Source organism: Protomyctophum parallelum, assembly GCF_964188405.1.
Source record: "Protomyctophum parallelum genome assembly, chromosome: 2".
NCBI lineage: Eukaryota > Metazoa > Chordata > Actinopteri > Myctophiformes > Myctophidae > Protomyctophum > Protomyctophum parallelum.
This window is the reverse complement of record NC_139699.1, coordinates 43,815,510-43,959,688: the sequence shown is the minus strand read 5'-3', so window position 1 is coordinate 43,959,688 and position 144,179 is coordinate 43,815,510. Positions and strand designations below refer to the sequence as shown.

At 38.1% G+C, this 144,179-nt stretch overlaps 3 protein-coding genes across 3 annotated transcripts in view; all 3 read right to left on the bottom strand.

Moving 5' to 3' along the window:
* Window positions 1–61,063: 61,063 nt before the first annotated feature.
* On the bottom strand, window positions 61,064–113,447 carry fzd3b (frizzled class receptor 3b). Its single transcript, XM_083760141.1, has 10 exons — window positions 113,370–113,447; window positions 75,836–76,032; window positions 71,471–71,773; window positions 70,183–70,345; window positions 69,215–69,514; window positions 67,130–67,381; window positions 63,400–63,548; window positions 62,745–62,856; window positions 62,371–62,498; window positions 61,064–61,289 (listed from the first exon to the last, which is right to left on the bottom strand). The coding sequence occupies exons 1-10, from the start codon at window positions 113,421–113,423 to the stop codon at window positions 61,067–61,069; spliced, it is 1,881 nt and encodes a 626-aa protein (XP_083616267.1). The 5' UTR covers window positions 113,424–113,447; the 3' UTR covers window positions 61,064–61,066.
* A 15,462-nt stretch (window positions 113,448–128,909) lies between these two features.
* Window positions 128,910–138,232, bottom strand: krtcap3 (keratinocyte associated protein 3). The gene is made up of 6 exons (XM_083759684.1): window positions 138,153–138,232; window positions 136,820–137,004; window positions 132,415–132,474; window positions 131,461–131,661; window positions 129,135–129,269; window positions 128,910–129,024 (listed from the first exon to the last, which is right to left on the bottom strand). Exons 1-6 carry the CDS (start codon window positions 138,163–138,165, stop codon window positions 128,926–128,928), a joined length of 693 nt encoding a protein of 230 aa, XP_083615810.1. The 5' UTR covers window positions 138,166–138,232; the 3' UTR covers window positions 128,910–128,925.
* A 1,629-nt stretch (window positions 138,233–139,861) lies between these two features.
* LOC310854809 (nuclear receptor-binding protein-like) overlaps window positions 139,862–144,179 on the bottom strand; it is a 27,960-nt gene continuing 23,642 nt past the window's right edge. The window contains exons 18-19 of the mRNA XM_083759499.1: window positions 142,530–142,585; window positions 139,862–142,107 (exon numbers count right to left, since the gene is read on the bottom strand). Of these exons, the coding sequence (XP_083615625.1) occupies window positions 142,012–142,107; window positions 142,530–142,585 (152 nt within the window). The 3' untranslated portion in view covers window positions 139,862–142,011. The remainder of the gene's footprint in view (window positions 142,108–142,529; window positions 142,586–144,179) is intronic.

Here is a 144,179-nt window from a genome sequence, read left to right as displayed (position 1 = left end):
ATCATTTTTGACCATGGGCTATAGCCTATACCGTACGGCATATTATAGCACGCAGTTTTTCATCATTTTTGAGGATTTTAAAAAAAATTAAAATTTCCAAAAACATGGGTTATAGCCCATCGTTTTGTGAAAATTTGATTTTTTTTTTAACCTCGTTTTTCATCATTTTTGAACATGGGCTATAGCCCTAACCGTAGGGCATACTATAGCACGCAGTTTTTCATCATTGTTGAGGATTTGAAAAAAATTAAAAATTTCCAAAAACATGGGTTATAGCCCATCGTTTTTTGAAATTTTGAAATTTATTTTTAACCTCGTTTTTCATCATTTTTGACCATGGGCTATAGCCTATACCGTACGGCATATTATAGCACGCCGTTTTTCATCATTTTTGAGGATAAAAAAAAAAAAAAAAATCCAAAAACATGGGTTATAGCCCATCGTTTTTTGAAAATTAGATTTTTTTTTTAACCTCGTTTTTCATCATTTTTGACCATGGGCTATAGCCTATACCGTACGGCATATTATAGGACGCCGTTTTTCATCATTTTTGAGGATTTGAAAAAAATGAAAAAAAAAAAAAAACATGGGTTATAGCCCATCGTTTTTTGAAAATTTGATTTTTTTTTTTTTAACCTCGTTTTTCATCATTTTTGACCATGGGCTATAGCCTATACCGTACGGCATATTATAGCACGCCGTTTTTCATCATTTTTGAGGATTAAAAATAAATAAAAAAATTCCAAAAACATGGGTTATAGCCCATCGTTTTTTGAAATTTTGAATTTTTTTTTAACCTCGTTTTTCATCATTTTTGAACATGGGCTATAGCCTATACCGTACGGCATATTATAGCACGCCGTTTTTCATCATTTTTGAGGATTAAAAAAAAAAAAAAAAATCCAAAAACATGGGTTATAGCCCATCGTTTTTTGAAAATTAGATTTTTTTTTTAACCTCGTTTTTCATCATTTTTGACCATGGGCTATAGCCTATACCGTACGGCATATTATAGGACGCCGTTTTTCATCATTTTTGAGGATTTGAAAAAAATGAAAAAAAAAAAAAACATGGGTTATAGCCCATCGTTTTTTGAAAATTTGATTTTTTTTTTTTTAACCTCGTTTTTCATCATTTTTGACCATGGGCTATAGCCTATACCGTACGGCATATTATAGCACGCCGTTTTTCATCATTTTTGAGGATTTAAAAAAAAATTAAATTTTCCAAAAACATGGGTTATAGCCCATCGTTTTTTGAAATTTTGAATTTTTTTTTAACCTCGTTTTTCATCATTTTTGAACATGGGCTATAGCCTATACCGTACGGCATATTATAGCACGCAGTTTTTCATCATTTTTGAGGATTTTAAAAAAAGTAAAATTTCCAAAAACATGGGTTATAGCCCATCGTTTTTTGAAAATTTGATTTTTTTTTTAACCTCGTTTTTCATCATTTTTGAACATGGGCTATAGCCCTAACCGTAGGGCATACTATAGCACGCAGTTTTTCATCATTGTTGAGGATTTGAAAAAAATTAAAAATTTCCAAAAACATGGGTTATAGCCCATCGTTTTTTGAAATTTTGAAATTTATTTTTAACCTCGTTTTTCATCATTTTTGACCATGGGCTATAGCCTATACCGTACGGCATATTATAGCACGCCGTTTTTCATCATTTTTGAGGATTAAAAAAAAAAAAAAAAATCCAAAAACATGGGTTATAGCCCATCGTTTTTTGAAAATTAGATTTTTTTTTTAACCTCGTTTTTCATCATTTTTGACCATGGGCTATAGCCTATACCGTACGGCATATTATAGGACGCCGTTTTTCATCATTTTTGAGGATTTGAAAAAAATGAAAAAAAAAAAAAAACATGGGTTATAGCCCATCGTTTTTTGAAAATTTGTTTTTTTTTTTTTTAACCTCGTTTTTCATCATTTTTGACCATGGGCTATAGCCTATACCGTACGGCATATTATAGCACGCCGTTTTTCATCATTTTTGAGGATTAAAAAAAAAAAAAAAAATTCCAAAAACATGGGTTATAGCCCATCGTTTTTTGAAATTTTGAATTTTTTTTTAACCTCGTTTTTCATCATTTTTGAACATGGGCTATAGCCTATACCGTACGGCATATTATAGCACGCCGTTTTTCATCATTTTTGAGGATTAAAAAAAAAAAAAAAAATCCAAAAACATGGGTTATAGCCCATCGTTTTTTGAAAATTAGATTTTTTTTTTAACCTCGTTTTTCATCATTTTTGACCATGGGCTATAGCCTATACCGTACGGCATATTATAGGACGCCGTTTTTCATCATTTTTGAGGATTTGAAAAAAATGAAAAAAAAAAAAAACATGGGTTATAGCCCATCGTTTTTTGAAAATTTGAATTTTTTTTTTAACCTCGTTTTTCATCATTTTTGACCATGGGCTATAGCCTATACCGTACGGCATATTATAGCACGCAGTTTTTCATCATTTTTGAGGATTTTAAAAAAAATTAAAATTTCCAAAAACATGGGTTATAGCCCATCGTTTTTTGAAAATTTGATTTTTTTTTTAACCTCGTTTTTCATCATTTTTGAACATGGGCTATAGCCCTAACCGTAGGGCATACTATAGCACGCAGTTTTTCATCATTGTTGAGGATTTGAAAAAAATTAAAAATTTCCAAAAACATGGGTTATAGCCCATCGTTTTTTGAAATTTTGAAATTTATTTTTAACCTCGTTTTTCATCATTTTTGACCATGGGCTATAGCCTATACCGTACGGCATATTATAGCACGCCGTTTTTCATCATTTTTGAGGATTAAAAAAAAAAAAAAAAATCCAAAAACATGGGTTATAGCCCATCGTTTTTTGAAAATTAGATTTTTTTTTTAACCTCGTTTTTCATCATTTTTGACCATGGGCTATAGCCTATACCGTACGGCATATTATAGGACGCCGTTTTTCATCATTTTTGAGGATTTGAAAAAAATGAAAAAAAAAAAAAAACATGGGTTATAGCCCATCGTTTTTTGAAAATTTGATTTTTTTTTTTTTAACCTCGTTTTTCATCATTTTTGACCATGGGCTATAGCCTATACCGTACGGCATATTATAGCACGCCGTTTTTCATCATTTTTGAGGATTAAAAAAAAATAAAAAAATTCCAAAAACATGGGTTATAGCCCATCGTTTTTTGAAATTTTGAATTTTTTTTTAACCTCGTTTTTCATCATTTTTGAACATGGGCTATAGCCTATACCGTACGGCATATTATAGCACGCCGTTTTTCATCATTTTTGAGGATTAAAAAAAAAAAAAAAAATCCAAAAACATGGGTTATAGCCCATCGTCTTTTGAAAATTAGATTTTTTTTTTAACCTCGTTTTTCATCATTTTTGACCATGGGCTATAGCCTATACCGTACGGCATATTATAGGACGCCGTTTTTCATCATTTTTGAGGATTTGAAAAAAATGAAAAAAAAAAAAAACATGGGTTATAGCCCATCGTTTTTTGAAAATTTGATTTTTTTTTTTTTAACCTCGTTTTTCATCATTTTTGACCATGGGCTATAGCCTATACCGTACGGCATATTATAGCACGCCGTTTTTCATCATTTTTGAGGATTTAAAAAAAAAAAAAAAATTCCAAAAACATGGGTTATAGCCCATCGTTTTTTGAAATTTTGATTTTTTTTTTAACCTCGTTTTTCATCATTTTTGAACATGGGCTATAGCCTATACCGTACGGCATATTATAGCACGCAGTTTTTCATCATTTTTGAGGATTTTAAAAAAAGTAAAATTTCCAAAAACATGGGTTATAGCCCATCGTTTTTTGAAAATTTGATTTTTTTTTTAACCTCGTTTTTCATCATTTTTGAACATGGGCTATAGCCCTAACCGTAGGGCATACTATAGCACGCAGTTTTTCATCATTGTTGAGGATTTGAAAAAAATTAAAAATTTCCAAAAACATGGGTTATAGCCCATCGTTTTTTGAAATTTTGAAATTTATTTTTAACCTCGTTTTTCATCATTTTTGACCATGGGCTATAGCCTATACCGTACGGCATATTATAGCACGCCGTTTTTCATCATTTTTGAGGATTAAAAAAAAATAAAAAAATTCCAAAAACATGGGTTATAGCCCATCGTTTTTTGAAATTTTGAATTTTTTTTTAACCTCGTTTTTCATCATTTTTGAACATGGGCTATAGCCTATACCGTACGGCATATTATAGCACGCCGTTTTTCATCATTTTTGAGGATTAAAAAAAAAAAAAAAAATCCAAAAACATGGGTTATAGCCCATCGTTTTTTGAAAATTAGATTTTTTTTTTAACCTCGTTTTTCATCATTTTTGACCATGGGCTATAGCCTATACCGTACGGCATATTATAGGACGCCGTTTTTCATCATTTTTGAGGATTTGAAAAAAATGAAAAAAAAAAAAAACATGGGTTATAGCCCATCGTTTTTTGAAAATTTGATTTTTTTTTTTTTAACCTCGTTTTTCATCATTTTTGACTATGGGCTATAGCCTATACCGTACGGCATATTATAGCACGCCGTTTTTCATCATTTTTGAGGATTTAAAAAAAAATTAAATTTTCCAAAAACATGGGTTATAGCCCATCGTTTTTTGAAATTTTGAAATTTTTTTTAACCTCGTTTTTCATCATTTTTGAACATGGGCTATAGCCTATACCGTACGGCATATTATAGCACGCCATTTTTCATCATTTTTGAGGATTTAAAAAAAATGAAAAAAAAAAAAAACATGGGTTATAGCCCATCGTTTTTTTTAAATTTGAATTTTTTTTTTAACCTCGTTTTTCATCATTTTTGACCATGGGCTATAGCCTATACCGTACGGCATATTATAGCACGCAGTTTTTCATCATTTTTGAGGATTTTAAAAAAATTAAAAATTTCCAAAAACATGGGTTATAGCCAATCGTTTTTTGAAAATTTGATTTTTTTTTTAACCTCGTTTTTCATCATTTTTGAACATGGGCTATAGCCCTAACCGTAGGGCATACTATAGCACGCAGTTTTTCATCATTGTTGAGGATTTGAAAAAAATTAAAAATTTCCAAAAACATGGGTTATAGCCCATCGTTTTTTGAAATTTTGAAATTTATTTTTAACCTCGTTTTTCATCATTTTTGACCATGGGCTATAGCCTATACCGTACGGCATATTATAGCACGCCGTTTTTCATCATTTTTGAGGATTAAAAAAAAAAAAAACAAAAAAACATGGGTTATAGCCCATCGTTTTTTGAAAATTTGATTTTTTTTTTTTAACCTCGTTTTTCATCATTTTTGACCATGGGCTATAGCCTATACCGTACGGCATATTATAGCACGCCGTTTTTCATCATTTTTGAGGATTTTTAAAAAAATTAAATTTTCCAAAAACATGGGTTATAGCCCATCGTTTTTTGAAATTTTGAAAAAAAAATTAACCTCGTTTTTCATCATTTTTGAACATGGGCTATAGCCTATACCGTACGGCATATTATAGCACGCCATTTTTCATCATTTTTGAGGATTTAAAAAAAATGAAAAAAAAAAAAAACATGGGTTATAGCCCATCGTTTTTTGAAAATTTGAAATTTTTTTTAACCTCGTTTTTCATCATTTTTGACCATGGGCTATAGCCTATACCGTACGGCATATTATAGCACGCAGTTTTTCATCATTTTTGAGGATTTTAAAAAAATTAAAAATTTCCAAAAACATGGGTTATAGCCCATCGTTCTTTGAAAATTTGATTTTTTTTTTAACCTCGTTTTTCATCATTTTTGAACATGGGCTATAGCCCTAACCGTAGGGCATACTATAGCACGCAGTTTTTCATCATTGTTGAGGATTTGAAAAAAATTAAAAATTTCCAAAAACATGGGTTATAGCCCATCGTTTTTTGAAATTTTGAAATTTATTTTTAACCTCGTTTTTCATCATTTTTGACCATGGGCTATAGCCTATACCGTACGGCATATTATAGCACGCCGTTTTTCATCATTTTTGAGGATTTAAAAAAAAAGAAAAAAAAAAAAAACATGGGTTATAGCCCATCGTTTTTTGAAAATTTGATTTTTTTTTTAACCTCGTTTTTCATCATTTTTGAACATGGGCTATAGCCCTAACCGTAGGGCATACTATAGCACGCAGTTTTTCATCATTGTTGAGGATTTGAAAAAAATTAAAAATTTCCAAAAACATGGGTTATAGCCCATCGTTTTTTGAAATTTTGAAATTTATTTTTAACCTCGTTTTTCATCATTTTTGACCATGGGCTATAGCCTATACCGTACGGCATATTATAGCACGCCGTTTTTCATCATTTTTGAGGATTAAAAAAAAATAAAAAAAATCCAAAAACATGGGTTATAGCCCATCGTTTTTTGAAAATTAGATTTTTTTTTTAACCTCGTTTTTCATCATTTTTGACCATGGGCTATAGCCTATACCGTACGGCATATTATAGGACGCCGTTTTTCATCATTTTTTAGGATTTGAAAAAAATGAAAAAAAAAAAAAACATGGGTTATAGCCCATCGTTTTTTGAAAATTAGATTTTTTTTTTTTTAACCTCGTTTTTCATCATTTTTGAACATGGGCTATAGCCCTAACCGTAGGGCATACTATAGCACGCAGTTTTTCATCATTGTTGAGGATTTGAAAAAAATTAAAAATTTCCAAAAACATGGGTTATAGCCCATCGTTTTTTGAAATTTTGAAATTTATTTTTAACCTCGTTTTTCATCATTTTTGACCATGGGCTATAGCCTATACCGTACGGCATATTATAGCACGCCGTTTTTCATCATTTTTGAGGATTAAAAAAAAAAAAAAAAAAAAAACATGGGTTATAGCCCATCGTTTTTTGAAAATTTGATTTTTTTTTTTTTAACCTCGTTTTTCATCATTTTTGACCATGGGCTATAGCCTATACCGTACGGCATATTATAGCACGCCGTTTTTCATCATTTTTGAGGATTTTTAAAAAAAATTAAATTTTCCAAAAACATGGGTTATAGCCCATCGTTTTTTGAAATTTTGAAAAAAAAATTAACCTCGTTTTTCATCATTTTTGAACATGGGCTATAGCCTATACCGTACGGCATATTATAGCACGCCATTTTTCATCATTTTTGAGGATTTAAAAAAAATGAAAAAAAAAAAAAAACATGGGTTATAGCCCATCGTTTTTTGAAAATTTGAATTTTTTTTTAACCTCGTTTTTCATCATTTTTGACCATGGGCTATAGCCTATACCGTACGGCATATTATAGCACGCAGTTTTTCATCATTTTTGAGGATTTTAAAAAAATTAAAAATTTCCAAAAACATGGGTTATAGCCCATCGTTCTTTGAAAATTTGATTTTTTTTTTAACCTCGTTTTTCATCATTTTTGAACATGGGCTATAGCCCTAACCGTAGGGCATACTATAGCACGCAGTTTTTCATCATTGTTGAGGATTTGAAAAAAATTAAAAATTTCCAAAAACATGGGTTATAGCCCATCGTTTTTTGAAATTTTGAAATTTATTTTTAACCTCGTTTTTCATCATTTTTGACCATGGGCTATAGCCTATACCGTACGGCATATTATAGCACGCCGTTTTTCATCATTTTTGAGGATTTAAAAAAAAAGAAAAAAAAAAAAAACATGGGTTATAGCCCATCGTTTTTTGAAAATTTGATTTTTTTTTTAACCTCGTTTTTCATCATTTTTGAACATGGGCTATAGCCCTAACCGTAGGGCATACTATAGCACGCAGTTTTTCATCATTGTTGAGGATTTGAAAAAAATTAAAAATTTCCAAAAACATGGGTTATAGCCCATCGTTTTTTGAAATTTTGAAATTTATTTTTAACCTCGTTTTTCATCATTTTTGACCATGGGCTATAGCCTATACCGTACGGCATATTATAGCACGCCGTTTTTCATCATTTTTGAGGATTAAAAAAATATATAAAAAATCCAAAAACATGGGTTATAGCCCATCGTTTTTTGAAAATTAGATTTTTTTTTTTTTAACCTCGTTTTTCATCATTTTTGACCATGGGCTATAGCCTATACCGTACGGCATATTATAGCACGCCGTTTTTCATCATTTTTGAGGATTAAAAAAAAAATAAAAAAATCCAAAAACATGGGTTATAGCCCATCGTTTTTTGAAATTTTGAATTTTTTTTTAACCTCGTTTTTCATCATTTTTGAACATGGGCTATAGCCTATACCGTACGGCATATTATAGCACGCCATTTTTCATCATTTTTGAGGATTTAAAAAAAAAAAAAAAAAAAAAAACATGGGTTATAGCCCATCGTTTTTTGAAAATTTGATTTTTTTTTTAACCTCGTTTTTCATCATTTTTGACCATGGGCTATAGCCTATACCGTACGGCATATTATAGCACGCAGTTTTTCATCATTTTTGAGGATTTTAAAAAAATTAAAAATTTCCAAAAACATGGGTTATAGCCCATCGTTTTTTGAAAATTTGATTTTTTTTTTAACCTCGTTTTTCATCATTTTTGAACATGGGCTATAGCCCTAACCGTAGGGCATACTATAGCACGCAGTTTTTCATCATTGTTGAGGATTTGAAAAAAATTAAAAATTTCCAAAAACATGGGTTATAGCCCATCGTTTTTTGAAAATTTGAAATTTATTTTTAACCTCGTTTTTCATCATTTTTGACCATGGGCTATAGCCTATACCGTACGGCATATTATAGCACGCCGTTTTTCATCATTTTTGAGGATTTAAAAAAAATGAAAAAAACAAAAACATGGGTTATAGCCCATCGTTTTTTGAAAATTTGATTTTTTTTTTAACCTCGTTTTTCATCATTTTTGACCATGGGCTATAGCCTATACCAGGGGTCGGCAACCCAAGATGTTGAATGAGCCATTTTCGACCAAAAAAAATAATTCAAAATCTATCTGGAGCCGCAAAAATGTAAGCCTTAAAATGCTTATATAATGAAGACAAAAGGGCTGCAAGTGGATATTAGCCTATCTATCAAAATAAAAAGTGCGCTATGGTTTAACTTTCATTACGGGCACGTTCGGAAATAGCGCACTGAGCGCACTGTGCAATGCAAACTAATATAGGCGAGTGCGCTTCCGTAATTGTCTGGAAGAGCATTCCATGTTTTCCACACAAGTGTGTCGTGTTTTGGGAGGTTTACAATATCGGTATTTGCCTGTATGCTTATTAATCTGCAGTGACAAACTATCAAACAATAAAAAAGTAACGTTGAAAGACATTTCCAGGGAAAGCATGCTAAGTTTGCATGAATGAGAGAAAGAGGGCTGTTGCAGTCGCAGAACTGCTGAAGAAAGCAGAAGGGAGCAAAGTCAGCAAACTAACTTTTAAGAAGTGGAGCGCAGCTTACTCCACCACTCACGCTGGCTGCTGCTATAGTTTCGTTGCAACACGGGAGATAATACGTCTATATGACTCCTTCAACGTCTATATGACTCCTTCATATACTGTAGTCACCGTCTGAACGGCTTGCCACGTTTTATTTATTGTTTGATAAGTTTGTCACTGCAGATTTAGCCATGGTGCGTCATGGCAACTGCAGCCTGTTTTACGCAATCGCTACATTTACATTGTAAACGTGTACATAAACATTCAGATTCCAAATATAAAGTACTCGCCACGTGTGCCACTGGTGTTAAAATGTTGCTGGTACAGCGATTAGCATTGCTGCATCCCGCGTTGTTTAATAAAAAGCATTTTTATCCGAGCTGTTATTTTGCCATTGGCTTTCAACTACGCGCCCCCAACCGGTGTGCAACTGTGGATTTCCCAACCCCGTTTGAGAAAAGTAGCCGGGGCGCTCGGATAAAAATGCTTTTTATTAAACAACGCGGGATGCAGCAATGCTAATCACTGTACCAGCAAATTTCTAACCCCCGTGGCACATGTGGCGAGGACCTTATATTTGAAATCGGAATGTTTATATACACGTTTGGACTGCGATTGCGAAAACAGGCTGCTGTTGCGTCATGGGCTACTGCAGATCAAGCATACAGGAAATCCATCTGCATTGGCTGTGAAGGCATAAGCGTCTGTCCACGAATTGTTAAATCCTCTGTTTTCGTCTGCTATCTTTCTTTTTCTCCCTGTAGAAGCCATAGCGTAGCAGGCACCAGCCTCACACACCCACCGGTTTGTTTATAATAGTGTCTGGCGCGCAGCATGCGTCGCATGCTATGACGCGAATTTTAGTTGACATTATTGAAACTTAATATTTATTCTACACATTTTTACAAATTTGGGAAACTTAAGAATGTTTCTGTCACGTTTTGCCTCCTACAGAAACCATAAATGAAAAATAAAAATGTGAAAAAATAAACTTTATACATTTTCATCGATTTTTTTGTAATGCTACAGAGAGCCACCAGGGGAGTGCTCAAGAGCCGCATGCGGCTCTAGAGCCGCCGGTTGCCGACCCCTGGCCTATACCGTACGGCATATTATAGCACGCCATTTTTCATCATTTTTGAGGATTTGAAAAAAAAAAAAAAAATCCAAAAACATGGGTTATAGCCCATCGTTTTTTGAAATTTTGATTTTTTTTTTAACCTCGTTTTTCATCATTTTTTAACATGGGCTATAGCCCCTACCGTAGGGCATACTATAGCACGCCGTTTTTCATCATTTTTGAGGATTTAAAAAAAATGAAAAAAAAAAAAAACATGGGTTATAGCCCATCGTTTTTTGAAAATTTGAATTTTTTTTAACCTCGTTTTTCATCATTTTTGACCATGGGCTATAGCCTATACCGTACGGCATATTATAGCACGCCATTTTTCATCATTTTTGAGGATTTGAAAAAAAAAAAAAAAAATCCAAAAACATGGGTTATAGCCCATCGTTTTTTGAAAATTTGAATTTTTTTTTTAACCTCGTTTTTCATCATTTTTGACCATGGGCTATAGCCTATACCGTACGGCATATTATAGCACGCAGTTTTTCATCATTTTTGAGGATTTTTAAAAAATTAAAAAATTCCAAAAACATGGGTTATAGCCCATCGTTTTTTGAAAATTTGATTTTTTTTTTAACCTCGTTTTTCATCATTTTTGAACATGGGCTATAGCCCTAACCGTAGGGCATACTATAGCACGCAGTTTTTCATCATTGTTGAGGATTTGAAAAAAATTAAAAATTTCCAAAAACATGGGTTATAGCCCATCGTTTTTTGAAATTTTGAAATTTATTTTTAACCTCGTTTTTCATCATTTTTGACCATGGGCTATAGCCTATACCGTACGGCATATTATAGCACGCCGTTTTTCATCATTTTTGAGGATAAAAAAAAAAAAAAAAAATCCAAAAACATGGGTTATAGCCCATCGTTTTTTGAAATTTTGATTTTTTTTTTTACCTCGTTTTTCATCATTTTTGAACATGGGCTATAGCCTATACCGTACGGCATATTATAGGACGCCGTTTTTCATCATTTTTGAGGATTTGAAAAAAATGAAAAAAAAAAAAAACATGGGTTATAGCCCATCGTTTTTTGAAAATTTGAATTTTTTTTTTAACCTAGTTTTTCATCATTTTTGACCATGGGCTATAGCCTATACCGTACGGCATATTATAGCACGCAGTTTTTCATCATTTTTGAGGATTTTAAAAAAATTAAAAATTTCCAAAAACATGGGTTATAGCCCATCGTTTTTTGAAAATTTGATTTTTTTTTTAACCTCGTTTTTCATCATTTTTGAACATGGGCTATAGCCCTAACCGTAGGGCATACTATAGCACGCAGTTTTTCATCATTGTTGAGGATTTGAAAAAAATTAAAAATTTCCAAAAACATGGGTTATAGCCCATCGTTTTTTGAAATTTTGAAATTTATTTTTAACCTCGTTTTTCATCATTTTTGACCATGGGCTATAGCCTATACCGTACGGCATATTATAGCACGCCGTTTTTCATCATTTTTGAGGATAAAAAAAAAAAAAAAAAATCCAAAAACATGGGTTATAGCCCATCGTTTTTTGAAAATTAGATTTTTTTTTTAACCTCGTTTTTCATCATTTTTGACCATGGGCTATAGCCTATACCGTACGGCATATTATAGGACGCCGTTTTTCATCATTTTTGAGGATTTGAAAAAAATGAAAAAAAAAAAAAAACATGGGTTATAGCCCATCGTTTTTTGAAAATTTGATTATTATTTTTTTAACCTCGTTTTTCATCATTTTTGACCATGGGCTATAGCCTATACCGTACGGCATATTATAGCACGCCGTTTTTCATCATTTTTGAGGATTAAAAAAAAATAAAAAAATTCCAAAAACATGGGTTATAGCCCATCGTTTTTTGAAAATTTGAATTTTTTTTTAACCTCGTTTTTCATCATTTTTGAACATGGGCTATAGCCTATACCGTACGGCATATTATAGCACGCCGTTTTTCATCATTTTTGAGGATTAAAAAAAAAAAAAAAAATCCAAAAACATGGGTTATAGCCCATCGTTTTTTGAAAATTAGATTTTTTTTTTAACCTCGTTTTTCATCATTTTTGACCATGGGCTATAGCCTATACCGTACGGCATATTATAGGACGCCGTTTTTCATCATTTTTGAGGATTTGAAAAAAATGAAAAAAAAAAAAAACATGGGTTATAGCCCATCGTTTTTTGAAAATTTGATTTTTTTTTTTTTAACCTCGTTTTTCATCATTTTTGACCATGGGCTATAGCCTATACCGTACGGCATATTATAGCACGCCGTTTTTCATCATTTTTGAGGATTTAAAAAAAAATTAAATTTTCCAAAAACATGGGTTATAGCCCATCGTTTTTTGAAATTTTGAATTTTTTTTTAACCTCGTTTTTCATCATTTTTGAACATGGGCTATAGCCTATACCGTACGGCATATTATAGCACGCCATTTTTCATCATTTTTGAGGATTTAAAAAAAATGAAAAAAAAAACAAACATGGGTTATAGCCCATCGTTTTTTGAAAATTTGAATTTTTTTTTTAACCTCGTTTTTCATCATTTTTGACCATGGGCTATAGCCTATACCGTACGGCATATTATAGCACGCAGTTTTTCATCATTTTTGAGGATTTTAAAAAAATAAAAAATTTCCAAAAACATGGGTTATAGCCCATCGTTTTTTGAAAATTTGATTTTTTTTTTAACCTCGTTTTTCATCATTTTTGAACATGGGCTATAGCCCTAACCGTAGGGCATACTATAGCACGCAGTTTTTCATCATTGTTGAGGATTTGAAAAAAATTAAAAATTTCCAAAAACATGGGTTATAGCCCATCGTTTTTTGAAAATTTGATTTTTTTTTTAACCTCGTTTTTCATCATTTTTGAACATGGGCTATAGCCCTAACCGTAGGGCATACTATAGCACGCAGTTTTTCATCATTGTTGAGGATTTGAAAAAAATTAAAAATTTCCAAAAACATGGGTTATAGCCCATCGTTTTTTGAAATTTTGAATTTTTTTTTAACCTCGTTTTTCATCATTTTTGAACATGGGCTATAGCCTATACCGTACGGCATATTATAGCACGCCGTTTTTCATCATTTTTGAGGATTAAAAAAAAAAAAAAAAATCCAAAAACATGGGTTATAGCCCATCGTTTTTTGAAAATTAGATTTTTTTTTTAACCTCGTTTTTCATCATTTTTGACCATGGGCTATAGCCTATACCGTACGGCATATTATAGCACGCCGTTTTTCATCATTTTTGAGGATTTAAAAAAAAATTAAATTTTCCAAAAACATGGGTTATAGCCCATCGTTTTTTGAAATTTTGAAAAAAAAATTAACCTCGTTTTTCATCATTTTTGAACATGGGCTATAGCCTATACCGTACGGCATATTATAGCACGCCATTTTTCATCATTTTTGAGGATTTAAAAAAAATGAAAAAAAAACAAACATGGGTTATAGCCCATCGTTTTTTGAAAATTTGATTTTTTTTTTTAACCTCGTTTTTCATCATTTTTGACCATGGGCTATAGCCTATACCGTACGGCATATTATAGCACGCAGTTTTTCATCATTTTTGAGGATTTTAAAAAAATTAAAAATTTCCAAAAACATGGGTTATAGCCCATCGTTTTTTGAAAATTTGATTTTTTTTTTAACCTCGTTTTTCATCATTTTTGACCATGGGCTATAGCCTATACCGTACGGCATATTATAGCACGCCGTTTTTCATCATTTTTGAGGATTTAAAAAAAATTAAATTTTCCAAAAACATGGGTTATAGCCCATCGTTTTTTGAAATTTTGAAAAAAAAATTAACCTCGTTTTTCATCATTTTTGAACATGGGCTATAGCCTATACCGTACGGCATATTATAGCACGCCATTTTTCATCATTTTTGAGGATTTAAAAAAAATGAAAAAAAAAACAAACATGGGTTATAGCCCATCGTTTTTTGAAAATTTGATTTTTTTTTTTAACCTCGTTTTTCATCATTTTTGACCATGGGCTATAGCCCTAACCGTAGGGCATACTATAGCACGCAGTTTTTCATCATTGTTGAGGATTTGAAAAAAATTAAAAATTTCCAAAAACATGGGTTATAGCCCATCGTTTTTTGAAAATTTGATTTTTTTTTTAACCTCGTTTTTCATCATTTTTGAACATGGGCTATAGCCCTAACCGTAGGGCATACTATAGCACGCAGTTTTTCATCATTGTTGAGGATTTGAAAAAAATTAAAAATTTCCAAAAACATGGGTTATAGCCCATCGTTTTTTGAAATTTTGAATTTTTTTTTAACCTCGTTTTTCATCATTTTTGAACATGGGCTATAGCCTATACCGTACGGCATATTATAGGACGCCGTTTTTCATCATTTTTGAGGATTTGAAAAAAATGAAAAAAAAAAAAAAAACATGGGTTATAGCCCATCGTTTTTTGAATTTTTTTTTTTTTTTTTTTAACCTCGTTTTTCATCATTTTTGACCATGGGCTATAGCCTATACCGTACGGCATATTATAGCACGCCGTTTTTCATCATTTTTGAGGATTTAAAAAAAAATTAAATTTTCCAAAAACATGGGTTATAGCCCATCGTTTTTTGAAATTTTGAAAAAAAAATTAACCTCGTTTTTCATCATTTTTGAACATGGGCTATAGCCTATACCGTACGGCATATTATAGCACGCCATTTTTCATCATTTTTGAGGATTTAAAAAAAATGAAAAAAAAACAAACATGGGTTATAGCCCATCGTTTTTTGAAAATTTGATTTTTTTTTTAACCTCGTTTTTCATCATTTTTGACCATGGGCTATAGCCTATACCGTACGGCATATTATAGCACGCAGTTTTTCATCATTTTTGAGGATTTTAAAAAAATTAAAAATTTCCAAAAACATGGGTTATAGCCCATCGTTTTTTGAAAATTTGATTTTTTTTTTAACCTCGTTTTTCATCATTTTTGACCATGGGCTATAGCCTATACCGTACGGCATATTATAGCACGCCGTTTTTCATCATTTTTGAGGATTTAAAAAAAATGAAAAAAAAAACAAACATGGGTTATAGCCCATCGTTTTTTGAAATTTTGAAAAAAAATTTAACCTCGTTTTTCATCATTTTTGAACATGGGCTATAGCCTATACCGTACGGCATATTATAGCACGCCATTTTTCATCATTTTTGAGGATTTAAAAAAAATGAAAAAAAAAACAAACATGGGTTATAGCCCATCGTTTTTTGAAAATTTGATTTTTTTTTTTAACCTCGTTTTTCATCATTTTTGACCATGGGCTATAGCCTATACCGTACGGCATATTATAGCACGCAGTTTTTCATCATTTTTGAGGATTTTAAAAAAATTAAAAATTTCCAAAAACATGGGTTATAGCCCATCGTTTTTTGAAAATTTGATTTTTTTTTTAACCTCGTTTTTCATCATTTTTGAACATGGGCTATAGCCCTAACCGTAGGGCATACTATAGCACGCAGTTTTTCATCATTGTTGAGGATTTGAAAAAAATTAAAAATTTCCAAAAACATGGGTTATAGCCCATCGTTTTTTGAAATTTTGAAATTTATTTTTAACCTCGTTTTTCATCATTTTTGACCATGGGCTATAGCCTATACCGTACGGCATATTATAGCACGCCGTTTTTCATCATTTTTGAGGATTTAAAAAAAAAATAAGTTTTCCAAAAACATGGGTTATAGCCCATCGTTTTTTGAAATTTTGAATTTTTTTTTAACCTCGTTTTTCATCATTTTTGAACATGGGCTATAGCCTATACCGTACGGCATATTATAGCACGCCGTTTTTCATCATTTTTGAGGATTAAAAAAAAAAAAAAAAATCCAAAAACATGGGTTATAGCCCATCGTTTTTTGAAAATTAGATTTTTTTTTTAACCTCGTTTTTCATCATTTTTGACCATGGGCTATAGCCTATACCGTACGGCATATTATAGGACGCCGTTTTTCATCATTTTTGAGGATTTAAAAAAAAAAACAAAAAAAAAAAACATGGGTTATAGCCCATCGTTTTTTGAAAATTTGATTTTTTTTTTTTAACCTCGTTTTTCATCATTTTTGACCATGGGCTATAGCCTATACCGTACGGCATATTATAGCACGCCGTTTTTCATCATTTTTGAGGATTAAAAAAAAAAAAAAAAATCCAAAAACATGGGTTATAGCCCATCGTTTTTTGAAATTTAGAATTTTTTTTTTACCTCGTTTTTCATCATTTTTGAACATGGGCTATAGCCTATACCGTACGGCATATTATAGCACGCCATTTTTCATCATTTTTGAGGATTAAAAAAAAATTAAAAAAAACATGGGTTATAGCCCATCGTTTTTTGAAAATTTGATTTTTTTTTTAACCTCGTTTTTCATCATTTTTGACCATGGGCTATAGCCTATACCGTACGGCATATTATAGCACGCAGTTTTTCATCATTTTTGAGGATTTTAAAAAAATTAAAAATTTCCAAAAACATGGGTTATAGCCCATCGTTTTTTGAAAATTTGATTTTTTTTTTAACCTCGTTTTTCATCATTTTTGAACATGGGCTATAGCCCTAACCGTAGGGCATACTATAGCACGCAGTTTTTCATCATTGTTGAGGATTTGAAAAAAATTAAAAATTTCCAAAAACATGGGTTATAGCCCATCGTTTTTTGAAATTTTGAAATTTATTTTTAACCTCGTTTTTCATCATTTTTGACCATGGGCTATAGCCTATACCGTACGGCATATTATAGCACGCCGTTTTTCATCATTTTTGAGGATTTAAAAAAAAAATAAGTTTTCCAAAAACATGGGTTATAGCCCATCGTTTTTTGAAATTTTGAATTTTTTTTTAACCTCGTTTTTCATCATTTTTGAACATGGGCTATAGCCTATACCGTACGGCATATTATAGCACGCCGTTTTTCATCATTTTTGAGGATTAAAAAAAAAAAAAAAAATCCAAAAACATGGGTTATAGCCCATCGTTTTTTGAAAATTAGATTTTTTTTTTAACCTCGTTTTTCATCATTTTTGACCATGGGCTATAGCCTATACCGTACGGCATATTATAGGACGCCGTTTTTCATCATTTTTGAGGATTTGAAAAAAAAAAAAAAAAAAAAAAAACATGGGTTATAGCCCATCGTTTTTTGAAAATTTGATTTTTTTTTTTTAACCTCGTTTTTCATCATTTTTGACCATGGGCTATAGCCTATACCGTACGGCATATTATAGCACGCCGTTTTTCATCATTTTTGAGGATTTTAAAAAAATGAAAAAAAAAAAAAACATGGGTTATAGCCCATCGTTTTTTGAAAATTTGAATTTTTTTTTTAACCTCGTTTTTCATCATTTTTGACCATGGGCTATAGCCTATACCGTACGGCATATTATAGCACGCAGTTTTTCATCATTTTTGAGGATTTTAAAAAAATTAAAAATTTCCAAAAACATGGGTTATAGCCCATCGTTTTTTGAAATTTTGAAATTTATTTTTAACCTCGTTTTTCATCATTTTTGACCATGGGCTATAGCCTATACCGTACGGCATATTATAGCACGCCGTTTTTCATCATTTTTGAGGAAAAAAAAAAAAAAAAAAAATCAAAAAACATGGGTTATAGCCCATCGTTTTTTGAAAATTAGATTTTTTTTTAACCTCGTTTTTCATCATTTTTGACCATGGGCTATAGCCTATACCGTACGGCATATTATAGGACGCCGTTTTTCATCATTTTTGAGGATTTAAAAAAAATGAAAAAAAAAAAAAACATGGGTTATAGCCCATCGTTTTTTGAAAAATTTAATTTTTTTTTAACCTCGTTTTTCATCATTTTTGACCATGGGCTATAGCCTATACCGTACGGCATATTATAGCACGCCATTTTTCATCATTTTTGAGGATTTTAAAAAAATGAAAAAAAAAAAAAACATGGGTTATAGCCCATCGTTTTTTGAAAATTTGAATCTTTTTTTTAACCTCGTTTTTCATCATTTTTGACCATGGGCTATAGCCTATACCGTACGGCATATTATAGGACGCCGTTTTTCATCATTTTTGAGGATTTGAAAAAAAAAAACAAAAAAAAAAACATGGGTTATAGCCCATCGTTTTTTGAAAATTTGAATTTTTTTTTTTACCTCGTTTTTCATCATTTTTGACCATGGGCTATAGCCTATACCGTACGGCATATTATAGCACGCCATTTTTCATCATTTTTGAGGATTTAAAAAAAATGAAAAAAAAACAAAACATGGGTTATAGCCCATCGTTTTTTGAAAATTTGAATCTTTTTTTTAACCTCGTTTTTCATCATTTTTGACCATGGGCTATAGCCTATACCGTACGGCATATTATAGCACGCCATTTTTCATCATTTTTGAGGATTTAAAAAAAAAAAAAAAAAAAAAAAACATGGGTTATAGCCCACCGTTTTTTGAAAATTTGATTTTTTTTTTAACCTCGTTTTTCATCATTTTTGACCATGGGCTATAGCCTATACCGTACGGCATATTATAGCACGCAGTTTTTCATCATGTTTGAGGATTTTAAAAAAATTAAAATTTTCCAAAAACATGGGTTATAGCCCATCGTTTTTTGAAAATTTGATTTTTTTTTTAACCTCGTTTTTCATCATTTTTGAACATGGGCTATAGCCCTAACCGTAGGGCATACTATAGCACGCAGTTTTTCATCATTGTTGAGGATTTGAAAAAAAATTTAAATTTCCAAAAACATGGGTTATAGCCCATCGTTTTTTGAAATTTTGAAATTTATTTTTAACCTCGTTTTTCATCATTTTTGACCATGGGCTATAGCCTATACCGTACGGCATATTATAGCACGCCGTTTGTCATCATTTTTGAGGATTAAAAAAAAAAAAAAAAATCCAAAAACATGGGTTATAGCCCATCGTTTTTGGAAAATTAGATTTTTTTTTAACCTCGTTTTTCATCATTTTTTAACATGGGCTATAGCCCTAACCGTAGGGCATACTATAGCACGCAGTTTTTCATCATTGTTGAGGATTTGAAAAAAATTAAAAATTTCCAAAAACATGGGTTATAGCCCATCGTTTTTTGAAATTTTGAAATTTATTTTTAACCTCGTTTTTCATCATTTTTGACCATGGGCTATAGCCTATACCGTACGGCATATTATAGCACGCCGTTTTTCATCATTTTTGAGGATTAAAAAAAAAATAAAAATCCAAAAACATGGGTTATAGCCCATCGTTTTTTGAAAATTAGATTTTTTTTTTAACCTCGTTTTTCATCATTTTTGACTATGGGCTATAGCCTATACCGTACGGCATATTATAGGACGCCGTTTTTCATCATTTTTGAGGATTTAAAAAAAATGAAAAAAAAAAAAAACATGGGTTATAGCCCATCGTTTTTTGAAATTTTGAATTTTTTTTTAACCTCGTTTTTCATCATTTTTGACCATGGGCTATAGCCTATACCGTACGGCATATTATAGCACGCCATTTTTCATCATTTTTGAGGATTTAAAAAAAATGAAAAAAAAAAAAACATGGGTTATAGCCCATCGTTTTTTGAAAATTTGAATCTTTTTTTTAACCTCGTTTTTCATCATTTTTGACCATGGGCTATAGCCTATACCGTACGGCATATTATAGCACGCCATTTTTCATCATTTTTGAGGATTTAAAAAAAAATAAAAAAAAATAACATGGGTTATAGCCCATCGTTTTTTGAAAATTTGAATTTTTTTTTTAACCTCGTTTTTCATCATTTTTGACCATGGGCTATAGCCTATACCGTACGGCATATTATAGCACGCAGTTTTTCATCATTTTTGAGGATTTTAAAAAAATTAAAAATTTCCAAAAACATGGGTTATAGCCCATCGTTTTTTGAAAATTAGATTTTTTTTTTTACCTCGTTTTTCATCATTTTTGAACATGGGCTATAGCCCTAACCGTAGGGCATACTATAGCACGCAGTTTTTCATCATTGTTGAGGATTTGAAAAAAATTAAAAATTTCCAAAAACATGGGTTATAGCCCATCGTTTTTTGAAATTTTGAAATTTATTTTTAACCTCGTTTTTCATCATTTTTGACCATGGGCTATAGCCTATACCGTACGGCATATTATAGGACGCCGTTTTTCATCATTTTTGAGGACTTAAAAAAAATGAAAAAAAAAAAAAAACATGGGTTATAGCCCATCGTTTTTTGAAAATTTGAATTTTTTTTTAACCTCGTTTTTCATCATTTTTGACCATGGGCTATAGCCTATACCGTACGGCATATTATAGCACGCCATTTTTCATCATTTTTGAGGATTTAAAAAAAATGAAAAAAAAAAAAACATGGGTTATAGCCCATCGTTTTTTGAAAATTTGAATCTTTTTTTTAACCTCGTTTTTCATCATTTTTGACCATGGGCTATAGCCTATACCGTACGGCATATTATAGCACGCCATTTTTCATCATTTTTGAGGATTTAAAAAAAATGAAAAAAAAAAAAAACATGGGTTATAGCCCATCGTTTTTTGAAAATTTGAATTTTTTTTTTAACCTCGTTTTTCATCATTTTTGACCATGGGCTATAGCCTATACCGTACGGCATATTATAGCACGCAGTTTTTCATCATTTTTGAGGATTTTAAAAAAATTAAAATTTTCCAAAAACATGGGTTATAGCCCATCGTTTTTTGAAAATTTGATTTTTTTTTTAACCTCGTTTTTCATCATTTTTGAACATGGGCTATAGCCCTAACCGTAGGGCATACTATAGCACGCAGTTTTTCATCATTGTTGAGGATTTGAAAAAAATTAAAAATTTCCAAAAACATGGGTTATAGCCCATCGTTTTTTGAAATTTTGAAAATTATTTTTAACCTCGTTTTTCATCATTTTTGACCATGGGCTATAGCCTATACCGTACGGCATATTATAGGACGCCGTTTTTCATCATTTTTGAGGATAAAAAAAAAATGAAAAAAAAAAAAAAACATGGGTTATAGCCCATCGTTTTTTGAAAATTTGAATTTTTTTTTAACCTCGTTTTTCATCATTTTTGACCATGGGCTATAGCCTATACCGTACGGCATATTATAGCACGCCATTTTTCATCATTTTTGAGGATTTAAAAAAAATGAAAAAAAAAAAAAAACATGGGTTATAGCCCATCGTTTTTTGAAAATTTGAATCTTTTTTTTAACCTCGTTTTTCATCATTTTTGACCATGGGCTATAGCCTATACCGTACGGCATATTATAGCACGCCATTTTTCATCATTTTTGAGGATTTAAAAAAAATGAAAAAAAAAAAAAACATGGGTTATAGCCCATCGTTTTTTGAAAATTTGAATTTTTTTTTTAACCTCGTTTTTCATCATTTTTGACCATGGGCTATAGCCTATACCGTACGGCATATTATAGCACGCAGTTTTTCATCATTTTTGAGGATTTTAAAAAAATTAAAATTTTCCAAAAACATGGGTTATAGCCCATCGTTTTTTGAAAATTTGATTTTTTTTTTAACCTCGTTTTTCATCATTTTTGAACATGGGCTATAGCCCTAACCGTAGGGCATACTATAGCACGCAGTTTTTCATCATTGTTGAGGATTTGAAAAAAATTAAAAATTTCCAAAAACATGGGTTATAGCCCATCGTTTTTTGAAATTTTGAAAATTATTTTTAACCTCGTTTTTCATCATTTTTGACCATGGGCTATATCCTATACCGTACGGCATATTATAGCACGCCGTTTTTCATCATTTTTGAGGATAAAAAAAAAAAAAAAAAATCCAAAAACATGGGTTATAGCCCATCGTTTTTTGAAAATTAGATTTTTTTTTTAACCTCGTTTTTCATCATTTTTGACCATGGGCTATAGCCTATACCGTACGGCATATTATAGGACGCCGTTTTTCATCATTTTTGAGGATTTGAAAAAAATGAAAAAAAAAAAAACATGGGTTATAGCCCATCGTTTTTTGAAAATTTGATTTTTTCTTTTTTTAACCTCGTTTTTCATCATTTTTGACCATGGGCTATAGCCTATACCGTACGGCATATTATAGCACGCCGTTTTTCATCATTTTTGAGGATAAAAAAAAAAAAAAAAAATCCAAAAACATGGGTTATAGCCCATCGTTTTTTGAAATTGTGAATTTTTTTTTAACCTCGTTTTTCATCATTTTTGAACATGGGCTATAGCCTATACCGTACGGCATATTATAGCACGCCATTTTTCATCATTTTTGAGGATTTAAAAAAAATGAAAAAAAAACAAAACATGGGTTATAGCCCATCGTTTTTTGAAAATTTGATTTTTTTTTTTAACCTCGTTTTTCATCATTTTTGACCATGGGCTATAGCCTATACCGTACGGCATATTATAGCACGCAGTTTTTCATCATTTTTGAGGATTTGAAAAAAAAATTAAATTTCCAAAAACATGGGTTATAGCCCATCGTTTTTTGAAATCTTGAAATTTATTTTTAACCTCGTTTTTCATCATTTTTGACCATGGGCTATAGCCTATACCGTACGGCATATTATAGCACGCAGTTTTTCATCATTTTTGAGGATTTTAAAAAAATTAAAATTTTCCAAAAACATGGGTTATAGCCCATCGTTTTTTGAAAATTTGATTTTTTTTTTTACCTCGTTTTTCATCATTTTTGAACATGGGCTATAGCCCTAACCGTAGGGCATACTATAGCACGCAGTTTTTCATCATTGTTGAGGATTTGAAAAAAATTAAAAATTTCCAAAAACATGGGTTATAGCCCATCGTTTTTTTTAATTTTTACATTTATTTTTAACCTCGTTTTTCATCATTTTTGACCATGGGCTATAGCCTATACCGTACGGCATATTATAGGACGCCGTTTTTCATCATTTTTGAGGACTTAAAAAAAATGAAAAAAAAAAAAAACATGGGTTATAGCCCATCGTTTTTTGAAAATTTGAATTTTTTTTTAACCTCGTTTTTCATCATTTTTGACCATGGGCTATAGCCTATACCGTACGGCATATTATAGCACGCCGTTTTTCATCATTTTTGAGGATTAAAAAAAAAAAAAAAAATCCAAAAACATGGGTTATAGCCCATCGTTTTTTGAAATTGTGAATTTTTTTTTAACCTCGTTTTTCATCATTTTTGAACATGGGCTATAGCCTATACCGTACGGCATATTATAGCACGCCATTTTTCATCATTTTTGAGGATTTAAAATAATGAAAAAAAAAAAAAACATGGGTTATAGCCCATCGTTTTTTGAAAATTTGAATTTTTTTTTTAACCTCGTTTTTCATCATTTTTGACCATGGGCTATAGCCTATACCGTACGGCATATTATAGCACGCAGTTTTTCATCATTTTGGAGGATTTGAAAAAAAATTAAAATTTCCAAAAACATGGGTTATAGCCCATCGTTTTTTGAAATTATGAAATTTATTTTTAACCTCGTTTTTCATCATTTTTGACCATGGGCTATAGCCTATACCGTACGGCATATTATAGGACGCCGTTTTTCATCATTTTTGAGGATTTGAAAAAAATGAAAAAAAAAAAAAACATGGGTTATAGCCCATCGTTTTTTGAAAATTTGATTTTTTTTTTTTAACCTCGTTTTTCATCATTTTTGACCATGGGCTATAGCCTATACCGTACGGCATATTATAGCACGCCGTTTTTCATCATTTTTGAGGATTTAAAAAAAATGAAAAAAAAAAAAAACATGGGTTATAGCCCATCGTTTTTTGAAAATTTGAATTTTTTTTTTAACCTCGTTTTTCATCATTTTTGACCATGGGCTATAGCCTATACCGTACGGCATATTATAGCACGCAGTTTTTCATCATTTTTGAGGATTTTAAAAAAATTAAAAATTTCCAAAAACATGGGTTATAGCCCATCGTTTTTTGAAAATTTGATTTTTTTTTTAACCTCGTTTTTCATCATTTTTGAACATGGGCTATAGCCCTAACCGTAGGGCATACTATAGCACGCAGTTTTTCATCATTGTTGAGGATTTGAAAAAAATTAAAAATTTCCAAAAACATGGGTTATAGCCCATCGTTTTTTGAAATTTTGAAATTTATTTTTAACCTCGTTTTTCATCATTTTTGACCATGGGCTATAGCCTATACCGTACGGCATATTATAGCACGCCGTTTTTCATCATTTTTGAGGATAAAAATAAAAAAAAAAAATCCAAAAACATGGGTTATAGCCCATCGTTTTTTGAAAATTTGAATTTTTTTTTTAACCTCGTTTTTCATCATTTTTGACCATGGGCTATAGCCTATACCGTACGGCATATTATAGCACGCAGTTTTTCATCATTATTGAGGATTTTAAAAAAATTAAAAATTTCCAAAAACATGGGTTATAGCCCATCGTTTTTTGAAAATTTGATTTTTTTTTTAACCTCGTTTTTCATCATTTTTGAACATGGGCTATAGCCCTAACCGTAGGGCATACTATAGCACGCAGTTTTTCATCATTGTTGAGGATTTGAAAAAAAATAAAAATTTCCAAAAACATGGGTTATAGCCCATCGTTTTTTGAAATTTTGAAATTTATTTTTAACCTCGTTTTTCATCATTTTTGACCATGGGCTATAGCCTATACCGTACGGCATATTATAGCACGCCGTTTTTCATCATTTTTGAGGATTTAAAAAAAATGAAAAAAAAAAAAAACATGGGTTATAGCCCATCGTTTTTTGAAAATTTGAATTTTTTTTTTAACCTCGTTTTTCATCATTTTTGACCATGGGCTATAGCCTATACCGTACGGCATATTATAGCACGCAGTTTTTCATCATTTTTGAGGATTTTAAAAAAATTAAAAATTTCCAAAAACATGGGTTATAGCCCATCGTTTTTTGAAAATTTGATTTTTTTTTTAACCTCGTTTTTCATCATTTTTGAACATGGGCTATAGCCCTAACCGTAGGGCATACTATAGCACGCAGTTTTTCATCATTGTTGAGGATTTGAAAAAAATTAAAAATTTCCAAAAACATGGGTTATAGCCCATCGTTTTTTGAAATTTTGAAATTTATTTTTAACCTCGTTTTTCATCATTTTTGACCATGGGCTATAGCCTATACCGTACGGCATATTATAGCACGCCGTTTTTCATCATTTTTGAGGATAAAAAAAAAAAAAAAAAATCCAAAAACATGGGTTATAGCCCATCGTTTTTTGAAAATTTGAATTTTTTTTTTAACCTCGTTTTTCATCATTTTTGACCATGGGCTATAGCCTATACCGTACGGCATATTATAGCACGCAGTTTTTCATCATTTTTGAGGATTTTAAAAAAATTAAAAATTTCCAAAAACATGGGTTATAGCCCATCGTTTTTTGAAAATTTGATTTTTTTTTTAACCTCGTTTTTCATCATTTTTGAACATGGGCTATAGCCCTAACCGTAGGGCATACTATAGCACGCAGTTTTTCATCATTGTTGAGGATTTGAAAAAAATTAAAAATTTCCAAAAACATGGGTTATAGCCCATCGTTTTTTGAAAATTAGATTTTTTTTTTAACCTCGTTTTTCATCATTTTTGACCATGGGCTATAGCCTATACCGTACGGCATATTATAGGACGCCGTTTTTCATCATTTTTGAGGATTTGAAAAAAATGAAAAAAAAAAAAAAACATGGGTTATAGCCCATCGTTTTTTGAAAATTTGATTTTTTTTTTTTTAACCTAGTTTTTCATCATTTTTGACCATGGGCTATAGCCTATACCGTACGGCATATTATAGCACGCCGTTTTTCATCATTTTTGAGGATTAAAAAAAAATAAAAAAATTCCAAAAACATGGGTTATAGCCCATCGTTTTTTGAAATTTTGAATTTTTTTTTAACCTCGTTTTTCATCATTTTTGAACATGGGCTATAGCCTATACCGTACGGCATATTATAGCACGCCGTTTTTCATCATTTTTGAGGATTAAAAAAAAAAAAAAAAATCCAAAAACATGGGTTATAGCCCATCGTTTTTTGAAAATTAGATTTTTTTTTTAACCTCGTTTTTCATCATTTTTGACCATGGGCTATAGCCTATACCGTACGGCATATTATAGGACGCCGTTTTTCATCATTTTTGAGGATTTGAAAAAAAATAAAAATAAAAAAAAACATGGGTTATAGCCCATCGTTTTTTGAAAATTTGATTTTTTTTTTTTTAACCTCGTTTTTCATCATTTTTGACCATGGGCTATAGCCTATACCGTACGGCATATTATAGCACGCCGTTTTTCATCATTTTTGAGGATTAAAAAAAAATAAAAAAATTCCAAAAACATGGGTTATAGCCCATCGTTTTTTGAAATTTTGAATTTTTTTTTAACCTCGTTTTTCATCATTTTTGAACATGGGCTATAGCCTATACCGTACGGCATATTATAGCACGCCGTTTTTCATCATTTTTGAGGATTAAAAAAAAAAAAAAAATCCAAAAACATGGGTTATAGCCCATCGTTTTTTGAAAATTAGATTTTTTTTTTAACCTCGTTTTTCATCATTTTTGACCATGGGCTATAGCCTATACCGTACGGCATATTATAGGACGCCGTTTTTCATCATTTTTGAGGATTTGAAAAAAAAAAAAAAAAAAAAAAACATGGGTTATAGCCCATCGTTTTTTGAAAATTTGATTTTTTTTTTTTTAACCTCGTTTTTCATCATTTTTGACCATGGGCTATAGCCTATACCGTACGGCATATTATAGCACGCCGTTTTTCATCATTTTTGAGGATTTAAAAAAAATTTAAATTTTCCAAAAACATGGGTTATAGCCCATCGTTTTTTGAAATTTTGAATTTTTTTTTAACCTCGTTTTTCATCATTTTTGAACATGGGCTATAGCCTATACCGTACGGCATATTATAGCACGCCATTTTTCATCATTTTTGAGGATTTAAAAAAAATGAAAAAAAAAACAAACATGGGTTATAGCCCATCGTTTTTTGAAAATTTGAATTTTTTTTTTAACCTCGTTTTTCATCATTTTTGACCATGGGCTATAGCCTATACCGTACGGCATATTATAGCACGCAGTTTTTCATCATTTTTGAGGATTTTAAAAAAATTAAAAATTTCCAAAAACATGGGTTATAGCCCATCGTTTTTTGAAAATTTGATTTTTTTTTTAACCTCGTTTTTCATCATTTTTGAACATGGGCTATAGCCCTAACCGTAGGGCATACTATAGCACGCAGTTTTTCATCATTGTTGAGGATTTGAAAAAAAATAAAAATTTCCAAAAACATGGGTTATAGCCCATCGTTTTTTGAAATTTTGAATTTTTTTTTAACCTTGTTTTTCATCATTTTTGAACATGGGCTATAGCCTATACCGTACGGCATATTATAGCACGCCGTTTTTCATCATTTTTGAGGATTAAAAAAAAAAAAAAAAATCCAAAAACATGGGTTATAGCCCATCGTTTTTTGAAAATTAGATTTTTTTTTTAACCTCGTTTTTCATCATTTTTGACCATGGGCTATAGCCTATACCGTACGGCATATTATAGGACGCCGTTTTTCATCATTTTTGAGGATTTGAAAAAAATGAAAAAAAAAAAAAACATGGGTTATAGCCCATCGTTTTTTGAAAATTTGATTTTTTTTTTTTTAACCTCGTTTTTCATCATTTTTGACCATGGGCTATAGCCTATACCGTACGGCATATTATAGCACGCCGTTTTTCATCATTTTTGAGGATTTAAAAAAAAAATAAATTTTCCAAAAACATGGGTTATAGCCCATCGTTTTTTGAAATTTTGAATTTTTTTTTAACCTCGTTTTTCATCATTTTTGAACATGGGCTATAGCCTATACCGTACGGCATATTATAGCACGCCATTTTTCATCATTTTTGAGGATTTAAAAAAAATGAAAAAAAAAACAAACATGGGTTATAGCCCATCGTTTTTTGAAAATTTGAATTTTTTTTTTAACCTCGTTTTTCATCATTTTTGTCCATGGGCTATAGCCTATACCGTACGGCATATTATAGCACGCAGTTTTTCATCATTTTTGAGGATTTTAAAAAAATTAAAAATTTCCAAAAACATGGGTTATAGCCCATCGTTTTTTGAAAATTTGATTTTTTTTTTAACCTCGTTTTTCATCATTTTTGAACATGGGCTATAGCCCTAACCGTAGGGCATACTATAGCACGCAGTTTTTCATCATTGTTGAGGATTTGAAAAAAAATAAAAATTTCCAAAAACATGGGTTATAGCCCATCGTTTTTTGAAATTTTGAATTTTTTTTTAACCTTGTTTTTCATCATTTTTGAACATGGGCTATAGCCTATACCGTACGGCATATTATAGCACGCCGTTTTTCATCATTTTTGAGGATTAAAAAAAAAAAAAAAATCCAAAAACATGGGTTATAGCCCATCGTTTTTTGAAAATTAGATTTTTTTTTTAACCTCGTTTTTCATCATTTTTGACCATGGGCTATAGCCTATACCGTACGGCATATTATAGGACGCCGTTTTTCATCATTTTTGAGGATTTGAAAAAAATGAAAAAAAAAAAAAACATGGGTTATAGCCCATCGTTTTTTGAAAATTTGATTTTTTTTTTTTTAACCTCGTTTTTCATCATTTTTGACCATGGGCTATAGCCTATACCGTACGGCATATTATAGCACGCCGTTTTTCATCATTTTTGAGGATTTAAAAAAAATGAAAAAAAAAACAAACATGGGTTATAGCCCATCGTTTTTTGAAAATTTGAATTTTTTTTTTAACCTCGTTTTTCATCATTTTTGACCATGGGCTATAGCCTATACCGTACGGCATATTATAGCACGCAGTTTTTCATCATTTTTGAGGATTTTAAAAAAATTAAAAATTTCCAAAAACATGGGTTATAGCCCATCGTTTTTTGAAAATTTGATTTTTTTTTTAACCTCGTTTTTCATCATTTTTGAACATGGGCTATAGCCCTAACCGTAGGGCATACTATAGCACGCAGTTTTTCATCATTGTTGAGGATTTGAAAAAAAATAAAAATTTCCAAAAACATGGGTTATAGCCCATCGTTTTTTGAAATTTTGAATTTTTTTTTAACCTTGTTTTTCATCATTTTTGAACATGGGCTATAGCCTATACCGTACGGCATATTATAGCACGCCGTTTTTCATCATTTTTGAGGATTAAAAAAAAAAAAAAAAATCCAAAAACATGGGTTATAGCCCATCGTTTTTTGAAAATTAGATTTTTTTTTTAACCTCGTTTTTCATCATTTTTGACCATGGGCTATAGCCTATACCGTACGGCATATTATAGGACGCCGTTTTTCATCATTTTTGAGGATTTGAAAAAAAAAAAAATTTTCCAAAAACATGGGTTATAGCCCATCGTTTTTTGAAATTTTGAAAAAAAAATTAACCTCGTTTTTCATCATTTTTGAACATGAACATATAGCCTATACCGTACGGCATATTATAGCACGCAATTTTTCATCATTTTTGAGGATTTAAAAAAAAAAAAAAATCCAAAAACATGGGTTATAGCCCATCGTTTTTTGAAAATTAGATTTTTTTTTTAACCTCGTTTTTCATCATTTTTGACCATGGGCTATAGCCTATACCGTACGGCATATTATAGGACGCCGTTTTTCATCATTTTTGAGGATTTGAAAAAAAAAAATTTTTTCCAAAAACATGGGTTATAGCCCATCGTTTTTTGAAATTTTGAAAAAAAAATTAACCTCGTTTTTCATCATTTTTGAACATGGGCTATAGCCTATACCGTACGGCATATTATAGCACGCAATTTTTCATCATTTTTGAGGATTTAAAAAAAATGAAAAAAAAAAAAACATGGGTTATAGCCCATCGTTTTTTGAAAATTTGAATTTTTTTTTTAACCTCGTTTTTCATCATTTTTGACCATGGGCTATAGCCTATACCGTACGGCATATTATAGCACGCAGTTTTTCATCATTTTTGAGGATTTAAAAAAAATTAAAAAATTCCAAAAACATGGGTTATAGCCCATCGTTTTTTGAAATTTTGAATTTTTTTTTAACCTCGTTTTTCATCATTTTTGAACATGGGCTATAGCCTATACCGTACGGCATATTATAGCACGCCATTTTTCATCATTTTTGAGGATTTAAAAAAAATGAAAAAAAAAACAAACATGGGTTATAGCCCATCGTTTTTTGAAAATTTGAATTTTTTTTTTAACCTCGTTTTTCATCATTTTTGTCCATGGGCTATAGCCTATACCGTACGGCATATTATAGCACGCAGTTTTTCATCATTTTTGAGGATTTTAAAAAAATTAAAAATTTCCAAAAACATGGGTTATAGCCCATCGTTTTTTGAAAATTTGATTTTTTTTTTAACCTCGTTTTTCATCATTTTTGAACATGGGCTATAGCCCTAACCGTAGGGCATACTATAGCACGCAGTTTTTCATCATTGTTGAGGATTTGAAAAAAAATAAAAATTTCCAAAAACATGGGTTATAGCCCATCGTTTTTTGAAATTTTGAATTTTTTTTTAACCTTGTTTTTCATCATTTTTGAACATGGGCTATAGCCTATACCGTACGGCATATTATAGCACGCCGTTTTTCATCATTTTTGAGGATTAAAAAAAAAAAAAAAATCCAAAAACATGGGTTATAGCCCATCGTTTTTTGAAAATTAGATTTTTTTTTTAACCTCGTTTTTCATCATTTTTGACCATGGGCTATAGCCTATACCGTACGGCATATTATAGGACGCCGTTTTTCATCATTTTTGAGGATTTGAAAAAAATGAAAAAAAAAAAAAACATGGGTTATAGCCCATCGTTTTTTGAAAATTTGATTTTTTTTTTTTTAACCTCGTTTTTCATCATTTTTGACCATGGGCTATAGCCTATACCGTACGGCATATTATAGCACGCCGTTTTTCATCATTTTTGAGGATTTAAAAAAAATGAAAAAAAAAACAAACATGGGTTATAGCCCATCGTTTTTTGAAAATTTGAATTTTTTTTTTAACCTCGTTTTTCATCATTTTTGACCATGGGCTATAGCCTATACCGTACGGCATATTATAGCACGCAGTTTTTCATCATTTTTGAGGATTTTAAAAAAATTAAAAATTTCCAAAAACATGGGTTATAGCCCATCGTTTTTTGAAAATTTGATTTTTTTTTTAACCTCGTTTTTCATCATTTTTGAACATGGGCTATAGCCCTAACCGTAGGGCATACTATAGCACGCAGTTTTTCATCATTGTTGAGGATTTGAAAAAAAATAAAAATTTCCAAAAACATGGGTTATAGCCCATCGTTTTTTGAAATTTTGAATTTTTTTTTAACCTTGTTTTTCATCATTTTTGAACATGGGCTATAGCCTATACCGTACGGCATATTATAGCACGCCGTTTTTCATCATTTTTGAGGATTAAAAAAAAAAAAAAAATCCAAAAACATGGGTTATAGCCCATCGTTTTTTGAAAATTAGATTTTTTTTTTAACCTCGTTTTTCATCATTTTTGACCATGGGCTATAGCCTATACCGTACGGCATATTATAGGACGCCGTTTTTCATCATTTTTGAGGATTTGAAAAAAAAAAATTTTTTCCAAAAACATGGGTTATAGCCCATCGTTTTTTGAAATTTTGAAAAAAAAATTAACCTCGTTTTTCATCATTTTTGAACATGGGCTATAGCCTATACCGTACGGCATATTATAGCACGCAATTTTTCATCATTTTTGAGGATTTAAAAAAAATGAAAAAAAAAAAAACATGGGTTATAGCCCATCGTTTTTTGAAAATTTGAATTTTTTTTTTAACCTCGTTTTTCATCATTTTTGACCATGGGCTATAGCCTATACCGTACGGCATATTATAGCACGCAGTTTTTCATCATTTTTGAGGATTTTAAAAAAATTAAAAATTTCCAAAAACATGGGTTATAGCCCATCGTTTTTTGAAAATTTGATTTTTTTTTTAACCTCGTTTTTCATCATTTTTGAACATGGGCTATAGCCCTAACCGTAGGGCATACTATAGCACGCAGTTTTTCATCATTGTTGAGGATTTGAAAAAAATTAAAAATTTCCAAAAACATGGGTTATAGCCCATCGTTTTTTGAAATTTTGAAATTTATTTTTAACCTCGTTTTTCATCATTTTTGACCATGGGCTATAGCCTATACCGTACGGCATATTATAGCACGCCGTTTTTCATCATTTTTGAGGATTTAAAAAAAAAATAAGTTTTCCAAAAACATGGGTTATAGCCCATCGTTTTTTGAAATTTTGAAATTTTTTTTAACCTCGTTTTTCATCATTTTTGAACATGGGCTATAGCCTATACCGTACGGCATATTATAGCACGCCGTTTTTCATCATTTTTGAGGATTAAAAAAAAAAAAAAAATCCAAAAACATGGGTTATAGCCCATCGTTTTTTGAAAATTAGATTTTTTTTTTAACCTCGTTTTTCATCATTTTTGACCATGGGCTATAGCCTATACCGTACGGCATATTATAGGACGCCGTTTTTCATCATTTTTGAGGATTTAAAAAAAAAAAAAAAAAAAAAAAACATGGGTTATAGCCCATCGTTTTTTGAAAATTTGATTTTTTTTTTAACCTCGTTTTTCATCATTTTTGACCATGGGCTATAGCCTATACCGTACGGCATATTATAGCACGCAGTTTTTCATCATTTTTGAGGATTTTAAAAAAATTAAAAATTTCCAAAAACATGGGTTATAGCCCATCGTTTTTTGAAAATTTGATTTTTTTTTTAACCTCGTTTTTCATCATTTTTGAACATGGGCTATAGCCCTAACCGTAGGGCATACTATAGCACGCAGTTTTTCATCATTGTTGAGGATTTGAAAACAATTAAAAATTTCCAAAAACATGGGTTATAGCCCATCGTTTTTTGAAATTTTGAAATTTATTTTTAACCTCGTTTTTCATCATTTTTGACCATGGGCTATAGCCTATACCGTACGGCATATTATAGCACGCCGTTTTTCATCATTTTTGAGGATTTAAAAAAAAAATAAGTTTTCCAAAAACATGGGTTATAGCCCATCGTTTTTTGAAATTTTGAAATTTTTTTTAACCTCGTTTTTCATCATTTTTGAACATGGGCTATAGCCTATACCGTACGGCATATTATAGCACGCCGTTTTTCATCATTTTTGAGGATTAAAAAAAAAAAAAAAATCCAAAAACATGGGTTATAGCCCATCGTTTTTTGAAAATTAGATTTTTTTTTTAACCTCGTTTTTCATCATTTTTGACCATGGGCTATAGCCTATACCGTACGGCATATTATAGGACGCCGTTTTTCATCATTTTTGAGGATTTAAAAAAAAAAAAAAAAAAAAAAAACATGGGTTATAGCCCATCGTTTTTTGAAAATTTGATTTTTTTTTTTTAACCTCGTTTTTCATCATTTTTGACCATGGGCTATAGCCTATACCGTACGGCATATTATAGCACGCCGTTTTTCATCATTTTTGAGGATTAAAAAAAAAAAAAAAAAATCCAAAAACATGGGTTATAGCCCATCGTTTTTTGAAAATTTGAATTTTTTTTTTACCTCGTTTTTCATCATTTTTGAACATGGGCTATGGCCTATACCGTACGGCATATTATAGCACGCCATTTTTCATCATTTTTGAGGATTACAAAAAAATTAAAAAAAACATGGGTTATAGCCCATCGTTTTTTGAAAATTTGAATTTTTTTTTTAACCTCGTTTTTCATCATTTTTGACCATGGGCTATAGCCTATACCGTACGGCATATTATAGCACGCAGTTTTTCATCATTTTTGAGGATTTTAAAAAAATTAAAAATTTCCAAAAACATGGGTTATAGCCCATCGTTTTTTGAAAATTTGATTTTTTTTTAACCTCGTTTTTCATCATTTTTGAACATGGGCTATAGCCCTAACCGTAGGGCATACTATAGCACGCAGTTTTTCATCATTGTTGAGGATTTGAAAAAAATTAAAAATTTCCAAAAACATGGGTTATAGCCCATCGTTTTTTGAAATTTTGAAATTTATTTTTAACCTCGTTTTTCATCATTTTTGACCATGGGCTATAGCCTATACCGTACGGCATATTATAGCACGCCGTTTTTCATCATTTTTGAGGATTAAAAAAAAAAAAAAAAAATCCAAAAACATGGGTTATAGCCCATCGTTTTTTGAAATTTTGAATTTTTTTTTTACCTCGTTTTTTATCATTTTTGAACATGGGCTATAGCCTATACCGTACGGCATATTATAGCACGCCATTTTTCATCATTTTTGAGGATTAAATTTTTTTTTAAAAAAAACATGGGTTATAGCCCATCGTTTTTTGAAAATTTGAATTTTTTTTTTAACCTCGTTTTTCATCATTTTTGACCATGGGCTATAGCCTATACCGTACGGCATATTATAGCACGCAGTTTTTCATCATTTTTGAGGATTTTAAAAAATTAAAAATTTCCAAAAACATGGGTTATAGCCCATCGTTTTTTGAAAATTTGATTTTTTTTTAACCTCGTTTTTCATCATTTTTGAACATGGGCTATAGCCCTAACCGTAGGGCATACTATAGCACGCAGTTTTTCATCATTGTTGAGGATTTGAAAAAAAATTAAAATTTCCAAAAACATGGGTTATAGCCCATCGTTTTTTGAAATTTTGAAATTTATTTTTAACCTCGTTTTTCATCATTTTTGACCATGGGCTATAGCCTATACCGTACGGCATATTATAGGACGCCGTTTTTCATCATTTTTGAGGATTTAAAAAAAATGAAAAAAAACAAAAACATGGGTTATAGCCTATACCGTACGGCATATTATAGCACGCCATTTTTCATCATTTTTGAGGATTTTAAAAAAATGAAAAAAAAAAAAACATGGGTTATAGCCCATCGTTTTTTGAAATTTTGAATTTTTTTTTTACCTCGTTTTTCATCATTTTTGAACATGGGCTATGGCCTATACCGTACGGCATATTATAGCACGCCATTTTTCATCATTTTTGAGGATTACAAAAAAATTAAAAAAAACATGGGTTATAGCCCATCGTTTTTTGAAAATTTGAATTTTTTTTTTAACCTCGTTTTTCATCATTTTTGACCATGGGCTATAGCCTATACCGTACGGCATATTATAGCACGCAGTTTTTCATCATTTTTGAGGATTTTAAAAAAATTAAAAATTTCCAAAAACATGGGTTATAGCCCATCGTTTTTTGAAAATTTGATTTTTTTTTAACCTCGTTTTTCATCATTTTTGAACATGGGCTATAGCCCTAACCGTAGGGCATACTATAGCACGCAGTTTTTCATCATTGTTGAGGATTTGAAAAAAATTAAAAATTTCCAAAAACATGGGTTATAGCCCATCGTTTTTTGAAATTTTGAAATTTATTTTTAACCTCGTTTTTCATCATTTTTGACCATGGGCTATAGCCTATACCGTACGGCATATTATAGCACGCCGTTTTTCATCATTTTTGAGGATTAAAAAAAAAAAAAAAAAATCCAAAAACATGGGTTATAGCCCATCGTTTTTTGAAATTTTGAATTTTTTTTTTACCTCGTTTTTTATCATTTTTGAACATGGGCTATAGCCTATACCGTACGGCATATTATAGCACGCCATTTTTCATCATTTTTGAGGATTAAATTTTTTTTTTTTTAAAACATGGGTTATAGCCCATCGTTTTTTGAAAATTTGAATTTTTTTTTTAACCTCGTTTTTCATCATTTTTGACCATGGGCTATAGCCTATACCGTACGGCATATTATAGCACGCAGTTTTTCATCATTTTTGAGGATTTTAAAAAAATTAAAAATTTCCAAAAACATGGGTTATAGCCCATCGTTTTTTGAAAATTTGATTTTTTTTTAACCTCGTTTTTCATCATTTTTGAACATGGGCTATAGCCCTAACCGTAGGGCATACTATAGCACGCAGTTTTTCATCATTGTTGAGGATTTGAAAAAAAATTAAAATTTCCAAAAACATGGGTTATAGCCCATCGTTTTTTGAAATTTTGAAATTTATTTTTAACCTCGTTTTTCATCATTTTTGACCATGGGCTATAGCCTATACCGTACGGCATATTATAGCACGCCGTTTTTCATCATTTTTGAGGATAAAAAAAAAAAATCCAAAAACATGGGTTATAGCCCATCGTTTTTTGAAAATTAGATTTTTTTTTAACCTCGTTTTTCATCATTTTTGACCATGGGCTATAGCCTATACCGTACGGCATATTATAGGACGCCGTTTTTCATCATTTTTGAGGATTTAAAAAAAATGAAAAAAAAAAAAAACATGGGTTATAGCCTATACCGTACGGCATATTATAGCACGCCATTTTTCATCATTTTTGAGGATTTTAAAAAAATGAAAAAAAAAAAAAACATGGGTTATAGCCCATCGTTTTTTGAAAATTTGAATCTTTTTTTTAACCTCGTTTTTCATCATTTTTGACCATGGGCTATAGCCTATACCGTACGGCATATTATAGGACGCCGTTTTTCATCATTTTTGAGGATTTGAAAAAAAAAAAAAAAAAAAAAAACATGGGTTATAGCCCATCGTTTTTTGAAAATTTGAAAAAAAAATTAACCTCGTTTTTCATCATTTTTGACCATGGGCTATAGCCTATACCGTACGGCATATTATAGCACGCCATTTTTCATCATTTTTGAGGATTTAAAAAAAATGAAAAAAAAACAAAACATGGGTTATAGCCCATCGTTTTTTGAAAAATTTAATTTTTTTTTAACCTCGTTTTTCATCATTTTTGACCATGGGCTATAGCCTATACCGTACGGCATATTATAGCACGCCATTTTTCATCATTTTTGAGGATTTTAAAAAAATGAAAAAAAAAAAAAACATGGGTTATAGCCCATCGTTTTTTGAAAATTTGAATCTTTTTTTTAACCTCGTTTTTCATCATTTTTGACCATGGGCTATAGCCTATACCGTACGGCATATTATAGGACGCCGTTTTTCATCATTTTTGAGGATTTGAAAAAAAAGAAAAAAAAAAAAACATGGGTTATAGCCCATCGTTTTTTGAAAATTTGAATTTTTTTTTAACCTCGTTTTTCATCATTTTTGACCATGGGCTATAGCCTATACCGTACGGCATATTATAGCACGCCATTTTTCATCATTTTTGAGGATTTAAAAAAAATGAAAAAAAAACAAAACATGGGTTATATAGCCCATCGTTTTTTGAAAATTTGAATCTTTTTTTTAACCTCGTTTTTCATCATTTTTGACCATGGGCTATAGCCTATACCGTACGGCATATTATAGCACGCCATTTTTCATCATTTTTGAGGATTTAAAAAAAAAGAAAAAAAAAAAAAACATGGGTTATAGCCCATCGTTTTTTGAAAATTTGATTTTTTTTTTTAACCTCGTTTTTCATCATTTTTGACCATGGGCTATAGCCTATACCGTACGGCATATTATAGCACGCAGTTTTTCATCATGTTTGAGGATTTTAAAAAAATTAAAATTTTCCAAAAACATGGGTTATAGCCCATCGTTTTTTGAAAATTTGATTTTTTTTTTAACCTCGTTTTTCATCATTTTTGAACATGGGCTATAGCCCTAACCGTAGGGCATACTATAGCACGCAGTTTTTCATCATTGTTGAGGATTTGAATTTTTTTTTAAATTTCCAAAAACATGGGTTATAGCCCATCGTTTTTTGAAATTTTGAAATTTATTTTTAACCTCGTTTTTCATCATTTTTGACCATGGGCTATAGCCTATACCGTACGGCATATTATAGGACGCCGTTTTTCATCATTTTTGAGGATTTAAAAAAAATGAAAAAAAAAAAAAACATGGGTTATAGCCCATCGTTTTTTGAAAATTTTAATTTTTTTTTAACCTCGTTTTTCATCATTTTTGACCATGGGCTATAGCCTATACCGTACGGCATATTATAGCACGCAATTTTTCATCATTTTTGAGGATTTTAAAAAAATGAAAAAAAAAAAAAACATGGGTTATAGCCCATCGTTTTTTGAAAATTTGAATCTTTTTTTTAACCTCGTTTTTCATCATTTTTGACCATGGGCTATAGCCTATACCGTACGGCATATTATAGGACGCCGTTTTTCATCATTTTTGAGGATTTGAAAAAAAAGAAAAAAAAAAAAAACATGGGTTATAGCCCATCGTTTTTTGAAAATTTGAAAAAAAAATTAACCTCGTTTTTCATCATTTTTGACCATGGGCTATAGCCTATACCGTACGGCATATTATAGCACGCCATTTTTCATCATTTTTGAGGATTAAAAAAAAATGAAAAAAAAACAAAACATGGGTTATAGCCCATCGTTTTTTGAAAATTTTATTTTTTTTTTAACCTCGTTTTTCATCATTTTTGACCATGGGCTATAGCCTATACCGTACGGCATATTATAGCACGCCATTTTTCATCATTTTTGAGGATTTTAAAAAAATGAAAAAAAAAAAAAACATGGGTTATAGCCCATCGTTTTTTGAAAATTTGAATCTTTTTTTTAACCTCGTTTTTCATCATTTTTGACCATGGGCTATAGCCTATACCGTACGGCATATTATAGCACGCCATTTTTCATCATTTTTGAGGATTTAAAAAAAATGAAAAAAAAACAAAACATGGGTTATAGCCCATCGTTTTTTGAAAATTTGAATCTTTTTTTTAACCTCGTTTTTCATCATTTTTGACCATGGGCTATAGCCTATACCGTACGGCATATTATAGCACGCCATTTTTCATCATTTTTGAGGATTTAAAAAAAAAGAAAAAAAAAAAAAACATGGGTTATAGCCCATCGTTTTTTGAAAATTTGATTTTTTTTTTAACCTCGTTTTTCATCATTTTTGACCATGGGCTATAGCCTATACCGTACGGCATATTATAGCACGCAGTTTTTCATCATGTTTGAGGATTTTAAAAAAATTAAAATTTTCCAAAAACATGGGTTATAGCCCATCGTTTTTTGAAAATTTGATTTTTTTTTTAACCTCGTTTTTCATCATTTTTTAACATGGGCTATAGCCCTAACCGTAGGGCATACTATAGCACGCAGTTTTTCATCATTGTTGAGGATTTGAATTTTTTTTTAAATTTCCAAAAACATGGGTTATAGCCCATCGTTTTTTGAAATTTTGAAATTTATTTTTAACCTCGTTTTTCATCATTTTTGACCATGGGCTATAGCCTATACCGTACGGCATATTATAGCACGCCGTTTTTCATCATTTTTGAGGATAAAAAAAAAAAAAAAAAATCCAAAAACATGGGTTATAACCCATCGTTTTTGGAAAATTAGATTTTTTTTAACCTCGTTTTTCATCATTTTTGAACATGGGCTATAGCCCTAACCGTAGGGCATACTATAGCACGCAGTTTTTCATCATTGTTGAGGATTTGAAAAAAATTTAAAATTTCCAAAAACATGGGTTATAGCCCATCGTTTTTTGAAATTTTGAAATTTATTTTTAACCTCGTTTTTCATCATTTTTGACCATGGGCTATAGCCTATACCGTACGGCATATTATAGCACGCCGTTTTTCATCATTTTTGAGGATTAAAAAAAAAAAAAAAATCCAAAAACATGGGTTATAGCCCATCGTTTTTTGAAAATTAGATTTTTTTTTTAACCTCGTTTTTCATCATTTTTGACCATGGGCTATAGCCTATACCGTACGGCATATTATAGGACGCCGTTTTTCATCATTTTTGAGGATTTAAAAAAAATGAAAAAAAAAAAAAACATGGGTTATAGCCCATCGTTTTTTGAAAATTTGAATTTTTTTTTAACCTCGTTTTTCATCATTTTTGACCATGGGCTATAGCCTATACCGTACGGCATATTATAGCACGCCATTTTTCATCATTTTTGAGGATTTAAAAAAAATGAAAAAAAAAAAAACATGGGTTATAGCCCATCGTTTTTTGAAAATTTGAATCTTTTTTTTAACCTCGTTTTTCATCATTTTTGACCATGGGCTATAGCCTATACCGTACGGCATATTATAGCACGCCATTTTTCATCATTTTTGAGGATTTAAAAAAAATAAAAAAAAATAACATGGGTTATAGCCCATCGTTTTTTGAAAATTTGAATTTTTTTTTTAACCTCGTTTTTCATCATTTTTGACCATGGGCTATAGCCTATACCGTACGGCATATTATAGCACGCAGTTTTTCATCATTTTTGAGGATTTTAAAAAAATTAAAAATTTCCAAAAACATGGGTTATAGCCCATCGTTTTTTGAAAATTTGATTTTTTTTTTAACCTCGTTTTTCATCATTTTTGAACATGGGCTATAGCCCTAACCGTAGGGCATACTATAGCACGCAGTTTTTCATCATTGTTGAGGATTTGAAAAAAATTAAAAATTTCCAAAAACATGGGTTATAGCCCATCGTTTTTTGAAATTTTGAAATTTATTTTTAACCTCGTTTTTCATCATTTTTGACCATGGGCTATAGCCTATACCGTACGGCATATTATAGGACGCCGTTTTTCATCATTTTTGAGGACTTAAAAAAAATGAAAAAAAAAAAAAACATGGGTTATAGCCCATCGTTTTTTGAAAATTTGAATTTTTTTTTAACCTCGTTTTTCATCATTTTTGACCATGGGCTATAGCCTATACCGTACGGCATATTATAGCACGCCATTTTTCATCATTTTTGAGGATTTAAAAAAAATGAAAAAAAAAAAAAACATGGGTTATAGCCCATCGTTTTTTGAAAATTTGAATCTTTTTTTTAACCTCGTTTTTCATCATTTTTGACCATGGGCTATAGCCTATACCGTACGGCATATTATAGCACGCCATTTTTCATCATTTTTGAGGATTTAAAAAAAATGAAAAAAAAAAAAAACATGGGTTATAGCCCATCGTTTTTTGAAAATTTGAATTTTTTTTTTAACCTCGTTTTTCATCATTTTTGACCATGGGCTATAGCCTATACCGTACGGCATATTATAGCACGCAGTTTTTCATCATTGTTGAGGATTTGAAAAAAATTAAAAATTTCCAAAAACATGGGTTATAGCCCATCGTTTTTTGAAATTTTGAAATTTATTTTTAACCTCGTTTTTCATCATTTTTGACCATGGGCTATATCCTATACCGTACGGCATATTATAGCACGCAGTTTTTCATCATTTTTGAGGATAAAAAAAAAAAAAAAAATCCAAAAACATGGGTTATAGCCCATCGTTTTTTGAAAATTAGATTTTTTTTTTAACCTCGTTTTTCATCATTTTTGACCATGGGCTATAGCCTATACCGTACGGCATATTATAGGACGCCGTTTTTCATCATTTTTGAGGATTTGAAAAAAATGAAAAAAAAACAAAACATGGGTTATAGCCCATCGTTTTTTGAAAATTTGATTTTTTCTTTTTTTAACCTCGTTTTTCATCATTTTTGACCATGGGCTATAGCCTATACCGTACGGCATATTATAGCACGCCGTTTTTCATCATTTTTGAGGATAAAAAAAAAAAAAAAAAAATCCAAAAACATGGGTTATAGCCCATCGTTTTTTGAAATTGTGAAAAAAAATTTAACCTCGTTTTTCATCATTTTTGAACATGGGCTATAGCCTATACCGTACGGCATATTATAGCACGCCATTTTTCATCATTTTTGAGGATTTAAAAAAAATGAAAAAAAAAAAAAACATGGGTTATAGCCCATCGTTTTTTGAAAATTTGATTTTTTTTTTTAACCTCGTTTTTCATCATTTTGACCATGGGCTATAGCCTATACCGTACGGCATATTATAGCACGCAGTTTTTCATCATTTTTGAGGATTTGAAAAAAAATTAAAATTTCCAAAAACATGGGTTATAGCCCATCGTTTTTTGAAATTTTGAAATTTATTTTTAACCTCGTTTTTCATCATTTTTGACCATGGGCTATAGCCTATACCGTACGGCATATTATAGCACGCAGTTTTTCATCATTTTTGAGGATTTAAAAAAAATTAAAATTTTCCAAAAACATGGGTTATAGCCCATCGTTTTTTGAAAATTTGATTTTTTTTTTTACCTCGTTTTTCATCATTTTTGAACATGGGCTATAGCCCTAACCGTAGGGCATACTATAGCACGCAGTTTTTCATCATTGTTGAGGATTTGAAAAAAATTAAAATTTTCCAAAAACATGGGTTATAGCCCATCGTTTTTTTAAATTTTGAAATTTATTTTTAACCTCGTTTTTCATCATTTTTGACCATGGGCTATAGCCTATACCGTACGGCATATTATAGGACGCCGTTTTTCATCATTTTTGAGGACTTAAAAAAAATGAAAAAAAAAAAAAACATGGGTTATAGCCCATCGTTTTTTGAAAATTTGATTTTTTTTTTAACCTCGTTTTTCATCATTTTTGACCATGGGCTATAGCCTATACCGTACGGCATATTATAGCACGCCGTTTTTCATCATTTTTGAGGATAAAAAAAAAAAAAAAAAATCAAAAAACATGGGTTATAGCCCATCGTTTTTTGAAATTGTGAATTTTTTTTTAACCTCGTTTTTCATCATTTTTGAACATGGGCTATAGCCTATACCGTACGGCATATTATAGCACGCCATTTTTCATCATTTTTGAGGATTTAAAATAATGAAAAAAAAAAAAAACATGGGTTATAGCCCATCGTTTTTTGAAAATTTGAATTTTTTTTTTAACCTCGTTTTTCATCATTTTTGACCATGGGCTATAGCCTATACCGTACGGCATATTATAGCACGCAGTTTTTCATCATTTTTGAGGATTTGAAAAAAAATTAAAATTTCCAAAAACATGGGTTATAGCCCATCGTTTTTTGAAATTTTGAAATTTATTTTTAACCTCGTTTTTCATCATTTTTGACCATGGGCTATAGCCTATACCGTACGGCATATTATAGCACGCCATTTTTCATCATTTTTGAGGATTTAAAAAAAATGAAAAAAAAAAAAAACATGGGTTATAGCCCATCGTTTTTTGAAAATTTGAATCTTTTTTTTTACCTCGTTTTTCATCATTTTTGACCATGGGCTATAGCCTATACCGTACGGCATATTATAGCACGCCATTTTTCATCATTTTTGAGGATTTAAAAAAAATGAAAAAAAAAAAAAACATGGGTTATAGCCCATCGTTTTTTGAAATTGTGAATTTTTTTTTAACCTCGTTTTTCATCATTTTTGAACATGGGCTATAGCCTATACCGTACGGCATATTATAGCACGCCATTTTTCATCATTTTTGAGGATTTAAAAAAAATGAAAAAAAAAAAAAACATGGGTTATAGCCCATCGTTTTTTGAAAATTTGATTTTTTTTTTTAACCTCGTTTTTCATCATTTTTGACCATGGGCTATAGCCTATACCGTACGGCATATTATAGCACGCAGTTTTTCATCATTTTTGAGGATTTGAAAAAAAATTAAAATTTCCAAAAACATGGGTTATAGCCCATCGTTTTTTGAAATTTTGAAATTTATTTTTAACCTCGTTTTTCATCATTTTTGACCATGGGCTATAGCCTATACCGTACGGCATATTATAGCACGCAGTTTTTCATCATTTTTGAGGATTTAAAAAAAATTAAAATTTTCCAAAAACATGGGTTATAGCCCATCGTTTTTTGAAAATTTGATTTTTTTTTTTACCTCGTTTTTCATCATTTTTGAACATGGGCTATAGCCCTAACCGTAGGGCATACTATAGCACGCAGTTTTTCATCATTTTTGAGGATAAAAAAAAAAAAAAAAAATCAAAAAACATGGGTTATAGCCCATCGTTTTTTGAAATTGTAAATTTTTTTTAACCTCGTTTTTCATCATTTTTGAACATGGGCTATAGCCTATACCGTACGGCATATTATAGCACGCCATTTTTCATCATTTTTGAGGATTTAAAATAATGAAAAAAAAAAAAAACATGGGTTATAGCCCATCGTTTTTTGAAAATTTGAATTTTTTTTTTAACCTCGTTTTTCATCATTTTTGACCATGGGCTATAGCCTATACCGTAGGGCATACTATAGCACGCAGTTTTTCATCATTTTTGAGGATAAAAAAAAAAAAAAAAAATCAAAAAACATGGGTTATAGCCCATCGTTTTTTGAAATTGTAAATTTTTTTTAACCTCGTTTTTCATCATTTTTGAACATGGGCTATAGCCTATACCGTACGGCATATTATAGCACGCCATTTTTCATCATTTTTGAGGATTTAAAATAATGAAAAAAAAAAAAAACATGGGTTATAGCCCATCGTTTTTTGAAAATTTGAATTTTTTTTTTAACCTCGTTTTTCATCATTTTTGACCATGGGCTATAGCCTATACCGTACGGCATATTATAGCACGCAGTTTTTCATCATTTTTGAGGATTTGAAAAAAAATTAAAATTTCCAAAAACATGGGTTATAGCCCATCGTTTTTTGAAATTTTGAAATTTATTTTTAACCTCATTTTTCATCATTTTTGACCATGGGCTATAGCCTATACCGTACGGCATATTATAGCACGCCATTTTTCATCATTTTTGAGGATTTAAAAAAAATGAAAAAAAAAAAAAACATGGGTTATAGCCCATCGTTTTTTGAAAATTTGAATCTTTTTTTTTACCTCGTTTTTCATCATTTTTGACCATGGGCTATAGCCTATACCGTACGGCATATTATAGCACGCCATTTTTCATCATTTTTGAGGATTTAAAAAAAAAAAAAAAAAAAAAAACATGGGTTATAGCCCATCGTTTTTTGAAATTTTGAAATTTATTTTTAACCTCGTTTTTCATCATTTTTGACCATGGGCTATATCCTATACCGTACGGCATATTATAGCACGCCGTTTTTCATCATTTTTGAGGATAAAAAAAAAAAAAAAAATCCAAAAACATGGGTTATAGCCCATCGTTTTTTGAAAATTAGATTTTTTTTTTAACCTCGTTTTTCATCATTTTTGACCATGGGCTATAGCCTATACCGTACGGCATATTATAGGACGCCGTTTTTCATCATTTTTGAGGATTTGAAAAAAATGAAAAAAAAAAAAAACATGGGTTATAGCCCATCGTTTTTTGAAAATTTGATTTTTTCTTTTTTTAACCTCGTTTTTCATCATTTTTGACCATGGGCTATAGCCTATACCGTACGGCATATTATAGCACGCCGTTTTTCATCATTTTTGAGGATAAAAAAAAAAAAAAAAAAATCCAAAAACATGGGTTATAGCCCATCGTTTTTTGAAATTGTGAATTTTTTTTTAACCTCGTTTTTCATCATTTTTGAACATGGGCTATAGCCTATACCGTACGGCATATTATAGCACGCCATTTTTCATCATTTTTGAGGATTTAAAAAAAATGAAAAAAAAAAAAAACATGGGTTATAGCCCATCGTTTTTTGAAAATTTGAATTTTTTTTTTAACCTCGTTTTTCATCATTTTTGACCATGGGCTATAGCCTATACCGTACGGCATATTATAGCACGCAGTTTTTCATCATTTTTGAGGATTTGAAAAAAAATTAAAATTTCCAAAAACATGGGTTATAGCCCATCGTTTTTTGAAATTTTGAAATTTATTTTTAACCTCGTTTTTCATCATTTTTGACCATGGGCTATAGCCTATACCGTACAGCATATTATAGCACGCAGTTTTTCATCATTTTTGAGGATTTAAAAAAAATTAAAATTTTCCAAAAACATGGGTTATAGCCCATCGTTTTTTGAAAATTTGATTTTTTTTTTTACCTCGTTTTTCATCATTTTTGAACATGGGCTATAGCCCTAACCGTAGGGCATACTATAGCACGCAGTTTTTCATCATTGTTGAGGATTTGAAAAAAATTAAAAATTTCCAAAAACATGGGTTATAGCCCATCGTTTTTTTAAATTTTGAAATTTATTTTTAACCTCGTTTTTCATCATTTTTGACCATGGGCTATAGCCTATACCGTACGGCATATTATAGGACGCCGTTTTTCATCATTTTTGAGGACTTAAAAAAAATGAAAAAAAAAAAAAACATGGGTTATAGCCCATCATTTTTTGAAAATTTGAAAAATGTTTTAACCTCGTTTTTCATCATTTTTGACCATGGGCTATAGCCTATACCGTACGGCATATTATAGCACGCCGTTTTTCATCATTTTTGAGGATTAAAAAAAAAAAAAAAAAATCCAAAAACATGGGTTATAGCCCATCGTTTTTTGAAAATTTGAATCTTTTTTTTAACCTCGTTTTTCATCATTTTTGACCATGGGTTATAGCCTATACCGTACGGCATATTATAGCACGCCATTTTTCATCATTTTTGAGGATTTAAAAAAAATGAAAAAAAAAAAAAACATGGGTTATAGCCCATCGTTTTTTGAAATTTTGAAATTTATTTTTAACCTCGTTTTTCATCATTTTTGACCATGGGCTATATCCTATACCGTACGGCATATTATAGCACGCCGTTTTTCATCATTTTTGAGGATAAAAAAAAAAAAAAAAAATCTAAAAACATGGGTTATAGCCCATCGTTTTTTGAAAATTAGATTTTTTTTTTAACCTCGTTTTTCATCATTTTTGACCATGGGCTATAGCCTATACCGTACGGCATATTATAGGACGCCGTTTTTCATCATTTTTGAGGATTTGAAAAAAATGAAAAAAAAAAAAAACATGGGTTATAGCCCATCGTTTTTTGAAAATTTGATTTTTTCTTTTTTTAACCTCGTTTTTCATCATTTTTGACCATGGGCTATAGCCTATACCGTACGGCATATTATAGCACGCCGTTTTTCATCATTTTTGAGGATAAAAAAAAAAAAAAAGAAAATCCAAAAACATGGGTTATAGCCCATCGTTTTTTGAAATTGTGAATTTCTTTTTAACCTCGTTTTTCATCATTTTTGAACATGGGCTATAGCCTATACCGTACGGCATATTATAGCACGCCATTTTTCATCATTTTTGAGGATTTTAAAAAAATGAAAAAAAAAAAAAACATGGGTTATAGCCCATCGTTTTTTGAAAATTTGATTTTTTTTTTTTACCTCGTTTTTCATCATTTTTGACCATGGGCTATAGCCTATACCGTACGGCATATTATAGCACGCAGTTTTTCATCATTTTTGAGGATTTGAAAAAAAATTAAAATTTCCAAAAACATGGGTTATAGCCCATCGTTTTTTGAAAATTTGAAATTTATTTTTAACCTCGTTTTTCATCATTTTTGACCATGGGCTATAGCCTATACCGTACGGCATATTATAGCACGCAGTTTTTCATCATTTTTGAGGATTTTAAAAAAATTAAAATTTTCCAAAAACATGGGTTATAGCCCATCGTTTTTTGAAAATTTGATTTTTTTTTTTACCTCGTTTTTCATCATTTTTGAACATGGGCTATAGCCCTAACCGTAGGGCATACTATAGCACGCAGTTTTTCATCATTGTTGAGGATTTGAAAAAAATTAAAAATTTCCAAAAACATGGGTTATAGCCCATCATTTTTTGAAAATTTGAAATTTGTTTTAACCTCGTTTTTCATCATTTTTGACCATGGGCTATAGCCTATACCGTACGGCATATTATAGCACGCCATTTTTCATCATTTTTGAGGATTTAAAAAAAATGAAAAAAAAAAAAAACATGGGTTATAGCCCATCGTTTTTTGAAAATTTGAATTTTTTTTTTAACCTCGTTTTTCATCATTTTTGACCATGGGCTATAGCCTATACCGTACGGCATATTATAGCACGCAGTTTTTCATCATTTTTGAGGATTTGAAAAAAAAAAAAAAATTCCAAAAACATGGGTTATAGCCCATCGTTTTTTGAAATTTTGAAATTTATTTTTAACCTCGTTTTTCATCATTTTTGACCATGGGCTATAGCCTATACCGTACGGCATATTATAGCACGCAGTTTTTCATCATTTTTGAGGATTTTAAAAAAATTAAAATTTTCCAAAAACATGGGTTATAGCCCATCGTTTTTTTGAAAATTTGATTTTTTTTTTAACCTCGTTTTTCATCATTTTTGAACATGGGCTATAGCCCTAACCGTAGGGCATACTATAGCACGCAGTTTTTCATCATTGTTGAGGATTTGAAAAAAATTAAAAATTTCCAAAAACATGGGTTATAGCCCATCGTTTTTTGAAATTTTGAAATTTATTTTTAACCTCGTTTTTCATCATTTTTGACCATGGGCTATAGCCTATACCGTACGGCATATTATAGGACGCCGTTTTTCATCATTTTTGAGGACTTAAAAAAAATGAAAAAAAAAAAAAACATGGGTTATAGCCCATCGTTTTTTGAAAATTTTAAAAAAAATTTAACCTCGTTTTTCATCATTTTTGACCATGGGCTATAGCCTATACCGTACGGCATATTATAGCACGCCATTTTTCATCATTTTTGAGGATTTAAAAAAAATGAAAAAAAAAAAAAACATGGGTTATAGCCCATCGTTTTTTGAAAATTTGAATCTTTTTTTTAACCTCGTTTTTCATCATTTTTGACCATGGGCTATAGCCTATACCGTACGGCATATTATAGCACGCCGTTTTTCATCATTTTTGAGGATAAAAAAAAAAAAAAAAAATCTAAAAACATGGGTTATAGCCCATCGTTTTTTGAAAATTAGATTTTTTTTTTAACCTCGTTTTTCATCATTTTTGACCATGGGCTATAGCCTATACCGTACGGCATATTATAGGACGCCGTTTTTCATCATTTTTGAGGATTTGAAAAAAATGAAAAAAAAAAAAAACATGGGTTATAGCCCATCGTTTTTTGAAAATTTTATTTTTTCTTTTTTTAACCTCGTTTTTCATCATTTTTGACCATGGGCTATAGCCTATACCGTACGGCATATTATAGCACGCCGTTTTTCATCATTTTTGAGGATAAAAAAAAAAAAAAAAAATCCAAAAACATGGGTTATAGCCCATCGTTTTTTTAAATTGTGAATTTCTTTTTAACCTCGTTTTTCATCATTTTTGAACATGGGCTATAGCCTATACCGTACGGCATATTATAGCACGCCATTTTTCATCATTTTTGAGGATTTTAAAAAAATGAAAAAAAAAAAAAACATGGGTTATAGCCCATCGTTTTTTGAAAATTTGAATTTTTTTTTTAACCTCGTTTTTCATCATTTTTGACCATGGGCTATAGCCTATACCGTACGGCATATTATAGCACGCAGTTTTTCATCATTTTTGAGGATTTGAAAAAAAATTAAAATTTCCAAAAACATGGGTTATAGCCCATCGTTTTTTGAAATTTTGAAATTTATTTTTAACCTCGTTTTTCATCATTTTTGACCATGGGCTATAGCCTATACCGTACGGCATATTATAGCACGCAGTTTTTCATCATTTTTGAGGATTTTAAAAAAATTAAAATTTTCCAAAAACATGGGTTATAGCCCATCGTTTTTTGAAAATTTGATTTTTTTTTTTACCTCGTTTTTCATCATTTTTGAACATGGGCTATAGCCCTAACCGTAGGGCATACTATAGCACGCAGTTTTTCATCATTGTTGAGGATTTGAAAAAAATTAAAAATTTCCAAAAACATGGGTTATAGCCCATCATTTTTTGAAAATTTGAAAAAAAATTTAACCTCGTTTTTCATCATTTTTGACCATGGGCTATAGCCTATACCGTACGGCATATTATAGCACGCAGTTTTTCATCATTTTTGAGGATTTGAAAAAAAATAAAAATTTCCAAAAACATGGGTTATAGCCCATCGTTTTTTGAAATTTTGAAATTTATTTTTAACCTCGTTTTTCATCATTTTTGACCATGGGCTATAGCCTATACCGTACGGCATATTATAGCACGCAGTTTTTCATCATTTTTGAGGATTTTAAAAAAATTAAAATTTTCCAAAAACATGGGTTATAGCCCATCGTTTTTTTGAAAATTTGATTTTTTTTTTAACCTCGTTTTTCATCATTTTTGAACATGGGCTATAGCCCTAACCGTAGGGCATACTATAGCACGCAGTTTTTCATCATTGTTGAGGATTTGAAAAAAATTAAAAATTTCCAAAAACATGGGTTATAGCCCATCGTTTTTTGAAATTTTGAAATTTATTTTTAACCTCGTTTTTCATCATTTTTGACCATGGGCTATAGCCTATACCGTACGGCATATTATAGGACGCCGTTTTTCATCATTTTTGAGGACTTAAAAAAAATGAAAAAAAAAAAAAACATGGGTTATAGCCCATCGTTTTTTGAAAATTTTAATTTTTTTTTAACCTCGTTTTTCATCATTTTTGACCATGGGCTATAGCCTATACCGTACGGCATATTATAGCACGCCATTTTTCATCATTTTTGAGGATTTAAAAAAAATGAAAAAAAAAAAAACATGGGTTATAGCCCATCGTTTTTTGAAAATTTGAATCTTTTTTTTAACCTCGTTTTTCATCATTTTTGACCATGGGCTATAGCCTATACCGTACGGCATATTATAGCACGCCATTTTTCATCATTTTTGAGGATTTAAAAAAAATGAAAAAAAAAAAAACATGGGTTATAGCCCATCGTTTTTTGAAAATTTGATTTTTTTTTTTAACCTCGTTTTTCATCATTTTTGACCATGGGCTATAGCCTATACCGTACGGCATATTATAGGACCATGGGCTATAGCCTATGGTCAAAACATGGGTTATAGCCCATCGTTTTTTGAAAATTTGAATTTTTTTTTTAACCTCGTTTTTCATCATTTTTGACCATGGGCTATAGCCTATACCGTACGGCATATTATAGCACGCAGTTTTTCATCATTTTTGAGGATTTTAAAAAAATTAAAATTTTCCAAAAACATGGGTTATAGCCCATCGTTTTTTGAAAATTTGATTTTTTTTTTAACCTCGTTTTTCATCATTTTTGAACATGGGCTATAGCCCTAACCGTAGGGCATACTATAGCACGCAGTTTTTCATCATTGTTGAGGATTTGAAAAAAATTAAAAATTTCCAAAAACATGGGTTATAGCCCATCGTTTTTTGAAATTTTGAAATTTATTTTTAACCTCGTTTTTCATCATTTTTGACCATGGGCTATATCCTATACCGTACGGCATATTATAGCACGCCGTTTTTCATCATTTTTGAGGATTAAAAAAAAAAAAAAAATCCAAAAACATGGGTTATAGCCCATCGTTTTTTGAAAATTAGATTTTTTTTTAACCTCGTTTTTCATCATTTTTGACCATGGGCTATAGCCTATACCGTACGGCATATTATAGGACGCCGTTTTTCATCATTTTTGAGGATTTGAAAAAAATGAAAAAAAAAAAAAACATGGGTTATAGCCCATCGTTTTTTGAAAATTTGATTTTTTTTTTTTAACCTTGTTTTTCATCATTTTTGACCATGGGCTATAGCCTATACCGTACGGCATATTATAGCACGCCGTTTTTCATCATTTTTGAGGATAAAAAAAAAAAAAAAGAAATCCAAAAACATGGGTTATAGCCCATCGTTTTTTGAAATTGTGAAAAAAAATTTAACCTCGTTTTTCATCATTTTTGAACATGGGCTATAGCCTATACCGTACGGCATATTATAGCACGCCATTTTTCATCATTTTTGAGGATTTAAAAAAAATGAAAAAAAAACAAAACATGGGTTATAGCCCATCGTTTTTTGAAAATTTGAATTTTTTTTTTAACCTCGTTTTTCATCATTTTTGACCATGGGCTATAGCCTATACCGTACGGCATATTATAGCACGCAGTTTTTCATCATTTTTGAGGATTTTAAAAAAATTAAAAATTTCCAAAAACATGGGTTATAGCCCATCGTTTTTTGAAAATTTGATTTTTTTTTTAACCTCGTTTTTCATCATTTTTGAACATGGGCTATAGCCCTAACCGTAGGGCATACTATAGCACGCAGTTTTTCATCATTGTTGAGGATTTGAAAAAAAATTAAAATTTCCAAAAACATGGGTTATAGCCCATCGTTTTTTGAAATTTTGAAATTTATTTTTAACCTCGTTTTTCATCATTTTTGACCATGGGCTATAGCCTATACCGTACGGCATATTATAGCACGCCATTTTTCATCATTTTTGAGGATTTAAAAAAAATGAAAAAAAAAAAAAACATGGGTTATAGCCCATCGTTTTTTGAAAATTTGATTTTTTTTTTAACCTCGTTTTTCATCATTTTTGACCATGGGCTATAGCCTATACCGTACGGCATATTATAGCACGCAGTTTTTCATCATTTTTGAGGATTTTAAAAAAATTAAAAAATTCCAAAAACATGGGTTATAGCCCATCGTTTTTTGAAAATTAGATTTTTTTTTTAACCTCGTTTTTCATCATTTTTGAACATGGGCTATAGCCCTAACCGTAGGGCATACTATAGCACGCAGTTTTTCATCATTGTTGAGGATTTGAAAAAAAATTAAAATTTCCAAAAACATGGGTTATAGCCCATCGTTTTTTGAAATTTTGAAATTTATTTTTAACCTCGTTTTTCATCATTTTTGACCATGGGCTATAGCCTATACCGTACGGCATATTATAGCACGCCGTTTTTCATCATTTTTGAGGATTAAAAAAAAATAAAAAAATCCAAAAACATGGGTTATAGCCCATCGTTTTTTGAAATTTTGAATTTTTTTTTTAACCTCGTTTTTCATCATTTTTGAACATGGGCTATAGCCCCTACCGTAGGGCATACTATAGCACGCCGTTTTTCATCATTTTTGAGGATTTGAAAACATTTCAAAATTATAGTCCAAAAGGCTCAAGAAGATACAGTATCTGACTGAAATCAAGACAAATGTTGTGGGAGCATTTAAGAGCAGCAAAAAATAAATGGACATTCATTTAGGAAAAAATAAAGTTATAAGTTAAATGTAATCAAAGGATAGCTTACATGCAGGGAATAAAATCGGTCCCTGGAAGACAAAATATATCCCTCATGGAGGTACATTTAAAGAACAGATCACAAACGAGCAACACTCCGCAATTCCTCCGCAATACTCCGCAATTCCTCCGCAACATAGCAGAAGAATGGATTACAAGAGCAATCATTTTTCATCATTTTTGAACATGGGCTATAGCCCCTACCGTAGGGCATACTATAGCACGCAGTTTTTCATAATTGTTGAGGATTAAAAAAAAAAAAAAAAATCCAAAAACATGGGTTATAGCCCATCGTTTTTTGAAATTTTGAAAAAAAAATTTAACCTCGTTTTTCATCATTTTTGAACATGGGCTATAGCCCCTACCGTAGGGCATACTATAGCACGCCGTTTTTCATCATTTTTGAGGATTTGAAAACATTTCAAAATTATAGTCCAAAAGGCTCAAGAAGATACAGTATCTGACTGAAATCAAGACAAATGTTGTGGGAGCATTTAAGAGCAGCAAAAAATAAATGGACATTCATTTAGGAAAAAATAAAGTTATAAGTTAAATGTAATCAAAGGATAGCTTACATGCAGGGAATAAAATCGGTCCCTGGAAGACAAAATATATCCCTCATGGAGGTACATTTAAAGAACAGATCACAAACGAGCAACACTCCGCAATTCCTCCGCAATACTCCGCAATTCCTCCGCAACATAGCAGAAGAATGGATTACAAGAGCAATCATTTTTCATCATTTTTGAACATGGGCTATAGCCCCTACCGTAGGGCATACTATAGCACGCAGTTTTTCATAATTGTTGAGGATTTGAAAAAAATTAAAATTTGCCAAAAACATGGGTTATAGCCCATCGTTTTTTTAAATTTTGAAAAAAAAAATTAACCTCGTTTTTCATCATTTTTGACCATGGGCTATAGCCTATACCGTACGGCATATTATAGCACGCCGTTTTTAATCATTTTTGAGGATTTGAAAAAAAAGAAAAAAAAACAAAAAACATGGGTCATACATAGCCCATCGTTTTTTTTTTTTTTTTTTTTTTCGTTTTTCATTGTTTTTGACCATGGGCTATAGCCTATACCGTACGTACCGTAGCCCATCGTTTTTTGAAAATTTGAAAAAAAAAATTAACCTCGTTTTTCATCATTTTTGACCATTCTCGATGGTACCCACGTGCAGGGCCGCTTTTATAGGGTAGTGCGAATGGTGCCGCCGCACAGGCCTCGTGCTAGGCAGCGTTATTTTCTTTATTTTATTTTATTTAGAAACACTTTCCATCTCAGAGTCAGAGCTAAAATAGGCAGGGGCGGTTATTAGCGCTAAGCACGGCGGCTAGAGGCCCTGAGAGTTGCCCCTGAAAAATATCGCATCGCAGCCCGTTCCGTCGCAGTTGATTTTTCACTGCGGTCGTTTTTTTTTTTTTGAGCAATGGAGAAAACTCTGATGGTGACGTAATAAAGGTAGGTTTCAGATTACATACATGTATACATAGAGGCATTACCTTTCATCCACCCGACACTGAATGCCTATATATGAATGCTTATATATGTATATGTAATTTGTAAGTTGATGAGTAGTATACTGTGGTTACTTGGGTTGTTTTATGTGTATGCCGTAGCTGCAGGATTTGCTTTACAGAGCAATGGAGAAAACTCAGATTTGAGAGTGACGTAATGAAGATATGTACCAATGTCGAGGTATAACTGGCTCTTGATGGTGACGTAATAAAAAGTAGGTTTCAGATTACAAACATGTATACATATAGGCATTACCTTTAATCCACCCGACACTGAAACATATCTCTATTACGTCAACATCGAAAGCCAGTTATACCCTGGCATTGGTAAATATCTTCATTACGTCACTCTCAAATCGTTTTTTCTCCAATACTCTGTAAAGCAGATCATGCAGCCACGGCATACACATCGGCGCACCGGACAAACAACTGTACTTAAGATGTAATTAAGATGCTCTGTACATGATCCCAAGTCCCCATTTAAGAGGCTCCCAGTGTTAAGGCAATTATGTTGATCTGACCTCATCAAACCCTGTACACTCAAGACACACTCCATATATGGCAGTATATACAGAATTAATTCCATGTTGAACTGACCCCCCATGCCAAAGCACCAGTGCTCGCCCAGCAGTCTGCCGTCAACGAGGCGGATGCTTGCACGCAACCTTGCTCTTTAGGGCGAGGTCGATTCTTGCACTTAGGTGTCTTAGTAGTATACAGTATATGTATAAGTGTATGAGCCGCTTGAACTTGAAAGATGTGTGTCATTGATGTGTGTCACAAAAAGGAGGAACAAAGTGTGTCAATCCAGTTCAATAAGGGACATTTGTGCTTTTTGTTTACAAATTAGGGATGATTCCATATTTCGAGGGATGGTTGTCAACCCGAGTGTGAACAGCAACTACAGTATAGTTAGAAGAGAAATATCACGCTTTCACTCAAGTCTGTTTGAATTGAACCGTTTACTGTCTGTTTACAGTCTCAGTTGTAAAATCAATCCTATAAAAAGATGTATTCACTGTATGTCAATATAGTCACCACATATTAAAACTGCAAATCAATGATGCATTAGGGGAAATACCACACCAGTTTCAGTATTCAGCCATGTGACTGAGCCATCCGGAGTCATATGGATGAGACATTGCACACACTTTGTTTCACTATTAGCCAACATTTTCTCCCCTTAGTCAAACTCAAATACACAGTGGGCCAAAATAAAGAAATTGGTACAAGTCGAGGGCCGGACTGTGTTTCAACACACAGGCCATTTTTGGGGAGAGGGGTAGCTGAAAGTTGACCACAAGTGATATACTTTCACTGCTGATCAATAGTGAAGAGAAGACGCATGCTTGCGCTTGCGGGCCCTCAATACGTGACAATGCACTCGCAGTGCATTGTGGGACTTGTAGTATTATGGTGGTCCGTGCAATACACCAGAGGGCCAGTTCTAATACTAATTAAATATCATCCCACGGGCCAAAGATAATTCATTCACAGGCTTGATTTGGCCCCCGGGCCTTGAGTTTGACATATTATGGGGGAAACACTGGTCAATGTAACAACTAAACAGATCAAATTGAGTGGTTTAACCCTCCAAGTAACAGACATTTCCCAGTGTCATGTCCAGAGCACATGACGATACAGACAGTAGCATTAGGTCCAAACATCTCATTTAAAGGAGACACCAGCTTGGAGAGGCAACAGGTATGGTAGCAGGCAGATGAGGACATAGACAGGCTAAATACATTAACACATGACACGTGTAGGCAGGCAGACAGACATACACATAAATAAGTGATTAAACAAACATGGACAGGATATGGTTCAGACAGACAGGTGTGCGTGTGGAAAGGCACAAATTGTTTCCAAATTGAAGGCCAGAGAGGAGTGAAGAGGTAGAATGGACAGAAACTCCAAAAACAATATTGAGTATTAAGTAAACAGGCATTACAGTTTCAATTCGACTATACATCAACTGTGTCTATGTGCCCAACATGTTCCGATAATTGTTCATGGCCCACATGAAAACATCCGACTATAGGTAGTGCATTATTCTAAAGCCACATTCCATTGTACTTCCGCTGTCATTTGAAGTGTTACAATAACAGAATTGTGAGGATTGTCTGGTACTGAAAGTGTCTACACGGAAGTACAGGAACTATCACCCAAAGAAGTTACGTTGCTGTGGAGATCTGCATGTTTACAGGCCTGGTTGACCAGAACTTAAAAAAAGACAGCTACCAGGGGGAAATGGAAGTCCCGCCCTATAGACACTTTCTGACATAGTTCTGTACCAGTCTTTTCTGAGGTCCCAAGTTTGAATAGAACGCATGGCATGCATGTCTCCCCTTGATTTACTGTCTCTCCACTCTCAACATAGAGCACAAAAAGACTAATTGCGGTCCCCTTCAAATTCCCTCCTGGGACCCACGATGCTTTCGTGTTATTGGTGACATCGGCTGGGATGGAGGACTAAACAGTAATGTGTTGATATGAACGGGCCATTACGATGGCCCGTTCATATCATTCTCCTTGGGAGGTGGAAAATCCCCAACCCAACCTGTCACCTGTGGTGTCCCCAAGGTTCAGCCCCACCCTATTCACTTTGAATATGCAGCATATGCGCCCCCTCTGCCATGTCATCGGCGGGTATGGACTATCTTTCCATTGCTAATGCTGATGACGCACATAAAAACATAAACTTAACGCAACCCCTCCCCGCTCTGCTGCCCTACTGTCATCCCCGTCAACATCTTCATCACCTTCATCCACACTCACCATCTGCCTGGAGGAGATAAAGGCATGGATGCATGAAACACACCTTTTTTGCAATTAAAACTGTGCCAGGGACGTATTCCCGTATCTAAATCAACTATGCACTGGTTGCCATGGCCGTAAAGACGTATTAAAAAAAAAAAAAAAAACGCCCTCTCTTTTTTTATAATGGAAGAATTGGCACTCAGAGCCTAAACTGGTGACCACCAGGTGGCGCTGAAGGAGTTAAACTGCTCCAGAACAGACGCCATTCTCATCAGAACCCCACATGACCAGGTTCAATCATGACAGTCATGCAGCAACGTCAGCCTGTTTTGGGACTGCTACATTTACAGTACAGAGCAAACGTATGAATAAATGTTCAGATTTCAAATATAAAGTGCTCACCCGAGTGCCACGGATGTTAGAATTTTGCCGGTCGAATGCACGGCACCAACTGTGCATTCCGCGTTGTTTAATAAAAAGCATTTTTATACGAGCACTCCGGCTATTTTTCTCAAACGGGGAAATATCGAACACGCCCAGTGTATCAGAGTGCAACACACCTCCCAACCAATAGTTGAAAGCCTGGTAAAAAAAACAGCTTGGATAAAAATGCATTTTATTAAACAACGCGGAATGCATGGTTGCTAATAGCCGATCCAGGAAATGTCGATTATCCGTGGCCCCGGGGTGAGCAATTTATATTGATATATATATATATATATATATATATATATATTTATATATGAAATCTGAGCGTTTATGTATGTTTTGTAAATGTAGCAGTTCCCAAAAAGTGTCTAGAAAAGATGAAAAAAATGACCAGCATGACGTTTAAAATCTATTATGGCATACCTGTATTTAGGATTAATCATTGGCCACTTATCCAGTGCTCATTCTGGGAATTATTTCTTATTTCGTAATATACTGTAAAGCCTGGTCACAACTTTCCCTTTTAAATATTTGGACGGTAAACCATAGGGAAAAAAAGTTCCACAAAAGCATTGTGGCAGAGAAAACCTTTGACCGCAGAGAAAACATCTTGTGCAACATTTTGGTCCTAATACCTTGTTGTGGACAGTTTGACTATATTACATGATCTAAGTATTATGTAGAAATTATACAATGAGAATCAGTCTTTTGTTTCCCCGCCTGCATCTGCTCTCACTGGACAGACCTTCTCTGGTGGGAGAGGCAGGTCTAGATGTTTAAGTGTACCGTTTGTGAGCACACTGTCCACTAGTCATCATATGTGACCAGATTTGACTGAGAGCCTGCCATCGCACAAATTCCAGCTTTTCACCAGAGAAAAACTTTTTTCCCCAAAATGAGTTAATAGCACAGGCAGACTCTTCACATACTAGAGCATGTCTGAAATAAGTGTAAGAGTCATGTAAATATGATAAAACAAATGCTTAAACACTGTAGCACCGTGTAATGAGACCACAAAAGTGAACGTTTTCAAGCCTGTTTTCTCAGCTCGCTGTTTCTTTGCAAGACATTACTCTATAAGCCATATCTCTCATAACTGGTGGGTCAAACTGAACAACCAATATGTCAATTTGAAACTAAAACGAAAATTTAAGAAAGAAATCCAATGGCAGGTCCTCAGTCAAATTTGGTTACATGGTATAGTCTATCATATTATAACCATTGTAATAACTACTTGTAAATTAGATCACAACCCTTCCCAACCCCTTATGAAAATACATTCACAGGGCTTCAAGCTCTCCCTCCATTATCCCTTGTTTGTGCACTAGGGGGAGAAGGGCAGTTTAAAACTTTATAAGTACCTTGAGAAGAGTACATCTGTGCACACGCACACACACACACACACACACACACACACACACACACACACACACACACACACACACACACACACACACACACACACACACACACACACACACACACACACACACACACACACACACACACACACACACACACACACACAGTGCAGCTTTCAGCAGCAGACAATGAAAATCTTCACAGTATAAAAATAACTCACAAAGCCATTAAGAAGTAAGTTACATATTAGGCCTGTAGTGGTCCATAGTTGTTCATAGTGGACAGACAGTTGTGTCTGAGCTAAGAGAGAGACTAAAGGTAAAAAAAAATGTTAAGTGTTATTTAGGACCAAAGAGCAAAGAAGGAGGTGTAATAACAGTTCACAACAAACATGATCCTGGACAGCATTTCCAGTATTTCTGCAGGTCCTTAATTCCTGGGAGCAAAAACCCTACACAATAGCAAGTCTGGTCAAGATATTTTGTGAAGCCACTAAGGAAATCGGGACTTTCATGAAAGTTCGCCTGTTGTGGCGCTGTCATTGGGCCCAAAAAAACCCATATCTCCATAGAGGTCCATGTATTTGGGCCCAACTTCACCTAGACTGTATTACCTTAATAAACCTAGTCATGAATACTTTCTGCTTCCAGTCACTAGTTTAAAGTCTCATTTCTCATGTCATAATATTCTTTTTGGAAAATTATGGTCCCATTTATTAAAAAAATGACCATAAAGAGTATATTCTGAGGGGCGTGGCTACCGTTACAGTCTATGATCGGGAGCCACCCCCCGTTCGAGTCAAAATAAAAACCAACAAAGTAGAAGGGGGGAAGTCCCGCCTCGTTGTCTGGGCCAGCCAATGGCCAGCTGGGCCCAAACGGATCTAGAAAGATGGCGATTTACAATTCAAGGACTGACAGGCTTCATTTTACGTCCATATCAGACCCGGAGAACGCTTTGACCATATTCTTTTACAGTCTATGGTCCAGACCAAATTCAGAGTGGTTCACAGCCGTGTTTCATGTCGTTCCACATAGTAGTGCCAGAGATGAAGATGAGCTCCAGATAGAGTGTCTAGATAGTCCAACACCTCCTGTACAGTATGGAGCTGGTATCAAAACCTGTACAGTCCACAGAGTCTCCATGGAGCAAAGGTAACCTTTCGTTTCTTGTGTCTGTTTCAAGACCAAAGTTGGCTCCAGCTTTGTTGTTTGTGTCAGCCAATCAGCATTCTGCCCCGCTGGGCATGATTATCTACTTGCGATGTTGACCGACATATTTCACTCAACAGATAATTCCACCTGGCAAGACCGTTGGTTCAGGTTTGACATGAACCAAACCAGCGTTCAGCTTTCTATTAGCCACACTAGAAGATACCACAGGAAGTTAAACTTACAATGGAGTTCAACGAAGCTTCCTGAAAAGGGTAATAACATTGTGTGAGGGATAAATGACAAGCTGCCGTCAACCTCCTGTTTGTGTCCTCTCAGGCACTGGTACCGTCGTCAACCTCCTGTGTCCTCTCAGGCACTGGTACCGTCGTCCCTGGCAACCTGGCCGTCGCTGGCCGTCGTGCCGTGGGTGATGAGAGGAGGTTGGGCTTCAGACACGTCTCGCTGGCTGCCGCGCCCTGATTGGCTGTCCAGCGGATGGAGGCTGCTGTGAGTGGACAGCGGGTGGTCGAGGCAGGGCATGCTGCCATGGAAACTACGCTGCTCAGCAACGTGTTGGCCTGCAGCGTCAAACCTGTGCCCACAAGACAAGTAGTGGAGCAACATTTATTCCACTATTAAAAATGTAATGTAATGTAAAATAAACAATTAATAATCAGCACCTATTTGGGGCATGTCAGTATAGGTAACAATTTAAAATTATTTAAAAGAGCAAAGATAGTTAATCTACAAGTTTTTGAACGAGAGGCAGGTCAGAAGTCAGAAATTAGTATATTAGTATATCCATCTGATCAAAACCACGGAGAGCGCCCTGGATTAGGAGAGACGAGGCATTCTTTCTGCAGCGGTAAACAGGGAAGTGACCGGACCGCGCATGAACGAGGAGCGAAGAGTATGGTGGCCTTGGAGGCCAACTAAAAAAGAAAATTCAGAATATTCTTCTCTCGTTTGTTTTTTAATGTTTATGCCTTGCTTTTCTTTTCTTTTTTTCTCCATTGTTCTGTAAAGCACTTTGAGCTGCATTTCATGTCATGAAAGGTGCTATACAAATAAAGTTTTATTATTATTATTATTATTAAATCCTGACAGTTTTCTGAAAAACCTTATGTTTCTGTATCAGTGGTGCTCTAATATTTCATATCAAGGACCCCAAAAATTATATGTAATATGCCCCCGCGGCTCCGACCCCCATCTGAAAATATGTTGTTCCAGGGACCTCCCCAGAAGAGAAGCAACGATTTGAGTTAAAATGTTCACTGTAATAATATATATAATATATATTCGAAGATTTGAGGCACATTTTCACAATAAAAAAAAAAATAGCAGACCTACAAGCTCAGCTCAGCTCATAGCGCGGCACCGAGTGCCGCGCTATGAGCTTGTAGATCTGCTATTTTTCAATAGCTAAAGTTTAACATAATGCTTTTAACACACCAAAAGGGGTTCCCGCCCAAAATAGACACAACAATAAGAACATAATTGATAGTCACAAAGAAGAATGGTGAGGAGGAGAGAAGAAGAAAGATGAGAGAAGGAGAGAATATGAATAAAAAGAGGGGAGAAAAAAAAAGATCAGGAGGAGAAAAAAAATGCGAGGAGTTAAGTCATGGATTCATGGATGATAAAACCTATACGCAATCTAATTCCCGCCCTACCTGTTGTCACGGGAACGCTGCAGGCTGCCATGGTAACTGGCCTTGCTGTGGACGCTGCTGGGTTTGCTCCTGGCGGGAGGGTCGTCCAGGATAGCCAGCTGGGTGGAGGAGGCGTGGGTGGAGGTGCCCTGGATGGAGGTGCAACAATTAAGTAAACTGATCAATTTGAAAAAGAAAACGATAATCGGTTTGCATAAAAATGATAGATAGGGGGGGGGGGGGGGGGGGTTAATCAGACTAAATTATTTAGTGAATTATAAAAATGTTTTCATGTCGATCCTTTGATATATATATATATAAATTGAAGTGCTTGTACATTATCCTATTAATCGTGTGTGTGTGTGTGTGTGTGTGTGTGTGTGTGTGTGTGTTACCTGTGTTGATGTTCCTCTGGACTTCCTGATGATGGGGGTCTGTGGGTCACGCAGCAGGGACTGGACAAAGTCGGGCTGATCCTGGATCTGCCGAGACTCATTGACCCCACTGCTGTAGAGAGGGGATGAGCGGAGGAGGGGTGAGAGAGAGATGAGAAGAGAAGAGATGAAAGGAGAGGTAGACAGAGGGAGAACCTTTGACTTATGGCTCGTACACTACACACTGCACGATATGTGCTCTGATTATGCTGTCGGGGACCTGGTTTGGTGCTGGTTTGGTTTAACGCTGGTGTGAAATACATAACGATCTGATGACTCGCCAGTAAATAAATAAATAACTTTGATGAATGATAACCTGAAAGAACAGCAAAGAACTTGATGCCACAGTTTAAAAACCCTGTTCGGGACACACCCCATGTTCCTAATATATTGGCGAATTTGAATTCATTTTAATACTCAGTTTATAGCCACTTAAAACTGAATGCATTTTATTTTACCAGGGTCCTGCAGGGTACTATGCTTAACTATGACATGCGGGTCCTGCAGGGTACTATGCTTAACTATGACATGCCCGCCATAGGGACGGCCAGGGTTCACACGGTTAAACTTGGATAAGATACACTCACAAAATGGAATATGGATATGGTGTCCTTACTTCTTGCGTCTGCGTCCGTGCAGGAAGCTGGCCCATTCGAAGCAGGTCTTCTTGCTGCCCACCCAGAACACGGAGGGAATGCCCACCACCAGCATCATCAGATACTTCAACAGGAACAACACCAGGAGGGGTCGACTGGTCTGCTCAACCTGACCAATGTACAAGATGGTATTATTATTAACACATTAACACCATGACGGATCTGACTGGAACACATCGACCCTCCAGCAGAGAAAAGTGGTCGACTACACGATTACATTACATTGTGTGTGTCTAAATACAGACGGCGCCTTTAACATATTTAGACCTAATTTTAACAACAACTTTGAAATACACGCACGCACGCACACACACACAAAAAGAGCAGACACACAAAAAGAGCAGATCTACAAGCTCATATCACGTCACTTCGTGCCAACACTGCGAGCTTGTACATAATTATGCTATTTTTGAAAATATCGTGCGTGAGAGCGAAAAGTGTGAGAACCAGGCATTTGTGGAATCAGTCTCAGGCCTAAATGGGTTAAGGCTTAATGGCTTAAGGTAATAACACACAGAGTAGTTTCTTTATGAGATTAATTCACACAGAAATATATTTGGAACTATTGTTTGTGGCGTGGGTATACAGCAATCCCCTTTTAATTTTACACTCAGTGTTATGGAACTCAGAAGCGGGTGGAAGATCCAAATGCAGCCACAACACTTGGAACCTCTAGGTTGGTCATGCACCAACCTAGAGCCACATGTTGCTGTGGGATGGCATCCCATTCAGTATTTTAGCCGTGACGTGAGCGCCCCCTCCAGAGAAACTTCCGGGTCCTACTTTTGTGTCCCCATAGATTTATACTGTGACTCTCCGTCGGACTACATCTGAGACGAAAACAACCACGAAAGTCTCATTTTACCGCTTTCCTCGCAACAACAAAGCTGCTGCTCTCCCAAATCTGGCTGTGACAGGCCGTCTGGCCCCACACTGGATACTATCGCCATTTTATTTCATTGTGTCAACTAAATCCTCATTAATTGCAAACTAGATTCAACATACTCAAGCCTGCACACATTCTAAATATGCCCCCGAAATATTGTACTGAGCAAATGGACTGTTATAACCTTCAAAAATAATAACTCTTTCAGCACCACCTGGTGGTCACCAGTTTAGGCTCTGAGTGCCAATTCTCCCATTATAAAGAAAGAAAGAATTTGTAATTATATTATGCATGTAATGTGCATGTCATCACCTGTACACCAGATTACACCATAAAATATGGATTTTTTTTTTAATTCCCAAGGGGATACGTCTTGACGCCCGTGGCATCCATTACAAAGACTTCAATTAGACGTCTTGACGTTTTTGGCTACTAAACAGTTTTAATAGACTTTATTGTCTCCACATCATATATTTTCTGTACAAAACATTAATAATTCTACTTTAGTTGGAATTATTAAGACCCATTTTAACCTTCAATGGCTTCCTTTCTGAAAAATAACGTCATTGTAAAAAGCCGTCTATTATTCATCTTCACCTCAGTATTTCTGGTACGTGCGAAGAACGCTGTAACTCAACAAATGATGACAAGTTCTGTCTTGCCTCTGAGAGAGATACTGCCCCACACCACACCGCACCGCACCGCACCGCACCGCACCATACCATACCAGTGAAATCAATAAAGTGTAAAAACAGCCAATATGTGTTGTTTTTCCTTATTACTACTGTGTGAGAGTGCAATCATCCAAACCACTAAGCAACTCAAAGCAATGGTGGATAACAACCACTTGCCATTTTGGCACATTGTTTGGAGGCGCTACGCACACGCTTAGCTGTGTTGCTCATTCCACGAACGCCCGATCCTTACAAGCTATAACTCGTTGTAAAGGTAACTAATCAACGGTTAAAATGATATAAAACACAATACGAATTGATATTATTAAAGTGGAGAAATAATGGACAAAAGTTAAGATTCCGAACTTTTGTTTTGCCGAGTTTATATGAATGTTGTTGTTTTTTTTATGTGAAATAATCGCCTGTGATCTTCTTATTTAGCCAGTAAAAACTACAAGTAAACTAACTAAAAACACAAGTAGACCTCAGTGATGTAAACAATCCTGAATTACAATGACATATAAAGAGTCTGTTCAGATGCATGCACAGCACAGTCCACACACACACACACACACACACACACACACACACACAGATGCATGCACAGCACAGTCCACACACACACACACACACACACAGATGCATGCACAGCACAGCGCACGCATACATGCAACATAAGAACGAGCACCTGTCACTTCCCCAGATGCCCTACAGTCACTCATAACATGACCCCACACACACACACACACACACACACGCGCACACACACACACGCGCGCGCGCGCGCGCGCGCGCGCGCTCGCTCGCTCGCTCGCTCGCACACACTCGTAGACAGTCCATTAGCTTCCATTCAGTCCATAACATAACCCTGACCTTTACCTACAAGCCGTGACCCTAACCAACTACGACTGTATAAGAGTTTTATTTTGACATGTAATCTTTTAGATGTGATAGATCAAGAGTTTTCACCACCTCTTCATGTGTGTGCACAGCTGCGTGCAGACAGACAGACCTGCACATTAGCATGCTTATTCATTTAGTGATTGACTTTACAAAGCCCCCTGCCTGCCTTGCACCCCCACCGTCATTATGCCACTACAAAGAGATGAAACAGCACAGACAGCAGAGCATGAAGGAGCACGCTAGTACGCTACAACCAGTGGTTCCCAAAGTGGGGTCCGGGGACCCCCAGGGGTACTTGAGGGAGTTCCAGGGGGAACCCGGCTAAATGATAGTTTGGAACCAAATGGACCCTTAAGGGTCTGTAACTCAGAGAGTGTTCCATTTGTACGCTCTCAGAGTTAAATTAGCATTGATATTACAATACAAATTGGGGGTCCCAGAGATAGAAATGCTATTAAATGGGGGTCCGTAGACTAATGCATGTCAAACTGGGGGTCCTGGAAATTAAACAGGTTGAAAATCACTGCTAAAGCCATACAAATCTTCTCTTATTGGGGTCCCTGGATATCTTTTCAAATGGGGATCCGCGGGCTATTTAGTGTCAATTTGGGGGTCCTTGACATGACAAAGTTTGGGAACCACTGCGCTACACAGAGAACACAAAGAGTTTCCAAACGGTTTAGCCCGTGACCCAAAAGAAAAGGATAATTTCTATAATTTGTTTGTTTATGGAATATCTTTCATTTTTCTTCATGAAATAACTGAAACAAATGATTGAAATTGTTTTTAATTCATGAAATGTATTGCTTTTTCTTTTCTTTTCTTAAAACGTTTTTTGAAATGTTTTGAAATAATAGAAAATGTAGGAGAGAAAATAATAAAGGGACCCATAAAAAGTGTTTAGGAAACAGTGGTAGAGAAGGGAATGGAACCAGATTATTTTGAAAATCTAGTTTGGAAAGCTAGTGTGGAAAATAGCAGATCTACAAGCTCACAAGTCTGGGTGAGCTTGTAGATCTGCTATTTTCAAACAGGCGATGTATCTAGGGGGTCAAAGTGGTTTTTTAAACAGATTTTTATTCTTTATTGGACCCTCTGGAACCCCCTCAACGACCCCAGGGAGTTAACAAACTCCACTTGGAGAACAACTGGCATGCACACATACAGTACAGGACAGATAGCAGAGAGAGAGAGAGAGATGTGAGAGGAGTTCAGTGTCTCTCTAACCTTGTACGGACAGGGGATGTGGTATCGTTTGCAGTTCTCTTCGATCCAGGTGGTCTCCCAGTGGCCCCGGAAGCTGTGCTCGTAGAGGTAGCAGCCGATGACGGTCAGCAGGGGCACCAGGTAGAGCACAGAGAATACGCCGATGCGGATCATGAACTTGACCAGTTTGGTTTGGTTCTCCTTCTCCAGAGGGATCTCCATGCGAACGCGGTTCAGAGCCACGATCCCCACCAGCAACAGGGACACGCCCACCTGAGGAAGAGGAGGAGGAGGAGATTAGATTAGCCCATCTATAGGCCTGACGTCGAAATAAGAAAAACGTTCGCTCTCTGAAAGAATATATATCCAAAGATTTGTGCCGCATTTGTATACGATTTTTCAAAAATAGCAGACCTACAACTCGGTGGTGCTCTATGTAGCTTGTAGATCTGCTATTTTTCAATGGGGGGAGAGCATAGTGACGCGTTCGTACAGTAGGATTTTGGTTTATTTGGGCGCCATCTTGCTGCCTACATGTAGGCAAGTAGGACGCTATGCTACTTGGCTGCCAGTCTGTAGTTCGTAAATTTGCTTGTCAGTGACACTGGTGTGTATTCTGTCACTGCAGTACACCGTCTTCCATCTCTCTACTATCTTTGACTTGTCACAACTCTTCCACTCTATGGCTCTGGATCGACGGTGGTATTATTATTATTCGTCGTTAGAAAATGTTCTGGTGTTCTGATCTGATAGCCGCCTCCCCTCCCCTCACGTCAAAACAGTTCTTAACGTTTACATCTTACTTGACGAGAAGACATGTGGACATCCTTATGGAACCAGGGATACAGGGAAAAACACCACGAGAGTGACGAGTGATCAGTCAAACATGTGTTCTCTCCGTAGTAAATAAATAATCTGTCTGTAGCGATCTCACCATTATTATTTTTAATACACTGTCCTCGTTAGAAGTTAGTTAGTCTTGTTAGGTTGTGTTTACATTTGCACTGTGGCACAGCTTCAATATGTCATAAGTCTCGCGTTGCATATCGCTCTGGCCAGAATTGGTCCGGAGTACATCGTCCCGAGAGATTCCAGATTCACCCTTCTGGCAGCAATGCAAACGTTGTCCAGCAGGGGGAGTGGTTTCACCAGTCATTTACATTTTTAATCACCCTCTGGTAGATACATAGTGGACCAGAATTAAAGTATTAAAGTATCCTATGAGTTGTAGTCTATGGGCTAATTAACATGCAATACCAATGGTATGGTTTGTTAAAGTGCTATTGTAGTAAGTGTTATTCATGGTTAAATGGTTGAATGCATTAAAACCGGGAAAGCATCCGTTCCATTTAACATTTTAGCGTTGTCTATTTAAAAACAGCAGATATACAAGCTATCTGCTATTTCTCAAAAAAATTGGAAAATCTTGAAGTGTTTTGCAAAATGATACTTTAGAATTCACGGAAAAGTTTGAGAACTACTGATTTAGAAGGCATTTGTAGAAGGTATACTGCAGTGATACTGTACTTTCTGAGATTTTGAAGTTGATTATCTTTGCCCATGAAGCTTTCAGAAGGTTCCTTCCATGACTATCATCATCCATCATCTCAGAGTTCTTTGACATCTGAAACATTTTCTAAATATGAATTTCAGCACATGCTACTTCTGTCCCTTTTTCCTTCAGTCATGCTAGTGTTAATGGGTGTTGCATGCAGTATTGCCGTTTAACCCATTTAAACCTGGGAACGATTCTACAAAATGTCTTCTAAATCCTGACAGTTTTCTGAAAGACCCCATGTTTCTATGTCAGTCGTTCTCAAACATTTTCATGTCAAGGACCCCCAAATATACTGTATTATATGTAATTGGCCGCCGACCCCCATCTGAAAATATGTTGTTCCAGGGACCCCCTAGAAGCAAAGATTTGAGTGAAAAAAAAACGTTCGCTCTGAAAGAATATATATTCAAAGATTTGCACCACATTACCATGGTTTTTCAAAAATAGCAGACCTACATGAGCTTGTATAGATCTGCTATTTTTCAATAGCTAAAGTATAACCAACGCCAAAAGGGGTTCCCACCCAAAACGGGTTTTAAGAGACTCACAGCCACGTTGAGGCAGAGTGGAGCCAGGACGAACCATCTCAGCGCGTCCATGTCGTACAGTCCTACGAAACACACGCCACTGATGCCGTCGCCCTCCGTCTTGTTGAGGGCCAGCAGGGTGACGGTCAGGGCCCCCGGGAGGCCCCAGGCGCAGGCGTGGAACAGCAGGGCCTTCTTCTCGATGGCCTCGCTGCCCCACTTGGGCACGGCGGCCAGGAACCAGGTGATGGTGAGGATGACCCACCACACGCTGCCGGCCATGGTGAAGAAATACAGCACCATGAAGAACAGAGTGCAGAACTGAAGGAGACACACACACACACACACACACACACACAGAAAGACAATTATCATTACGAAACCCATTTAGACCGGAGGACGGTTCTACAAATGCCTTCTAAATACTGACAAGTTTTCTTGAAAAATCCTATGTTTCTATGTGTCAGTCGTTCTCATACATTTTCATGTCAAGGACCCCCAGAAATATACGTAATTGGCCCGCCGACCCCCATCTGAAAATATGTTTGTTCCAGGGACCCCCAGGAACAAAGATGAGTTAAAAACGTTCGCTCTGAAAGAATATATATTCAAAGATTTGCACTACATTTTCAATTTTTTTCCAAAATAGCAGACCTACAAGCTACGAGCTTGTAGGTCTGCTATTTTATAAATAAATAAATATATTCTAGCGATAATGGAGTGAAATGAAATGAAAAGGCTACAAAGACATTTATTTTCACTTAAAAAGAGGAAAAAAATCTCAATAGCAAAAATGGCAGATCTACAAGCGTACAATGTCAAAGTAGTGCATTCATTTATGCGACAAAAAGGTTGAAATATGGAGACAGTATCAAAATTAAAAACTCTTCTACTATATATAGTATAATTACACAGATTGTAATTATAATATATAATTACACAGATTATTCACGTGAAAGCTTTCCTGTTGGGACAGGAAGTGAGCTCACCTTGTTGTGAGAACCCTGTGTTATGGTAGAAGACCTGAAGTGGGCGGGGCTTGCTGCGTTACATGCCACCCTGTCCTCCAATAGGAAGCCCAGGAAGAACACCAGCGAGACCATGACATAGCACACGGCGTAGAAGATGATTGGTCGTTCAGGGTAGCGAAACCTGAAGGCGATACATAAAATAATATATATAAATATATTAATTAATTAATTAAAATGTACATTTGGATTATAAACTGGTGTTGGTTGGTCGTGATTGGGGACTGGGAAGGAGGGAGTCCATTTTCATGTTCGCTAAACACACGACTTTGTGATTGTTTGCGAAAAGTTAGAATCAGAATGATCTTTTACCCACTACTCCTGTAAACCTGTGATGTGACAAATCACAGGTTTACAGGAGGTGGGTAAATATTTTTTGCACATTCTCATGAGAGAGAGAGAGGATGGCGGTTAAGTGAGAGCAAATAAAGATAGGCCTATATACATATAGAGATAGTGTACAGTATGTAATAGCAGGCATGTACATGTTTAGAGCATTAGCATATTATGCAGGTGTGCACATGCATGATCAGTTGATTTAATAAATTACACAAATAGAGTTTGTCATTGATTATAAAAGTCTTCTCATACACAACTAGTCGATTATTCAACTAGTCAACCTTGTTGGTACTAGTTTAGTTGAAAAAAGGCGTTAACCCATTTTGGTGTTTTAAAGGTATATTCAGTGATTTCACTTAATTCAAATATCACTTATTTTTTTGTTTTGTTGTGATAATCCTCCCTACTATAGAGTGTGCTGGCCATATAAGGAGTTCCTCCCTGTCCCCAGTTAACGCCTGGGGGTCAAAAAACCTTAGGTTTCGTTTTTGACTCTCTATCCTGATTGGACGAAAGGCTGGGTCCCACAGCCAAAAACGAAACCTAAGGTTTTTTGAGTGAAATCACTGAATATACCTTTAAACATTGTGTTATAATTTAGCAATTGAAAAATAGCAGATCTACAAGCTCATAGCGCGGTGGCGCACTACGAGCTTGTAGGTCTGCTATTTTTGAAAATTCAAAATGTGGCGTAAATCTTTGAAGTTTGAATATATATTCTTTCAAAGTGAATGTTTTTAACTCAGGTCTTAATGGGTTAAACAACTAGACTAGTCGACTAGTAAACTAGGCAACTAGTCAACTAGTAAAAATCACTAGAAGTGAAAGCCCTATATCATAACACCGTACATTGTTATCGAGTCGATACAGACCCCCCAGAGAAGGGGATGAAATGCGACACCGTCCTGACCTGGTGACGTCGATGAGGAACGTGAGGAAGGTGAAGAGCGTCGCCGACAGGCAGACGATGGACACCACGCCGATGACGTAGCGGGCGAGCGTCAGCTCCTGCCGGCTGAAGAACATGGAGGGGCAGGGGGCAGAGCAGTCCTTCCTGCCCAGGAAGGTGTAGCCCAGCTCGGGATCCACCTTCAGCTCCCTGGGGCACCAGAAGCCGTAGTCCCTCTGGACGGTCAGGGACGACTGGTCCGTGGGGTCCGAGGCGGACAGCATGTCCTCCACGCGGGGATAGGCCTCGTCACAGTCTGGGAACCTTGAGGAGTCAAGAGATATACACAACGGTGTTGTTTTTGGCAGCACATTTTGATTTTAGTTTTAGTCATATATAGGGCTAGATTAAGCGAGTCCAATAATATTATAGTTTTAAGAGGTGGAGGCGTGGGCAATGTCATAATACAATTATGGACATGGTAAGAAGCGCTTTCGACACCCCGTGGAGTGCGCAAAACGGCCTTGAATTAGTCATGGGAGTGTTTAAGGAGTGTTTGCGACGTACCCAATCAACATGTCCGTACTATTCTCTTTACCAGTCAGCTGATGTCACATACGGAATGCGCTCTTTCCTGCTGGTGGTATTACATTTCTGCAGGCTGGCACCATAGACATGACATGACTTTGTCACATTTGGGTTAATTATTCCTATTGCACTGCATGCGGTCACCTTTATGCCTCAAAAGAACAGACCCACCTATACCTTTCAGATCGGAATGGAACTGCGAGTAGATACCATATGACTGGCAAATTGGCAATCCATGCGTAATGTTCCCAGAATCGTCTAACCCCCGAACATACAAGTTCTTTGATATTGTTTAATTCGATAACAATAGAACCATGTACCATACAGTGAATGAAAGCAAGATTCCTAAGGAATATGGAGATTTTTACATTAAAAAAAAAACGGTTGAGAAATGAGAGAACCATGAGTGTTTAGGCTAATATCAACGTTTTTTTATGAAAGACAAACGGGCTGTGAAGAGCTCACCCTCCCGACACGGAGGAAATATAGCCTAGTGCATGCAGGTATATGCACTGTTGCACACACGCTCTTTATTTGTTTCTATTGAAAAACACCAGTAAAATAACATTTATTATATTTTATTTCATTCAAGTCACGACGAAGGAATGAGTTGAAATGCCACCGGCACCTACTGCGTGCTGCGTAATGCTGTGGCCCCGATGTTATGGTCTTCGCTCGTAGCATTTTATTGAAGAAAAGCTAACTTTTCAAGGATTATGGAGATGTTTTAATATTAAAAGATTATTGAGAATTGAGCGAACAATGACCAATTCAAATATCAACTTTCATATCATCTTTACCATAAAGCTCTGAGCTCAAAGACCTCTGTTGCCATGTCTCATAGAAACAAGTAAATAGGTCTATAAAAATAATCCCAAAATAAGCTCAACTGTATGTATAAGGGTCTGTAACCTATTTTAAATAAAGTGCCATGTTTTTATTTTCTAGATAGTGAGTCTGCCATATCCAGATTAATCTTAATGACACATTAAAATTAAAAAACACATTTTGATTGTCCACAAATATAAAGTTCTTCCTTCTTTTTAAATATTTTCTTGCACATTGTTATAATGATCATTATATATCCCCCTGCAGTCATAGTTCATAGTTTTAATTAATTAATGTGATGCATTGTGAGCTGGTATATCTGCTATTTTCAAAAGTAATCTTGGAAAAAAGTGACAATTGTGGAATATTTTTGAAACATTGTATTGAAACATTTAAAAACACAAATCTGTCATGGGGGTCACTGGCCCAAAATATTTTTGGATTAGCCGTCCTTAGTTGGGCAAATGCATGGGAATGTCGCTGTGTGAGGATCACTGGTTTAAACAACATTAGGAGAAAAGCCCAAATTAACACTTTATAAACAAGAAAAGCAACCACAACTACCAAGCAACTTTACAGAAAAAGAAGCCGCTTATAATAAACAGACATGGCAACACTCCAGCAGCGCCCAGAGCCGCTCAAGTGTAAAATCAAAAAGTGCTTTTTGCATTTAAGAGGTGGTCAGACCCACGTCGAATCGTTATGCGCTGAGTGTTTTTAGGTCAAGGGGCTTAATAGCAAATTGCGCAAAGCGAAAATAATTAACATATGGACACTCCCACAATTCTAAAATATTCAGGAACGTCGTATGCCATATGTGTGTGTGTTCAACACGGGGCGATACGGCTTCCATAATACGAAAGGGCGCAGAGCGAGGCCAATTTATGTATTACCACATTTGTTTAGTAATATTATTGGACTCGCTTAATCTAGCCCTATAGTTTCTTCACATTTTAGTCACGTGGAATGTTTATGTTTTATGACAAATTTTAGTCGACTAAATATCATAAGATTCTATCGACTAAATATCATAAGATTATAGTCGACTAAAACTACAGTTGATTTAGTCGACTAAAATATATTTTGGTGGGCCTTCATGCGGTCGCAATGACGTGCTGTGAGCTTGTGAGCTTTCAGCATGCAACCAAGTGTAAAATGACTTATGCTGGATCTCTTGTCCACTAGTCCCCTTCCTAGAATTGTTGTCTAGTGTTAAGCTGTTGACGAAATTGTCAGTACATTTAGTCTTAGTTTTAGTCATCATAGCTTAGTTTTCATTTTGTTTCCATTTAGTTTTCGTCAGTGAAAAAAGGTAGTCGACGGACATTTTTTGACAAAAAACACTGGATACACATACATAAAGTCTCCACGTTGTTGGGGCGGAAATCCTGCATGTTTAAAACCATTAATTACTTTTCAGGAAAATGGAACAAAAAAAAGTTCACAAATAGTGCGTTTGGATCAGCAAAAAAAAACAAAAAACAAAACCATCTCGATACCCTTCTATAACGGAATGATGGCATCAAGTGACCAAAGAAAAGTAGAAAGATGTAGATACAAGGTTTCTGCCCGAGAGCGAGGATATTACTTTATATCTGATCTTAGATTGCTGAGCACATTAAGGCCCCAGAGGGGTATAAAGATAAAGAGTCCAAGTGTCAGAGATGAGAAAAGATAGGAGGGAGGGAGGGAGGAAGAAGTGGTGGAAAAATACACAATACAGTACAAAAGGTATACTCGAGTAAATGTACACCATTGGAAGGAATGAGGGAAGAGGAGAAGGGGGTGTGAACTTAAAAGAGAAGGGGGGGGGGGGGGGGTGAGGGAGTGCGAGACGGAGGAGATGCTGTGGATCTGGCGTGGGTCCAACACAAGCAGTACGGGATAGAAACAGATCCCTTTGAACAGACCCACTCAACACTACCACTACAGTGGATCGGAATCATTCAACACATTTAAGCCATTTAGACCTGAGGCCAATTTGGGGAAAAACTGTTTTCTGAAAAACCCATGTTTCTATGTCAGTGGTTCTCAACCTTTCCATGTCAAGGACCCCCGGAATTATTTGTATTTGGTAGCGGACCCCCATCTGAAAATATGTTGTTCCAGGGACCCACCCCCCCCCCCCCCCTTCCAGAAGCAAAGATTTGAGTTAAAAATGCTCTGAAAGAATATAAATGTAAAGATTTGCACCACATTTTCACGATAAAAAAAATATATAGCAGATCTACAAGCTTGTAGCGCGGCACTAAAAGGGTTTCCCGTTCAGAATGGGTTAAGCCATTAGAAGTGCAAAACATCAGTTTGAAAAGTAGTTACATGGTGAGATTAAGTATCAAGGATTAGGATTATGCTTTGAATGTTGCAGCAATTTTGGTGTTTTAACTATAAGCATTATGTTATAATTTAGCTATTGAAAAATAGCAGATCTACAAGCTCACGATCTTGTAGGTCTGCTATTTTTGAAAAATCGTAAAAATGCGGCACAGATCTTTGAATATATATTCTTTCAGAGCCTAAATGTGTTTTAAAACGCCAAAGAGTCCTCACACCTATACGTCACACCGCCGATCCGACCCATTACGATACGTCCGAGTCATCATAGCATATGGAGAACTCTGTATCCTTCTGGTCAAAGCAGACCAGAGGTAGAAAACTGTCGTTCCCTGATGTCATCGCTAGGGACACACGTATGCATCAGTAAGCAGGAACTGGGGATGGTAATGAAGGACCGGGAAGTCTGGCGTGGCATTGTGAAATACATGATCTCGACCGCAGTCGAAAAATGATGATGATGACATTCATTCATACATTGGGATGCACTAGTATGTACCTCACACACACACACACACACACACACACACACACACACACACACACACACACACACACACACACACACACACACACACACACACACACACACACACACACACACACACACACACACACACACACACACACACACACCTGTTGCACTCTATCTCGTCCGGCCAGGTGACGCCAAACATCTCCATCAGTGAGTAACAGTCCTCTTTGGCTCTTCTGCAGAGTGCCCGGCAGGGCAGAGACACGCGGCCATACTCGGTGCACACGGGCGCATACAGCGCACACAGGAACATCCTCACATCTGGACTGCACACCAGGTTCACCATGGGATGGAACGGCTGGAACACAAAGAAGAAGAAACAGGGTTAGACATTGTGTGGAGTGTGGGGGAGTGTACAGTCCAAACCCCTTCCGATACATCATCGAGTTTTCGAGTGGGCCCTAACACAAATGTATATAAAATATATAAATACACAGAACAGTACAATACGAATGCAGCCACACAAACAGACAAAAGCTCTCCCAAACCTAGCCCACAACGCATGATCACCCCCAAAATACAATACAATACTTCTACTCTACTCTAAGAAGTACAAGTAAAGACTTCATGACTGAAATGAAGGAGGGAGAAAGCCTAGGTGTGGAAAGAAAGGAATTAAGGGAGAGGCAATAGAACTTGTATTTAGTCTCCCTGCTCTCCTACCGAGACACTTAGATCGTGTCAAAGGTCATGTCTCCCAATGGTAAACATTTTAGCACTTGCGCAGGAAACCATTCGGTGTAGAATAGGAACGTTGCATATAGTGCAGCTTTAAGTAAAACTAGCAATACCACTTTTACTTGTAAAAGTCCTGTATTTAAAATATGTAAAAGTAAATATATTAAACATGTATTTATAGATACCAAAGCAAGTACAACAAAAATGAAACTTTCTGATCTATAAGCTACAAACTCACAACGCATCCCAATGCAACACTTAGCCTGATGTATAACATATGGTTTAAGTGGATAATGCATGTTAAAGGGATATTTCACCACTGGAAGAAACTCAATGTTAATAGTATTTGTATAGTAGATAACAGTAGCACAATTTGAAATTTGCACCCTATGGCCAGAAAAATAAGTCTGTGTGTTTGACTGGACTGCTGAATTCATACAATTTAGTGCACTGCCCCTCCTTGTGGAGGTGTGACTTGTAGTTCAGGAAGGAAGTGAGACCACATGTTCATGGCAAATTTTGGTCATGAACATTGCGCCTTGACTAAAATATCAAAAAAACACATATTGCACACATAGAAACGCCCTAAACATCTTAAGGGAGAAGTGGCCCTTTAATAATCTAAATCTGCAAGGTAACTACTAACTAAAGCTGTCAGCCTCTGTGTCTCTACTATGCAATGTGGTGAGTAGTACAAGTTTAAAGTATCACAAAAAGGCAAACACTCAAGTAAAGTAAATGTACCACTACTTGAGTAGGAGGTTGAGACTAGTGAAGAAGAGAGGGGAGATGAGAGTAAGGTGAGATAGAAGAGTAAAAGCTCTGTCTGTCTGTCTGTCTGTCCCCCACACGCACACACACATTTATACTTTCTCATGCTGGATCTTGATGTTAGTGGAACCAGTTTGACAAGAACATGATGACAGCTGTCATGTGCACTAGTCACACGCACGCACACGCACACGCACACACACACACACACACACACACACACACACACACACACACACACACACACACACACACACACACACACACACACACACTCAATGGCGTGTTAATTACAATGAGCAGCATGCATGTAAAGGATCATATTTCAACTGAAATAGTCATCAAAGAGAGAAAGAGAGAGAGAGAGAGAGAGAGAGAGAGAGGTGCTTCTCATCCAGTACCATATCAATATTTAGCAGCTTATGAAATATGCAGAGCAGATGTGATATTACCTAAACATCCCTTTGAAGTACAGTAGGAGACAGAGAAAGACATGATCTAACAGCTGAACCACAGCCAGGAGACAGTGTACGCACACGCACGTGCGTACTGTACGCACGCACGCACATGCACACAGCTTTCCAACCTCAGCCAAGCTCAAATGAAATATGCTTCATCACTGTAAGTATTAGAATGCCATTGATATAAATCACATTTACATGGTAACACAATGTGTCCATCATACATTTATTTGCAAGACAATTTAGGCATTTGCCGCATTTTAGTATATGCTTTGAACCAGAGTCACTTACAAAAGTGCAAGATCAGAGTAAGAGGCAAGAACGTATAGCTAACAAACCTTGCCATCTGCCTAAAGTTTTAAACAACATGCAATCTACGCAAGACTAGCATTTGTGGCCCCATAGGGGGTTAGCTCAACCGTCTGGGCACCTAGGCTGCCGAGCCAGCCTGACGGCGTGCCGTGGGTTCGACTACCGATCCCGACGGCCTTTGCCAAGTAATTTCTCTATGGAGAATAACATGGGGGTCATCTTAAAATCGTTTCATATAAGCACTGTGGTCCAAAAATAAACTAGCTGTCTCAGCTAGTTATTGTCAGGGAGGTGTCTCAGTATCGTTTGCGACAGTCAGTCACTCATATATGATACAGTCTGTTTACTAATTCAGCAGCAGTAACAATAGCGTTTTCTCTCAGTCAGTTGATTCTTCATATCCATATTCAGTGAAACGGTCGGGCGGGATGACATGTTTATTTTTCAAACACAGTCCTTATATGAGACGATCTAAAAACCCCCTATGGGGATTACAATGCAAATAAAAAGGTACAAAAAGTAAGTAGGGCGGCTGTGTCTCCGGAGGTAGAGCAGGTCGTCCAATGGTCCCTGGATCGGCGGTTCGAACGCGTGGATTTGTGCACCTCTACCGATATTGACGTCAGACTTCAGTGCTCTATACTGTAGCTACCAGAATAATTCAAACTAAATCACAATCACAGGAGACGTTCACAGGACAAGTTTTAGTCCCAGAGTAAAAGCAAGCCGACTGAACTGTCTGCGTGAGGTCACTATAAGGGTAGACAGGCCAGCAGCAGAGAGAGAGAGAGAGAGAGAGAGAGAGAGAAAGAGATGAATAGACTGGCAGAGATGGAGAGGAGACTAGAGCAGGAGCATTAGTAAGAGAATAAGTGAACATTAACATGACAGCTAGCCAGTATGGGAAAGAAAAGTCCCACTGAGTGGTTCCTTGCACGCATCAGTTCATCTGTCCCCCGAGGGATTGAAATCACAGTGCGTCGAGGCATCCCACTCTCTGTAACATATATGACTTGCACTGTGGTTTAGGGGGTATTACATGATTACACGTGTGGGCGTATATGGTTGTGTGTCGAGACATGCATGGACATGATGACTTTTATTTAGTTTTTAATAGGAGGGCCTTGAGGTGTTCCTCGTCTTTTTTTTTTTTTTTAAGAGGCTTCACTCTGAATGTCTCCGGCTGTGTGGGAGTGATGAGGCCATGGGTGTCTCCATGATGAAGTGAAAAGATGAAGTGAAAGAAGAAAAGTTAAAAAAAACGGGGCAATTAAAACACTGTGGTAGAGGTGGAAGGAGACACAATTGAAAGATATTTTTGGAGGTTGAGGTTGAACCATGAAACCAGAATTGAATACAAGGCAGAGTTAAATTAAAGTCTTTCAGAGCTACACACACAGTCAAGTATTTTGACAGGGAGAAATGAAGAACATAAATAAGGTTTATGTTCTATAGGATCTCTAGGGAATAAAACTCAACATGGTCCGGATTAATTACAATGTGAGGCTCAGGCTAGAGATATGCCAGTAAGACGAGGGCGAGGTTGGGTGCACTCATTCGCCTGGGTGACGGCAGACTGCTGAGTGAGCACTGGCACTTTGGCATGGGGGGTCAGATCAACATGTCAAAACGGGTCAGCTCCATGGGGAAGGATCAACATATGGAATGTCCGAACAGGTCAGCTCCATATATGGAGATCTAACGGTTTGAGGCCTTGATGTCATATTGATGACATCAGGGATCCAGGGATCTCCATCCATGATGATGTCATGTGATGTTGCGAGGCATGACCATATATGGAGACGTGGGGTGACGGACGGACGGACTGACTGACGGGAAATGCACGTTTTCATAGTAAATGCGACCTGCCGCAATGGCATATACCTTTGTTGTACACTTGTGTTCAATGACAAAATAATATCATCGATCCATCAATCCATGAACTGCCTAACGAAACGGTACTAGTGGGTATAGAAAGAACAGGGGTTCTCAACGTTTTTGGCTGGAGACCCCCGGAATGCGATCACCTCCTTTTGACGTGCTGACAGTGACAGGTGAATTTTCAGGCCCGTTTTAAAGTAAGCCAGTGCTTTTCTTTTTTTGAGGGAAGGGGTCAGGCCCGGACTCAGGGCATTCCACACCTGAGTGGCAGTGCTGTGGAAGGTGAATTTGCCCATATTTGTAACTAAAAGTGGGTGCCCCCAGATCATTGTCCACGCTCCCTCTAGTGTTGTGGTTGTTGCTCACTTTTTTTTTACAGGTAATTAGTCAAGTCAAGTACAGTAAGTGGCTACTGTGGACATGGAGGGCAGAGCTGCACTTACAATTTTGAATGTCAGTCCCATTTTCATACACTTGACTCTGTCTTCTACCCGGAGCCAAATATGCTATCAAAATGCATTGCACAAAGGTGGGTCATGGGCCTATTTACTAGTGTTACAGTAACAGAACTGCGTTACAATAGCCATACTAGTTTCATGAGGAGGAAGAAGCCAGGAAATTAGAGACAACACAAATCCTAAAACGGATAAAAACACTCTTGCGGAAACAGGAAAAGAGTATAAACATGTTAGCATGTTAATGACATGCATTATATTGATCCCGAGCTAATGTGTTGAAACTAGAGCATCCTTTCAGAGAATGAGTACACAGATATGAAAGAAGCTCTCTGTGTGTGTGTGTGTGTGTGTGTGTGTGTGTGTGTGTGTGTGTGTGTGTGTGTGTGTGTGTGTGTGTGTGTGTGTGTGTGTGCATGCGGGTGGGTGGGTAGGTGCATGGTGTTTGACTGCGCACTACACGGTTTTCTGCTTGTGTGCACACACACACAAACACCAGTGTGTGTGTGTGTGTGTGTGTGTGTGTGTGAGGGTGTGTGTGTGTGTGTGTGTTTGAATGTAGAATGTGGTCCTTTGAGTGTGTTTTGATCGTCTCAATTGGTGCGTTTCAGATCCGTGTTGAATGATGGACCACCAGGAAATGTGTGCAGCAGTGCATGAGATCTCTGACACAGTTTCTACTTTATAGTTACTCTCTACAACCCCCACCACACACACACACACACACACACACACACACACACACACACACACACACACACACACAAATTGAGAAAAGAACTCACTTAATAATTTAGTTTTTTGCTGTGTCCCATTGCATGCTATAGTATAGTTGAGCTGGCATGCAATGGGACACTATTCTATTATAGACTGCATGTGTTAGGCAGGGTGTAAAAAATAACTCAGGAACGGACCAAAATCTGGTCCGCATGACATCTCAGACCTCAGAAACTACATCTCCCAGACTGCAGCAGCAAGATGGCTGCTCGTTACCTGATTAGGAGCACCTTAAAAGGAATGGAGCTTCAGTCATTATCTCAAACAAAACACCAGATGCAAACAGCAAAGACTACTCATGGCCGGTTCTACCTCCAAAGACGCCAACGGTCGGTGATACTGTTTTGTTTTATGTATGCAATACTGTTTGATGTGGTTAAAATCTGTCTAATTGTGTTTAGTAGGTTCAACTGCTTCCGTTTTGAAGTGGGGAAGGAACACATTAAAGGCGTAGTGAAATGAAAAATATGTTTTTCACACTTTTAGACCACATCCGTGGTCATCATATGAGCATCCATACAATGGATGCCAAAAAACGGATACATTTTCATTTGTGTATTTTTATATTAAAAGTCTATAAAAATCGAATTTGAATTACTTCCTGAAAACAAAAACGTACTGCGTGATGACGTGTCGAGGCCCACATCGATAAAAGCCAATCAAAATGAAGCGTCACCCGTTTTGATTCCCCATATCTGCTCGTCCGTCCAACACTGTCCAACACAGATGCTACTGATTACAGAAATCCTCCGTTTTTATTCCCATTCAAGATAACATCCAGACAGTGTATTACTCGGTTTCAACTTAATCATCACGCTAAAAGATGTATCTGAAAACATTATAGGGTAGAAATAAGCCACATAACAGTAAACTGGTACAGCTGGCCGACTATCTGACTTGTAAACAAACACACTCCATGCGTCCTGCGTGTAGCATAGCTACCCTCCCTAGCTACCGTCCCATCACCTGATTGGTTCAGAAACTTCAGAGCCGGTGTTTCAGGCTGAAACCGTCTGAAACTTTGAAATAAAATGCCCACCATTTCCCTACACCTTTAACACTGCAGTATTGCCTTAATTTCTGTTTGACAAGTTTAAAAGTATCTTTTTACAAAAGAGTAAGACAAAGTTAAAGATGTTAAAATTATTTACATTACTTAATAATTTAAGACTACTAAAACTGGACAATTTATAATTCACCATGTTAAATGCCTTGTTCAATGTGAGCTGATCTACAAGCTCAAAGTTCAGCTAAATACTTATTCCATTTAAAGTGCTGAGATGTTTACTTAATTTGAATCATTTAATCATTATTCAAGCTTAACCCTTTTACTGCTGCCATTTATTGAGAAATTAGGACCTAATTCATGCCAGCATTTTTTTAATTTGAGCTCTTATTTTGAAAAGCCACATTTTGCCTCAACCGGAAGTGAGCTTATCCCTGCCAGCTTTACGTTGCCAAGACAACCTTTGTTTACATGATCGAAAAATGCCGGTACATTTTTGCACTCCACAACGTCGGCTCGTGCCGTCAAAGAAACGCTGTTTTGACCAAAAATGCCATCTGGGACAAGGAATAGGAGATACAGGCGATTGAAAGAAACGGATAGAATGGATTCTTATGGCGACGGTGAATTAATATGAACGATCCAGTGCAGTGCTAACAACAGTGCTAGCTAACCGGCTAACGTGAGTAGCATTATGGCTTGATCAATCATATGCACTAATAAAGGGCAATTGCCGAAGGGCTTCGGCAATGGCAGCAAGCGTTAATATCAAATTAATGCTTCAATTGCCGAAGGGCTTCGGCAATGGCAGGAAGACGGTTAAAGGGTGAATTAATCTGAAATGTTTAATTTAAAATGACTAACAATTTGATTAAAATGTTGACTTTAATAAGTTGATTTAAACGACTTAATTTAGGCATTGTTTAAAATACTTATTGTTAGAAAAGATTATCATTTGATTGTTTGGCCATGGTTGTTAATCTTTGTTTCTTTGTTTTCAAAGGTTTTCAACCTAACTGATTAAGACCAGCCAACCACCAATGAAGCCAACACAGCATAAAAAAGTTTTGGATTGAGTTGGAAATTGGAGTTGGATTGGAATTGGATTGGAACAGAGTTGAACTTTACAGGCACTTCTGGACAAAAATAGCGAAAATAGCAGATCTACAAGCTCTCAATGTGTCACGCTGTGACACGTTGAGAGCTTGTAGATCAGCTATTTTCGGGGCGCAAACGAGCACTCTTTAGCTAGTGGAGATGCGGTGTACGACATGGATTTCTAAACAAATTTGTTCAGCGCAAAATACTGTGTTCACGTTCAGGAGACTTCGGAAAAAAAGCAATTCTCCTGAATGCAGCCTTCCGGCATGGCATGGAAAGGAGTGGCATTTGCATTTCTTTCAGCATAGTAAACGCTGCATTCATGGTCTGGAGAGGGCGGCAGTTTTACAGACGGGTAAAAGGGCTGGGGCTCAAGCCCCCTTTGATTTATATGTGTGCACGTCCCTGACTGTACTAGTATAGAACCAGCACAGTACCAGGGTAGCAGCAGTGTAGTAACTGGCTCCAGTACCACTGCAGATCATGTTTGATTCAATAAGCAGAGCAGACCAGCTGCTGCACCACACAAAGGAAAATCTTTATTATTAGATTCAGAGAAAATAGTTTATACTGCATTAACAACAACGTGCCATCGCCTGTTTAAAAGTCTAGACAAATGTCCCACCTTCTAAGTATTTTTAAACAATATCTTTATGGTATTCATTGTCAGACATATCAGTCTGGAGAGCCATGTGAAATATCAGAGGCTCATATATGTAATACCTCTTTCTTACACGCACGCCCCACATGCTTTTGCACTATTACAGCATGCAGGGGCATGGGGGCCACACTTAAAACAGCGTTGGTTGCATGAGTGCATTGCACTGTCCTGCATAGTGGTTCTTCTCTTGATGAGTGTAGATGCACTCACACCAGTGCAAAACCACTTCTGGTTCTGGGCTGGTGCTTCCATTTGTCTCTCTCCTTGCCTGTGTGCTAGTCCACGTCTAATTCAAAGACGTTCCTAAACTGCATTGCCATCGCAGACTTAAAGTAGGATAGTTCCAATTCTGAGATAACAATGTCTCTGGTGAACAATGTCTCTATATCATCTGTCATGATATAGCAGCTAAATAAAATACAGACATTCAACATGTCTGTGATGCTCTGGCGCCTTATTCCTTCATTCTACTGATGTCTCTTGCTCCTGAGATGCACCGACTGGATGCGCGGTGGAACTCCTTTTGTTTGTAACATAATGTAATGTATTCTGTACCAGTCTGCTCAAGGGACATGTCTGATAGACAACCAAGAGGTGTGCATAGTTGACCCGCATTTGTTGTTTTCAGCACCCTCTGGTGGGCAAATTCACAGATAGAATACTGTACATGCAGCTACCTGACAACTGTTTCATAATGGTATAGCTTTGCAGCATGCTCAACTAAGCCGTTTCTATCATGTCCTTCAAGTTGTAGCTATCCGTGTAAAAATAGAACACAAGATGACAATCACACAAAAAGTTTTAGGTGGTGATGAAGAGCTGGAGAGTGGAAAAAAGTATGCCTGAGGCTCCATCCACTTAGACAGAATGATGAAGGCAAAGACAGGAGAAGAGGGGGAGAAAAACGAGAAGAGGAGGGACCAGGTTGGAGACAGAATGGAGCCACAAGCTGCAAGTTCACTCAAATACAGACACAGATACGCACGCGCGCGCACACACACACACACACACACGCACACAGCACCCTACAAACAGACCACACGTTATATATTTCTATCCCACACACAGGCAGCTGTCCTTTTATGATTATAATTGTGTGTATGTGCGTATGCATGAGCATTATACACACACACACACACACACGCACACGCACACGCACACACTAAACAGTAGATATCGGTACATTTCGATTTGTCTCAATGGGGACACAGAAGTGGGTCCCTCCCATTCAAGAGCTAATTGAATGATTAAAGACATGGATTTTATAAGAAGCTAAATACAATTAACTAAACAGGAAGTAGGAAGAAAGCCATCTGTTAGTGTACTGTGTGGGAGGACACAGTTGGAGGGAGATGCATCAGTGTGGTAATGGATTTGATTTGAATCGTGTGATTGGTGTGTGTGTGTGTGTGTGTGTGTGGGCGTGCGTGTGAATTAGTTTGCGTGTAGTGTGATTTGGGTGGGTAGGTGTGTGTGTGTGTGTGCGCATGCGCGTGCATTAGTTTGTGTGTAAATGTGTGATTTGGGTGGGTAGGTGTGTGTGTGTGTGTGTGTGTGTGTGTGTGTGAATTAGTTTGTGTGTAAATGTGTGATTTGGGTGGGTAGGTGTGTGGGTGTGTGTGTGTGTGTGTGTGGGGGGGGGGCGGGGGTGTTTTGGCACAGAGTAAAATACAAGTGGACTCTGAGTAGAGGGAGCTCCTGATTCAATAGAAAGATTAAGTTTCTTTCTCTCCTCTCAGAGAAGTAAAGGCTCCCCCCTCCCCCCACGAGGGCTGAGAGGAATGACAGGATGAGGGGAGGAAGGTGAAGAGAAAGAAAGGCTAAGAATAAGAATAAACAGGAGATGGTCAGGAAGCGCCTTTTCTTTCATTAGCATAATGAAGGAAAACATTTTAGAAGAAAGAAAGAACGCTACCGTCATTCGAAGAGAAGGTTAGATCCTGGTGTGTGTGTGTGTGTGTGTGTGTAAGCTTTTGTGTGTATTTGCTGGCGAATTAGTAATTTAAATACACACACACACACACACACACCCTCTCTTCTGTCCTTCTGTGTGTCACTGTCAATCATGTTCCTCTGCGTTCACGTCACTGAGGAACCCATCTGGGACGAGTAAAAAAAAAAGGCACGGCAATGCCCCTTTTAACGCCAATTCATACTCCAGTTTTAGGTGATAAGGTGACCACCGAAAACTACAACACGCAACTCACCGCTGGTGGGGTAAAGTAGACCCTTCAAGCAGTTACCATTACTTTCAGAGTGTGCCGCCTGAGCTGTGTGTATGCAAGGTCACTTCAGTGAGATTGCGACTGTACTGTATATATTGTCAGGGCAGAGAGGGACACGTCAGAATTCTCCAGGATAGACCAGCTCTCTGTCCTGTGCTTCGCGGGGCCCCCAAATCTGTGGACTGATAATGATCGAATCCGAATTCGTGACGTAACAGGTCGTATTTGCTTTCATATATGTCTTTGCTGTTCACATGTATATATCACATGACCATTCAATTTGGGATAATTGTGGGCAATCAATAAATGCCAGATCTTGTGAATCCATAATTTTAAGTGTACAGCCTGTTTATTGGACTATTAGATAACCCTCTCAACAGGATGGCGCATCAGCGTGGTGACCCCGACGTGATTGAAAGCGGTTATCTTGTCCAGCAGGTTGGGTCATTTTGACCAGTATTGTAGTCTAGACATGGCCCCATAGCTGGCTAGAAAGGGCCTTTAAAAAATGCATTTGGATGCAGATTTCTACCAGCTTGGGGCTGTGTGTAGGTCGGCTTATTAGTTTTATCTAAATGGGGAATCAATTTTAAGTGATAATGTTTGGATGTGATACCATTGTGAACACGCTATGCTCTGTTTGTTGCCAACTGTGTTGTGTTTGCATAAGTGAAATATCCTATACCCGCTGGTATAGCTCTGTTGATTTTGATGTTTTGCTGAAAAAAAGAATGGAAAATGGAGGCGCTCGCTGTAAAAGTATGTGTGTGTGCGGGCGTGTGCGCGCGTGTGCGTGCGTGTGACTCGGTGTGTAAGGGGAAGCGGAAGGTGCGTGCAATGTGTGTGTATGTGCGCCTAGCAGTGGGGATGACAGTGCAGTGTCTGTGCATGCGCCTTTGTGTGTGTGTGCATGCGTAGTTGGATGTGTGTGCGTGCGGGCAGTGTGTGTGGGCATGCGTATTTGAATGTGTGTGTGTGCTAGTGCAGTGTCGTGCCCCACACACCCTGCCACAGCGAGGCGCTTTTCTTATCAGTGTGTGTGCAATGTGTGTGTGCGTCTGGGCCCGGAATGTGATGGGAAATGTGTTTATTGTGTCTTCGCCTGGCGCCAGTTTAAAAAATATTGATAAATTGAAAAGTACACCAAGTCCTGCCACAATCTGCGACAATGAGTGGGTCAAGAATGCCAACCTGGGACATATACTTGTCCCGTTATGTCAAATCATAAAATACAACCCCCCCCCGGCGTTTGGGGGAACACGAATTACCCAGAGGGAGAGCAAATGGAGTCAGATAAGTGTCAGTGAGGTGGGTAATGGTTTATAAACAAAGGTTGTGTGAAAAAAGCCCTAAAAACCCGGCTGGGAAAAAATTGTAGATTTCACCATTTAACACATTGACAGCTCCAGACGAGACCGTTTTCAAAGGGGAGCAAACATTTTTCCTTGGGAAACTGTAAGCGCCATGGTTACAAAAATATAATAGGAGTGTCATAATAATTATGAAAATTAATTGGAAAATAAGTACACAAGTTGGCCACATGGTGGCACTATAAAAGCCCATAATTTTGGTTTGATTTGATTTAATATTTATTGGTTTTATTTTGACTGACAAACATAGACCATGTTCCTCTTCTGACCTCTTCTGACCAACTATTCCCTCTGCATTGGACAGTAGGAAACTGATAGTTACCTGACATGGACTGATTGCTCGCTTATCTTGACGTGTAGACAGGTGACGTTTGACTTAATTGACTTTTATTTTTACTTTTAATAAAAAGGTTATAACCATTCCATTTCATCATAACATTGGAGAGGAGAATAATAATAATTCCGAAAAGTTAATTGAAAAATTGCACAAGGTGGCCACACGGTGGCCTGGTAACAGCTTATTTCATGTGTTTGTTTAATAATTATTGAACCGAGAGGCATAAAATCATAATTTCCTTTTCTCAAGTGTTATCTGGGCGCTTCCCCAGATAAGCCACGCCCACATGCATATTATATACTTTTTGCTGCTTGGAATTTTCTTTAAAAAAGACGCCTTTGTGCACTGTTGTGCGCTTCTAAAAAGGGGTTATAGGTGATTTAATAAATATATAAATATAAAAAAACCAATCAATCAATCAAGTGGTGCTGTGAAAATAATAATAATATCCACAATATTTTCAGTTTCTCACCTGGCCAGTGGGAAACTAGATAGAAAATAATAGTCATGATAATAGAATAAATAATAATAATATTATTAATAATTGCCGACCACCTATATAAGGGGTCTGGTGAATAGAATTACTAGGTGGAGTTCACTGGGGAAACTGTGGTTCAAGGATGGAAACTTAGGGCTCCATGGTTGAACCTCAAGGTCCTGAGTGTCTAATGAAGGGAGATATCCGGATCAATGTATATTTTGTAAATAAGGTTTAATCTGTTTCTAGACAGAGATGCCAGGGAAGGCAAAAGCCAGGGGGCTAAGAGATCTGTTGCTTTATAAGCACAGAGATGGTGAATTCAATATGTCCTAATCAGACATTATTGTAGCACGAGGCTTGGGTGATATTGATTTTTTGATATCGGTATTATCAATTACCTTTTTTAGGTTGGCTGGAAATTCGGCGTCGGTGCCAGTCAATGCATGGGCACTGAGTTATTAGGCAAATTATAGTTGTTTATAGATATTGATTTCAAATATCGCGGTAAATGGTAATATCGATACATCAACCAAGCCTAAGGGAAGGCAAAAGCCAGGGGGCTAAGAGATCTGTTGCAAGGGCACAGATATGCCAGGGAGGGCAAAAGCCAGGGAAGGCTAGTCATGACAAAAGAGAAAATTAAGGATCCAGAAAAAGACAAAAAATAATAAAATAACTGTACATTTTTGATTATGTTCTTCTGTAAACTTATTTGTATGTATATTAAAATGGTTGCAGGTGAATGTCGTGTAAAATATTCGCCACGCATATGCACGTGTGTGCACGCGCGTGCAGGTGTGATGTTTTGTGTGATAGAGAATGTGTGAAGTTGAATGGAAATGTCACGTGGTACCCAGTAGCGCTCGCAAGATACTAAAATTTGTAATTAAGTAAAAAAATACTCCGGGGAGTAGAAATTCACTCTTCACAAAACAAAGATAGCCTTTCTGTCAATACTTTTTGCCATCTGGACTGTGCGCGTTTGTGCGCTTCTAAAAGAAGGGGGAAATAATGTTCTAATGTGTGAGAGTAGACAGGCCTTAAGCTTGATATCTGGGAAGAAATCAATTTACAAACCATAAGCCCCAATACTATTCAATTTCACATGCAGTGGGTGGGGGGAGAGAAAGGTATCATAATAATCTAATCTAATCTATAATACATAATAATAGTACGTGAACTATGGGTGGGTTGTTTAGGGTCTGATTAAAATAATAATGACTGCATAAAGTGCAAAGTGTGAATTCAGTTCAGGGGAAAACCCCAGTGTATTCAATACATGTAAACCAGACTAAAATAAAATGAAACGGTAAGAGGGGTGGGGTTCACATTAAAGGGGATATTGTAAGTGTACACCATCTAGGAGGGATTTTTATATTGATTTTACCTCCCTCCATAAGAGAGAGGTTAAAGGGGGGGGGGACGTAAGTGACAGAATGCTTGGTCAGTAACTGTGTGTAAGTGGTCTGTGTGGGTGAGGTTTGGCTGGGATCAGTCGGACTCATAGTTTGTTTGTTGTATAAGAGTTGTTGCAGTGAAGTGTGGACGCGCACTGAGTTGTGGGAACTGTGGTGTTTGTATGTTATATAGCTTAAAGGTACTCATGTTATAGACTCAAGTGAGAAGATGGGAGGCCTTGATTAAAGGCCTGTCGGGTGGTCACTGGGGGGGGATGTTGTGGGTCAGTAAAAGTGGGCAGGGTCGTGATGTTGTCTTTGAAGTGTAGGTCACGAGGGCAAATTGATCTTAGCCTTCGCTGGAGATAGTACCAGAGTATAGCGGAAACAATCATTTTCATTAGAGTACCATCATGTCTATAGTCATAAATGCACCACACAGCCAGGGAAAAATTAATAAAAACAACATTTTTTGAATTATCATTATATACTATGGTTATGCTGTCTGACCACAGGTTATAAGTTGTGTTCTTAATTGCGATAAAAGTAGTTGAAATCTAGCCATGTTCAACTTGGGGCGACAAAATATAGAAGAAAATTATACATTAAGTTAATAATATAAGTGAATATATGTACACTGTGTCCACAATGTGGCACAACACTAGTAGCTAATAGCCCTCTGTAAAAAAAAAAAAATGGACCCCCCCTTGAATAGTGTACATGAAGGGAATCAGGACAAAATGGCACCTGGCAGCTATCACAGGCAAAATGAGTGAACATGGAGAGCTGGTGGAGCAGCTATTTCCATTTATTTTGTGGTTGTTTGTACTCATAATTTGGTGAATGGTATTGTAATTAAGTGGATCACAGATTTCCTACTGCACTAAAATGGCCCAGAGGCAGAACACAGTCGGCAGGTTGGGAGCTTGTAGCGAGTAAAATTTTAGTACAACTACTGGAGGGGTGGGAGGGGGCTGACTCGGACTAAATAGTGGGGTATTTGAATGGGGGGACAAAAAGTATGTTGTTTTCAAAGTGTAATTAGTGTAAGTAACACCAGAGTGAGTAAATAATAAAGTCCAGAATTAAAAAATATACTTAATAAAAGTACACCAGTAAGCGAATCAAATGGCCCCATGTAGAAGGGCCTTGCCCTGTTCAGTAATCAAACATACTCAAAGTAAAAGTAAGACTCATTGTGTAGAATGCCGAAGTGCAAAGGGAGAGTGTACATTTAAAAATGAGTGTAGGGACAAATAGCCAATCCACAAGCTTGAACGCCCAGTATAGTATATATAAGTCTAGGTATATTTGCAAAATAAGTAAAATAGTTCAAATTATGTAGTGGTGAAGTAATTGTGAAAAAAGTGAATACTCAAACTATATAAAAACATCCCAAGATTGTACTTAATTGAGCTAAGGAAGTACGTGTTTACTTTCCACAAGTGAAATATAGGTTAGGGTCAAATTAGGGGAAAGACAAATTGTGATTTTGTACAAACGCCGCATAGTAAAGTTGCAATCTAGCAACACCAGAACTTAGAAGGGGACCAGGAAGGAGGGGGCATAGTCTAAAAATCAACAACAAAGGTGGGAGGATATTTGATTTCATATGCATCAGCCTACTGTCGTATCTCCAGAGACAGTTGTACACTCTGTTCCACCAAAGAGACATTGTCGACTGCAGCAACCAGCCAGCACAAGACCACCACCGCTGCTCCAGAGTTGGGGGGGGGGCACTTGCTGAGAGACATTGAATTGACCATGCTGCACTGGGTTAAGCACACGGGCCAGACACACACAGCCACCAGACTGCTATGCCACCTGCTATGGAGAAAAATAACTGTTCCGAGTGCTGGGGAGTCACTCACAGAGACACTGACCACACTGCTCAAGGTCATGGGCCAGGGGTGCGTTGCCTGCACCACTCTGCCCAAGTAGAGGCCCAAAGCCATTTAAAATCAAATATTGGACCTGCCACAGTTGTACACATGGGCCGAGCATGAGTGTGGATTCACACACTCTCATGACAAATTATAAATGCGCGATTGCGTAGGGTTGGGCGCCGTTGGTACAAAAACACAATACTAAAGACAACTAAATTAGGGTGATTAAATGTAGTTACACGCAATTGAAGTACCACTATCAAACTATATATTTTTTCAAAAGTAAGGGAAGGCAATTGGGCAAAACCATAGTGTAAAGTAATTGATTGAACAGAGAATCATCCCCCTATCCCTCGCCCCTTTGAAGGCCTACACAGTATATAGGGTAAATTTGAAATAAGTTTTATTGGCATCAAAAAATGTCAAAGCGATATGTAGCCTGCCCTGGCGACTCAATGGACAGTTTATCTCTTTTCTCACTAGGCCCAAGGTCACAGACACTGGCTGTGGTTCAAACTGTACTGGAGTAAAAGTAAAGAAAAAGAGCAGATCTACAAAACGTCAGGCAATGGCCGTTAGGGCCTCATTCAGTGAAAATAGCTCAAATTGGCCAAGTAAGTACAGTACTTCAAATTTAAGTAAGTTTACCCTAATGTAAGCAGGATGTAAAGTAAAATTTTTCCATTCTAGGTCCCCATGATATTAATGTATGAGTGAATAAAAGTTTCCCCAGTGACATGAATGGAAAAATGCAAAATTGAGACCTTTTTAGTATGGTGTTACGATAGTGAAACATGGTTCTGTATGTACAGGGTGCCCTGACCGGAAGATTAGTGATGATAAAGGGGGGAATCGCGTCGCGTGTGTTTTCAACATTAATTAATAGGCCTCATGTTGGTATGGTTGTCGTGTAATTAGATCATAAGTAGCCTAAAGTAGGAGTCAATAGAAATGCTCTTGTAACAATGGAGCTGAACCATTTTGGGGAAATTCTGTACTGTAATGCTGTTCCTGGTGTCTTGAATGTCAATCATGTTGTCAATGGAATAGGGAGTCTTGACTGGCCGTGTCCAACGGTCAGTACTGATCTGATGCTTTGACAATGGTTCACTTCACTACAGTACAGTCGGAAGTTTGTTTTAGAGAACTCATTTCTCTATGGTTTAATTAGATTAGGTGTAGGCTACTTCTAATATACGACACCTGTGAACCATAAATTTGTGCACAAAGCCGCAGGAGTTACAAGGGAGAGAGCAGCACCATAGACTTCCATACTAGTAGCAACTGTTGGAGTGTTTGTGTATGGTATGAATGCACGTCGGGCCACTATAATGCCATGTCAACGCGGCAGCATGTAGAGCGGCTATTTTCGGGGGAAAAAGTTCCCTCTGGGAGTCCAAATTACAAATATGATTCATTTTAAGTGACCTTTCCCAAAGGTTCAATATCAAATCAAGTTGAAATTATAATGAAAACACAGAGAAAAAACACGGGGTCAATATAAATTGGTACAATTACAAAAATGAGGAATAAAATGTAAGGGGAAGACCAACTACAAAAATTAATATAGAGTATGTAACACAATAAAAATAGTGAACAAAAATCAAATACTGAAAATAAGCGTTCTTTCAATATTATCTCCCCAAGAGAGGTGGGTAAACTTGAGTGAGTTCTAGGAGGGTCATTCTGGCCTGGTATGTGTCAAGGAGGGACGGAGAGCCTGCGGGAAGCTCATGTCTTTGAATAATTGGTTTGCAAAGGTCTGGGTTGAATCAAATAACCAATCCTCCCAACAGATGGATTAATTGCCAAAATGTATAATCAAAAGTAACTAACTATTTGTCCCACAGGAGGTGTCCAGGAGGGAGTTCTGAAAAACTTAAATGTCAATAATATGTTTTAATGTGTCAATAATATGTCACATGAAGGAGGGGAGAGAATAACCCTGAGAGTAACCCTAATCCTATAAATTCCCTAATAAATTCTCTACAGGATCAGGGGGACGTCAATGTCTGAAGGTGTAATAGCAGGGGGTACACTCACATACAAGGTCAGGATGCAACACAGACCCAGACTTTCCAGACTTTCCAAATTTTACTTAAGTGGACTACAGACCAAAATTAAGACCCTCATGGACAACAAGGTGTCAAGTTCATATCCAGGAGGGACACCTGGGTTGGATTCAACAAATCATTGGGTAGGATGACCGAGCCGTGATCGACCCGTGATCTATTCCGTTTTACTGTCACTGAATACATTTATCTGTGATTCTGTGTATGTCAATCAAACCGAAGGCGACCTAAATAACTAACTTACTAACATATGCAAAAAACCCAATCACATAACCTCCTTGAATGATTATACGTGCCGGCAAAAAGAATGTTGTGTGCTTCTGTTATCTTGCTGTTGTCCTTGTTGTGGTTCCTTTACAGTTGTCAACAAAACTGTAAGTATGAAAACAAAAACACAGCTACACCCAGTGTTGAACTTCGAATATGTAAATATGAGACACACCAGGAGTTCTAGAACCTTATGTTTAAAAAAATATATATACGTATTGTCGATGAAGGGGGGAGGGGAACTGTTTTGCGAGCTTTTGCTTCCATAAACAGGTCAGTCAGAGAGTACCCAGGCGGGGTTCATATACCCAAGCACCAAGGATTCCATCACAACTTCCACCTGGATAGGCTCGCAGGCTCGCGGAGGTCATATACCCAAGCACCAGGGAGTCCATCACAACTTCCACCTGGATAGGCTTGCAGGCTCGCAGACGCTGCGGGACGCGGCGGGACGAGGAGCAGTGCACCATCAGAGCTTGCCAGAGCTCCTGGAGCAGGGACGGCCCTGTCTCTGGTCCGAATGTGGGATACGAGTTTGGTCCTAAAATCACCTGATGGGAAGCGCAAACCGCGCTGTCACCTTGTTCCCTGAATAACGGAGCCTAATCGGTTCAAGGCCTAAACGTCGGGTTGCGCCTCGCAATGGTCATAATGACCCGCTGGACAACAGGATGGATGGGCAAATAAACAATTTCCCGTCCCTCCGTCGCGCGCGAACACTGCCCCCCCCCAGGGCATCCAGGAGTACAATTTTTGTCCACATGTTTTCTTCTCCGACAGGCAGTATGCATGGACAGGGCCGAATGGTAGGAACAAACTGTTCCTAGTGGTTGGTTTCATCCTAAATAAGTGGTTTTACTGTTTTACAGGTTTCCACACAAATAACATGGGTTTTCCTCACCACCAGTGTCCACCTGCACAATGCCTCAAAATGATGTCTGACAATAAGTAAAATACTACAAGAAGTTTGATATGTACAATGTGATTTATGGTTGATTTGATTTCCGCATTAGTGACACAATGTACTTCTATTTGTATGATTGACCTGACTATTAATTGTCATCCTTTTTTATTTTTCATCTTTTGGAATTCAATGTATGTGTACCACTAATCCCTGAATGCAGTGTTCTACCGTCCCCAAATTGGTGTGCCCCTCGAACGTCCGTATGATAACATCAGGTCAAGTGGATTTGGTAATTGATTACTCATTACCAAGGAGGGCTGGTGGGGTAAAGTAGACCCTTCAAGCAGTTACCATTACTTTCAGAGTGTGCCGCCTGAGCTGTGTGTATGCAAGGTCACTTCAGTGAGATTGCGACTGTACTGTATATATTGTCAGGGCAGAGAGGGACACGTCAGAATTCTCCAGGATAGACCAGCTCTCTGTCCTGTGCTTCGCGGGGCCCCCAAATCTGTGGACTGATAATGATCGAATCCGAATTCGTGACGTAACAGGTCGTATTTGCTTTCATATATGTCTTTGCTGTTCACATGTATATATCACATGACCATTCAATTTGGGATAATTGTGGGCAATCAATAAATGCCAGATCTTGTGAATCCATAATTTTAAGTGTACAGCCTGTTTATTGGACTATTAGATAACCCTCTCAACAGGATGGCGCATCACCGCTCACCCAAACACATCTCTCTGTTTTTGAGTGGTGCAACCACTCCAAAGAACAGCAATGTCCGTGTTCACCTATATGTTGGTTCACCTATGTGACGTTAATGAGCACCAGTATGAGTACCAGTAGGGGCGCTGTTGTGCCAGAAACAGAGAGAGAGAGAGACAGTGCTGCACTGTTGCCTGCTAATGAGAGAGAGAGAGAGAGAGGAGGGGGGGGGAGAGAGGAGAGTTGCACCACTCGGTTCACACGGGTGTGCTTTTTACCAACCAAACGGTGGTCACCTTATCACCGCAAGCGGTTTAGAAGAAGGCCCACAAGATCTTATGGACCTTCTACAGAGGCGTAGACACCACCAGGAGCATCCCGCTTGGATGCGTCACTGCCCCGGGAAGTGGGAACGGCATTGTCCGACCTCAACCACAAAGCACTGCAGAGGGTGGTATAGTACGTATGCAGTAGCACAGACCAGAGCATCAGTGGATCGATGGGAGCTTCCCTTCATCCAGGACATAATATGCACTGGAGGACAATGTGTCCATGAAGCCCATAGTCACACATTGCAGCTTCTTGGCGACCAGTACCACAGCCACAAGGTCCGGACAGCTTTCTTCACCAGACAACCCATGCTTATGAACAATAGACGCACACACTCAGAGGCAGCTGTGCACAGACTGCTCGCACGCACGCACACACACACACACACACACACACACACACACACACACACACACACACACACACACACACACACACACACACACACACACACACACACACACACACACACACACACACACACACTTATATGTGTGTGCATGTTGTACTTAGTATAGTAACTTCGGACAGTCCTGTCTCAGTCTGTCAAGTCATCCTTTCATTTATCTCCATCATTGATCTAACCCATCTCTCTATCGATTTGAACAATTCTCCTGTTTATTTATTGATCCATCTAATTCGTCCCTCTCAATCCATCTCTCCACCCACCCGCCCACCTCTCTGTCATCCATCCAAGATCCAGCCTTTTCTACCACCACTCATCCGTCCGTCCGTTCATCCACCCACAGACGCGAGCCCACGCACACGCACACACACACGCACACACACACACACACACACACATGCGCACTCGCACACACACTCTCTCTGGCTGTGATAAAGACATGAATAGATTAATGAGACAGACGACGTTCCTCTACTCCTTTCGTCTGCTTTCTGAAAAGAGTGAGAGAAGAAAGGAACAGCCTCCTCGCTCCCCCGATCTTTTCATTTGTCGGTTTATTCATCCGTCCATCCGTCCTGCGCTTAATGGAGTTCCTCTCCTCTTTATCACCATTATTCATCCCTCTTCTTTCTCCTGACTCACTCACTCCTGTCCTTCTGTCTGTCATAATCAGCTTACCCCTGCTTTCACCCTTCACTCTTCTTCTAAGGATAAACAATCACAATATAATAATCTGAATGAAATAGGATAATTTACAGTACTGAAACATTGAATTAAATCTCCATCGTTTACATGAAAAAGAATAAAATCCACAACATTATTAACCCATTTTGGGCAGGAACCCCTTTTGTAGTTAGCATTATGTTATGCTTTAGCTATTGAAAAATAGGCGTGCTACAAGCTTGTAGGTCTGCTATTTTAGAAAAATCGAAGAACCACTGACATAGAAACATAGCTTTTTCAGAAAACTGTCAGGATGTAGAAGACATTTTTAGAATCTGATCTCAGGTAAAAATGGGATAATCCAGATAATTGAGTGTTTAATCGGCGGAATTCTCTTTTCCTCCTCTCTTGTCCTCTCCGCTCGTCTCCGTTCTAATTCACACATCAGAGTTTGATCATTCAGACACTGTCCCCTAGTCACATGTTCTTATCACCCCCTTCTCTCGCTTTCTCTCACTGCATCAGCCATTCCTTTCGCTTCCTCTCAAGCTATTTAACTACCATGGCAACAGGTGATGTGGACTCATGAGGCTTCTCATTGGCCCTTGTATCAACAAGGTCAAAAGGGCAACACACACACACACACACACACACACATAGATGAATGTGGATTTACATAAAAAAGGCGCACGCACGCACGTACGCATACACACACATGCACACACACTCTTCAGTTATGTCCCACCACAAGTGAGAGAAACAGAGAAACAAGAGTGGTCGAAAGAGAGAGATGGAGAGAAAGACATTGGTGAGAGACAAGAAATGGAGATATGGACATGGTGGAGAGAGACAGGTGTGAATCTTAGAGTATATATGAATAGAGACGGCACCGGATTTCTCCTCCAAGTTGCTCAAAAGCGCATGAGGCGATTTCACTCCTCCTTCCGGGTAGGAACAGAGTGCATTCTGCGATGGATTGGGTCCAAACACATGAACGCGCTGTGCCGCTGCCTATATCATTGAACGCGTTCACATATGAAACAGAGCTCAACATGTGTCATCGTGAACGTGCGCAATGATAGTCAACGGACCAGCTCTGGCCCAGCACTGCAATACCAAATCTGGCCACTATGTCCATTTCGCCTCAGGGTTTCCTCCGGGCACCGTCTCTATTCATATATACTCTAAGCCTTAGCGTATATATGAATTTACTAGAGTCTTAGAGTACTTAGAGTCTAAGGTGTGAATAGAGAGACAAGTGATAGAGATATGCACAAAGATGGAGCGACAGCTACGGAATGTGGGATTGGTCACACCTAACTTCCAGGCAGAGATGATCCGACACCATGCTGCACCCAAACACACACACACACACACACACACACACACACACACACACACACACACACACACACACACACACACACACACACACACACACACACACACACACAAACTAGTCTTACTTTTAACATCTTCTTCCGTTTAGGATTATATGGCTGTATGTGAAATTGTTACACATATAATTGTGATTTAACGATATGAAAAATAATCTACTTTTCAATTGTGACAGGCGTTCATAACAATAATGCTAGGTATACAAAATGTCCACTTCATTTATGTTAATGCTCAGTGTTTTTATGGTCTTACAGACTGATATGAGGAGCGGTGTTATGCTCACAACGCCCACACACCTGCACCACTGCACCCACGCAGGGAGCAAGCCATCCACCCATCTGCTCTCTCCAGAAATGCACACGCATAAAAAAATACTGCTCACATTTTTTCTTTCATGCATATGTCATGTTTGTCTAACTCTATAAGCTATAACCACAACTGAGTTATACGACTCATCTATAACCATAATAAATATGACTAAACTATAAAACAGAGATTATTTCTGAAACAATGTGAAGGCTGTGATTTACCGATCTAACACTGTGAATGAGTATAGAGAATATGTGTGTGTGTGTGTGTGTGTGTGTGTGTGTGTGTGTGTGTGTGTGTGTGTGTGTGTGTGTGTGTGTGTGTGTGTGTGTGTGTGTGACTGTGTGTGTGTGTGTGTGTGTGTGTGTGTGTGTGTGTGTGTGTGTGTGTGTGTGTGTGTGTGTGTGTGTGTGTGTGTGTGTGTGTGTGTGTGTGTGTGTGTGTATATATATATATATGGCTAGTACTAGGGGTGCTGGTATTATAAAACAGCCTCAACAACCGCATCTCTCCGTTTTTGTATGTGCCATTTGCAGCCATTATCCCAACCAAAGTAACAAAGTAACAGCCAGCGTGCTCAGGGTTAAATTAACACTACACTATACTGTGTCCATGTTCCCTTTCAGGTATAATAATAAACGTTATGGTCCCGAAGGATATCTTCCCGGTCGTCTTCACTCTTCACATGTCTGTTCAAAACACCCCCAAAAAATATAAACAGCACAGAAAATAAAACATGTCACCAAGACGATACACAAATAAACACGAGGTCCCCACTGTTATAGTATGAGTTGCCCATGTACATCTTAGTCTGTGAACTTGAGATACAGTGTACTTGATATGTATTGTGTACTGCCTGTACGGTAGCATACTTTATGGATAGGCTACGAGAGACATCTCAGCGCTAGCAACGTCAGCCCTGCTGTATTAGTCAGTATCAGTGTCACGTTTTCTATGTCTCTTATCTTGTTATCATGTCATTGTGATCCAGCACTATATATGTTCCCGTTTGTGTATAAACTTTAATGTGATACTGTCTCGTGTCGCGTTATTGTTCTCCCGGGCCCGCCGCCGCCGCAGTCACCGTACCGAAGGAATACTTCAAACCGGATTATCACACACCACCCAGCCTGCACACACTACCCGTCTGTCAGAACCAGACGAGGGTCCAGTTTAGAGATTACAACACCCACTGTGCACAGTGTGTGGTGTGTGGTGGGTGTAGGAACAAGTCAGATGATCTTTGAAGCAATACGGAATGCTGTGTGTAAATCAGAGTAATGTTTCACGGACAGAGCCAATACACAACACTGACTGTACAATAATATTAAAAATGGATAAAACATTGCAGAGTGGTCCTGTAAGCTCCTACAGCTGGTGGTGCTGCAGGGACAACCTGGTCAATCAATAAGTTAGAAATGAACAACGCATTTTTTCTTCTGACACGCACGCACGCACTTTACAATTAAGCATTTAGCAGACTGTTAACACGGAGCCCTCCAGAAATGAGGAACACGGAGGGTTAAATTAGTACCCTAGCCCGCCAAACATGAGACTCTCTTTTTCCAGGGCTTGCCTTGTATTCTCTAATCCATGTTTTAAACCGATCGTATCTATCATATCTATCGTATCGTTATCTACTGTTTGCTAACGCAACAACACAAAGCCGTGGCCATTTTGAAGATGCGCGCGCATCCACTTCCATTCTAAGCCATGGATTCAAAGCCCTGTGTCTCAGAAACGACATTGAGGGGGCCGTTTCACCGACAGAGACAACAACAACCGGTCAAGAAACCACACACAGCAGTTTGTCACTGTAACATGAGACTACGGATATTTGCCTCTTCAAAGTAAGTGTTAGGCGCAATAAAACCCTGGCAGTACGCTATTAATTAATGGTGGTGGATTAAGAGTTAAACCACAAAGATTTACAGTAACGCACACACACACACTGTGTTGTGGACGGTGGACCTGCTGGCCTGTTGAGCGACAGGGCCTCATGCTGAGAGGAACACAAACACATTTGCAAACCTGTCACTCTGCCTTTACTGGCTTGCTCCTTTTTCTGTCCTCCCAGACTCCCTTTCTGCCACCCCTCTTTCTTTCTTTCTTTCTTTCTTTCCTTCTTTTCCTGTCACTTTCACCCCCCTTCTCTCTCTCTCTCTCTCTCTCTCTCTCTCTCTCTCTCGTTCTGACTCTCTCACACATATAAACAATAAAGCCACTTCCTAAACCCCTCCGGTTGGTCCTCAAGCCTTTGTTGTACGTCCACCTCCTCTCCATCCTCATGTAAGATCCACTGCTAACTGCTAACTTGCGTCGCAGTGTTAAACCCTGTTTTAAGGCAAACATCTGATTATGATCAAATTAGCCTACTTAATTAAACCTCCTTCCTATATTCTTAGACTCTTAAAAAGACCAGTCCTTTCACATAAGAAATAAAAAATAACTAAACAGCAGAGGCCTGCACGGAAAAAAAGGAATAGGAGATGATCGAATATTTTGAATTCATTTTCATATTTATTGAAATGCGGCACCAATCTTTGAATATATATTCTTTCAGATGACTTTTTTTTTTTTTCGACGTCAGGCCTAAATGGGTTAAACATATGTTTTATAATTAATTATCTTATTATCTTCATGATATTAATGAACAAACAAAATCATTGAATTGGTTTTGAAATCATGAAAAAGAAAAGCTTTTTTGGGTATGTTTTTTGAAAAGGTTTTGAAATAATAATTCAAAACAAAATGTAGGAAACGAGAAAGAAAAATAAGGGATCCATAAAAATGTGTCCTCGGCCCACAAATGGGTCCCGAGCCAGCGTTTGGGAACCAGTGACATACTGTAGGTGTCGACAGCCTACAGTCTTGCACACAAAGTAAGGAGGTGTGATTGACAGCTCCAGGATTCCTCATGTGAAGGTAGGCTTGGCTATAGCTGTTTGCTTTACACACAGACTGCTCTATTGAAGACTTACGCCTCGTTTTCCACTGAGCTCTGTGTGATGTCCTTAATTCCGCTTAGTACATTCATTCCTATGGGAACCTACGAGATCTACGATGTGCATGTGAATTGCGAAACTCCACCTTCCATCCCTCCCCTCGTACGGAATGTCCCTCGAGTCCAAATAAAAGCCATTTTTTTACGGATTTTGGTCAATTTAGTTGCTTAGACTGTGCTCTTTTCTGTGCAGTGATTTGCTTTGATGCAATATTAAACTTTCTTTTTGAGAGCATTAATATTGTAGGCAAAAGAAATAAACAGATGTCCATTGAGTTTATCAAAGCAGTCAAACTTAAGCTAACTAAAGATTGCTAAACAGAAATGCTAGAATTTGCACTCTTAGATTAATTGTATACATTGAATTTTGTATAACTTGCATAAGTCCCGACTCAGTATGCATCTCGAGGCAAAACTGTAGCTGGTTTCGAAAAGGAAGTGCTTGTTGTCTATTATATTTTCTTCTGTGTTTTGTTGCTGAATATAGAATCGTTTTATTATTAAATGTATTTGTTCTCAGGAGTATGTAGGCCTATGGACATTCTCTGTGCCCCTTCTGGTGCTACCGTATAATATATCTACTAACCAATCATCATTCGGAATCAGGTGGTATGTGCAAACGCACACACACTCTCAAACACAGCTGTAAAAGGGTGTGTTTCATGATTGTTATTGGGTGCATCAGCATGTAACTTCACTATCCAGCACCAAAGAACTGGGTAGTCTCAGACAGTATGTATTGCCTGTCACATTGTATTTAGCCGATAGGAATACGGTACTATTCTGCCTGTTTTTGACTTGCTTTTTACTCCATCCTCAGTGTGCCTGCCTGCATCTGTTCAGTGTTTGGATTGTGTGAAATCAGAATACACAAAGAGAGAACTGTTCTAATCTGAAAATTACTTGAATTACGTTTTAAACAGATATAATCCCGCATAATGCGCGCATGCACACACACACACACACACACACACACACACACACACACACACACACACACACACACACACACACACACACACACACACACACACACACACACACACACGACCTTGACCTAGACTGCATACAAACTCACACTAGTCTAGGATTCAAATAAGCATGCACTGCATGGATTCTCCCGCACGCACGCACGAACACAGTAAAGGAATAACCTGTACCCTCGGGGGGAACCATAACATGCTATGGCATATGGAGAAAACATACATACATACACTGCAAGAGGAGGGGATGCATTATGAGCTGTGCCTGTATTGTGTGGTCCATTGTTCCTAAAGGACTAATTTCAGCGACCACACACACGCCCGCGAGCGCACGAGAAAGACCGATTGCCCGCTTGCGCACACACAGTCTCTCACACACACACACACACACACACACACAGTCACACAGTCTCACACACACACACAGACACACACACACACACACACACAAGCCACTTCGCCTGCTTTTTTTTGCCCCCCTCTTCATTCCGTTCCACTTCCATCCTTTCTTTCTCTCTCTCACTCTCTCAGGTTTAATTGAGTAGTGTTGTGCAGCGACAGAGAATAGCAGCTCTGTCAGAATCAATGTCTCCATTGTGGAGTGGAGGGAAAGATTAGCGGCTAGTTAGCACTGGTGAGAGATGACAGCTGGCACCATTAGCGTCTACTGTCAATCACACACACGCATACACACACATACGCGCACGCACAAACACAGACACACACAGTTAGCCATTGGCCCAGGCCATCAACTACACACACTCACACAAGAGAAATCTTAGCGTGTAGTAGTCTTCGACATTATCATAACCTGTGTCACTCAAAATCATAGGAAATCTAACGTCATCTGCCAATCATCCTCACTCACAATACAGTGGTCAAATTAGATGCTAGCAGCAAGAGGAGAAAGTGATGGCAGTGACCCACACACACACACAGCATATTTTATGCATAGTTACAAAATACATAGTTTTATTTTTGTTGCCCAGCCGTAGCTTATATTATAAGCTACGGCTGGGCAACAAAAATAAAACTATTTATTTAAAACCAATAACAGACTTCAACAGCACTGCCACCCAAGCGTGGAATGCCCTAAATGATCATTTGTTTGTGCTATCCCATTTAGACTGATGGCCAAGCTACACCAGGCAATTTTGCGCGCGTGCGTATGAGTTTACTGCACGCGTACAGTGCGTTTGGATAGGACCAATATATGTCAATGATACCAGCAACACCAGACGCATGGATACCGTGGGCCATCCTACGCGTGGATCGGTTCTAAATTTTTTTACGTGCGTATGCCCCCATGAGCGCATATCTATATATCCTCCCGGAAGGTCCCGCACAAATCTGCGGCAAAAAATAGGCAATCCACAGGCTCACAAAGCATTGCATTGTGACGCATTGTGAGTTTGCAGATCGGCTATTTTCACAATTGTTCATTAATCTGAACAAATGAGACAAATGTTTTAGATAATCATGTTATCGATTTGAAGTCATATCACCCAGCCCTAATTTAAGCACATAAACTTCAAGAGATCTCCAAACAGGCCCAGGCCGTGGCGTAACGGTCTGGGCACCGGACTGGTAATCCAGTCGCAGTGTGCCGCGGATTCGACTCCCGAACCCGACACGGCCTTTACTGCATGTCATCCCCCATCTCTCTCCCGTTTCCTGTCAGCCTACTGTCTGTCCCTTCAAAAAAAAGGCGTAAGCCGCAAAAAAAACAAAAAAAGAGATCCCTAAACAAACCAAAACGCCACACCAGGAGAACAGTCATGAAACACCTGAGAAAGATTTTAAAATCATCACTCCACCTCACTGAACAACACAGCAGCTTCTGCTTTACAACACAGGAAATAAATAGAACCATGGCCAGAGACACACAGAACAAAACCTGTAACATAAGTTGACAAATATTATTGCTACATTTTTACATGCGTAGCCATTATGTTCAGAGAACTTTGCCTATACTTCGTCTGTCTGGGGAAATCTAAATTAATAAGTATTTGGTTTGGAAGCTGGAGAAAACCAGCAGTAACAAACTTACGCCCATTGCTTTGAAAAAACAATATTGATACCGTACCATGAAGCAACCAACGTCCTAAAGTCTCTGCATTGGTTCTGTGAAGCTGTTACTTTTAAAATGACTGAATTCGTTCCACCCACCCAGTGTTATTGACTGAATTCACGTGTCACCAGACATAGAACTCTGATCGTTTGGCTATATACGCAAAACAGACTACTGAACAGTAGATGACACGTGACTTGTCTGAGGTGGTCGGTATTGGCTCAGGAGGTGGAGGTCAGGGTTTCTGATTCAATCCCCAGCTCCTCCTGGCATCTTGTCAAAATGTCCTTGAGCAAGACAATGAACATAACCCAATAGGACCCGGCCGGCACCTTGCATGGTATAGTCTCCACCATCGCTGTGTGAACGGATGAATGTAACACACATTTAAAGCGATTTTTGGATAAAAGGAAATGCAGATATATTTTTTCCTTTTGTGTGAGAGCAACGCACCAAGTAAAATTCCTATGTGAACATGCCTGGCCAATAAACAGATTCTGATTAGGCATGATGAGTGAAGTCAATGACCTATACTTACCATCCAAAATTAAGGCACTGAAATGTAGCTACTTTTAAAATAAATAGTGAATATTTCTGTTGACGTTATACTACTGTTGATGAAACGTCAATTTGTATTTGGATAGATAATATGCTGATGCTCCCCCAACGGGTTTACGTAAGTGCAGAATGTCAACACTAGATCACCATGTTTTTGGGGGGTCAGAACATCCAGCTGTTAGTCCAGTTGCCTTCCTGCTCAGTTGCTCTGGGAGCAGTGATTATGTGAGGGTTCATTTAACATGGCTACAAGAACAGGTGACAAAATAGTTGTACTCTGCCGTGTCCTTATGTGCATCATTACCACAGGATGCTACCGGAAACAATAAGTCACTGAAAAATTGATGAGATTCAAGCCTAAATGCTGGTCCAGTTCCAGTTTTTAGTCAGGGCTGGTATGGTAGACCATTTTTGGTTTTATGTTAAAAAACATGAACATGAACCAACATGAACACTTTCGAAATACACTGAAGGATATCTGTTGATTACTTTTTCAGTACTGAATAATAATGATTGATCATGATATAATAATAATAACTGTATCGAGAAAAATAATTGCATAAATATCCGATCGACAATCTGAGGCTCACAACACATTCACAACACATCCCATAACGTTCGGAGGTTGAGGATCTGCTATTTTCGCTATTCTAGGAAATCAATTATTTTCTATAATCGATTAAATCGAATAGTTCCATTATCTGTCGCACCTTAGTCCGAATCCTAATTATTATTTTTTATAATTATCTCCACATCTACCACACATGCACCCAAACGCTAGCCTTACACTGTGAAGCTGGTATCCCATGAGAGATATTATTCCATTTCCTGTCTCCCACTGAGCCAGGCCAGGTCAGAGCAGACAACAGACGCTGGTCTTCTACCGCAGGGTGTCGGTTACGAGCGTCCATGTTTCCCGGGTCAAAACAAGTTCAATAACAGACTCTTCTGGATCCGGACGAGGCGTGTCTTGACACGACGCCGGGGGAATCTAAGCTGATCTGAAAGTCGACTGTCTTTCATCAGCTTTGCAGAGCTGAGCTCGTACAGCATGACTCTGACACAGCCTCGGAGCCCGTTCAGAACGCGCTGTGCAAATCTAAAACTGCATGCTTGTCATTTTATTTCTCGGTTCCTGTGCGTTTTTGGAGATGAAAGGTTTCTCTCTCTCTCTCTCTCTCTCTCTCTCTGTTTGACAGCAGGTGAAATTATTCTCTCTCTCATCAAGGCTGCATGTTTTAACAGGAGACACCAAATCCCTCTTATGGCTAAACACAACAGAGCCATTACGGCCGTTAGTCACATTCATGTGGTTTTCACATGAGCTCAGAGCACATAAAACATGCTCTGTGATTAAACAAGCAGAATGTATAGCCACACGGTAGGCCTGCGCCTTGCGCGCGTACACACACCACACCACACTTGTTATGTACATAAAGTGATGTATTGCCATGCTTTTTTGTTCTTGCTTAATGTAAATCGCTCTGGATTAAGCATCTGCTAAATGCCTAAATTGTAATTGTAAATTGTACAGTAAAATCCTTAGTGTTAATGTATCCATTTGTAACTCTGAGAGTTGTGTGTACAGTGTGACATTACAGTCAGGGAGTACACTCTTAGGCCTCATACACACATATCAAACGAACATTCAACAAACGGGTCCTTTGTCCACTAGTCGACTTTGAGGCTAAATCAGGAGTTGTAGTAGCCACGGGATAATCTAGGCGGTGGATATATATTGTCTTCATGTATGTAAATTGTCTTGTTCTTTGTGTTATGTCAAATGTGTGTATATGTTCCGCATACTACATCATTCTGTGTTCTGTCTGTGTTTCATGGCCGCCTCAATGCTTTTCCAAAGTAAGTCACGTGGTTAGACCAAACACTTGTGTTGGGGGGGAGGGAGGCAATCAAGGGAGGCAATCAAACGGTTACACTCTTAAGCCTCATACACATTACACACGTATCAAAACACCATTGAACCATAGCACCACCATTAGCCTTTTCATGTTGTGCACGCCCTAGAAGGGGTGCACGCACCACAGTTTGGGAACCACTGTGCTAACCCATTGGCCTCGTCCAAGTTCATCTGGTATTGAACAGCCATCGACAGCTGTGCATAGAATTTATCTGAGAGCCATTTTTATCCCACAATGATAAGCTTACTGCTGTACTGCAGGCACAACATGAGTTAAGCCACCACTATAATATGCATTCAACATCCAGACTTACTGATGCAAATGTCAACTTAATGTAGGCCTGCGCACGTGCACGCACGCACACACCACACCCACACAACCTTCCTCTCTGTCTCTCTTTATCTGTCCCTCTCTTTCTCTATCTGCCTTTCCTTGTGTCTGTCTCTCAATGTGTGTTAATCTGTCAATTACTATAAATAGCCATGTACTGTACTATTACTACTATATGTTTATTTGTTATTATTACACTATCGTTTTAACTTATTTATTCATTCATTTTTGAGGGGCGCTAGCCCCTCCTAGGCTATATACAGGTTTAATGTTTGTGTTTAGTTCAATGTTTCTTTTAAAAATGCCATTGACAATGAAGAGAAATTGTTTTTAGTTCAATGTTTGTTTTAATAATGCCATTGACAATGAAGAGAAATTGTTTGTTTTTAGTTCAATGTTTGTTTTAAAAACGGCATTGACAATGAAGGGAAAATTTACATCATCTTGTCCCTGACACAAACATTACATTTAAATTTTAACAATAAAGAGAACATAATGTTTGTTTTGACACCGTTTCACATCATCGTTACATCACCTTATCACCTCCTCGATGGTGTAAGATGATAAGAGCGCCGCTCACTTTTTTTATTTGATGAATCCACAATGTTGAGGTAGCTCAAAGTACAAGAATGACCCTTTATGTTGCATTGTAAACAAGTCAGTTTAAAAACCTTGAAACCTCGACAGGAATGCCAAGAGGCTGGTCAACAGCACCACCCATACACCCCCCCACCCCGACCCATCCACCTCCCCCCCACCCCCATCTACCACAAATACACCTCCCACCCCCACCCATCTGTCGGCGGTTTGGCCTGGGACCACGTTATCTCATTAAAAAATGAACCTAAGTGTTAAAAAAAAAACCCATCAAATAGTAAAACGGTAGCCTCTGTGACGTTGCTATACTAGCATCATTGTACTGCTCCGGTTACCAAGCAACGCCCTTCTCTACCCAACATGAGTACTTGTGCCTCTCTCTCCCTTCTTCACAAAGAAGGTGGAGAGCAGAAACGTGAGAAGGATGGCTAGTGTGTGTGTGTGTGTGTGTGTGTGTGTGTGTGTGTGTGTGTGTGTGTGTGTGTGTGTGTGTGTGTGTGTGTGTGTGTGTGTGTGTGTGCGTGTGTGTGTGTGTAACATAGCACCTTATTATTCACTACCTGGAAAACCAATGTTCTCTATAGTGCTGAGAAACATGTGTAGCTCTTAGCCAATCACACCTTATTGTGGTGTTTGTCTGAAACACTCAGAGAGCACCTTGGTTCAGTGACCCACTCACGCCCTCATGTAGTTTATGCTTCACTACAGTAAACAACAGACTGACAGACCAAAAAAAAAACATGAGCGAGATAGAGATTAACAGATGAGATTAAACTAAAGGCCATGAACCATTGAACCTGTCTCAAAATTATGACAACAAGAGTACACAGCTGGTGCGTCATTCTGCTAATTCGTCCAAATACATGCGACTGGCAGTTGGAGAACCAGGTGAATATAGAACAGCCTCGACTATTCACAGAAGAATAGCTCGTCTCCACCAAGCTGAAGGCAATCAGAGAGAGTGTGGTAACATTTTGCATGCACACTCCCTACAGGCCAAGGACAAACCTTTGACCTGCATTGTTCACATCTGCCTTTTAGAGCGCCACCAGGAGGCTGACTTTTGTAAAACAATTTTTTTTATATTACTCCTCCAGATTTTGTCCAAAGATCCTGCAAATCGTTACACACTATCTCTATAGTCATGCGCTCAAGATGGATCTGTCCGATATTTCATATTCCATCTTAATTGGCTAACATTGGCTTTCGAAGTTTGCAGGATCGGCCCGTTTTGAACGAAAAGTCTCAAATCATGAACGCAGTGTGCAATTTAGAGTGAAATATTTCACGCACTTTCCTACTAGGCTGAGGAATATATCCCACTCTTTTCACATTGGCCTGTTATATAGCGCCACCAACAGGTGGATTTTTTGCAAAACAAATTTTTAGAACAAAATGCCTCAAATCATCCCATTGCCATCAAAGGCGTAAGAACAAATGGCACCCTTTTCACATTGGCCCATTATAGCACCAACATGAGGCCACAACCCGACCTGGCCTGGTGGAGACCTGTGCCCCGAGGGGCACTTTTGCTTATTTTACCACGAGAACACTCAGCCAGGACCCTGAGTCTTGCTGTGATGTGATGCATAAGCCTTCAGTACAAATATTTAAATGTTTTTCTGTATCCCGTCTGTTCCTAGATCTTTCCATTGGCAGTGATGTAAATAGGTTTTCAATGCAATGAGTCCCAGGATGCAGGGATGGTCTTTTAGATGAGTCCCAGGGACATTTTATGAGTCCCACTTCAATGACGTTATATTTTGCCATTTTTACAAATTTCAGCTCCCATTTCATTTTATATGGTTATAATGTGGTATAATGATGGTCTTTTAGATGAGTCCCAGGGACATTTTATGAGTCCCACTTCAATGACGTTATATTTTGCCATTTTTACAAATTTCAGCTCCCATTTCATTTTATATGGTTATAATGTGGTTATATTCATGTAGAAAACAGAAGAAGAAATCATTATTATAACTAAAGCTGCCAAAATAAACTAGAATAACAAACAGTACAGTAGTACAGTAGTGCATCCCGTGGATATGAGTTTTGGGATGCAAAATGCACCCTATTTTAATCTCTGTATTGGCATTGGTGAATATCTTGTTTTATAAGATGGTACATAGATAAGAGTAGTTTTGCATTGGACATGGCCCTGTTGTGAGAGCAGAGTATGATGTGTCAGACTCAGTAGTTAGTTGCATTAAAATTTAGGCATTTAGCAGACGCTCTTAATCCAGAGCGATTTACAGTAAGCAAGAACAAAAAACATGGTAATGCATCAAAAGTTTCAAAACAAAAAAAATAGTCATCATGAATCATACGTAAGCTAAGAACCTGACAGTGGAATATATATCTAAGGAAACTATACTGTATGTGTATACACTATAGAGTGCCATGTCTACGTAAAGTGCTCTTTAAGTTACATAAGTTACATACAGTACGCCTGTAGGAGGTCGAGGCTATAGGGCAAGTACTACGGCAAGTTCTATTGGGCTAAGATGGAGTCTGAAGAGGTGCGTTTTCAGACTGCGGCGGAAGACTGGGAGTGAATCTGCAGTTCTGATTGCAATGGGAAGTGCATTCCATAGTTTTGGAGCCAGAAGGGAGAAGAGTTTGGGTTGTCCCGGCGTTTTTTAGGGAAGGTATTCCAAGGGGCGCACATCTGAAAACTGGGTGCAGGATAAAACATAAACAAAGTGAATGACAAGTGAACGAAGTGAATGAATGAATGAATTTGTTTTAAGCATTGTTATACTTTAGCTATTGAAAAAAAAAAGCTATTTTTTAACTGATGGGGGTCGGCGGCCAAATATATTTTTGGGGGTCCTTGACATGAAAAAGAACAACTGACATAGATAGAAACATGGGTTTTTTCAGAAAACTGTCAGGATTTAGAAGACATTTGTAGAATCGTCCTCAGGTCTAAATGGGTTAAGGGTTCTGATCTCTCTGCAGTCCTCTGTACATTTATGAGATTTGGTCTTGCATGTTAAAACATGCTGGGAGCAAATAAAATGGTGTGAAGACATCCTCTTAAGTCTTTTCTCATGTATAGATTCCCTGCACCAATACCTACTAGACCAATTCCTGTATATTAAATGATGATCAGTATTGATGATTGGGCTACTCCCAGCCAGGCTACTTAAGTTGTCTTTTTAATTTGAAATTAAATTCATGTTTCTTCGGCTCCAAGAAAATCATTAAACTTTGGGGTGATTCATTCAAAAATGTACCGGCTCAAGATGTTGAAAACTATGGTCTGTAGCCGTTTTGCTTACAGTAAGTTTGTATTATAATGTAATTTGTGTTTTGCTTAAATAATAAATAACCCCTATTTGTACACCTTCCTTAACTACAAGGTGCTTTTTAACAAAATAAAAGTTGGAAATAATTAAAGACAGAAATCAAGACATGGCATTGGCTTCAAACATTAAAGATAGTTTTAAAACAAATGTTTTAAGGTGGATTTAAAAGGAGCTGAGCTATGGCCTTAAGCTCAACCTGCATGTCAGATGCTGAGGACACCCCGAGTCCAAAGGCTCAATCAAACATGGTCACCAGCTTGGCACGACTAGCAGGACCCATACTTTGGGTCTTAAATCTAGTTCAGGCAAAGACCAAATTATTTTTTAAGCCCAATTGATAATTGATATTCGCATCTGCTATTTTCACCACATACCGCCATCATACAGAGTCCGAGAGCAAAAATTAAGCATTAGAAAGTTATGGAGAAATTGGTAGTGGTCTGATAGATAAAAAAAAAGATCTTCTAAATCCTCCAGTTTTCTGAAATAAATATTTTCACGATTTTTCAAAAATAGCAGACCTACAAGCTCGTAGCGTGCCACTCGGTGGCACGCTATGAGCTTGTAGATCTGCTATTTTTCAATAGCTACATTTTAAAGGTATATTCAGTGATTTCACTTAATTCAAATATCACTTATTTTTTTGTTTTGTTGTGATAATCCTCCCTACTATAGAGTGTGCTGACCATATAAGGAGTTCCTCCCTGTCCCCAGTTAACCCCTGGGGGTCAAAAAACCTTAGGTTTCGTTTTTGACTCTCTATCCTGATTGGACGAAAGGCTGGGTCCCACAGCCAAAAACGAAACCTAAGGTTTTTTAAGTGAAATCACTGAATATACCTTTAACATAATGTTTAAAACACCAAAACGGGTTCCCGCCCGCCCAAAATGGGTTTTAAAGTACACAATAAGTTAAGTGGTCAAAAGATCAATAATATCCTTCAGAGCCACGCCATGCAATGCCTAAAACGTTATTATTTTAACGTTAGTATAGTTTTAAGCTGATACATAGACTAATTTTAAAACAATGTAGGGCAACCAGCAAAGGGGTGATATGACTCCCAGAACCAATAATAATCATCCAGTATTTGATCAACAAGCATTCATCATGGATGGTATTATTAAATACTTTGCAAATAAATATTTCAGATTTGAGATTAGTAAAACAAATACCTCTAAACTCAGCTCGACAATAATTCTGTAACTGTAGATTTGGCATGAGGATATAATGTCACATGCCTGTATGCATTTGTGATAAAACAAAAACATCCGCGCTAACTACAGTACAATTTACGATCAATTTACAATGTAGGCTCTTATCCAGAGCTGACAATGTGCAACACATTTATCAACCAACAACAGGGAACTGTTCCAGGATTTAGAGTGGAAAGAGAAGTATTATGCTATAAAGTAACTGGGATAAGAAGCAGACAAGTTTGTAGTGATTATGAGTTTTTTAGGATCACAGTAAAAACCTACAATACTTGTGGTTTGTGACTGCCGGGCCCACTGCCTTTCCTAGAAGAAATAATCTACTAACATGATTATGTTACCCAATCATCTACTCTACTCCATCTAAACTAACATACTGGTAGGTAGCATCTGTCTAAAAAGTCAATTAGCAGCCAGTACAAATGTGGGAATAATAAAGTCAGTGTCAGAAAGGGTGGAGGGAGGGACGGCACAGTATAGAACAGTATACAATACTGTAGAATGTGTACATGAAGTGCATGCAGCCTTGTTGCTGTAACATGATTAGCCTTTCTCATCCGACGTAGTAAAGCGTGAACTTTCAGTTGAACTGCAGTGACCTCTCAGTAACGTTAGAACTATCTGGTTGGTCTCCCCTATTTTACTAATGTGCAGAAAACAGCCAGCTGCTGCAAGTTCAATAAATCGAGCACACTGTTAAGAGAACACAGGCGCACGCACGCACGCACGCACATGCACACACACACACACACACACACACACACACACACACACACACACACACAGCCTACCTCCATTGCCAGTGCGGCCGTCTGCTGGTCATAATGGTTGAGCAAGTTGGGCATGAAGGTGGTGTTGTAGGTTAGGTCCTGGCACATCCTGAGTCTGATGGGCTCGCACGTGAACTCACTGTGGCTCTCCGCCGTTTCCACGTGGATGGACAGAGCGGGAGAAGCGGCAGAGGAGAGAAGAAGAAAGAGCGAGAGGAGGAAGGAGCAGAGCGGCGACACACGTCTGTGGATCTCTGTACGTAATATGGACGACCCGTCCCTCGGATCCGCTCTTCCAAAGCACGCAGGCATCCTCACTTCAGACATTTGTCGAATACAGAAAGATAAAACTGCCGGTCACAGTCGCATATCTCCATCCAGGCAGCCCGTTCAGCTCAGAGCTCTTTAGATGGCATCGGTTGATGACTGCAGTATGTCCTAGTGGAGCTGATGGAGTCCATGTTTGCAGCGATGGCGGAGGAGACAGACAGTGCGTATACCAACATCCAGGACAAATCAAATCACACTGTATTTCCAGTAACGTTACCCTCTGTGGATCTTGAAAACCAAAAAAAGTATGAAGTTGTTACCCGTTTTAAAATGAGACTTTAGTTTCTCTCCACAGACACAAGCTGGTACTTTTCTCATCAGATGGGTAGTCCTGGGTTCCACATCCCCCACACAGATAAAAGCTTACCGGTTCAAGGTTCAATGTCTCTATCCAGAGGTCCTCTGTGTTGCTATTATGTTCCTCTGTCGTCTCCCATTCTCTCACCGTGTCCGTGGAAGTTTTCAAGGATCATTCACTGAAAACTTAAATGTGCACTGCTTTGCCTCCACCCGTCCCTTTTCCAGTGAAGTTTACATGGATCAAGTGCTGCCTTTCCAGCTGCTGAGTAGAAAGTCCTGTTTTTTTATACTGTAGAGGCCTCTGAAAGCAGGTCCTGCAGGTTTAAAAAAAACACAAAGGGGGGTGAATGAAAGTATGGTCAAACAAACGGAATGAGCTTGTTCACGACAAAGTATTGTATCTGGATGAGTGTTTAGTTGTAGTGTCTGTGATCAGCCACACCCACGTTTCTATGACATCCAAGGAAGGATCAACAGGAGATATCAGTATCAGCAAAACAAACAAACAAGTACCCATGAGACACTGTGGAATACAGTACTTCTGCCACAACAATGTGAAATTTACCCCTCTATATTTTAAACGTTGTCAGTGAAACCTAAAACCAAAATGGATGGAACAACAGCTTAAGCAATATAAGGTTGTTACTACAAAAGAAAGAATACTGGTATCTAAGTTATTATATATCACAAAAAAGGACACAATATATACCCACAAGAACATCAAGATATGCTACAAAAGAAGGCTGTATAGTGTTTAAAGATTACTTTTAACTATGGTAACAAGGGATGTAAAAGATAATTCTGTAAAACCCAGTAGCCTACTACACTACACTACGGTAACAGTTCCACCTGCAGCCTGCAGACCCTTCTCCAGTGACATGTCTGTGTGAGGTTGACGGGCAACTAGTCGCGTTTCCATGCGATGTTTCACACTCTGCGGCACCGGGGGCTGGCTGTCCATTTTGATTGACCTGGTGGTCAACCCAAGAACACTAACCATTGAATCCTCATAGAAATACAGTAGCATGTCCATCTATAGCCCATGATACGCTCCCGGGCCGGGTTCGTCTCCAGATACTCTCCACAACTGCCAAGATAAGAAAGACCGCTCACTGTTGTCTGCTAACGAAACCACCTAGGTTTATACTTTCAGAAAACAAACCCCGGCACACCATCGATCTCATTTCAGTTCGGTCGTTTACATTAAGGAGCCATATATATTGGGCGAGGAAAACACGCAAAAGGACAGTCCCTCGCGGTTCAGGCGGCATATCATATGTATTGTAAACTGATAAATGAACCCCTGCCTGCCCCACCATAACTCTGGCTGTTGTTTATCACCGCAGACGCAGAGTGCAGACAGACAGACAGACAGGATCTGCAGAGCAGCAGCGACGCCGATGACAGCCAGGCGCTCTTCTTCACGCCGTGGACCACCGAGCGGAGGCGCACCGCGCACGGCACAAATCATCGGCACACTTCAGTTACAACAGTATTGGTATTCAATCTGCTAAATGCGTTGCAGTTGGTCCCCGGGATAAAGCACCGGGTCCTGTTTGGTTCCTCTTTACAAATACAAGCATTACCCTTTTCGTGCAGAAGTCAGTCCAGTGAAGCGTTGGTTCTTCCCCCATGCATGCAGACAGTACTGCTGCTCTAGTCACCTCACCGCAGTGCTCCGCTCCTCCGTTCCTTCCTTCGTTGTTCTGTTCTGTTCTGTTCTCTGTCTGCACTCTGCAGCTGCTGGCCTGCCCGCAGCATGCAGCCCTGCTGGATCAGCGTGACCGCGCATTGGCCGTGCGTGAACGCGCGGCGAAATGAGGGGAAATGTATAATCAAATGATTCACCGACCGACGCGTCCGGTATAAACTGGGCGTGATTTATGCTTCGCCGTAACGTAAGCATGCAGGTGTCGCACGTAGTACAGTCTAAATTAAAATGTACAGTATGCATACCTCGATTGGCTCGATACCTGCTATGGCTGTGGCCCGGGACTCAGCTGCATGGGCTGAATAAATACAGTGTAGAAAACAAGTGTTACATTTTATATAAGGTTTCTTAATTCAGTTAATATTCCGACGTTGTTTTGACTAAAATACAGAACTTAGAACTTAGGTTTTTTCTTTTTAGCTTTTAGCTTCTTTTTCTTTTTTTACATTAAGCTGCCTAATATAGACCAGGATTAATTTATGGACACACATTGAAGAGACTTTGGATGTATAGTGGTTAATTGGAGTAGTCAGCTGTGGGGTGGGGGTAGGGAACTGTGATGGACATTGTGCATTTTTGTTATTATTTGTTCTTTTTATTTGTTCTGCATGTTTTTAATGTTTTTAAATTTGTTTTTATATTTGTGCTGCCATGGGGATGTGTGTGTGTGGGGGGGAATATATGTCAATAACTGCTTTGAAATTACTATGTTGTAAAGAAAAACCAATAAACATAACGTTTAAAAAATATATATGGACACACACACAAACACGACACGTACTGTAGTGATGACAGTGGAGTCAAGGCCCAGTGGCCAGAGATGGGCAGTAGCGTAGCCTATTTGAAATACATGCATTTTTACATTGTAGGCAAATTGTATTTTCTGTCATTTTAAATACAGAAGATACGTATTTTCTTAAAATAGTATTTTAAAATACAGAAATACATGTATTTCAAGTAGCCTACATGTAGGCCTATTTCAAAAAAGCTACTGCCCATCTGTGCCAATGGCAGAACAAAGTTGGTTAACAAGAATCACAAACACATTTGAATGGGGTCTGTGATACTGATATACTACCAATATGATCTGCAGTGGCGTGCACAGATAGACACTAGGGGGTGCTAGAGCACCCCCTGCCCTTTTGGCAATGTGCCCTTTTGAAAAGAAAACCCCCAAAACACCCTTTTTTTATTTATTTTTGTACAGTGTACACTGTACAGTATGTGGACCATGGTGACATTGATCAATTCTTGATAAAAAGCTTCTAATATATTATTTAGGCCCCAAAATCTATAAATCTCACACTATTAAGGCAACCGGCCGGTTCCATGACGCGCTGCACAAGGTGCCCTTTTTTCACTTTAGCACCTGCCCCTCTAAATGTCTGTGCACGCCACTGATGATCTGGGTGGAGAAAAGTCCTCCTTGCACGCACGCACACTACAAAATATAGCTTAGTTCAGTTGAGACCGTTAGGAATCTATAATAATAACTGGCTATGCAATACATGCCACCAACATTCAACCCACCACTCAAATGGCCTCTTAGCTATCAGATTGTTTTGATTGCATCAGTCAGTCACTAATATCAATGTGTGTGTGTGTGTGTGTGTGTGTGTGTGTGTGTGTGTGTGTGTGTGTGTGTGTGTGTGTGTGTGTGTGTGTGTGTGTGTGTGCGAGCGAGCGCGTGCGTCCAGATAGACGGACATTGTATTTTTCAGTTTTTAGCTGCATTCTGATTTACAAATGTGACAACACTACATACACAGGCAAGTAGGCAACCAGCAGAGCATTCTCTGTAAAAAAGGAAAGTCCTTGCACACACGCACACACACTACAAAATATAGCTGAGTTCAGTTGAGACCGTTAGGACGCTATAGCAATAACTGGCTATGCAATAGGCTACATGCCACCAACATTCAACCCACCACTCAAATGGCCTCTTAGCTATCAGATGTTTGTTTTGATTGCATCAGTCAGTCACTAATATCAATATTTACACACACACACACACACACACACACACACACACACACACAAGGGATTAGCATCGCGTGCGAAGATTCCTTTCCACTTGATTAAACTCAGTGCTATTATAGATTAATCGTTTCATGCAGTCATCTGGTGGTCTACTGTATCAGATGAGACTGTCACTGCAGCCCACTGGCCTAGATACTGGTTTAACCACTTGACCCCACTTGACATTCTCTCGCTCTCTCACACACACACACACACACACACACACACACACACACACACACACACACACACACACACACACACACGCGTATGTATGTCTTCACATCAATGGAAAGATCAAAGTGAATATTAAGTAAGTATGAAGTCAATGTATCATGCAGAAGGAATATTGGAAACTTGTATAATATCAATAATAAACATTATCTTTCATAGCATCTTTCATACATAAATGCAGCTCAAAGTGCTGCAGGGCAGAACATAAAAATAGCAATAAAACACAAGCAAGCAGTTAAGAGAGTAAAACAATAGCAAAGTATACAACATTTTATTTTAACGGCATCAGTGTTTACACTTCAGGGTGTACACTTCAGTTGGGTTTATTTTCAGGACTGGTCAGGGTTTATTTTTAACTGACTGTATCAAGATCAATGCCCGGTTTGGATTTCTTTACCCTATATGCGTGACTCTCTGTAAGCCTATATACATTATCCCTTGTTACATTTTCTCATGGTAAAATCCACTAACTTTGCATGTACAAATATTTAATAGGTTGCTACTTGAGAGACATAAAAATTAATTTCAGGGAAAACAGCTATTTATTAATTTTGTGCTTTTGCGAAACCACATTCAATGTGATCAAATTAGTCTCTGTAAAATACTAGGTCTGCACTCTGCACCTTAAATTTCATCCACCAGATGTTCTGGCTCTTTGGTGCTTTCATCTAAACCAATGGTTCTCATATCCTTTTGTTCTAAATGTTCTAAATTTCATTATGCTTTAGCATGTGACGTGTTTTGCACAAAAAACACTCCTTGGGCTAAAACCAGCCATAGCCGTCGTCACAAACGTGATGAGGTCAGCACATTTGGGCTAAAGTGGCTAAAAACGAATGCTTGTTCTGGGTTCAGAATCATGAAAACCTCTTAGTTTGACACGTCATGTGCTACTTAAAGTATAATGAAATTTAGAACATTTTGTATATTGGTTGTTGATGACAAAAATTCCTTTAGGGTGGTTGAATAGAAACCAATGTGGGATATATTAGTAGACGGATGCCCTTACAAACACATCGGTGAAGAAAATTCTTGCTAAGAAATGTATTCCCAGATTTTATTAATATAAACTATCAGGTAAGCCCTGTAAATAACTTCACCATCCACGAGACCCCTGAATGACATTGTTAGTTTTTAGAACTAGATCTTATGTCATATAACGCTACGCAAATATGTGAATCTTTGCCTCTAAGATGAGGAAAACCTGAGAGAATAATCATGTTTCCATTAGACAAATTGAAAATAACTATTACTTGCCATTTAACCACTTGAACCCCAGCATCTCAATATCTGGGGGGGGGGGAACATTCGCCCAAAATAGCCGATCTACAAGCTTGTAGATCGATCTACAAGCTTGTAGAACTGTTATTTGTGGTGAAGAATAAAGGGATGGTACATTTATTAGCATACCTTGCTGAACTTTAGAGAAACGTTGAACTTATGTTACATGGTCATGTAGCATCACAAGCCCACTGTAAGGTCATTACAGTGGGTTTTCAAATGTTAGAAACTAAGACTAACTAACATAATTATGTTAAAGGTATAGCAATTCTTAAATATTAAGTATATCAAATATTTAATGGCATCCACTGCTCCCAATACTTGGGATGGGTAAAGGACAACGTCTACATTAAGTGAAAATGTACTGTAGCAACGTAACCCAACACCACCCTATACAGTATGTACACACCGTCCGTATGACATCTATACTGTAGCTAGCCTTCTGCAAAGGCACGCTGTAAACAGGACTCCATGTGGCCATGTGGCAGTTGTATATGACGTTTCTATGACGTATGACATTGATTCCAAAACTTTTTTATGTCAAGGACCCCCAAATTGACACTAATTAGCCCTGCGGACCCCCATTTGAAAATAATATGCCAGAGACCCGTTTAATTTCAATGATCCCCAGTTTGACGTGCATTAGTCTACGGACCCCCATTTAATGGTATTTCTATCTCTGGGACCCCCAATTTATATTGTAAAATCAATGTTAATTTAACTCTGAGAGTGTACAAATGGAACCATACAGACTCGTTAGGGTCCGTTTGGTTCCATTTGTACACTCCATCTGTACACCATTTTTACAGACTCATAATGGTCCATTTGGTTCCGAACTATCATTTAGCTGGGGACCCCCTGGAACTCCCTCAAGAACCCCTGGGGGTCTCCGGAGCCCACTTTGGGAACCACTGTATGACACTGGCACAGATATGGCTCCAATAGAGCCACACCGTACAAACCTCTTCCAAGGTACTCACATAAATCTATATACCACAATATTCTTGTAATATTCTTGATTTGGTTGCCACGGTAACCAAATCAGGGTAGCACCAAGAGGACATCTCTGTCTCCACTGTAACAGAGTCTGGATGTCAACCAGAACAATGGGTTGTTGGATATCTACCAGAACTACATCCTTTGGTTCTACTGATGCAAACAGTCAGGCGTCTACAGGGACTAAACCAGACAAGGACTAAACCAACTTCCATCAGAAATCAAAAACACAAAGTGACTGGCCCTTGATAACACCCATAATGTTGCCAATATCAGTCTCTGCAGAGTTGTTTAACATTATGCTGATTATCATCTCTGCCAGGCCGAAAGGCTGGGAGGTAGACATTAAGTTTTCACCCGTCCGTCTGTGTGTCCATATAGGCCCGTCCATCCGTCTGTGTCTGTAGGCCCGTCTGTCCGTCTCTGTCCTTAGGCCCATCCGTCTGTCCGTCTGTAGACAGCTAATCTCGGATACAGGACAAAACTTAGCACGCACATTCCTAGTACACCAAGGAAGAACCTTGATTCTTCCTATGCCTCACGTTTTGGCCTATCATTCTTGAACCATAGGTTGTACAATCGAACATCGTTTTCCTCTGGATTCCTTGAATCACCCCAACTTTTCCACCATTTTGCGGATCAACATGTATCGGATTTTTCCTATATTCCATTTTGACTCGCTATGCGGGAGGGTCCTGTTTTTTTTTGGTTTTACAAAAAGGCCACAAATCATTAACTCAACTACAGCGTCAGATCAAATTTTGCCTCTAAGCAACACAGAGCCTAAAGTTATTTAACTTCCACCCACAGGGGGCACTACAAATGCTATGTCACTGTTTTGCAGGAATGTCATATCTTTCACCAAATGTGGTACCATGAGTCATGTGGCAATGACCGTCAAACAGGGGTTTGATACTTCACAAGATCTCGGGGTGAGATTGTAGAGCAGCACATTCAGGAAAGCAGCCATAGGTCACCAAAGAAGCTAAGGTCAGGTTGCTGGGGAGACGGAGGTAATTGCAACAGCAGTTGTGAAAGATGTTGAACTTTCGGTAGAGACTGGTGTTGAGGTAGCAGAGAGGCAGCTGTTGATCTTTAGGCCCAGAACAACTAGTGTCTCAAGTAAAGTGTTAACAGCGGTATCGCAAACTCCCAGGAATGGGGAGAGTGTAGTGTCAACAGGGATCCGGAACCAGGGAAGCACCACCAATAAACACTTGTCTTAAGCTTTAATTCTGGTTACTGGTATGTTCCATTTGTCCCAGAATATACAATGAATCCAGGGCATGTAGAGAAAGTAGCAGGGGGGGACAAGTCGGACATCCCGTTAGTCAGACCTGTGTTACCGGTTAAGACTCAGCCATGCTGCGGGTTAAAAATCACCCGTGGCTCCCGACATGTGTGGCGGGTTACAACTAATCCATGCATGGGTTAAGAATCACCCGTGGGCCGTGGCTTCCTGTGGGGTTAGGTTAGGGTTTGGGACAGTGTTAGTAAGGTGTAATTGAGTGGGCCTCTTCTAATAAAAAGGTTTGGGGTTAAATGAAGAAAATTAACTACAAGATTTCTCATGAAGTTGTAAATAGAATGGATACATTTGAATTAAAATAAGAAAAAGTGTGATAGAAAACAAAGGAAACGCAAGGGAAAAAAGAAGCAAAAGGAAAAAACCTTAGCTAAAAGAAAAGAAAGCCTTTAGTTGAAGGTATTGTTTGTGTAGCATGACAAGGCTGCAGTCCAGGAGAAGTTACTAGGTAAGTCTAGTATGTTGTCTTTTTTCTTTTGTTTAGGGGGGGGGGGGGGGGCTATGGAGGACGGGTTGGGACACTGAACCTTGGAACCTTGGAATTTAAGTGCATGTTCTAAGTTTTGTCTCCATCCCTAAAGACATAACGAGAGCCAAAATGATGGAATCTTGGGAGACAGTTAGCGGACAAGGAAGGTGACACCGCTAAGGGTGCAGAACGACTGGGGACAAGCCACACTATGGGAAGCCACTTATATTCTACACGTATGTCGGTATGTCGGCTGATACACTAACAGCCGAGTGCAGTAGCCAAAACGCCTAGACAATACTGATAATATCACATGTTATTTAGCCGTGACAGAACATGTTCCATTGCAAAAGGTTTGCAACAAAAAAACTGGATGCAGTGTCATATACCTTACTGCAGAACTGTTTCGCTGTACCCACCCCTTGCCTTTCCCTTTGCTTTTCTCACAGGATGCCTCCGAGGTAGTGGAGGGTGAGAGGTCAATGTGATTTTTCAGTTATCACAGGGTTCTTTTCACCTCCTCTCCTGTTCACGGGAGGTGTGTGTGTGTGTGTGTGTGTGTGTGTGTGTGTGTGTGTGTGTGTGTGTGTGTGTGTGTGGTGTCCAATCAGTGGGGTGAAGGATTGGGATCCTTGGGACTGGGATCATGCCGATGGGCTGACGTTGGGCTGGTGGGTGGTGCCGTCTCCTCCTGGTCATGTTGAGCAGGGTGGTGTTGATGGAGTGGTGAGGTGTTCTCCACAGGGCTGATCTGACTGGACAGCTGGCTGAGCTGATCTGTGTTGGCCAGGGACTTGAGCATTGTGTTTTCAGTCTCCAGCACAGAGTTCCTCTCTTGTTGGTCCTTGATCTGTTCCTTCAACACCTCCATTTGCTCTTGAACGGCATACATGAGATGACTCTTCACCAGGTCCATCGCCTTGCCAATTTTCTTATAGATGGCAATGACGCTGGCACTGGACACACTGTCCTCATCCCCATCTATGTCAATAGGGGGGCCAAACTGGCTGTCAACAGGAAGACCCACCGGGGAACCTCCACAAGCTCCCTGGGCGAGTCCTCCTGCACTGGGAGCTTGGCTCAGCATGGCTGGAGGGATGTTGGTGGTGCTGGGCACTGTGGCAGTCACACTTTGGACACTGCTGTGTGTGGTGGTGGAAGGGGTGACAGCGGACACTGGAGGGACCCCTGGTTGCACTGCCTCCCCAGTCCCACCCTGAGTCTCCATGCCTAAGCCCTGAGCTCCAGGACCTGTAGGGGTGATGACAGGAGAGGGCCTCTGGCTAGCTGGAGGCCTAGCAGAGAGGGATGACAGCTGGCTGAGCTGGTCCGTGTTGAGTAGGGACTTGAGCAAATTGTTCTCATGCTCCAGCACAGAGTTCCTCTCGTACTGCTCCTTGATCTGCTCCTTCAAAACCTCCACTTCCTCCTGCACAGCATTCATGAGATGACTCTTCACCAGGTCCAACGCCTGTTCAATCTTGTTATCAATGGCAACAACACTGGCATGGGACTCACTGCCCTCTTCTATAGGGATGTTAAACAAGCTATCGTCAGTGGGAGTGGGCGGGCCGACACTATCTAACATAAAAGGTTTCATGCCATCTCTCTCCATCAGGGAGTCGGTGCTGGGTTGATGTATGAAGTCAGACGTCTGCCCGCTGAATCCATCAGGGAGAACCACTGGAGCCCCTCCCTGGGCAAGTCTGGTGCTTTGTGTCTGGCTCAGGACACCTGTAGGGGGGTTGGTGGTGCTAGGCACTGTGGCAGTCGCATTCTGGACATTGATGTGTGTGGTGGTGGTGGTGGTGGCAGGAGGGATGCCTGGTTGCACAGAGTCCATTGATGCCAGACTGTCCACCTGGACCTGAGCCACCATGTCCAACCCCTCGGAGACCACAGCGGTTAGCCCCTGGCTACCTGTAGACCACACAGAGAGGCCTTTGAGCAACGTGTTCTCATACTCCAGCACAGTGTTTTTCTCATACTGCTCCTTGATCTTCTCCTTCAACACCTCTACCTCCTCCCGCACAGCATATGTAAGGTGATTCTTCACCAGATCCAACGCCTGTTCAATCTTGTTATCAATGGCGACAACACTGGCATCGGATGTACTCTCGTCTTCCCCATCTAAGTCAGCAGGGATGTGAGACTTGCTTTCAACAGTGGGAGTGTGTGGGCAGAGGCTTTCGGAAATAAAAGGCTTCGTGCCATCTTTCTCCGACCGGGCATCAGCTCTGGGTTGAGGTAGAAAGTCATAAGTCTGCCTGCTATCTTCTGCCTGGCTGCTGAGGGCCACAGAAAGCCCTAACGGGGCCCCTCCATAGGCTCCCTGATCCTGGATGAGTCCTCCTGCACTGGGTGTTTGGCCTAGCATGTCTGGAGGTGTGTGTGTGGTGCTGCTTGGCATTGTCGCATTCTGGACACTGCCGTGCATGGTGGGGGGGGTGGTTGCAGGGGTGACAGCAGAAGATGGAGGGACTGGTGGCACTGAGCCCATTGAGGCCTCACTGCCCACGTGGACTGAGGCTGCTTCCCCACCCTGAGCCACCATGCTCAGCCCCTGACTTCCGGGGCCCACAGGGGGGATAACAGGTGAGGGCCCCTGGCTAGATGGAGGCCCCAAAGAGAAGGATGCCATGGGTAGGTTTTGAGTGTTTGAGCCCTGTGGCTGGAGTGTGGAGAAGTGCTGCTGTTGGTAGTCCAGTGGACTACCTGACATGCCTCCGTCACGTTGAACAAGGGGGACGTTGTCAGGAGCAGAAGGGTGGTGGTAGAGCTGCTGGGGCCTCTGCCAGCTGATCTGATTTGACAGCTGGCTGAGCTGATCTGTGTTGGCCCGGGATTTGAGCAATGCATTCTCGAGTTCCAGCGCAGAGTTCCTCTTGTACAGCTCTTTGATTTGCTCCTTCAACAACTCCTCCCGGAAGGCGTACATAAGGTTACTCTTCACCATGTGCAGCGCCTGGTCAATCTTGTTGCAAATATCGGGTCCAAACAGGCTGTCTGGCAGGCGGAAGCTGTCTCTGAGTAAAGAGTTCATGTCAGCTTTCTCTGACAGGATGCTGGTACTGGACTGAGGTAAGACAGACTTCCGTCTACTGTCTTCCGACTGGCTGCTACAGCTGACAGGAAGACCCCCTCCAGAGGATCCCTCCCCACCCTGAGCCATCATGCCCAGCCCCTGGGCTCCGGGGACCAGTGGGGTTATGACAGGCGAGGGCTCCTGGCTAGCTGGAGGCCCCACGGAGGGGGATGCCATGGGGAGGTTCTGAGTATTTGAGCCCTGTGGCTGGAGAGGGGCAAAGTGCTGCTGTTGGTGGTCAGGATGGCCACCTGCCATGCCACCGGCTTGAGATAAGTAGGCAAACTGAGATTTCTGCAGCATGGCGCTATAGGATGCACCATCATCATTGAGGCTGCTTGGGTGGTGGTGGTGGTGTTGAGGGTCGTGGGGCACCGCAGTTGGATATCCAGTGGGCTGGAGGGCATTTGCCCCACTCCCAAACTGGGAGGCTATGCCATAGCTTTGCTGCAAGGTGTGGTGGGCAGCCAATTGGCCACTGTCAGCAGAGACAGCACTAGGAATGACCACAGAGCCATCAGTGACCCCTAGACGACTATTATCCCTGTACACATTGTGTTCCAGGGTCACAGCATGCTTTATATCAGTCCTGCTACAAGATACCCCTGAATCCCGCCCATAGAACTCTGTGCACGTCCATCTGCCCCGTGGGAAGGGAATTGTAATGACCCTGAAACGAGAATTAGAGGTGGTGGTGGTTGACATGGTGCTGGTGGCTACAGGATTTGATTGAGCCACACTAGCAGGTACGGTCCCACCATGGACCAAGTTGACCATTGTCGGAGTCGAGCTCGAAATAGAAGGCCGACTTGCAGGTGGCATAGGCACACCTCCTCCTCCACTTTCACCTGAGACCCCCCCGTTGACAGGACCTATTGATGCCGGTTGGCCCTCCTGGTGTTCCCCCGCGTTGTTCAACGTTCCCTCGGACAAGCTCTGGTTACACACACCTAGGTCGGCTCGAGAAATGTCTGCGTCCTCCGTCTGAGACTCATCCGGGTCGTCATGGCTTTCGATGTCATCCGTGATGCTACTGGCCGCCTCCTGAACATTTGTGATCTGGAAGCAGCTCCTTCTATTAGGCATGTTGGGAGTGTGTGTGCTGGTCGTCTATCTCCAGATAGCGAAAACGTGTTCTGTATAAATTCAAGGGGAACCAATTCACAGGTGGTAGTAAACTCCACCTCTGTCTCGCTCTCATAACTGCGTGGCTTCTTTGTGGAACTCAAACGTCACGTGGCGAGTCTAAGATGTAGGTCATGTATGACGTATCCATGACATATGATTCCATATTTGGCGGTGTCTATTATCTTACGTACGGCAAATAGTGCAGGGCCTGTCCAGAGATATGAGGCTATTGAAATGCTCATATTTACAGTACGATGGAACATATCTAGAGCACTATAAGCAATTAGCGTATTTCCATTAGGGCCACCACCATCCTCCAAAAAAGAATAGTTCAACATAAATTAATTTCGCTCCTATGCCACTAAAATGTGGAACGCCCTACCAACAGCCATTAAGAAATGTGAATCCTTCAAAACCGCTCTGAAAGAGCACTGACGGGCGGCTGCAATTCGAAATGGGCCCCTGTAAACACTGTACACGTTTTCCCTGTTTTTTGAGGGGCGCTAGCCCCTCCTATGTCCAGCTTTTGGTGTGTGTGCACAAACATTAAAATGCCATTAACAAGGGACAATTTTGAGTGTTTGTGTAAACGCAAACATTGATGACGAACGAGAGGACGCAAATTGCGATTGGCCAGAATGAGATGAGGGACAATATGATGTAAATTTTCCCTTCATTGTCAATGGCGTTTTTAAAACAAACATTGAACTAAAAACAAACATTAAACCTGTAGGGCCTAGTGCCCCTCAAAAATATGATAAGAGCGCCCCTCACTTCACACGGGTGTGATTTTTTATTGCTGTACGATATATTTTTTAGGGGAAATAGCCCCTCCTATGTCCAGCTTTTGGTGTGTGTAACCCAAATTTTGTTCTAACACAAACATTAAATGTCATTGACAATGGACAATTTGGAGTGTTTGTGTTAACACAAACATTGATGACGAAGGTGAGGACGCAAATTGTGATTGGCCGGAATGAGATGATGTATGATGATGAGTGCCACTCACTTCACATGGGTGTGATTGTTTTGCATAGAATTTGTATGTCTTTAAATGTTCTGATGAATTGAAAATGGATGACCCTGATATAAGTCTTAGTGCTTTTTCTGGTTTTATCATCGTAGCAGATTTTGTATTGACCTGTACTTTCGCTGAACTGTACTCCCATTCTACAAACTGTTAATGAAATATTCAATCAATCAGCAATGACAAGTTCTCTCTCAACCAATTATGTGAGCATAAAGTGGACGACGATAAAGGTTGTTTACTTTAAAAAGCCAGTTTTAATTCTTTTAAATGACACATTTCACACATAATTCATGTGTTTGGAGGATATAAAAGACCTGAATATTATACATATAACTTATTATGTACAGGGATGTACCATTATAAAATCAAGGGAATAACTAAACGAACACCCCTCATGTACATCATTATCGTTATCATCATCCAATCACAAGACAAAACAATAAAAAAATGTTTGCTTATGTTAGCGTACAGTGATATGTTAGTGTACAGTGCAATTTATTTTTAAACCACAGTCTGATCTCAGAACTGTACCAGTACAGTAGGACATTTACACAGTAGTACATATAAAAATGAATATAAAATAATGACAAATATCTTTGGCTGAAATGATAGACCATTATACACTTACAGGTACTGTAAGTTACATAATAACTTTCATACAGGTAAAGTCAACTCGCCCTCCTTCATAAACCCAATTTACAGTACTTTAATACGGATTGGGATTCAGGGGACAGCAATATTATGATTTTGCCTTTGAGCGACACTACACACCGTTAAGTGCGCACACGCATGCACATACATGCACACAGTGTAAAACAGATTCTTATGGCTTATGACTGAAACGTATACAGTGCAGAATCGTCAGTGTTCATTTCAACCTTCATAGTTACATTAACACACACACAGTCACACACATCGATCTGTGTTCCCGTGTGACTCCAGCGGGAGGCATGCGTTAGTCCGACATACGTGGCCGGGTTGAGACTCACCCGTGGCTTCCACAGTTCCATGTGCGTTTATGGTTAGAAATGTTGGATCTAATATGGCCTGGGCCGTGGCTCAGCGGTACAGGCACCTGACTGGTAATCCAGCGCCACAGTGTGTTGTGGGTTCGAGTCTCGATACCAACGACCTTTACTGTATGTCTCTCCCCCCCCCCCCATCTCTCTACCCCTTTCCTGTCTACCTACTGTCTCCTAACAATAAAAGGAAGAAAAGAAAACGCCAAAAAAAATCTTTAAAAAAAAAGAAAAAGTTGGATTATTGGGATGTCGAACTGACGCTACGCACCTGCCTCCAGCACAGTACTGTCCGTTACCCGCCTAGAGAATATGAACAAAGACAATTTGGTAAACTAAGACTCCCAAACTTTGACCATTTTCCTGTATCTGTGCGATGTGGGTGCCCACCCCTTTAGGAGACCAGAAGCACACGTTCAACCCCAAATGGGGTGGGGAGATGAGGGGATGGTACAGTGAGAGGCGACCACGCTCACTTACTGTGGAAGAACATTTTGTGCACTATTTTTAGGGGCGAGGCGTGGGATTGTCTATCTTGGTCTTATTAATTATCTTTGGTGTGAATATGGTTACAGGGAATGGGATGTAGTCTATGTGCGTACTGGTTGTAGTGATGGTAGTTTATCAGTGTACTGGGATGAAGTGATGGTAATCTGTATACAGTACCAATCAGGCATCAGCGGTGTAGCGCTGGCCAATCAGACTTCGGCCCTGGGTGGGGAACTCAGTGTCTGCTGAGCTCCTATTGGCCAAACTCTCTTCTTCCAACTGGGGAGAGAGAAAAGAGAGATGGAGAATAGAGGCATGAGAAATGGAGAAGAGTGCGAGAAGTTAACACAGTACAAAAACTGAGATCACACAGACACATGCACACACACCTGCTCTTTGATGTAGCTGTGACCACAGGGTCCCAGCCCTCTGAGAATCAAACCCACATGGAAACACCACACGGACACAACAGCTTCAACTCCTGCAAGCAACGCACTGGGAATCCACAACGCAAGGGTGGTGTCCTGAGAGAAACAGGAGAGAGAGGGAGGATGAATACAGAGACGTTATTATGGATATAGAGGAGAGAGAAAGCGATGGATAGAGAATGAAGAGTAGAGAATGAAGAGTATCATAATGAAATGACGAGACTACAAATGTTGTAGTCTTGTGTAGCCAGACGATGAGATCTCTGCCTGCCTACTGATATTTATTCATTTACCGGTAAATTCAACGTAAGGGCTAAAACTGGGTGCAAACAATTCTGTAATTAAAAAAATACGGTATGAGACGTTATTCCTGTCAAAGTGAAATCTGAGTTGCTGGTGGCAGAAGGCATTGCAGCATGTATGCCATTGTCTGTCTAGCTAGTAGGTACAGTGCAGAGTAAAAAAACAATATTTATATCGTGAATATACTGTAGCACACCTACAAGCTCATATACGCAACGTGTTGAGAGCACTGTTAAACAACTAAGTATAGTATAATACAGGGATTACAAGTGATTAACATGTTAATCGCCCAGGGGTATTTAGGACCATTAAATCATAGCGCCCAGCGATCTACAGCAACAGAGCACATTTAGCGACGGACCAGGTGCTATCCCGGATGTGGCTGAAGTAGCTTGATGTAGCCAAAACACTCCCAATGCGATCGACAACAACGGGATGTATGATTAATTCTAACACGACTAGCGACGGGACCGCGATGGGCCGTCTATAACACATCATCTTTGCTTAGAATTGGACGGAATGATTTAGATCAAGAGTTATTCACGTTTTAAGATTTTCGATCTGATCGGCTAAAATGGGGGGGGGGGGCATTTTCGATGACGTCCCAACCTGAAATGACATCGAATGTTGCCCAACAGACGCTCCCAGCCTGTGGAGCGATGCGATCGGTTTTGATATCAATAAATCTCCGTCCTTTTCGGTCCCGAGTGCTGGGCATTACTATTTGATAGGACGGAGAACTCAGTTTATGCCGCTCGGGGTGTTAATCAGACAAATCGATTATAAATAATCTTATAAACTTGTTCTTGATTAATCGATTAACCTACATGACATCTCTGTCCGGTGGAAACCTCATACAGTATGTCCAAAACAGTTACTTTTCACAATTAAAATTCAAAAACATCGTTGGTTTCTGCCCGACAGCAACCATGAGAAAGATTTAAGTCGGTTATTGGTTCTAAATGTCGGTTTCAATATATTTAGGGTTAATTGCCCAGCCCTACTGGCGCCTGGCGTGTCTTCTCAGATCATTGACAGGAGAGATGGGGACTCACAGAGATCTCAGATCATTGACAGACAGGAGAGATGTAACCTGACTCCGCCAGATTGCGGCAGTATTGAGTTCACAAGTTCCCTCCTCCTACCTGGATCTCGTCTCTCTCAAGCAGAAACGATAAACCGGAAGCAGCGGGACAAGAATGATGATATCTCCATAATCATTTTGAGTTGTATAGTCCTGTTGGGTCGTGTTTATACATTTGCGCCGTGGCAGCGCTTCAATACGTCACCAGTCTCGCGTTGATCCCGCCTCTAGCGGCCGCATATCTCTCTCTGGTCAGAAATGTCTCGGAGTGCATCGTCTCTGGCCGAGAGCAGTGTTGTTTTTGGCAGCAAATTTCTATTTTAGTTTAGTCATAGTCTTTGGAATGAAACTTAGTTTTAGTAACATTTTAGTCACCTGGAATGTCTTAGTGTTAGTCTAGTTTTAGTCGACTAAATGTCATACGATTTTAGTCGACTAAATCTACAGTTGATTTAGTCGACTAAAATGTATTTTGGCACGTCTTGATGCCATCGTAATGAGTGTTTTTACACTTGCTGAAAATAGCAAGTTGCGTTGTGAGCTTTTTCAGCATGCTATTTTCAGCATGCAACCAAGTGTAAAATGACTTATACTGTATCTCTTGTCCACTAGTCCCTTCCTAACATTTTAGTCTAGTGTTTATTTGTTGACGAAATTGTCAGTATATTTAGTCTTAGTTTTAGTCATCGTAGCTTAGTTTTCATTTAGTTTCCATTTGTTTTTGTCAGTGAAAATAGGTAGTCAACGAACATTTTTCGTCTTAGTTTTAGTCGACGAAAACAACACTGGCCACCAGATGGGAGCAGGAGGAGGGACTCACTGCTGCCACCCGCTGGCGGAGTCAGGTTAGGACAGTTGGGGACTCAGATCATTGACAGACAGGAGAGATGGTGGACTCACATAGATCCTGGTGCTGTCGAAGGGACACTGGGCCTGGATGGGAGAGCGGGCGTCCACGGCCAGCTCTGCCGTGTCATTGCAGCCCTGCATCAGGACCCGCCCGTCACTGGCCACTGTGAGACTGATGGCCAATAGGACGCCGATGCTGCACGCCGCCGACAGCAGTGCATTGAAAAATGAACTGACCAGGAGTCCTATGTGCTACAGAGAGAGAGTGAGATAGGGTGTGTGACAAACTTTTAGGCTGGCACGTTTTGGGATATTAAAAGTGTGTGTGTGTGTGTGTGTGTGTGTGTGTGTGTGTGTGTGTGTGTATGTGTGTGTGTCCAGGATTCCGTGTTATTCTTTTAGTCTAAGGGCTATATCTTGTGCCACCCCTTAACCCTTATCCCTAAAATAATTTGCCATTTTTTACTATTAAAAAAAAAACGTTTAAAATAGTTCAAATAGCTGATCTACAAGCTCAATGTCTCGATGTAGATCGGCTAGTTGAGCTATTTTTAAATGTTTTTTTCAATAGTAAAAAATGGCAAATACGTTTAGGGATAAGGGTGGCGCAAGATGGAGCCCTCTATGTCTGACTGCACCTCGGGCTGTTTACATTTCTGTCTAATAAAGTATTCAATAAAATCAAATGGGTGTGTCATCCACAAGTAGAATTTGAGAAATAGACATCGTGAGGACAATATTCCTGGTCCTCACAAGTGAAATGTTATATATCATGGTTAAACTAGATTTTTAGGCTTTATAATTAAGCATTTAGAGAAACAAATATACAACAAACAAACAACAAATGAACAAATGACCAACAGACAGAAATGTGAAGAAATGAAAAAACAAAACAAAAAACCCCCCACAAATAACATATTATAGATTGGAAATGTATGCAGGAAGAATACAGTATCTAAACAGTGAGATGTTTTGCAAATGCGCTGGCACGGTGCGTCATCTTACCAGCTTCCATACTGGGAGGTTTCTTGAGACCATGATGGCAATGATACCCGTGGCAATGCTCTGAAATATTCACATAACAAAACAAATGTGATATGGTGCAGCAGTCAGAACCCTCTTTTACATGGCCTGTTCAAGGAGGAAATGTTGAGCCGTAATTCCCCCCTCGCTGTTCTGTATAAAAGTACGAACACGTAATGGGGGCTTTGCTGCTCAGCTGATGTCTATGCGAAAGGGAAAGCTGGCAGGGCAGGACGGGTGTGATATCAAAGGTCCACACACACCTTTCTGCCTCAAACCGCTCCCTTTTTCTGTGTTGCGCATGACACCGTGGCTCCTCAGAGAGCCATCTAGAACAGAGTCCCTGTTAGTTAGTTAGACCCTGACGAAGACCTTTATCGATCGAAACGCATAGGCCTTTTATTATTTGCCTTGCTCATCAATAAACCAGATATATTTTGTGTCAGGTGAAACCTATAGTGAAACCTGACTGACATCCAGGTGTGTAATGTACGCGACCAGTCACGACTTAGTCGACTTGCCAAGTGTGCTTATATGTGCTTATTTCCAGCAAAACTTGGATTGTTTTTTTCCCCACAGTTGCTGGACTGGTTTTTGGAGGTTGTTTAGCCATTAGGCTACTCTATGGCTCTGGTCTCAGCAACAGAGACACAACGGAGACAGTGCTTCTTTCACCTGTCTTGTCTGGAGTTGATCCCACAAACCACTGGACCGATCATCACCAAATTGAGTGGGCACATGCACACAGAAGGCATTATTTCTTTCGCATCATGTAAATACAAATAATGCAACTTGAATTTTATGAATTAAGTCAACTGAGCTCATTAACACATTTTGGGCGGGAAGTTGCCCCTTTTGATGTTAGCATTATGTTATGCTTTAGCTATTGAAAAATAGCAGATCTACAAGCTTATGAGCTTGTAGGTCTGCTATTTTTGAAAAATCGACTGACATAGAAACATAGCATTTTCAGAAAACTGTCGTTTTCAAACAGACATTTTTAGAATCTGATCTCAGGTCAAAAAGGGTTAAGTACAAGATCCACATTGGAGCCATGCATTTTCTATGTGAATCTAAAGATCCATATATTATTATGTTTTATTTCCGTGAGAACATTCTCTTACAAAAAAAATAATATTTATTTGGAAAAATGTTGCGTGGTTAGGCTATAGGATCTTCTATGACTGGTCTGCGAATTCATCAGCCCAATTTGTGAACAACATTTTAGGCTAGAGTTTTATATTCTGATAGAATCTATTGATGACTGCAAGTGATCTACGCCTACGCATAGAGCAAAGGGCCGGCCACACCAAGCACTATAACTTAAAACTAGATACATTTAAATGTTCACATGGACGGCAGAGTAACTAACACAACTATAATGACGATTCTATGATTATATCATTTGATCCAAAATGCCGCAGCTCGCTTGGTCTTCAACCAGCCAAAATTCTCACATGTCTCCCCCCTGCTCCGCTCCCTCCACTGGCTCCCGGTCGCTGCCCGCACAGAATACAAAACTCTGATGCTGGCATTCAAAGCAACCAAAGGTATGGCTCCCCCATATCTTGCAAGCATGATTGAACCCTACAAACCCTCCCGCGCACTCAGATCAGCCAATGCAGGGAAGCTGGAAGTACCCTCACTAAAAACGCCGGGACAACGCTCCACACGTCCCAAACTCTTCTCCCTCCTGGCTCCAAAACTGTGGAATGCACTTCCCATTGCAGTCAGAACTGCAGCATCACTCCCAATCTTCCGCCGTAGTCTGAAAACCCACCTTTTCAGACTCCATCATGGCCCATAGCACTTATCCTACCCCCTTAGATAGCATTTCGGTAGACTTAGATAGCATTTGATAGAATTATAGCATGTTATGTAGACAGCACTATAATTGCATCGTATATAGTCATAGCACGCCATAGTACATATGTATAGCATAGTAGTATATAGTTTATATGTATAGTTTATGTTTATGTATAGTTTATATGTATAGTATTATATGTATAGTCTCATAATATAGATATTCCACTGTTACTTTCGTTTTATGATAAATGCTTTTTTGTGATGTATTCCCATGCTTTTTGTTCTTGCTTAATGTAAGTCGCTCTGGATTAAGAGCGTCTGCTAAATGCCTAAATTGTAAATTGTAATTCTGTATAAGTAAAAAAGAAGATAAAAGCAAAAAAAAAGCTGCGGTGCAAAGATTTGACTCACTGCCAGAATTTGACTCCCCTTTGCACACTCATGGGTGGGTATAGACTAGATTGGCGCCTTATGCTGTAGTTTTCCCACTCCCTGAAATAATCCTACTCCCCGTCACACGCATGTACTTCCCTGGAGGGTTCCCACTGGAGCAGTGTGGCAGGACTAGGGCGCATCATGGCTGGGTCGAGGTGGTTGGGTCGAGCGTGTGCTGTCGTAGAGACTACTAGAGCAGCGGTTTCCCAAACCCCCTCCCCCCACACACTCACATGGAAATATAAATTGCATAAACTATATATAGACACATACATTTCCTATTTATCCACATAATGAACCTTAATATGGCTTATATATGCAGCGTAGGCTATATTCTGCATATACTTGCCAAGTTGCCATATATTGGCATAATATTTTTATATTTTAAATAAATCCATAGCACCACCATTAGCCTTTTCATGTCACGCACCCGCCTAGAAGGCGCTCGCGCACCACAAGGGGTGCACGCACCACAGTTTGTGAACCACTGTCTGTGAGTATACTTCTACTCCACTACATCTCAAAGGCAAATATTGTACTTTTTACTCTCTACACTATATCCATTTCACGTCACAGCTTTAGTTATTAAACGCACGGGTAGTTACTTTGCAGATTTAGATTAAGATTTAATGAAATTATAAACAATGTTTTGAAAATAGCAGGGACATTTCACCGGGGGAAGAAACTCCAGTCACTCACCAGTATTTGTAGTAGATAACAGTAGCACAATTTGAAATGTGCACTCTATGGCCAGAAAAATAATGAAGTCTGTGTGTTTGACTAGGGTTTGACTGCATTGCTGGGTTACTGAAATGACCACAATTCGTTGGTGCACTGCCCCACTTGTAGTCCAGCAATATCTAAAACCCCATATTACACCCATACAAACCTCAGGAAAGTGCAAAAAAAACATTATGTTAATGAAGTTTAGAAGATTTGGAACAAGTATAAAATAAAATAAATAAAATAAGTATAAAATAGAGCAATAAGTGGATAATGACCAAATAGTTCAACAACAGTATGATTCTGAAAAGGAAATTCTTCATAATGAGTACTTTTACTTGTGTTGCTTGAAGTACATTCTAATGCCAATATACTTTGTTACAAGTAAAAATCCTGCATTCATAGGCTGTGCAGGACTTCAGTAGGGAAAGGGAGCACCATAGGCAGGAAGACAGAGTTGTGAACGGGGAGAAGGATACAAGAAAGGAGTGAAAAAGTCGCCATAGATACTCACTCACAGGATGTTGTTCTCAACATCCTGTAACCAAGAATAGGAGACTATAATTAATTCATTTTAATCCCTGTTGTGGGACATAAATTTCAAGTTCAGACACAAATATTCACTTTACCTACTACCTGTTGTGTATACATTCTGTCATCCTCTTTTGATGTGTCCTTTGATTTAAAGATCAATTTCAGATATATCCGTCGTCAAATTACCACCATCATCAACAACTGACAACGATAATCCACTATTACAAAGTAATGGAGCCTGCCTGGGGCGACAGACAGTAACTGCCTTTCAGAATATATACACTTGGCTACGTCATGTCGGACCAGTTGTGTCTTGCAACAGCAGTGCTGGGATGTACTAAATCAAAGTTACTTCACTGGTGGTCTCTATGCCCACAGTTTACAATGCACTAGGACCTATAGTGCATTTTAAGCGACTATAGTGACTAGGTCATTAATTAACTGGGTATTATCATAATGCATGAACAGGAGGGCTGATTCAAGATCATGTATGTAAGTCATGTATGTTTCATACAGTCGCGCTTCCTTGAGCACCGATCCCAGATCAGTACAGCCTCTCTCAAACGATGGTTGAGATTACGAGAATAAATCCTTGGTCAAAACAAGGGATTGGGTTTTAACATGTGAATCTGTCAGAAGTTACAGAGATTAAGCTGGCAGCAGGGGAGTCAGCAGGTATGCCATCAGTCTATCTACCTACAAACTGGGAGATTAAGGAAGGATGAGCAAAACCTTTAACGAAATGTCCCCTTCTTAAATGTTTTGAAGGAAGAAAAAAAACAAAACCCTTGGAGGGTGGGGTTGGGGTTAGTAATACAAATCACTATAATATCTAGTACAAATCATTGCATTTTGGTCAATATGTCATAGCCCCATTTTAGTAACTCACCAATAGTCCAGAGGAAACAGAGATTATGTTGGCTGCAGTGTATTCAGTTGTAATTTGGTGCTTTGGTTTGGAAATATGACGGAGGATGTTGCCATGGACAATAGCTCCCAGGATGAAGTTAATATGGCCGACCAGGATGAGAGTAAGACCCATTCTCATCAGCCTCGCTGGTCCCTTGTCCTTATCTGGAAGACAAAAACAAAACCTTATTGTAGGTTAATAATGTAATTTCTGATCCAACGATTGGTCATGCAACAACTTATTGTAGGAATAGACATTGTGGCTTTCACATGAAATAAATTAAAACTTAACATAACAATGGCATTACTTACATGCTTCCCCAACCAAGCCCCAACCAAATCATAATTTCAAACAACTTCACAAATAACAATAGTTTACACTGAATCCCCCCCACCCATTTCCCCCCCTCATAGGCTATGTTTATTTTCCCTTTTCACCTCCTCTACGATGATTTCCTGCTTTTGGCTATATAGAAACTGTGTAGGTCTCTAAATGTTATGTTATGATGAATTGATGAAACATGATGAAACATGGTGGACCCTCTTAAACAAGTGTAATGCTCCAAACTGTTAACACATACTTCAATCAATCAACGTAGCCTACAGAGGGTGAAAGCCCAGCGGACCAGTGGTATTAAAGTTCCTCCACGCCGCCGAGCAAATAAATATGCTTAAAAAGGTTAATATAGGGCGGATCGGCCGGCCTGTCCCATCTGTTTCGCATAGCAAACAGACTACAGTTACACTACACCTGTCCTGGCTCAGTGTTTCATTCTAAGCAATGCATCAGTTGAAAAGCTCAACGATAGGCCTACCGTATTCCACTGTAGACTACGCAAAAGTCAGGTTTGCACGTACACTGCATGCACCTAAGTTATGACTGACTATTAATTGTATTTTACCATAACTCACGTACATGATCAGCACTGGTGCTTGCTAAACTATTTAGGCCTATTTAAAAGTTGAATTGGAGGATGAGATGTATCTTCTCGTTTTCAAGGGGTCCTAAATACATTATACATTACATTAAAAATAATCCCCTAAAAACAAACAAAGGACGTCGTAGCCTGTCATAGAAATGTAATGCCTGTGATGATGAAAGGCTATCCTGCACCTCCTGTAGGCTACGTCCCGTACCAAACAGAACCCACCTCAATAATAAACTATAGCTAGTATATCCGCCATTCAATGCATAACGAAAATAAACTTTCATCAATAGACACTGCACTACCACACGGTCCACTCCACTCCACACCACATGCATTTAATTTACAAATCATACCTGGAGTTCGAAAAAGGAGTCAATCACTCACCAAAGGTACACATCTCTGTAGGTCTGAATACGTCCTCCGTACGTGTAATGCTTCTATTATGAAGTATGATTTAGTAACGTAGATTTTTTTTTGCAGCAACGTCCAGCAAACAAATCAACACACACACTGCTCTCATGCACTTCCTTTATCGTGACGTCACCGACCGGACTCACCTGCATGTGGCTCGGAACTGTGCACTTCCGAGGCTAGACAAGTTACTCATTAAGTTTCAATGTTAGAATGTTATCAGCTGTAACTGGATCCGTTCATAACCAAGATCTCGCAGTTTACATTCCTGGGTCGCCTATAGGCCAGTCACGCCCCCCCCCCCCCCAGTTTGCATTATGGTCACAGTCGGACCAGAGTCACATTTTATGTAAAATGTGCTGTGTTCATTTAATTAAACAGTTACAGAGTCCATTTGGTTTCTATAAATAAACAACAATAGCATATAGGGGGGGAGATAAAAATAAAAAGACATGGCATAATGTAATGTAATACTTAGCTCTGATGAATAAACAGTTCGTAGCAAAAGTGCATTGTTTAACATGTTTATTTGAAAGAATACCCAAAGTACATACCGATAGGCCTAATCTCATGGTTTTCACTCTCTCCAGCTACATTACAGTCTGTCAGAAAACAGACGCATGCGCGCAAAGTGTCATACATGTATCAATTGTGTCAGAACAAACACAGGTAAAGTGCAATCAATAGATCACATCTATAACACCCCAATGACCAATTCATATCAATTGTTCCAACACCACTTTGGGTAGAAAAAGATTTTGTTAAAAATACAGTGAACATGAGAGAGCATCATTATAAGGCTTCATTGATGGTCATATTGGTTTAACATGTACAGGAGACAGATAAACACACCCCTGACTTGCCTTAGAGCAGCATCTCTTTGGATTATACAATCTGACCGTTTCAAAAATAGAAATGTAGATAAGAGAATAAAATAAGGTTAAATCAATGTGATCAGATGAGCTACAGTATAGCAAGAATGCAGACCAGTGCACAATAGCTGAATATGTTAAAGTAATTACATCAGGAGGAGACCTCAATTCATCTGATCTCAACAAAAATCTGCTCAAGAGAAGCACAACTAAAGTTAACATATTTCATACCATATAAAAGTCCATACAGGCCCTGGTCTGCAAGGATGACAGTATAACAATGTAACCATCACATATATTCATCCTTAAAGGACAACTTTTCAACCAAGGTTCATGTTTTAGGTTGTTATTAGAGAAAGTAAAAGATGAGTGTTAATTTTTTTTCATTTGCTGCTTTCTTTCGTTTTAGGGATTTTAGCTCTTTTTGACAGGGGGGCGGGGGCATTCGAGCATGGGGCTAAATATGTATTTTTTTACCAAATGTTATGGTGATTTATTTTTGTATTATTTACTATAGTCCTAATAAACCCCAGGAAATTACATCTGGCCACAGAAGATCACAGGATCTACTGAATGTGAAGGTAGCCTACTGCAGTGTATAGGCTCAATATGTCAGTTTGTCACATTCAATAGATCCTGTGATCTTTTGTGGCCAGATGTCATTTCTTGGGGTTTATTAGGACTATAGTAAATACTAATAAAAAAATTGCCATATTATGTTGTAAAAAAATACATATTTAGCCCCATGCTCGAATGCCCCCGCCCCCCTGTCAAAAACTGCTAAAATTCCCAAAACGAAAGAAAGCAGCAAATGAAAGAAAATTAACTCTCACCTTTTACTTTCTCTAATGACAACCTAAAACATGAACCTTGGTTGAAAAAAACTAAAGTTGTCCTTTAAGAGAGTGATAAGGTGATCTACAGAGAGAGGGTTTGACATCTATAGTTTCCATCCATCGGCAAGCTAGCCAAGTGTAGTTAGCCAAATGTTTATGTCTGTGGTCGTTTCTAAGTAAACCTTCTTAGCAGAAACTCTGCCCGAAAGGTCACACTATTATAGTTACTCGTCACCATTTTATGAACAGTGAATCTCTATGTGTCTTTGTTATTCTAGGAGCTTGTTGTGGACATAACTCCTGATTTATACTTGGTTGTGTGCCAGTGTCTCACCCTAGAAACAGCAGAGCTGCTTGTAGATTGGCTATCGTCTGTGTGCGACACCCACGACACAACAAGTAATGACCGAAACATCAACACAAGGTCAAATATTCTGCAAGATAAGCCACTGATGTCTCCCCTAATCGTAAATCAAGGCACTGACTCGACATCTAGGATATAAACATGGACGACCAAACCCTCTCCATTAAATGTCTTGTGATTCAAGATCAAACGTGTCTTCAAAACTGACCAGATGCATAAACATGGCAAGCTTCTGATTTGACCTCATCCACGGTGGACCCTTAGTTCATATTATGTCATGGGCCAAATTCTACTATATAATTATTATTAAAATTCAAAAGAACATCTCTCTGATGTAAAGTCACTCCAAGGGTCTGTAAAACAACCCTTGGGAGTAGGGGTCTCTTAAATTGATGTCAGTAGACTCACTGACATCAAGCCAGGCGGCTGCCACTTTTGCACCTATGGTCAGTTATCAACACAACAAAGAAGAAGGAACAGTAACAGTACAGTATTGTATTGGCTCAGTCTCCAGACAGTGTGGTCTCACACCACAGTAAACCCTTTGTTTAAAAAAAAAAGAAAAGAAAAAAAAGACACATTTATAACATAAATAAAACTCCTGACATCTTCCATGAATTGTAAGTGAGAAGAAGGCTGGCTTCTCTTTCCACAGTATGGCAGCTAGGTTCAGGACACGTGCACAGTCTAACACTGTGTGGCCAAACTGAGGGGACAAGCGTCAACTCAAGGCAGAGTAGCATGTGTGCACGTGTACACCCGCTGAGCAGCAAACACATAAAATAACATACAAATGTGACCTAAACAGAGCCGAGAGAGAACCTTAAGGCGTGTCTGTGTGCACAGACATCTACAAGGCAAACCGTACAGAAACGTAAAAAGCGAAATAACACAATACCGACGTATAGGCCTACATTGAAAACCACCAACACTGACTTGTATGTCACAGTAACCATGTCACATCTTAACTCGACAGAAGAACAGCCAGGAGTCATAAACGGGACTGAACTGCTATGATGCATTTTGATCAATAGTTTTGGGTCAAGTTATATTTACCGTTACATTCTTCTAACGTGGAATTTGCAAGTAGAAGGGCTGGAGGTGTAGATCAGACCGGGCTCAGTGAGGTGAGTGAGGAGTAGAACTGATCTAATGAGGAGATTCAGTCAGCTAGGGGGAGGGGTTTGAAATGCATCGGCCTGTGATACAAGTTAGAAATACATTCTGTCACCCTGAGAAGACAGACTCATTAGACAAACCACTCATCAAAACCATCACCTACAGTATCCACGACTTTATGCAACCAATTGCCACTGCTTTACAGGTTGTGGGTGTTAATGTAAACCTTTGACAAGCTGGTCTATATGGGCATGGTTATGTTTGAAAACTAGTACTAACCCACTCACATACTCCTGAAGTATTAATGAGACCATTAACTATATTAATGAGGAAACTTTCAGCTCGTCTTCAAATAAATAGCAGATCCCGCCATAAGGTAAAATGATACACTGCATAAAATTCATTGCGTATGGCTTCTGAAAGAGCTTGAACGTTTCTTTTGACACCTCCATGTTTTCTCATTAATGGCATCATCTCAGCCTTAGCGGAAAAAACCGACAACAGGAAAATTCAGAAGTAGAACAGGGTTGACAGAGTCATTATATGACAAGTCCATATTGAAGATGGTAACAGCATTGACACATCATGAAGAAAGAGTAACAGCAATGATTTGTATGAAGAGTCTGTAACCACACAGACCCCTATGAAGACACCGTAACGGGATTTAGGGAACCATTCCTGTTGAAGAACTTTGTGAAGGCCTCCTCTAGCACAGATGCTAATCTGCTTTGGTCCATCTAGTGACACAAAACACATTCAGTCAGGTTAGATTTGGAGTCAGATAGATTAGATATACTGTATACAAAAACTATGGTTAAGATCCAACAAACAATTCCAAATACTGTGTACACACACATCCAGACTCAGATAATGTCAGCGTCTACAGACTATAATTAAAGTCTGTAGGGAAAAGCAGATGTTAATAAGAATAAATGTTGAAATATTCCATCTCACAGAGCTGGAGTGGACATAACAATTGGTGGGTGTATGTCATATATTTGCATGAGTCATGTACTGTACATTACTGCTGGTGTGGGCACGGCTGCATAGGTAAAGAGACCATTGAGCAATGAGGGGTCAGTGGGTCACCACCCTTTTCAATAACACTTTAGGATAAATATATCAAGCTCAATTACCCCCCCCACCCCCTCACTCTTACCTCACTGATGAAGCCCAGTTGTACCAGCTCACCAGCCAGCTCTTGAACATTCTCATCTGAAACACAGAACACATACAGCAAGGCACTTAGAATGTGTAACCACACACAAGCCCCAACGCTTACACACACCCTTCCAGCGTAATAGACAGGAGGGACCAGAGGAGTTTCCACCTCCACTCAGGTCCTCAGGTCATTTCGGTCAACGTTTAAAAAAAAAACAACCTATGTTTCAGTCAGTGGTTCTCAAAGTTTTTCATGTCAAGGACCCAAAAAAAAAAATGTATTTGGCCGCCGACCTACATCTGAAAATATGTTGTTCCAGGGACCGCTCCCACCAGAAGCAAAGATATGAGTTAAAAACGTTCGCTCTGAAAGAATATATATTCAAAGATTTGCGCCACATTCTCAGGTTTTTCCAAAAAGAACAGCTAAAGCATAACATAATGCAAGCCCCAATCCCCCGCCGGCGGGGGATTGGCCAGGTGGCTGTCCACCTCATGAACAGCTCTCAGTGGGTAAATGGGGCTGGTCAAGGTCTCAGGTTCCAACTCCGATATTTTAGATTTTTTTCCCTCCTGGACCCCCCTGGGAGTTAAGAGGTTAAAACACCAAAAGGGGTTCCCGTTCAAAATGGGTTAAAGGATGTCAGTAAAGTTTCAGCCTCACCCGGTCAAATGCCATTGCTAGAGGCACACCAAGACTAAGCGTTACACATTATTGTTTGAAACGTTTACAAAAGCTTAACTGTGCTGGATTGATTCAAACAATAAAGAACCTGAGAAGATGGAGAACTCAACATTCAACATGTTCTGTTCACCGTTTTCACAGCCGATCCACATCACAGATACAAGTCGCCTAGCATGGCCAGAATAATATTTTTGCACAGGCAGATTCATCTGGTTTCCAGGCTAACAGAAAGGTACTCATAGGAGCACATTTCTATTTCATCCAAGCCAACTTTCGGATCCCTGAAAAAGTCTTTAACTAGCCTCGGAAACCCAGGCGTTTTTATTTAGTTAAAACCATTTTGTACTGAGGCCGATCCTAAAAACACCTTCTTAAATACTGAAAACATCTTCTTAACCCATTCAGGCCTAAGGCCGATTCTAAAAACGCCTCTAAATCCTGACCTAAGGTTTCTGAAAAACTTCAAATATTGATATAGCAGAATCAAAATTTTTACATTTTTGAATACTGTACATACTGTACAGAACCCAAATATGGGTTCCCGGCCTGAGGGGGTAAGGTACAAATAGGGAACCCCGCCCAGAATGGGTTAAATACTGACTGTTTTTTTTTTTTTTACATTTTTGAATACTGTACATACTGTACAGAACCCCAAAAAGGGGTTAGATTAGAACACCAAAAGGGGTTCCCACCCAGAATGGGTTAACTGACTTAATTCACAGGCTCACAAAACCATTCCAGTTTAACCTTGGCTTTAACCAAACTGGACAGATTCCCCAGCCCTGGTACTATATGTAGACCCTGCCAGAGAGCAGCTTTCATGCATGTTTCATCCTGTAAATTTTAATAAAAAAAACATCCCCGGTAGGTTTGTTTACGACTGTAGTCTCGTCTTCCTTTGCACATTATTAGCTGGTGCTGTTAGTGGCAAACATACTGTATTAATGAGGCGTACGAAAGCAC

Coding starts and splice junctions, on each gene's coding strand:
- fzd3b (XM_083760141.1), bottom strand. CDS start 113,423: ATGCCCAACTTGCTCAACCATTATGACCAGCAGACGGCCGCACTGGCA. Junction 62,499..62,744: donor CCAGAGGAACATCAACACAG/GTAACACACACA, acceptor ACCTCCATCCAG/GGCACCTCCACCCACGCCTC. Junction 61,290..62,370: donor CAGCGTTCCCGTGACAACAG/GTAGGGCGGGAA, acceptor TTGTGGGCACAG/GTTTGACGCTGCAGGCCAAC.
- krtcap3 (XM_083759684.1), bottom strand. Junction 131,662..132,414: donor ACCTCCCAGTATGGAAGCTG/GTAAGATGACGC, acceptor CTCTCTCTGTAG/CACATAGGACTCCTGGTCAG. Junction 129,270..131,460: donor TCGACAGCACCAGGATCTAT/GTGAGTCCACCA, acceptor TGTTTCTCTCAG/GACACCACCCTTGCGTTGTG.